Genomic DNA, 124,301 nt, shown 5'->3' on the forward strand with positions numbered 1-124,301 from the left:
GGTACCGGTAGTTCCAGGGCTTTTTTCAGCCAGAACTCACTGGAACTCAGTTCCAGCACCTCTCAGTTGGGCGCCATTGTCATTATAAGAGAATAATGAGGGGCATTCATGGTGAGTTCCAGTACCTCTTTTACTACAAAAATAGCACTGGCTAGCTCTGTTATGATTATGATCATTATTTAGATATCTTACCCACCCTTACCTACCCTTCACTAGAAGGCCCCAGGGTAGGTTACAGCAATAGAAAAATACGATTTAAAATCAGTTAAAACAGTTTACAATCCAAAGACTAGGATGCATCCTAAAAACACATATATTAGGTGTCAAATGCAGATGAAATGAAATATTTTATTTAAAAAAATGTCAACAGTTGCCATTGCTGCTGAGGGATAAGGAGTGATTGCTATTTACATACTGTAATTAATTCAAATGTATGTAGATTGCACAGAGCCATTTAAAATAATAATTATAAATAATAATAATAATACCATAGCAGCTTGGATAGGGGGAAAGCAACCTGATCATGCATGTATTTCAAAATGGGCAGGTGATCACTCCAAATTCCTACCTTCTTACCTACCATAGTTTTGATCTTTATATTTTGCCCTTTACAAGCCTACAAGGTAATCTCTACTAACCAATCACCCATCTGTTTACTTTTTTCTTAGGCTCCCTCCCATTTTTAAAAAATAAAAAGGAATTGGATTTCCAAGCTTTTCTTTCACTTTTCACCCTTTCCCGGGTCTTTGATGTTAATTGTTTGCCATGCTGGAGCACTCCTTGGCTGATTAAGTCCAAGCTTCTTCCCTGGTTTTGTTGACCCATGAATGGGGGCCTCTCCAATGCTCACTGGAGTGCACTATCATTACCCTCCTTTACCCCCCCCCATTTGACTTGATGGGTTAATCCCACTGTATAAAGAAAAGTGGTATGGGAGGGGAAACTGAAGCAGCATGAATTGAGGGGGGGGCTGAGGAAGGAGGATATCCAGCAAATGCTCAACTGCTCCTGCTTAAAATAACACCATTTATTTAGACAGGTCAAGACATGAAAAAGGCATATGAGAGGCTACTACTGAAGGTCAATACTGATATGATATTTATATTTGTAAGAGGCTAGAATGGATTTTTACTAAAAAAAGTTCAACCCCACCTCCCATCCCATAAAACTTAGAGATCTGGCACCTATGCTTTTTGTTTCCTCTTCCTCCTTTCCTCACTTCTTTCTACCAAACCATACTAAAATTTGTACACATAAAATTTTTGATCTGGCTATTCTGGTCTTTGTCCAGGCTTTTTAGAGTATAGTGTGGACTATATATTAGTGGATACAAAAGAATGGACATTTCTTCTGGTTTATATATGGTGAGGTGACCAGATCTGTAAAGGCAGCAACTGATTCAAGCATGTCCAATTGACACTTGACTGTGCATGCACACCTTGCGGTAACCTGGAAGTGGCCAGAAAAAGGGGTGGAATGGAAGCAGAGGCATAATGGGGTGTAGTGCGCACTCCACCATCGCAAGTGATAATCCAGAACACAACTCCAGTGAAAATTGTGTGTTGCCTGTACACAGTTTTCTAAGAGTGGTTGCACCATAGACTTGTGTAACGGCATTCTGATATTGTTTCATTTTCAATCTGTTTCCTAATGATTCCCAGTGTGGTATTTGTTTTCTACGTTTGGACAAGACTTCAGTTTGCATAGGACAGTTTCTCACCTTTAATAGCATCTTTAACTCTGCTTCTTAACCATGCAGGGTTCCTCTTGGTCCTGGTGGTACCTTTCTTCATCCATGGTATACCCTCAAGCTGAGCTTCTAATATTGTGGTTGCAAACAGCTCCCAATGATACCCTTCATGGCCAGTAGCCACTGATGGCATTACACTCAGGGAATTTATCTAAACCTCTTTTAAAGGCATCCAAGTTGGTAACCCATCAATTTCAGGTGACAGCTTCGAATGGACCATCTTCCTGTAGCTTTCACTGAATCTACTGGGGAGTTAAACCCCAGAGTGTCCTTTCAAAATCCACCACCAAATAATATGGGCAAAGGGACTGAAGAGAAACCAAAGCTCAGGAAGATTTCAACCAGATTCCAAGTCCTGAAAATGCATTTTCATTTTACAGAGTTGGCTTTATTTCTTATACAGTTCCCAGTGTGGTTCAAATCAAAGCTACTGCTCCACCCAGCATACTACTGTCTTCCCTTCTGCACCACCACATAAAGGTAATACCGCAACAATATTAGATGGTCGCCAGTGCCCCATCTCCTTCAGCCTTTTTACACAATTCCATTGGAATCCCCACTCCAGTACCATTCCCAACTACAAATGACTACATTCCTGACCCAGAACCAAACTCAAGAGTCCCAGGGAACTTCCAGACTGTCTCTATTTTCAGGCAGGATTCAATCACATACCAGCAAATTCAGGTTGCACAATTTCAAGCTGATTTGGAACTCTTGGGTACGGTTGGGGAAGAGATTTGATTCAGATCGCATTTAACGGTGAGCCTACCTAATTCACACTTGCTAAAACAATATGCAATCTGTAGCACAGTAATCCTTTGAAAGCTGCACATCTCTGAATTCTGCAGTGCAGTTCTCCAACCAAGTAATGTGTACAAAAATGCATATACTAGGTAAAATGTGCATTAAAATGTATCATACAGAACACATCAGAGAAAATAGCTTGCAAAAACATGTGTATTGGGAGAGATTTCCATCAAATGCTGATGTATTTTCATGTGGAGTAAAAAAAAGTCACAAAATGATGTGGAAATGTGGAGAGCTGGATTTAAGAGAAATTGAAATTGACGAGTTCACCCATCTCTGCTCTTGAGCAACAAACCTGGACTTTTAGCCATAAGGAAAGTGATGGAAATGCACTGGAAAGTGTGAAATAACACTGGGTTTATGTGATGCCGTATAACCTCACCACAATAAATAGCTGGCATCATCTAACCTCCCTGCAAACTTGTGGAAAGTGAATTATCAATAAATAGGTTGCCTGGAAGTGCTCCCAGTGATCAGCAGATGTGCTGCTGCTAATCAGATAGAGATGTTTTGCATTTGGCCACCCTCAAGTTTTAATTTCAAGAGGTGGTGCTTTTCTCATCCCTGCATGACAAGCTGCACTTGTCAAAATTCTCCCTACCACACAACCATTAAAAGTTTAAGGGGCCCCATCCTCTCTGGCATTTGGTTACCCTGCTACCAACCACATCATACAAGCATGGTAAATCTGAGTGTGGGTGGTTTTTGTCGTTCTGACAGTTGCTCCATTAATACTTTCACTTATGTTGCTAAGACTGTGGTCATCAAACTACTTAACTCCAGTGACCTCTTTGGGACTATTTAAAATAAAGTGGTTTGAAGATTGCAGCTTAAATCACTTTTCCTACAGATCAGTGGTCAAACTAGTTTTCCACATTTAATTAGGTGTTTAACCTTTTCACGTACTTAGCTGCAAGCTCAAAAGAAAGAAAGAAAAAGGGATTTGGACATGCACTTCACTTGCATGGCCTACAGTACAGTAAATTACATTTTATTTTCTAAGTAAGCCTTCAGAACAACAATATCTGTGCCTGGTAAAGGTCTCACATCCAGCAGTACACATCAAGTGGTTTGTCAGAACCCTGTATGCATTTTCTGTTTTGTACTTGTGACTCAAAATCAGCAGAGAGAAATGAGCAGTTTCTCTGAGGAGACTTCTCTCTCTTTTCTCCCCCACATTCAATGACATTCGCTCTCTTTCTGGCCCCAGGGCATTCTGTTGCTGTTGGCACTGCGTGGCCTTCTTCTCGGTCCAATTATTCAGTCAAATCTGCCAGATGTTCCAGGGCCAACTGGCTCTCTGAAGCAGAGAGAGAGAGAGAAAGAGAGACTCCTTCAGAGTAAGTTGGCAGACGTTATTGTGTTTCCAAACACTTGGAGAGAGAAAATTCTGGCTTTGCAGACTAACTTTAGCTGCCACTATAATGGATACTTTGCCAAGCAAACATAAAAATAACATTTTTTGTCCTTTCACAGATATGGTACACAGAATGGGCAAGGTGCGGGAAACAAAGCACAAGGGACTTGAAGTGATTTGGGTTTCTTTTCAAACTGCTGCCATGTTCTCAGCGGACTCTGCTTTGAGCCATCTTGCAGATTTTCCCTTGGCACTATGCTTATTTTCATTAACCAGTTCCAACCAGTACATTTGGAAACCGGCATAAATTGCTTTTCTCTCAATAGAAGATTACATTCCAGACTACCTGTTTCTGCTTGTCTGTCTCCTCTGACATTGTGCTTATGTGTGTGTGGCTCAATGCATGGATATTGCTGCAAGCTCCCCAAGCTGAAGGAAGTCCAGGACCACTTTGCAGGGTCAACGTATTTGTGGATGGGTGAACACTGGAGAATTGCAGTGTCTTTTGTAGTATAGATTGGGCAGGCAGCAAACAAGCAAGCACACATGGGCAGTGCTTTCCCCAAAGCTGCATCAGTTCTGAACCAACGCAAGAATCTCGGAGAGCTTGCTTCTCCCTCTCCAATCAGCCCCCACAAACCAAATCCCTGCCAGACTGGTTTTAACTCCCCTCTAAAAAGTTGAAGCAGGAGAGACTAGCCATTGCTCAGTTCCTTATAATTCACTATATAGTGTCAGAGTATAGGAAAGCCATTTTGTATAACAAAACGTTTGGTTGTGACTGAAATGTGGCAAAGGCACTGAAACAGGGTTCAAAAGATAAAGATTAAATTATTAGCTCTGGCATTATAACTTGCCTGTTTCACGCAAGTCACCTGTTCTCATCAGAATATGTCCGTTTCCTATTTTCCCACTTGTCACTCTACTTCAAAACATTGTAGTCTTGGAACAAATGTCTCCACACTGATGTCTACTAAGGGTGACTAAGGAGATCAGGGTTAGAAAGTAACTGGCTATCAATGCTGAGTGAATAAGAAGTTGGCTTCCATCACTTGGCAGGATTGTAGTCAGAGGGTGGCTCGGTTGAAGACATGCACCATATAAGTGTGCAGCAGCCAACTAGCCAGCAACACCAAGCACAGGTGTGAGCCACAATGACACTGCTATGCATTGAGCGCTGCTGTCTAATTATGTGGTTGCACAGTACTGATCACAATTAGTATCTACGTAACAGATGTAACAAGACCTTCAATCTCAGATGAGGCTGAAATAACAATGCTTTTTTATTAAAAAAAAAGCCCAAACGATTAAAGACACACTCAAAATCATATGTATAGTATTGAAAAGATTTTAAGTAATCTGCTTTAGTCTCCAACACTAAATTTAGTTTTGCTGGACTAGGCAACAGCCTTTAATTAATACTCACTGTATTAAAACGAAAAGGACACTAAAAGGTATGTATCTGGAAGGCTTTCCTGGGTTGCAAGTTTAGTTTCACTTTCCACTTTCGCTGCTTGCTTCTGTTTGTAAGGTGTACAGTAGATCACATCTTACATTCAGTTGCAAAGGTTCATCATATACATGAAAATTGCATATAGATGTCATGGATTGATTGCAGAGAAATGGTGGGAGGAGCCAGCTGGGGAACCACCAAGAAAAGGCGGCTCAGGCTCAGGGCCCATGGAGTGGTGGCAGGACAATGAGGAGGGCGAATGTTGGGGGGAGGAGGTGTTGGAAGCTGAAGAGGTAACAGGGTTTAGTGAGCAGGTAGAGGCTGTGGCAGAGAGCAGTCCAGAGGCAGAGGCTGAAGCTAAAGGAGGGGAGGAGGGATGCCAAGAGGCAAAGAAGAGTCAGGCTGGTGAAGAGTCATGGGTGTCTCCCCCTCCTGCTGCAGCAAGCTCCCCTCCCCTATCTCCCAGAACCAGAAGAGGCATGAAAAGAGGGGAGGAGAGGTTGGCTTTTTACAGACAGAGTTTCCGATTGCTTGAAAAGAAGGGAACTTTGACAGCTGTGAGGAGGTGGGGACTTTCAGTCTCAGTGACTGGTCTATGAGGCAACACCTCCCAGGGATGAGTTACTGTGCTCATTAGACCTGGCACTCCAAGTCTGTGCAGATCATGTTCTTGCTAATAGTTAACACCAACTTGCACCGTGTGATTTACTGCCAGCATTCCTATCAATAACAAAAACCTTGGGAGCTGCCCTTGAGGCTAGCGGGTGAAGGGGAGTAAGAGAGAACCCCTTATACTTCCAGAACCACAAGCACAAACTCTGGGAGGCTAGGGATGCTCATGCAAGATCTCGTGGGAGCTTGGATGGCCCCATTAGATCTCATACAAGCACCCCAGAACTGACATGTGGAGTAGGCCGTTCCCTTCAAGCAAGTCGACCTGGTACAAAAAAGAGTTTTTAAGCTCTCTACCTTGCTTGGATTTAACTTGTACAATTTCAACCAGCCATGTATGGTTGAAATCATGCAATCCTACTATAATGGCTGATCATTTTAAGTAAAAGAAACCTGTGGAAACCTTACAGCCATGTCTGTCTTCCTTGGAATAAAATGAAGAATCTACTCTGCAACAGCTTCCCCACACTACCTAAGTGCTGTAGAGAGTTTGGGCCACATAAAAGGAGATAATGATAGTTAGGATCTAGGTACAGTGTTTTCTACAGATACAGTATTAATCAAGGTTCATTACAAGTGCTGATGGGGAAATAAATACTGTAGTCTGCTAAAGCAAGATGAGAGCCCTCAAGCAAGTAGGTCAGGCATAGGCAAACTCGGCCCACCAGATGTTTTGGGACTACAGCTCCCATCATCCCTGACCACTGGTCCTGTTAGCTAGGGATGATGAGAGTTGTAGTCCCAAAACATCTGGCAGGCCGAGTTTGCCTATGCCTGAAGTAGGTCATTCTGCAATACAAAGGAAAAGGCACAAACCATTCTGAGCTGGAGGATAATCGCTTCCTAATGCCCACAGGCCACATTATTACATCAAATATGATTATCCAGTTTTTAGCCATTAAAACAGTGATAGGTCCTCCGAACAACAGTGGACTACAACTCCCAGTTGGGGGTGATAACATTTTGACTTGGTAGGACTGCAGTTTCTAACCATGCTGCTTTCATCACAATAGGACTTGGACTATTATTAGACATGTGCAGAGTGCCACTGACACCTCACAAAACCCCCCAATTATTTTCTTCACATCTATGGACAGTGGAAGAGCTTCTGTGTAAGAGGGCCCAAGTATAATTCTCAGACAAGATTGACTCCATACCTCTTATTTAGAAATTAAGCCATTCCACATGACATAAGCTTTTGAATTCATGTATTGTTTACACATCTGTTGCAAAAAAACCCCTAAATAAACATACAAAAACTTTTGAAATGTGAGGAAACTTTGCTTCTAGTTGCAGACAGTTTTCCTCCAACCAAAACTCAATTTAACGTTTTATTATCCAAAACACTTCTCTCCCTCTCTCCCTCAAGGTCACACAAGAACCACTAAACTAAACAGAAAAAGCTCTTCGAAGTAGGAAACCTGTGAAAAAAGCTGGCCTTTAGGGAAAAGCTCTGGGCATGTTCACAACCAATGTATGATTCTGATATACTCCAAGGCTATCATATGAGGTTATTCTTGAAGCGGTCCTGACTCCTTTCATATCTGCTGTCCTGGCTGTGCTGGATAGCCCTCATAACAACAGCTGGAGTGGGAGCCGTCCTTGTAGGGCTGAAATTCAGGCAGTCCAATCAGTCACATGGTTTTTCTGTTTAAGAGACACAGGAGAGGGACCTCTTTTCCATTTTGGATTAGGATTGGCTGAATGGTGTAGAAATCTGACTAGCCAGAGTACAGGAGATTGACAGAAATGCCTCTGTAAATTCAAAGAAGTATAAAATGTGGGGGCGGGGGCGGGAAAGAGTGTGGTTTTGAGATCTGAAGGAGGAATATTTTTTAAACTGCTTGGCATCTTCAGCAGTAGAGCAGAGCCCCAGTAGCCCCACCTCCACTGACAACTCCCATTATCTCCTACCATGCTGGTCATGGCTGATGGAAGATAGAGTCTAACAGCATGTGGAGGGCCACAGGTTACCCATCTCAGTATCAAAATAAGATCATCCACATATTCTGGTGTAGATAAAGTGCCAGTTGGTGATGTCCAACTAACTAGTGCAAAGAGTTTTAACTGTACAGTGGAACTTCCCTTCTCCCTATGCATCATCTAACACCCCCTAAATTGTTCCGGATTTCCCTGCAACCCTCCGGAGCAGATATATGGGGAGCGCAGCAGGTGCCTAGAGAGAGGAGAGACTGAGGAAGTTCTTTTGCACAGCTAAAACTCCTTGTGCTATTGGAACTGTTTGGTTGGATACCATCCTGGGTTTCCATGTCTCATGCTCAGGTACCATTGAGTCTATGGAAACAAGACCCTTTGCTTCCACTGGTACAAGGTAGTGGTTAGCACCTAGTGGTCGTTTAGACTATCCTATCCAGCACATAGTCATTTCCAGTGGACAGGACCAGAGACTGGAAGTGCAATCCTATACATATCTACTCAGAGGCTGAACCCCTTAAGTTCATTATGACTTACTGCCAGGTAAATGTGTAGGATTGTGGCTTGAGCCTGCTGGTTAATCCGGCAATGTCAAAGAGACCATTCTGTCCCTGAGAATCAGCTAAGCTCCCTTCTCATTTTATGCAGCATTCGGCCAGAATAAATGTACTGTGCTGATTTTGGAAGTGAAAAATCAGCATTCAAAACTCTTGCCTGTGAAGCTCACAGGGTGGTTTTGGGCACATCACAGTAAAAACATACTATGGCCCAAGGCCTAATTTTAGGCGGGAGGGCAAGAGAACAGGGAGAGAACAGGCAGTGCTTCCTCCGCGTTAAAAAACAAAACAGAACAAACCTCATTACAAATGGAGAGCTAACACATCAGGGAGAGTGGTTCTAGTGTAGAATATTACATGTTGTGCTAGCTTTCTGACTGCATGGAGATTTTAATTCACAAGTGCATTAAAAAAATTGACCCTCCACACTGCTATCTGAAAGGGTACAGTCCACTTATCACCTCCGCACGCTTACTACCTCATCCCACTGCGTGTGTAGACAAGGCAGACTAGAGGCAAAACCACACCCAACGGAAAGGGAGCTGCGAATGTACTGCAGTGCGCACAATAGTTGCCCTGTGTCATATTTTAGAGTTGATTTGCAGCACACTTGCCAAAAGAGGCTGGGCACCACCAATTTATTATTATGTGCATGTTTAGACTGTGCTGTTCTTGCAAACTAGCTAGCTGTGGGCAAGATTCCACACAGGCATATATGATATGATAAGCTTTTCTTCGCGTCTTTCAGCTTCTTTCCCCTTCTTCTAAGTGTCTGTCAGTTTGCCCCTTTCTACCTCTTTAAAAGTAACAGCAAATGGAATTATCCCCCCCCCCCAGCACAAACTTGCAATGCCAAAAATTTCTTCACCACTACCAACTAGATGCTTTTTGTTTCTGTTTGCTTTACTTCCCGGTATTATTTAAAACCATCTTGCTTTGGTTTAATCAAATTAAACTTGGAACACCTTCCTACAAGACAACGCACAGCCTGTTTAACAATCTGGTTAAAGGAGCCTTCTTGCCAACAGAATATTTCTTCAAGAGCAGGTGGTGTAAATGACAAAATGGCATAACATAACTCGATCTGTTAACAACCATTGCTTTTCCTTTTTGCGAGGGAGAACAACATGAGCTTTGCAAGATCCATGTTTGGTGCTGAAAGCTTCTGCTCTTAATTTATTTAAAAGAAACGAAACCTTTGAAAATCTCAGAGAAAACAATTTCACTGTCCTTTCATCAGTACTCTCTCTCTCTCTCTCTGTGTGTGTGTTGAGGCTGAGGGGTGGGGTGGGGGTGTAAGAGAAACTTTGGAAAGGGCCAAATTAAAAAGAAAAGTGTTCTCTCTGTCCCATTTTCTCCAGGTTTCTTATCATTTGCTTCCTTCCGGGAAGCACACCACAAAGCTGTCCCCGCTCCAGAGTTGTAAAATAACAGGTTTTCTGTTATTGCCAAACTGCAGTGGTCTGGAGTCCTGTGAAGCGCACAGGGCAGCCTAATTAGGCCCATCCTTAATGAGCAGCCCTGAGTCCAGTAGACTTTTTAAAAAGAAAGTGTGGGTGGGGGAGAAAACCTGGCTCAGTGTGCGTAAAACAGATATTGGAACACGCGTCCCTCTCAACCCTTTTCCATCCTACTCATAAACCTACCACAGCTTTGGAGCCATGTCAGGAGGGCTGCCAGAGCAACGTTTCAAAACAAAAGACCATTGAAGAACTGCAGAGTTTATTTTACGGAGCTGTTGTGTAGCGCTGAAATGAAGGTCTTTTATGGAATATCTGGTCACCCCTAGAGCCAAGCACTTCTTTTTATTTCATTGTTCTTGTTTGCTGCTGCTGCTGCTATTTAATATTTGAATTTGCACTATGGGAAAGTGCACGTTGGGGTTTCCGTTGATGTTATTGTGCGAGAATGTGTATTTGCATGTGTTTGTGATGAACTTGCCTCCCTATAATTGCTCTTTTAGCACTTGTGCGCGCCTGCGTAGGCATGTGTTTTTGTCTTTGACAAGAAATTCTGCCAAAACTTCACGTCAATGAACGTGCAGGCAGCGCTGCAAAAGTGACCAGATCAAAACCAGCCTACTCTTGTGCCTTTACTAGCAGGCTGGTCTCCAGAAGTCAGCATGTAAAGCTTTTCACAGCATGGCAATAAACATCACCTCCTGCTAATGTCTGGAGAGCAATCTGTTGTTGAAGACGCAGCTTTGGAAAGTCACGCAGTGCAATATACCAAAGGGCTCTCAAAGTCTTGTTAGCCTTGCTCCTATGAGGCTTACTGGCTCTATGAGAAGATATGGAGGCACTCCCTTGCTCATCAGTTCATCTCCATGCTGGGGAAATGGCAGAGGTTGAACTTAAAGGGACATGCCTTCCTACTAATTTAGATTGGCATTTGCCCTACTGCAAAACAGCAATACTAAATGGTTCCTGTAAGTAAGTACCTTTGTTAATGTATCCAGGTGGGGCAAGCCAAACCCTTGCTGGACAGCAGTGGAACATGGTGGAGCAGTGGAGCAGACCCATCTCTTATGCCTGGGTGGAAAGTGGGGGGTAAATCTCTACGCCAGTGTTTAGGCCCAGGTCAGGATTGTTGCCATCCATTCATGGCAGTGGGAATGGCTTGGGATCCATATGATCCCCGGCTAGATAATCTCCTCCCCATTTTGGAACTTTCTATGGGCTACTGTCAGTGGAAACCCCACCAGCAGTACCTCTGCCTGCTGGCACATTTAACAAATGGGATGGGAAATTCACACTAAAATGCTGGTGTGAATTCCAGTGATGTGGAAATGTGATGAATGGAAGAATGAGAAACTGAGAAATTGGATATATCCCTTCTCTGCCCAGTCTAGTCCAGTCCAATTTAATCTTCCCCTCCTCCAGCTCAATACAAAGCAAGTTTGGATTGTAAGCTCAGTTAGTAACCCAGAGCATGACCAGTTTGGTTGCACTGGGCATGGAGCCTCAGCAGAACTGCAGAGGTGCCGCAACTATGATGTAGAATGGAAGGTGAGAGGCGGTGGAGGGAAACGAAGAAGAGAGTTGGCAACTTAAACAACAGACTTCTTTTTAAGTTTCTAAACATCGGAAATGCTAACTACGGTACATTGCATGCTGCCTTGGTTCTAAGGCCTGCACTGAGAGACCACCATCCAGATCTTGAAGAAGGAAGAGGAACTAACATTTGTGCAGGTTCATTTAAAGCTATACACTAGCTGTTACCGATCTGGTGCCCTCCTGATATTTGGATGACAAGGACTTCTATCATCTCCAGCCAGTGTGTGGTGATGCATATACAAGCGGTGGCCATTTTGGGTGGGTCCAATTGATGCGTGATTGCAGATGTGCACGTCCTTTTGGACCCAGAAGACAACAGAATGGGGGCAGAATGGGGCACACTCTCTGCTGATGTGCGCAGTGGCCAAGAACATGCCTGTGTGAAATGGTCTCTGCCTGTACATACACCAAGAACACATGGCAGGATCCTAGCCATACATCACGGCAGCAGGCCCTGCTCCCAACTTGCACATGTCCATTAGGAGAATAGAAGATCTCTCTCCCCCAACTCTCTCATATGAAATTGGGAGGTGGAGGATGCAAACAAGTGCAGTGCAGAGGTTGGTCCAACAACATCTGGAAGGTTACCAATTCCACACACCTGCCTTAATGTCAGAATTCCAAATAATAGCTCTCAATGGCAGTGAACTTTAAACAGCAGGACCGGGGAATCTTTGGTCCTTCATATGTTTTGTTGGACTTCAATTCCCATCAGCCCCAGCCAACACAGGTTATGGTTAGGAATTATGGAAGTTTTAGTCCAGTAACAACTGGTGAGCCAAAGCTTCCCCTGCCCTGCTCTACAGGGGATTAAATTTTGTGAGCAGAAATAAGGTCAATGTAATGATGCATATTGAGTACCAAAGAGAATGACATATGAAAAAAATTCATTTCCATCCTTAAGTGGTGGTGGCCTAAATCTTTTGATACTAATACACTGTTAAAAGCCCTTATTGAGCTAAGTTGGCCTCAACTTGGCTTGGATAAAAATGAAGTAAATATTAAGTAAATATAATTAATTAATAAAATAAACTCCAGGCTGGTCAACAAAATATCAATACAAACTAATTCACACACAACATATAAATATGACCAATAAATAATGTTTTTTCTACCCCTTCCTTCTTCTGCCTAGAGTGAATACTCCCTCTTTTTCTGATTAGTGTTAACCATAGTTTAGAATTAGACATGCAGTGATGCCATGTTTAATGCCTAGCGGTCTCATAACTATGGTTTGAAAACCTCTTTTTTGCATAAATCCTTCAAAACTTTGTATGGTAAAAGTACTTATGAAACTACCCTGAGGCCTCCCTGTTCATAGAATAGATCTAAGGAGTAGATAGATTTTATATATATATATATATATATATATATATATATATATATATATATATATATTGTATCTTTCTAGTATCTATTAAGATGGGTTTCTGTCTACTTCTCTCTTTTTTGAATCATGCATCCATACTAACGCTAGATGTCAATGACTTATGGCTGCTGCTGACCTTGGCTTGACTTTGAAACAGTAACGCAGATGTGAAAGTGCCAAATGAAAGTGGCTCTTTAATGACATGAGACTAGCTCAAACTCTGAACACTGGGTCTCGGCATTTCTATTTGTTTTCTTACTTGAGAAGCTCAAGGCTTTAAAGCTAACCCTTGAAAGCAATGCATTTCTAATCACATAAAAGTGTCTATGAGCTGAAGAGGCAATAGGCACTTTAATCTTTGCATATCCCTTTCTTTCTTCAAGTATCTCTCCCCGCACCCCACTCACACACACAACTAACTTACCTCCCTCCACCTTCTATACTATAGTATAATACAAGAGAGTGCGGGGGGGGGGGGAGAGGACAAGGAGGACTGCCTACCCGCCCCCATGCTGAGCCCAAGGAGACTTTGTGAGAAAGCTCCTCTCCATCTGCAGTCCAGCCCGGTGGGAGTCAATTAATTCTGAATAACCTAAACCGACAGAGGTATTTGCATTCACAACCTGACTGATGACCGTATAAAATTGATTTATGAATTGAAGTGCTTCCCCACCCCTTATCCTCGATTCAGGCCATAATTGATTATATGTGCTGCAGCGAAATTAAAGAAAAGGGGGGGAAATTAAATGAAAAGAAAAAAGGGAGGCCCCACAGGCACTGCTCTATATTCTCAAGGTTTCCCGGGATTAGCTGTTCCCATTCATCACTTATCATTTTTTATTTTAAAACTTGCTTCCCATCCCCAGCTCCGCAGGCCATCCTTTGCTTTGGCAGTTGTTCTTCCCACTTTAAGGTGCTGCTTGGTGCAAAACAGAAAGAAGAACTAAAGGGCAGGTATAATAGAACTATCATGAGGTGTGGAATTTGGCTGGCTCATGGAATAGGAAGAGTACTAAATATTATATGCTTAGAATGTGCCATGTGTGTGAATTTAGCAGGAAATATCCTCTATTCCTTTTACAAAAAAAGTCCTACAGATCCAGCATTTATTGTTTATTGTGCCTAGGGGCTGTGGGGATATGACATAGACCTAGCTCAGAGGACTACTTTTTAAATTGCTGCCAAGTTAGAGAAGCAGATGCTGTATTTACATAGTAGTTGGATACTTCATGTCAAGAAATTGTCTTTACTGGTATGGCTTCCTTGCCGCAACTTATTCTGCATGTCTGTCACTCTTGTTGTTGTTTAGGAGAAGCTATCATTAACTGTACTGCAATAGAATTGTACTTTTTTGCCACACTGAAGCAGCAAATTGCAGTAACTCATGCTGTCTATCTGCAGGCATGCATAGGAGCCAACTCCTAGGGGTTGAGGTCCCTCTGCCCCCCCCAATAAAATATTTAAGAGAGCTACTCCCCCCCCCCGAGTTAATGGGCATTGCCATTCAAATGGGATGTGTGTTCTGCATCTTGTGATCGATTAGGCAGGGCCCCCCCCATATTTTAATCAAGTTGGAACCCCTGCAGGCATGCAAAGTTTGGACACCACATACACACCAGCAAACCAAAATAAAAATAGTATGCAATCACCTTTTATTCCAGAATGGAAGATGTAATGACAGCACAGGTCTGGTGAAGCAGGATGCCACAAAGGAACACAAATTTTACCAGCATATAGTGATCATAATGGTCAAGCTGGGGGTTAACGCAATATATATGTTACCACACTTTCGTAGAAACATTCCAAAAGAGTGCACCTTGAATGACACACATGCACACACAGTAGCCTAGCTCAGCCTATTCCTGACATGGAATGCCTTACCAGTCATCATATTGCAAGGTAAATATATATTGATGTGCAGCTGAAAATAATAATATGCAGGTGTGCAAATAAAGCAGTGTTCCAGATGTCATTGGACTCCAACTCCCATCATCCTTGACTACTGCCCATGCTGGCCAGGGCTGCTGGGAGTTGGAGTCCAGCAACATCAGAAGGCCCACAAGTTTCCCACCAGTGAAATAAAGTACCGTATTTTTCACCCTATAGGATGCACTTTTTCCCCTCCAGAAATGAAGGGGAAATGTGTGTGCGTCCTATGGGGCGAATGCAGGCTTTCGCTGAAGCCTGGAGAGCGAGGGGGGTCGGTGCGCACCAACCCCTCTCGCTCTCCAGGCTTCAGGAAGCTATCCGCTAGCTGTGGGGAGAGCTGTGCGAAGTCGCCTGCACCCAGAAGCTATCCGCTAGCCGTGGGAGAGCTGCGCCAAGTCGCCTGCACCCAGAAGCTTGGGGCGCGCTGAGCTCAGCACACCCCAGGCTTCAGGCTTCGCGCAGCTCTCCGCTAGCCGTGGGAGAGCTGTGCGAAGTCGCGCAGCTCTCCCACGGCTTGCGGATAGCAGCCTGTTCTGGGGGCTGGGGTCAGGGGAAGCTCGGGCTTCCCCCGCCTCAGCCCCCCACCTGGGGGGGAAATAATTTTTTTTCCTTTATTTCCCCCCCAAAAAACTAGGTGCACCCTATGGGTCGGTGCGCCCTATGGGGCGAAAAATACAGTATGCAATTTGCTGTTCATCTATTCCTACATCCTGTGATTACACACTAAAGTAGAATGGAAATATATGAAGTTTGCCAATTACTTATTATTTTGCAACAATAGAAATGCCAGGTTTTGTACTCCCCTTTCCCAGGTGATTGGAAGAAGAACTAGGAAATTATATGGCACCCGCAGACTGGATATGGTACAATAAACAGGAGTGAGACATAGTAGGTTATAACAAAAGCAGAAATACAATTATATGATGGGAAGGCTATGGAATTAAGAAGCATTGGAAACAAATTCATGATATTATTACAGAGATAACAGGTTGTAATCTTCAGACAGACCCAATTGCAATGCTTTTAGGACATATGAAACATCAGATTAAGAGAGAGGGGATTGTTTTAGTATTACTCATAGCTGCCTGTATTATGTTTGCAAATATTTGGAAAAGTACTGTATTTCTCTGTGTATAAGACAATTTTTTAATGATAAAATGTTAAAAATGGGGGTCATCTTATACACGGATAGTGCAGAGGGGGGACGGGTGATTGGTGGCAGCTGCGAGCAGGAGATGGTCAGTGGTGATTGGGCGGGTGATCGGTAGCTGCGGCAAGGCCTGCTGATGATTGGCTGCTGCTGTGGCAATTGGGCGGGTGATTGCTGGTTGCTGGTGGCCAGTGGGCAGATGATTGGTGGCAATCTCCCCCCTTTTCCTTAATTTGGGGTCCCCAAAAATAGGGGTCGTCTTATACATGGGGGCGTGTTATACAGGGAAATATACGGTACTACCTACATCTTTGAGAACTGAGCAATAGCTGAGAAAACTTGGGACATTTTGATATTGAATAAACAATCAAGGGAAGGAAGAACTCAGACAATGGAGAGCTTCCAGAACAACTGGGCTATTCTGTGTAGATTTAGCATTTGCAAGATCACCCTTATAGTTCAGGTGAACTATCTACCCCTCATTCAGGTACTATTCAAACACTGTTTAAATAGGAGCTCACTGACAGATAAAAAATAGTAACACTAAGGAATTATCTGTATATGTGAATTGTACGGTAGCCATTTTTATATTTTTAACAGCAGCAGTACAGTGGGTTGCGGGTGGGATCTGTTATGGAGGTCCAGTCGGATCATGAGGTTTCCGCAACCTGAGGACTGCTTCTGCGCATGTGCGCGCAATGAAACCCGGTAAAATACTTCCGGGTTTGCCACATGCACATCCCGAAGTTACGTAACCAAACGGAGGTTCAACTGTATTTTGTGAAACAACATTTCTCAGCTACCCATTTCAAAACTACATTCATAGTTTGAAGAATCTTCAGAACATGCTAACTGGGAATAAAATGGCCAAAAATTAAAACAAAATAAAGATTTGCAGTGCTGGAACAATCCACTGACATAAGAGCATGGGAAACCTGCCAGCAACCTCTGTCATCCTTCACTACCCCACCTCCCACCAGCCCAAATCTGAGTGGGGTTTTTTTAAAAATGTTTGAAGAAAAAGGCATTCACCTGCAGGGGATTTTCAACCAGTGAGGTCTGTCAGAAAAAGAGACTCAACAGGAGAGTCAGCAGAATCTCCTGTGTTATAGACTGTTCTTAGCAGGAGGGGGTGAGTAAAGAATATGAGTTTGAGATGCTTTCTTCAGATTTCACTAACTTTAAATGGAAATCCCATCTGCTTCTTCATTAGGGTGCCAGGATCCCACACTGAGATACTGCAGCTGACAGACAAGAAGTGTGCATCATGCATTGTTTCGTAATTTTAGAGAAGTAACGTTTCCCAGAAATCATTTTGCCTCTTAGTCGTCTCACCCCCTATCTCTGTAACAAAACTTGGGGGTTGGGGGGGAGAGAGAGTTTAAAAGACATTCTTTATTTCTCCCACAGCTGCCCTCTGAGCCTCCCTCCCTCCTCTTTGCTCCAATGCATGCTGGGTAATGCCATGTATTCTTAGACTCCCAATGGCCCCCATTACTGTCAATTAGTTACGGAATGCTACTGGGATTCATGCCTGACAGCTCCGGCAAAGCAGGAGAAATGGTCTCAGTAGGGAGCAAGGGGCCTGCCTTTTTTCTTCCACAAGAAATACCTTTCTCAGCAAGGCTTTTTAACGGCCGCCCCTGCCCCCCATCTACACACGTCCATACACATGTGTGTGTGCGCGCACGCATATTGTGCTCAATTGTGAGAACTCTTGGTACAGGAGCCTGCAAGAAAGCCGACTTACTGCTGAAATAAAAGTACCTTAAAGCCTCATATTTTCCTTCACCGTGGCTAACCTAGTAAAGAGCTCTTGTCACAAACCCCGCACCCTGACCCACCTAGATATATCATGTTTCTTTCCCTCAGTTTCCAAGCTTTTTTAATCCTAAAAGCAAAGGGAAGTCAAAACTATCTGTGCCAAGTTTTAGGAGAGGGACAGATCACAGCAAAACAGATCACCTGCAGCTCTGCACACTTTTTAGCACTGGGGCCTTTTGTAATTTGAAAACTCCACTGAGGGAATGGCAATGTTCCTGTGATTCTACAGTCACCAGAGTAAACAGTCTTGTAAATTAATTTATTAATTGTGACCAACTGTGGATAGTTCTAGGCTCCCCAAGCTTATCTAATCCCTGTGTAAAGCCATCTAAAGGTCAAACTAGACAAGATGTTTAAAGCATCACTTGGAATTGTGTCAGTGGGTTGTATCCAGACTAGAGTTGCTATGTTTTTGCTGGGACCAAATCCCATTGCCCTTAATGGGGCTTACTTCTGAGAAGAGCTGTACAGGAATGCACTGTCAGTTAGGTATAATTTAATAGAAGAACTAAACAGCTCCACTAGTACAAGGATTTTTAGCTGCACAATGGAATTTCCCTGCCCTCTCCTCTACCTGTGCCAGTGGCAGACTTTGGGCTTTCAAATTTCAGTAGTGTGCTGCACAAGGCCAAAAATTGGCGCCCTCTGACTCTTGCCTTCCATTCCACATCATTGTTGCAGTGCCTCCTTTGGCACCCTCTCGTCTCAGTGCCCAGTGAGGGTGAACTGGTCATGCTCCCCTAAATATGCCTGTGCCCTCCCCAGAAGCCCACAAAATCTGCTTCAGAGGGTTGGGGGGGGGGACACACACAGAACAGATTCTGACGCCACACAGGGAAAAGAGAGGGCAGGTAAGTTACATTGTGCAGCTAAAAGACATTGAACTAAAAGAACTATTCAGATGGATACCGCCCTATGTTTTACAATCGGGGTGGGTGGCTGGTCATATATATACATAGTTACAGGTGCTCATTTTCCTGTTTTCACTCTAAAAATATACAGTGGTACCTCGGGTTAAGTACTTAATTCGTTCCGGAGGTCTGTTCTTAACCTGAAACTGTTCTTAACCTGAAGCACCACTTTAGCTAATGGGGCCTCCTGCTGCCGCTGCGCCGCCGGAGCACGATTTCTGTTTTCATCCTGAAGCAAAGTTCTTAACCTGAAGCACTATTTCTGGGTTAGTTGAGTCTGTAACCTGAAGCGTATGTAACCTGAGGTACCACTGTATTATACTTACATACAACAAAATGGTGCCACATAAATGCCACATGTTTAGCAGCAGGGCAGCTGAAGCAAACTTTTTTATACTTTGTGTTATTTTTCTAGAAAAAGAGGTGCTGGAACTCGCCATGAACACCTCCCTCGTTCTCTTAGAATGGCAATGGTGCCCACCTGAGAGGTGCCAGAACTGAGTTCTGTCAAGTTTTTTGCAGAAAAAAAGCCCTGCTTGTAGTCATGATGGTTGAAAATGCAAAATTACACATATTCAGCAATATTTTTTTTTTAAAAATCAGCATTGGCATTTTTTTGCTCCAGCATAGTAGGAATGTGGAAGCTGTTTTAAAGCAAGGAATGGTAATATTATCTATGTGCTACACAACTGATGTAATACACAAGGTCATCCAAAGGGGAGGGGCCTCGATTGCATCCAAGGTTTAAAATTATTTAGTTGCACCGCTGAAACTTTCCCCAGTATGGAACTGCAATGATGGGGAAGATTTCACATGCTGAATTTCCCCTCGCCGTGCACCAGTTAAAGGCACAAGGGCATCAGTCCAGATAGTGTCCTAAAGTGACCTGTTTTGAGGTTCATCTTGTCTTCCTCATTTCTGAACAATATGCAATAGACTTTGTCTACAAGCAGAAGAGGGAAGAAAGAAAGAAAAATGGCAGGGCTTTTGCGCTGCAGAGTTTCTTGCTGGAAGAAGGGATGAGAAGATGGGAACATTTATCTCACAGCATGCTTGCAGGGAGTGAGGAGAGGGGGAATATACTAGTCACATGATTTCCAAACTGCTGGTGGGGGTGGGGAAGGAGCTGACAGGAATGTCAGGGCATGAAAAGGCAGAGTGGCCACTTTTAATTAACTCCATTTCACCAGTCTAGAACAGTACCAACCACCACTACCCTGAATCCCACCATACCTCCCCCCACTCAATACCAGAAGTTTCTTTAAAAGGGATAAGCTGAGAGACTTTTATTGCTGATTATAAATATATCACCAATGGGGGTCAAGGGCCCTTGCTCTCCCTGCTTTGGGGACAGGGGTGGGTAACTAATTGCCTGGGACTGCCGGCTGCAGAGACAGCCGGCAAATTGTAGGAGAGAGGGAGAAGGGTATGGGAGATATTATTTAGCGTGAAATGTTCCCACAGCAGCAATTTCAATTTGCCAGTGCTATTTGCACGTGACGTAGTGTGAAATGTGCAGGCAACCCATTGTGCTTTTTTCTCAAGGCGAGAGTGTAACTAACATGTGTGTCCCTATCATACATCAGGCTTTGTTTCTGTGTATGGACTAGTGCCAAGAACAGGAGGGAGCGAAGGGGGCCCAGAGAGGAGGAATTTAATCTTCTAGGGAGAAATTCTCCTTCTCTGTTCAGTCCCCGTAATATTGACGCCTTTGGGACAGACTTTCAGTGTCCCTCCACAGCCATCTGTTGTAATGGCTTTTGAGGTGATAAATTAAGAGTGGACTGAAGACGGAGATCCCACAAGTTTGAGGCTGATTACAGTGACAGGTTCTATAATATGCCTTGTATCTTTTGTCCTTTGGGAGAATAATGTTTGGGCACTCGAAAACTAGTTTTCATTGCGCTAGGTGAATATGACTTTTGCAGTTCCTCATTTTTCACTCATCTTCCTTTCTGCTATCCCTCCCAGTTGCTCATGTTTTCTACATGTCCAGCTTGTGCTTCACCTCAACGCAAATTTGCCCTTTGGCCTCCCCTGATTATCTGTAACTGTTTTACTTCATCCCAGTGATCTCTCCTGTGTCCTTGACAAATACTGCTTGATACATAAAAGTTCATTAATAAGGTGGCCGTTTTTACTGGTTAGAGGTTTTACTGGTGGTGTAGGAGCCTGTAAGTTTTTGAGGTACACATAACTCTTCATTAAAAGGGACACAGAACTCTTTCATTTTATCAGTTGAGATGCACCTGGTGACATGGCATTAGGGTATCCAATTGCACAACATTACATAGGGTAGTCCTCTAGTTGAAGGACTGTCTGGTCTGAGGCTGCTTTGAAGATAAAGAACTGTAAGAAAGCAGAACTGGAATTTTGAAGTTCCACTTCAACAATTAGCACCTGAGCAACAGACAGAGCAAGCAAACAGGTTGCCTGATCACGGTGGGTGGTATTCAACTAACTTTTTGCACTAACACAAGGATTAGTGCTAGTGCAAGGGGTTTCCTCCTCCCCACAGTACACGCCCAGTGCTGTCTCCAAAAGAAATTTGGGGTGTGTGTGTGTGTGTGTGAGTGAGAGAGAGAGAGAGAGAGAGAGAGAACATTCTGACATGCCAGGGAAATTCCTTGCACTGATGGAATGTTCACCTTAGTGCTACAATGAATACAGCCACACTATGATAAAATACATTGCTATTTAAATTATAGTAATAATGTCTAAATTTGCATCTGTACATATAAATAAGCATATTTAAATTTCATCCAAATCTGTGCCCTCTTTTGGGGTGATGCACAAATGGCCACCCTACATGACTGCAGCTATGTGCATACATACTAGTGAGTAAGCCATTTTGAAACCTATGAGCAAACATTAATAGAATCAAGCTTCACATCTCACCGATTTCCATAGAAGAGTTGAGCAGAGGGATAACATTCTCCCACTGGTCAATGGAACTTTAAAGTATTTAACTGTGGCTGGATTAGACACTTTTAAAGTACTTTATTGTGAATTTATATTTTATCCACACACCTGACGAGTGGAACTTACCACTATATCCCTGAATTTTCAGAAGGGCTAGAAAATTAGTGGAGGCTAGGCACGGATGCATTTATGGGATAAGTTTTTTCATAAATTGCTGAGGGCTAGGAAATACTTGCTGGGTGGGATCTTGCATGGGCAAATTGTTTGATTAAAAAACAAACTGCGCCCACAACTCCAGTCTTTGTGTGGAGTTATTTGTGCTAGATTACATCCAAGCATGCAGCACCTAAGAGATTGTGAATAGCTCCTTTGACCATGAAAATTACCTGTTGGGGAAGAGTACTAAATTCAACACTGCCTTCCTCAACCAGTAGTTGGAGCACTCAAAATTATTGTGCCAATCATGTGTTTGAAGTGGGTGTGCATAGTTGTACTTTCACTGCGGAGAGTCTATATGAATCAGTACTTATACACATTAAATGATTGCAGCTACAAATGCTGGAGCATGTAATCTAAATGTACCTAGGATGGAGTGCCACCTTTTCAAATACTGATGGAGCATTTTTTCCTAATACTTTGTAGAATGCAGTGGTGGAAGTGTCATGAGCGTTGTTATACAGGGCCTGTGACATCATTGGTGATAAGCAACACAATTCTTTTCCTCCACTCTGCTTCCTGCATCCCTTTGTGACATTTTTCTAAGCTTAGCTTTAGGCTGCATTCACACGGCAGTCTTTTTCATTTCCCTGTTAGTTTCTACATTATATTTGAGCTTTCATGCAATGTAAAGGCCACTTCCAGAAAACTAATGGAATATAGTGCATGTTTAGAGCTCATTCTTAGGGAAGTTGTTAATGTTTGATGTTTTATTGTGCTTTTAATATTCTGTTGGGAGCCGCCCAGAGATGGGCAGGGTGTTATTATTATTATTATTATTATTATTATTATTATTATTAATGAAAAATTCAATTTACAGCTCCCTTAACCTGGAATATTGCAGGAATAAAGTGACAAAATTTGAGGCAGTATACCAGCATACAGTTCTTTCCTGCTGTTTTCATGGGGGGAATCATGTGGAAATATAAGCATGTATGTGTGGAAAGGGTGAGGGAATAGTACCATTTCCCAATGACATTTGTTGTATCATACCACACCCACTAGTGCATATCAGTCCAAAAGCCATAGTTCTATAACACAACAGGAACTGCAGTGTGACAGACAAATGGGACATAAATGCTAGCATTACAATCAGGAATATTAACACAATATTTCCCATATCTGAATGCACCCTTAAGCTTAGGTTTCTATTTCTTTAGACTTCTAAAGTATAGAGGATGGCTGAGTCTTCTGACACTCAAGTGCAGGACTGCTCAGCTAACATTTAAAAAATGGCAGACACCCACAAAAATGGTAGATGTTTCCTCAATTGGAATGAATATTTGGAAAATGTTTATTCAATGTCTTATCAAAACTGGTGACTGCCACTACTAGCCAGATTCCATTCTGCATTGCAGGGGGTTGGCCTATATGGCTCTTGGGGTCCCACCCAACTCTACAATTCTATGATTCTATGATCTACTAGTCAGGAGAGGACTGAGAAAAGCATTAGGAATGGAGGGGTCTGCCAGTTTTGGTTCTCTCCGTTTCTCATTTTTCCAATCTTAAGTCCTCCACAGATTGCTTAAAAATAAAAAACCTCCTGAAAATTCACCAGCATTTTAGCATGAATTTCTCCTAATAAACACATATTTCTACACAGTTTTGACCAACATACAAATTTTGCAAGCAATTTCCCGTGGCAATATCAGTGGCCCTTAATATAATGCAAGAGACAAGCACCAATCTTCATTTGGCAAACGCTGAAGATTATAGGTGCTTCTAGTCTAGCATTTATTGTGAGATTGGTGCTTCTTACAGGTGCAAGGGGTTTTTTGTTTTTGTTTTTTTGCAGTGTCCACACCACATTGTTGGGATCAAAATACCAATCCATAGTCCCCATTTTATTTTATGTATTTATTTCACGATATTTTATAATGAATGATTTTAGAGTGTTGTTTATGCTGTACTTTTGTACTGTTTTATTGTTGTTAGCCGCCCTGAGCCCGGCTTCGGCTGGGGAGGGCGGGATATAAATAAAATTTATTATTATTATTATTATTATTATTATTATTATTATTTGTATACTGCTTGATTGTATTAAATCTAATCCGGATTTACCCTTTCTGCAGAAAACTCAGTTAAAACCTGTTGCTAATGACCTGTTGGCAATATCTGACCCTGCAATATTAAACCCTGGCCTGGAAGCACCTTATAAAAGCCTGACACCTCCACTCCACCTACATTACCCAAGTGTAAAGTTGGTGTAAGAGAAGAGACAGTCTTGCAGCAGGTGGAAGGGAAAGTGCTGAAGAATTAAGTGCCTCTATATGTGACAGGAAGAAGGGGAGGAGGGATGTGGGTGGCAATGGCGGTGAAATAACTCTGCCACCCTTAAGTTCAATTCCATCTGATCACATTGAATAAAAAATTCGGACCAAAAAAACCACTTGTTGACTGAACTGTTCTCCAAGTTCTTTCAAGCTGGGGGTTTTTTTTGGGGGGGGGAGAGGGGATGTTAAAAATCCCTCCCAGATTTCTTATTGTAGGAAGGGGGAAAGGGATGTGGGGGAATCGGGGGAGGGAGGGGGAAGATTGCATACTTAAAGTTGAAATAAAAAAGCTCCCTTCTATTGACTCCTGAATGGCAGAGATAAAGAGAACCACATGGGAATCATTGTTTGAAATGAGAGCTCCAGAGCTAGGCCTCCCCTTTCCCATTATTGTGCAATTCCTCCCCCTTCCCCCCCCAGGTCCTTACTCTTCCTCCCCATCCTCTGGGCCCTGCCAGCCCCCAGCCCCATTTTCCCTTGTAAGTCCCAGAATTCCTCTCCCCCCCCACAAACTTGCACAGCCTCAGGCCCCTCAATTTAGCTTGAAGCTCCCATTCAGAGTCACTGGATTGGGTTAAATCCCTTATTCACCTCCCCCCCCCCTCCAATTTGCCCTTGTCAGCTGAGCTTCAGTTCAGATCCCACAAAACAAAACACAACAAAAACCCAGCCGTAGAATTGATGGATCTTGCAGAAGGGGGACTCCCTCCCTCCCGGCAGCTCCTGCTGTTGCCGCTTCTATTTTCCGTCTCTTTCCTCCTTCCTCTATTTAGTGTGTGTGTGTGTGTGTGTGTGTGTGTGTGTGTGTGTTGCTCTTCAGTTAACAAGTGTGCACTCTAAATATGGTACCTCCCCCATCCTATTTATTCTTCTCTTTTACATCAGAGTTAAGACTTCTGGGGTGTGCTGTCAACTTTCTTTTTACACCTGGCTGCTTTCCATAGGCCATGGCGAATGTAGGGTGGTCGCAGTGTCAGGGATGGGAGCCAGAGTGTGTGAAACTGGACTTTTGGTGGTTGGGAGAAGAGGAGGGGCAGAGAGGAAGTTTTCTGAGGCAGTGGAAGAGATAAGAGAAATACATCAGGTGGCACAAAAGACAAAGGTCAGCTTAGTTAACAGGCTGGGTCAAAATTAAACTACTTTTTGCTTTTCGCTGTGATGCTGTCCCCTTCCTTCAGATTAGGAGCATTCTGTCTTGACTCTAATCCTAATAGATTTGGGTTCTCATTGGCTAAAACTTAAGACTGATTCCAAGACTGGCAGATTCTAGCACCACCCAGCATTTCCTCTTCCACTGTAAGTTACACATGGAACTGAAATTAACCTACCACATATGGGCAAGCAGGGGTGTATATATATCATTTTTTCACATAAGTGGGTGTGTTGCAGCAGCTAAATGGGCAAGGAAGGGGATATTATTATTAGCAGACTGTTTGACAATTTTTCAAAACCAATTTTTAAGATTCACAGAAAAGCACTTTTTAAAAAAGTAAGCTGTTATTGTGCAATAATTGTGCTAAAAGACCCCTCTTCAAAAAGACAAGAGCAGTACTAAGTTGATCTGCAACTGCAGAGATTGCACTGCCATTTATGAGTTCCCATAGAAGCAGAAGCAACATGGGGGGAATCAAAAGAAAATAATTATTTGAAGATGACATCATGTGAATATGGTGTAACAAGTTAATGCACAAACAATGACAATTCCAGAATAAGCACTTAGTCTGAAAGGACCCCTGGTATCTGGATTTGCTTGAGATGTTTGCTTGATGAGAGTGAATTTCACTTCCTCTTACACACTTCAATGTGTTTCGATGTGATACGCTCACAAATGTTTTGAGGACTGGACAGTCTGGTCCACTTTAGCTGAGATTAAAAGGTCCTAAACAAAATGTAGGATTAATAAAATGACCGGAATAGAGGAATAGTGCTGTGTCAAAATACAACAGCAAAAATAATCTTCACAAAACAGAGTGCATGAGCCACAGGTAACTGCACACCTGAAATCAGGGGCGGCCACAAGGTAGATTGGGCCTACTGATTTATAGATTTGCAGCAGATCAGCAAGGATTTTGACTTCCAACTGTTTAACAATAGGAACAGGAAAGAAGGCGTGATCTCCCGCCCCTCTAAATTAGATTAAGATGAAGAGAGCCTGAAATGGAAAACCAGGGCTGTGAACTCAGTTATGAGATTGAAAACAAATTCCTGGGATAAGCATGTGCTCAGAGGCACCCTATTCCTTAATGCTAATAGTAAGTTGCTCCCTGCCTGAAACCTACTGTTTTGCACCTGGCTCTGGTTGTTGGATTTCAGGGTTTGAGTAAAAAACCTGAACTAGATCCCACAAGCCCGAAGCCTGCCCACCTCTGCCCTAAATCATAAGGCTGTTGACTATTGATCAAACTACACCTTTCTCTTTCTTCCATTGACCTAGCCTTTTCCAACCTGGTGACCTCCATATATTTTGAATGCTGTTGCTGTTGTTGTAGTTTACTCGCTCTTCACCTTAAGGTTCCAGAGTGGATTGCAGCATTAAAACACAATATATAAAACCATTTAATCCAAAGCAAAACATATTCTATGTAACTAAAAACAGATACTATCTGATAAAAGAGCCTCTTTGATGTAGCTCCACCTTGCTTCAATGCTGTTTCTGGGGCAGTTCAGTAGAGCTTGTTTGATGGAATCAGAGATATGTCCACAAAGTTCAGGCATGGCTGTTCTGGCAGTGCTGATTCATGGTCACTCTTTCTGCTTTGTGCTATAGGTCCTCTAGGGCTGGAGAAGGATCTGGCTTGCCACCAGGGCGTGATCTGTGTCGCCAACGGCACTGTAATAGTTCTGTGTGACATGAACAGAGTTCAGTGACAATCGCTTGGTGACAATCAAGTCCAGCTGGTGTCAGTGGCCTGACCTTGGATGTCTCCAGGACAATTGCTGTTTTGCCTTGGTAGATAAGAATGTGTTTGTGATGCAGAAGCAGTGATACGAGTACAGCTCAGGCAGCCTGTCTGTTCTTGTTCATGCCACCGATACCAAAGTGGCCTATGCAGTTGCCCCACGTGTGATGATCGTCCCCAACTCTGGCATTGAAATCTCTCAGCAGAAATGATGTTTGCAGGCTGGGATCATCCTGACAGCCTGGTCTAGTTCCTCAGAGAACTGGTCCTTGGTCTGAATGTCAAAGCACATAGTGGGAGTGTAGACGCTCAAGATGTTAACAGGATCGGAGCTGGTTGAGAGGTGGAAGAAAAGCAGACAGACAGAAGAAAGTTCCACACCGAAACCTACACCATGAATACATGGGTTGTGTATCCGCAGCAATGACGAGAGGAGGAATGACCACCGGGAGGAGCGCAGAAAGAAGCTCCATGGCACACCTGCATTAGCACAACTGGATCCCTTCATCTGCCCCAGCTACAACAAAACATGTCTCTCTCATATTGTTCTCTACAGCCACAGCAGGTGCTGTAACTCTCCCAACAGTTTTACTTTATCTCCAAAGGCACACTCTTCCATTTTCCTCCGAGGCAGATGGATGCCAATCAACAATAAAAGAGCAGTTGTCACCGTCATGACTTCTGCAGAGCAGTCTCAGGAAAGATCCCCAAACCTGGCCCTCCAGCTGTTTTGGGACTACAGTTCCTATCATCCCTGACCACTGGTCCTGTTAGCTAGGGAATATGGGAGTTGTAGTCCCAAAACAGCTGGAGGGCCGAGTTTGGGGATGCCTGATCTAGATAGTTGCCAGAGTAGTTATGACCCTTTGTCATGGAGTGCCTTGAATGATCAAGTCCTTTGCAAATGTTCTACCTTCAGGGAACATTTTCTGCATCAAATCTGCTGAGGAGCCCTTCAGTTCTTACCACTGATCCCCTGTGCATTGCATGTTCTAAGGCACACAAGCCAGTGTGCACAATTCATTGGCCAGGGCAGCTGAGTTTCTTGTTGCCTCACGTGAAGAGTGTGTGTTGTTCAAAACATACCCAATGTTTTCCTGCACTTGTCTATTGATGGGGAACATGGATAGTGGTGGTCAAACCATCTTTGAAGGAAGCCCTGTTAATGATCTTCTAAGGAAAGAATCCTTAGTAAGCTTTCAAAGAAAGCAGTTTTAAAACCACTGATCTAGGAAGCAAAGTACTAGCTTTCCTAAAGTTACAGCAACCAAGAACCGGTATTGAGTAATTAAAACCTAGAGATTTCTTTCTGCATAGACATGAATACAATTGTAAATTTACAGTGAAATTTACTATACAGTGAATCCTTAATAAGTGCCTGGTCCTTGGCTCCTGGACAGCAGGAGAAATGTCATGTAGGGAGTAGATTCTTTAATATTCTGATCTACCTGTACTTATTGTGGACCACCCTGAGATCTTATAATGAAGAGCGGTATATATAAGTCTAACAAATAATAATAGTTGTAGTACTTCCAGAAGATAACCGCTAGGGAGTATCTGATCTCACAGAAACCAACCATATGACAGATGTGGCCTGGCAACAAGAGAAGCAGGAAGGGCAAATGATACAGATACCTAGAAAATGAGACAGAAGCAGGAAAAGTGTACTAAAGGGGAGGTGGAGACAGCAGCTCTTTAGGACCCCAGGGATCCTTATTGCATGGTGTCTGAACAGCACTGATCTTACTCATTGGCTAAAAACACTGAACAACAGGAACAGCCAGGCTGACTTATGAATGGATATTGCTTTGAAGGGTGCCTATGCATTTTGCTTCATCACTTGTTCTCTAGGAGTGGTAGAGTCTGGGTGTGGACCCAATATACAGCACCCCTGTATCTGCCCTGCGAACAGCATCTGCATGAGCGCAATTTCCCCAGCCATGTACAGTATTTTATTAAGTGCTGTGTGGAACCTCAGTTTTACTTCAGAAAAGCAATACCTCACCGGTGCTCTAGTATAGAATTGATCGAAGACAGCAAAGCTTTTTAAAGAGCCTACAGGAACTCCTGTTGGGAGGATCGGGTGCTGTTACATGTAGGTCCTGCTTTTGTGCTTCCCATTGGCCCCTGTGAGGACAGGATACTGAATTAGTTGGCCATTGGCCTGATCCAGCAGGCTTTTACATTAATTCTGTTTGCTCCCTCAGGATAGAGCTCACATTTGTAGAAACACCGGCCTTGTTCCAGGGGAATAGCGCCTTCTGAGCTAGCCTGGATTGATTTCATCCCTGCCAGAGTTGCACTTCAGAATCCAGGGGACTAAGCTTTCCGTCTCAGCTGATGTGAGAAGAACTTATCTGGAGAAATCTGACCTAGAAAATATCTGTCAGGCCCCATAATTTCTGTTCGGCTTCCATATGAGTGCTGTTAGCAAGACCACTAGCTAGATCATTCACTTTTGTGGATGAGAAGTCTTTGAAGAATTCCATTGCTTCAGCTACCATTTGTATAACCTCATGCCATCTTAACATTTCTCCATTACACTCAAGTTCTTTGGCTCAAAGGCGACCCCACCATCTAATCATCTCGACTCACATTAAGACTGTAACCATACACGCTTCTTTCCTTTGGCTTGTGTGATTTTCCTGTCAACCAGCTCCAGCCGTCTGTTGACAAACTCCAATTGCCTTGTCTGCAATCTTGGAATAAAGAGACCACTTGAATCTGGACTTTTATGCAGCCAGAGTCCTCGAAGGATTGTCTGCCGCTAATTAATTGGTGTCTCCCCATCACGGAAACCTTGCCATACATGGAGATGTGTGGAAAAACTCAGAAAGAGCTTTACTTGAAGGAACAGAAGGTTATTAAAGGCAAATGAGACACAAGCTGCCGCAAGCATTTTTTTCCTTTTGCTGCTTCTGGTTGCAGTTGCAAATTGAATAAACATCCATCTGCTTGGCTATACTGACAGTGTTTCCATCTTGGGATCTTAACAGGCTGGAAGAGGGCTGCTTCTTAGGTGATATCTCCCAGCTTTGTTATGTATCTGTATGAGTATACATATGTGCTGCTGCACTGCTCTTATTCCAAAGTGGAATCTTTTTCATCCGCTGCCAGGCAATTTCTGGACGGAGATTTCTTTTTTTCCCATTCTCTCCCTCCCTCCCCCCCGCACTTAATGTAAACATAGTTCTGAAAACGATCTGTATAAATAGGATTTAATGGGATTTTTGACATTGTAGGAGACAAGGAAAAAATGAGAGCATAATCCCAGTGCTTTTATCCGGCTCAACTCTTGATTAACTTGAGGTTTTTTTAAAAAATCCAAAAGAAAAATATTATTGCAAAATTTCATTTATTTTCTGGTTGCTTGGGGACTCTGCTTCATAAACTGAGATACTTTAAGATATTATTATCTTCATGAAAACACATCTACACACACACGCCACTCAATAGATCCACATTTACTGCTTTCAGTTTCAATAAGGGGTATAGCTTAGTGGTAGAGCATCTGGTTTGTGTGCAGAAGCTCCCAGGATCAAACACTGACATTTCTAGGTAGGGATGGAAAATATCCCTGTTTCAAACACTGGAGAGCCACTGCCGGTCAGTGTAGACAATACTGAATTAGATGGACCAATAGTCTGACTCAGAGCAAGGCAGCTAGCTGCCTATATTCCTAGGGTTGCAAGACCTCCAGGTTTTCCTAGGTGGCAGATGAGAAGCTTGACTCTCCAAGCAGGATAGAATGCCAGCAACAACAACAACCAGAAAATTGTGCGTGCCACTTGCAAGCTTCAGCCTGGCAGGTGCTCGTTCCAAATTACAGCACAGACACTCTGGGGGGCCTGCCCTCCTCCACTCCCCTCTCCCAATTAACCTCCATCTCCAGAACCCACCCTGTGACATCACCAAGGGCCAACCCTGGTCTCAGGCTTGGGCCCTGAAATCTCTGGGTCTGGGATCTCCTGACCTTGCAAGCCTATGTTTTCTTGGTTTTGATCTTGCCATTGATACTGAAGTGACAGAGCCACGGTAGCAGTTTCAGATTACAACACCCTTGTGGCGTGAAAGAAAGGCCAAACTAGCCAACATATGAAAAAGGAGGTTACTGTTGTAGCAAGAGGGGGGCATCAGGAATGCACTTTGTGCAGTCAGGCAGGGCCTTTGCTAGGTAGTTCAAAAGCCCCAGGGAATGGGTCTACAAGAATTACATATGCTCATTTAGATTGTTACGGATTTGTGGGTGCCCCAATTCTCCCAGGTTTCTGGGTGCCCTGACTCCTCGTAGATTCCTAGGTGCTGAGGTTTAATCAGTGTTTTGAGAAATAAAGTGAGATGACAGGCCTTGAATTTATCAGTGTAAATATATAGACCAAGTTTCTCTTCCAGACCAGGGCATCGCCCGAGGAAGTAATTAAGGAGTACAAAGGTGCTGATCAATACACCAAAGGACGATCCTTGAGTCTGGGCAAATGGGGGTTGCAGTGGGCAATGACATATTCTTGGTGGGCAGTCTGAGACAGAAGGGGAGGAGTTGCTGGGCAAGGGGTTTTGTGGCAAGAAGATGGAGGAAGTAAGAGAAAGCCATGCTGGGCAGAAGAAGAAGAAGAAGAAGAAGAAGAAGAAGAAGAAGAAGAAGAAGAAGAAGGAGAAGAAGCCACCACCACGAGGCACAGGCAGCATAGCTAATTCATCTGCTTGTGGATCCGAGCTGGCTGCTCTTAGGAGGGCAACAAAGGACTCTCTTGTGATGTGAAATGCTAGGAACTCTCTTCACAGTAGACTCAGATGTAAATATGTATAAATAAACCATATTTCATAGAGATACTGCAACCTCCACTGTGCCTCATTTTTCCAAAGACATGGAGGAGTAAACAGGGACTGGTGGAAAATATACTTCCAATGCTATTAATCTCAGTGCACATGCTTAATTCTTCCGTTGAAAATCACCAAGACTGTTCAAGCACCCACATTTAAGATTATGTTTGCAGTATGCAATATTTCCAGTCTTGCAGTGACTCCAACTGCATTGTGACACCCTTCCCCCCATAGTTTAAGAGTGAAATCTTGTTTTGCAAATAGCTATATATATGGAGCAGATTGATAACTAAATGCATTTAACATTCTTCTTGTTAGAAGCATCTGCATTTTGTGTTAATATTTTGATATGGTAGCTTTAGATTTTTCTATGGGTGGTGGGACCTAAGAAACCTATATTTCCTTTAGAAAGCACTTTTCTGCCTACTCCCCACTCCCATATTTCCATGCTTTCTTTGTAACTGGCACAATAAGTGGTTACGAGAGGAAGCCACTCACAGCTTTTAACAGCCATGGCTGTGTGTTTGATTTATCTCCATAGATTAGTTTGACAGATATTGTCTCATAAAAACTCTAAAGAACAAAAGAGCCTAGTGCCATTCTGGGGGAGCTTGTTATGAGCTAAGTAATTATGGGCAGTACGAAGATCAGGCCAGAATGTGCCCCTAGAAGCTGATAGAAGAGATATTAGCCATCAACAAAAACACTGTGCTTCTAGAGGAATGGGAAAATAGAAATTACAGCTTTGCACTAAGGGGAGGAAACTATTTCTGTAACAAAAGGATCTTACGTAGACACGAAGAGTAATTTCTTTTTTTTCTGTCATCTGTTAGTACACATTGCCTATCCTCAACAGTCTGATCAACAACAATTTCCTTACAGTTACAGAATATACAGAGCCTAACAATGAAGAGATGTGAATATCTATTGCGATCAGGCAGGCACCAACTATGGTGGTGTTTCCGATTACAATTGAAGACACACCACCTGTTTGTCCAGGTTCTCCCTGGCTATTAGTAGCAGTTCCTTGATGATTTTGCTTACAGTGATGTTGATTTTCATTAGATACTGGTGTGCTTGATTATGCAATGAATGGCTTTTTGATGTTTCATGTTTGTAAACAAAAATCAATAAAAAATTATAATCATACTGCCATGTTAATAAAAGCCTCCAAACCAGGAAATTGTCCCCACCCACTCAAAACCTAAGTGACTAACAAGGATATTTGAGTGTTGCATATTTACTTGACAACCCAACTTCATACAAGATTGACATGCTCCATTTCATGCTTTCTTCTGCATGCTTTAATTCATAACACAACAGCCCCCAGTTTAACAAAGCTAACCCGCAACAGTGGGTGCCCAGGGCTTGCCAACATCACCTTGGCATGAATGCGTGATGCTAACATGCCTGGCTCCTTCATTGAAAATTTGTGGGTGCCTGGGCCCCCACGGTCCCACATAGATGGTGCCTATGACTGATCCCAACATCTTACTTCCTTTGGGTTTCTGTTGTGGTAATAATATTTCCCCAAACATTAGAACTACGTGGTTTTTGGCACTGGGAAAATGCATTTCGTATACCCCCCCCCCAAGAAAGGTAGGGAAAGGATGAGCTTCAAGCTGACAAGAACAAAATTGTCAAATTTATCAATAAGAAAGGGTAACGACAGTCTAAGACATTGCTTATTCCATTTGCTTATTAACACCCTCCATGCTGCCCTATTGAGCCTTATCTGACAGAGGCTGAGGTCTAATGGTACCAGCTCCAGGCCTAGAAGTCCTTCCACTGTTGGAATAGGAAGAATGGCCTTAAAGTCACTGGACAGTAGTCAACTAAACAGTTTCTCCAGCACAAGGAAGTTTTAACTCCCCACATGCTCCTTATGCACCCCATAATTCTGTTCTGGAAGATTGGGGGAACCCCTGGAACAGATGGAGGAGGAGAAAAGAGAGGACAGAGAAGTTTCACTGTACAGCTAACACTCCTTGAGCTAGAATAAGTATTTAGTTGGACACTGGCCATTCTTTCTACCATCAGGCATTGGTTGAATGGTGGAAAAGGAACATGCTGTGGCCTTAAATTATGTCATACTTTCTGGGAGGATGGAGCCTTAGCAATTAATAAGCTGTATAAGGCTAAGCTGTGGGTGATGCACCTCTATCAACACCACACAAAAGGAAAATACATACTATATTTACGGGGTCACACATATATTCTATGAGCAAAAACATCATGAAGTAAAATAATTTGGTTAGAGCCTTTCATTCAGTCCATGTTACTGTGTCCCCATTTTAGTTGCTATAGGAGTTCCATACACTTCTCCACTGTGGCTGCCCAGGAAAGGGCACTGGAAGAGCAAAGCCTGTTAGACTGGTGTAGCATACCCGCCAACATTTCTCTGATGGAAATAGGGATGTCCAATTCCATAATGATAATTTTACTGTTTATACCCCACACATCTTACTGGGTTGCTCCAGCCACTCTGAGCAGCTTCTAACATATATAAAAACATAACAAAACTTTAAGCATTTAAAAACTTCCCTATACAGGATTGCCTTCAGATGGCTTGGCAATCAGATAACTCCATATCCTCCAAAATTTCTCCAATGAAAATAGGGATATCCTAAGGAAAAGGGGGACATTCCAGGATCAAATCAGAAACCAGGACAGCTTTTGTAAATCCAGGACGTCCCTGGAAAATAGGGACACTTGGATGGTCTAGTATAGTAGAACACAAGGACTCAAATGGCTGACATAATAGTAGTGTTTGCTGCCATCTTGTGGACAATTCATTGTGTCTGTACAGCTACCCAGATAGCAAGCTCATAAATGCAGCTTTGCATGAAAGGGCACAGCCTCAGCCACGCTAAGTATCGGAAGGCAAAGGCAGTTTAGAAAACAAGCTATGAAATCTTGAGGAAGTGGCTCCTTTCCTACCAGAGAAATGGATTGTGCTGGACTCCTCCTCCCCACACCTAAGCAATAGTGTTAGCAAGGCTTACTTAGACTGTTGGGTAAGAATCCCTTTATTCTAGCAGCTGGTCAGCCCAACCCTGGATAAGAACATCGGTAACCGCCTACACAAAGTCAGACCATTCATTCATTAAACTATTATTCACACTGACTGGTAGCAGCTCTCCCAGCAGGAGTCTCTCCCAGTCCTATCTGGAAATGCTAGAAACTGAAGTGGGGAGGATGTGCTCTACCACAAAGCAACAGATTTCTGTCCCCCCACATATGCAACACTGGGCTGCGACAAGATATTCTACTCAACTAATGGATTCCCCCCCCCCACTCCATGTGGAATCCAGAGAATTAAGGGGTACATGAGGTATTTAAGAAATAATTGGTCAAATCCAGAGAAGATCTGGTAATGGCAGGTATGAGGGTGATACAGAGCTATGTTCAGAAGTTTGCCTATGAATTGCTGAAAACCAAGGCTAGGAAGATAGCTATGGCCCAAATCTTGGTTGTGGGTTTCTCAGGAGGTACCTGGCTAGGTCACTGCAGGGAACAGAATGGTGGCCAGCAGTTTAGTTCAGCAGAGCTCTTAATAATATAGTTCCTCTGGTTCAGGGGTAACCTTCCCTTTCATTGAGAAAGCATCAATATCATATCCTTTATCACTTTAAGAGAGCTAAAAATAATGCCAATATATTTCACATCTGGCAGCCAACATGTCCTTTTAGTTTCAGATAGTATATGAGTCTAAAAAGCCTGGGACACGAATTTTCCTGGCCCTCTAGCAGCTATGGTGGCTCATTTACCAGAAGTAATATATTTACTCTGGAAGTTAATATAAACCAGGAGGCTTAGTTTGGTCAGAATTGAGTATATACTTCAATATTTTGCAAGCTGACATGTGACTGTAGATCAATCAATTTTGGTTTCTTTCCCTTTGTTCCAGTCTTAAATTCAGTTCTCCACATTTCCACATGAATTTGTGATTTTTTAAAGTCCTCTCAAAAATGCATTCGGTTGGCATTTGCTAGTAGTAAAGTGATTTCAAATTACTGTAAGGAGCAATTAATGGTTTTATGTATTATCAACCCAAAAGTGGAAAAAAACAAACCAAGTTCAGCATTTAAATTAATCTCTTCCAAATAACTGCTTGTGGGTTGAGTTGGTTTAAGATGGAGAATGCAGGCCAAAGTGAATCTTATCAAATCCAGGCAACTACCCAACTTTAATGTTCCCCTCCAAGACATCTGTATGGGACTTTACTTGTGACTGTTTCAAGCTATTTATCTTAATGTAGCATACCTAATGCATGGGTAGACATACTACATCAGAACAGAGGTTTATACAGAGAGCACTGCATTCAGTGCCAGTCTTACCTTATCTTCCAATCTATCATTGGGTTGTTATTTTGTGTGACTATCTGGAAGAAAGAGCAAATAAAGTTTCAGCTCCTATGCTTTTAAACATTAATGCATGTTCCAGGTATGATTATGGATAGAGCCCCAAGTTTCATGAAAAAATACAGAAGAAATCTGAATAAGATTCCATCTTTGACACCCAAGATAGTGCAAGTCCAGTAGGCCCATCAAAATAGTACAAGTCCAGTAGGCCCATCAAGTTATACAATATAGGACTGGAGTTGTGTAAGCTTAGAACAGGGGCTGCTTTTGGGGGCTGCTGGAGAGCGTGGACATGCACCCTCTCACATACAAAACAAGAGAGTGCTCTTACACAGGCACACAAAGTGTAGATCAACTGAAGAAGAATTTCCCTCCCAGCTCATCAGATAAGGAATCTGATAATTGGGGAATGGGCGATTTGCATATCATTAGGGTGCTGGGCTGGGCAGAGATATTTAAACCTCTCTGCCCATCTCAGTGCTGTGTCTAATTTTTCCCTACTTTTTTGTCATCACCGAAATTGGGGTCTGACTGCATCAGACCACAGGGCCAATGGTTAGGCACGCCTGCTGTACAGCCATATAATTATAAGGGACTTAAAAAGTAATCTAGTCCAATTCCCTGCTGATGCAATTGTTTGATACTGATTAATTTCCAAAAATTAAATGATCTGCCATTGGAACAGATATCATGGCAAGATGAAGAAACCAAAGTGAATATCTCCACCTTTGTTCTTTTAACCCTCTCCCCTCCTGCTGTCCTTACTCAGGACTTTTATTCAACCAATAGCTAGCCTACGTATATCCACAGATTAAATAAGAGTTAAAGAGCCTTGCATGAATTGGCCCATAGTTGCATTATAAATTACTGGCTTAGATATATATGTTCATATACAAATGAAGTTTATGGCATTGTACTTGGAGGAGCTATCACCATTATTAGTTATTAAATTTATATACTGCCCTTCATCTGAGATCACAGGGTGGTTTACAATATAAAACATAAAAGACATAGCCTATTGAATAGGCCATTCAGATCTAATTGCAAACCAATTTGCAATTAATTTTGCTCTAACTTTTGCTTTAGTAGGGAGTCAAATGGATTTTTGTTTCTGCAAGTTTGCATTTCTCATTTTAGTTTTGCAAAAGGAAAAGAATAAACCAAGCTAAAATAGGCCATATTATCACAATGTTAACTCATTACAAAAAGGTACCTATAGTTCTTAGCCACGGAGTAAATTTGCAACCATTTCTAATTATTCAGTTTTGCATTTCACCTTTCCCCTTAAACTTTCTTTTGCTTTCCTTTTAAGAATAACACAACTCCTCAACTAAATATTCAGAAATCCAATTAAGCTTGATAGGATTTACTTCCAGATAAACAGGTTAAAGCTATACAATGATAGTATCACAGGCATTATGAAAATACAAACTCATTTGTAAACCTGACAGTGTAACTGAAACAATTTTCATCTTAATTCTTACCAGTTACGCTGTAAAGTGAAGGAAACAGTACCATCAGAATGGATGTAGACATTATCAACATCTAAGATTACCATTCTTAATGCAGAATCCAACCCATGAGCCTTCATCTGTTTCATTTTATAACAACACTGGAAACAGATAGCCCATGCTTGTTCCTCACTTAAAGGCTGCTCATAGTATCTCCTAACTTCAGCTAATAAGACCTTAGTGAAATCTTTTGTATGTACCATTGTATTTAGTGGTTTTCTCACAACTACCATTAAAAAATCCAACCCAACAACTTATGCTTTATAGCTAAAGAAGAAATGCTATCCTCAGAGCTCTTTTATGAGCTCACAATAAAACACCTTCAGGTGTGGCTCTTTTGGAGAAAATGGAGCTTTCCTTAAAGATAAAGTAACTGGCTGATCTCATATATTTACCCAAACTTTAATTTAAAGCCAAAGTCATTTATTGGTTATTGCACCAATTCCTTAATATTTGATCTGGACAGGAATCTATCTGTATTATTGTCAATATTGATAGAAATATATTGGCTTAATCATATTAAAATTAGATCTTAGTGAAGCAGGCCAAGATCTTTGCTTCTCCTACAGGGCACCAAGAAATCAATGATTTTATGAGCTCCCTGCCTATAAAAAACTGAAAAGTAATCAGTTTTCATCTTGATGTGATGGTAGAATTGAAGTCAATGCATGGACACACACGTGCAACTTGCCTGCACTAATCAGTATTAGTTGGTACTGCACATATATTTTAAACTATTGCGTCCTGAAAGTTTTTTCAGGATCAGTTTGTACAAATTTTATTTGGACAACAGAAGCCGATGTATTTGCTCAGTGTATGCAAATATATTTTTGGGAGAAACAAACTGCCTCAACCTAACTCAGCCTTTAGTTACTTTGATGCAACCTGTTCTTAGATTACAAACATGGTGAATTGTTTGTTAATAGAGGGATCTGTGCTTTTATACTGCTATGAGTTATGAAAACTTGACTTCTCTGTTTTACAGCTGGGACACCATTGTTTCGCTTGACAAATGTGATGGGAGATCAGAGATATAACAAAAAGCATGTGGAAAACAACCTTCTGGGGTCTCTCATCTGCCTTGGCAATGTGACACTCATGAGGCAAAGCCTAGCCAGCTGTGGAGAAAAGGCGGGACCTGGATGTAAAAAAACCCGAATATTTAAAACTGCCTGCATCTTTCACTCAAGCCTAACCACAACGGAGAGAGACATGCCCTACATTTAAAGCACATTTCTCTACCCCGCAATGAATCATTAGAACTATAGTTATTTCCTCACGGAGCTACATTTCCCAGAATCCTTACCAAACTACAATTCCCAGAATTCTTGGGGTTTATACAGTCTCTGGCTAAGGCGGTGCTGCTTAAGGCACTTTTAAGAACAAAAGAAAAGCTCTGCTCGATGCAAGGCGCATCTGGTTCAGCATCTTGCTCTTTAACCAAATCCCTAAAACCTGATGGCCTGCTTTCGGGTCTCTAATAGGCTGGCCACAGACGCTGGATGAGGGGGCTCTTCGGTTTGATCGCACCAAAGCTCTTCTCAAATTTGGAACGTGTGAATCAGTCGACGCGTGTCGACGCCTGCAGCCTTACAAGCGCCCTTCGTCCTCTTCCTGGTCACCAAACGGCTCCTGCCTTCGCAAATCACCCGCCGGGCAAAGCCTCACGGTTGGCACGCCCTTCAGCTACGTCCTTGCAAATAGCTTTCCCTCCCCGCCTGCCTGGGATTTGGTTTAGTCCAGCCCCACCTCTCGGACAAGATGGCGGCGCCCGGAGCGAGCGAGGCGGTGTGGAATCGCTTGGAGGTGCCGTGGCCCGCGTGCAGCGCGACGGTCGCCGTGGCGCCGCAGCACTCGTCAGGTGAGGGGGGGGGAACGTACTTGTGCTCAGAGAATGTGGTTCTCAGTGGAGCTCAGCTCTCAGGCAAATGTGCCCCTTTTTGGTTTCAATAGGTGGAAGTTAAACACGTGCCTCGCTCACCTCTTTTTAAAAAGCATAGCTTTGGCTGAATTTTGCTTCTTGGGGGGTCTTTTGTTTTAATCATTCCTGTGGGAGGAAGATCAAATTAGTTCACATCCATACATTCTTGGGTTTTGTTTTGTTTTTGGTAGTGACAGGGTCTTTGCATGCTCCAACTGCACACATGGAGTAAAGATTAAGGTGCAGTTGTTAAACATGACACAGCGTTTAATACTTTTTCCAAAGTTCGGTTTTGCTCACAATGTTTCATTTAAATGTTCAAAGACATGTTCCGCCAAAGTTGCTGACAGCACATGCAACCGATAGTTAGATTCAAAATCATTCCAACCCTCCTAATGTTGACCATTTGTTGGCATTCTTCTCCATATCCCAAGAGTTTGACACACCAACCCCAGTTCCAATTCCCCCCCAGTATTGTATCCATGAGATCTCTTACTTTTCCAAATTTCACTTCCCCCTTTTGAAAGGCCTATAGCATACGGGATATCACTTGTCTCTCCGGATTTTAAAAGAACAAAGTTGCCACGGTTTTGTGACACAGTCCTGTGCTTAACTGAAGTCAGTGCTTTCCTGTTGAGTTGAATAAAGGTAAAGGTACCCCTGCCCGTACGGGCTAGTCTTGCCAGACTCTAGGGTTGTGCGCTCATCTCACTCTATAGGCCGGGAGCCAGCGCTGTCCGCAGACACTTCCGGGTCAAGTAGCCAGCGTGACAAGCTGCATCTGGCGAGCCAGCGCAGCACACGGAACGCCGTTTACCTTCCCGCTATAAGGCGGTCCCTATTTATCTACTTGCACCCGGAGGTGCTTTCGAACTGCTAGGTTGGCAGGCGCTGGGACCGAACGATGGGAGCGCACCCCGCCGCGGGGATTCGAACCGCCGACCATGCGATCGGCAAGTCCTAGGTGCTGAGGTTTTACCCACAGCGCCACCCGCTGAATAGGCTCGTGGAAATTAATAATTGAATTGTAGAGTTGGAAGGGACCACAAGGGTCATCTAGTCCAACCCCATGCAATGCAGGAATATTTTGACCAGCATGGGGCTCGAACTCAGAACCCTAAGAGTCTCATGCTTTACGGACTGAGCTATCAACCTAAGTTGATCCTAATAGATCAGGATTGGAAAGTAAATTTGCAGTCCTATTCCACTTCCTCAGTAGAAAAGTGCAAGCAGTTGAAAAAACTCCTTCCTGCTATGCTGTCTTCACAAGGCTCATGATTGGAGGCCCATTGGTTTTGTGGGCCTTGAGTGTTGCTGTCACTTTCAGAGACTGGGATGAGGGATTATGGTGGTCTGTGCAGAATAATAATAATCATTTTATTAATTATACCATTAAATTATTATTTATAGCATCTTGCAGTGGTGTACAACAGAGTTGCTAACTGGACTTTAAGTTCTGTAAATTGATTCGAGTAAAAATAGTGCTTGAAACTGGTGTGTTAATTTCCATGCTCAAATCGGTGAAGGGGAAAATATTACTGACTTCCATATACAGTGGTACCTCGGGTTAAGTACTTAATTCATTCTGGAGGTCCGTTCTCAACCTGAAACTGTTCTTAACCTGAAGCACCACTTTAGCTAATGGGGCCTCCCGCTGCTGCCGCACCGCTGGAGCACAATTTCTGTTCTCATCCTGAAGCAAAGTTCTTAACCCAAGGTACTATTTCTGGGTTAGCGGAGTATGTAACCTGAAGCGTATGTAACCCGAGGTACCACTGTACATATACACTTGCTAGAGCTGAGTTAGCAAGCTCTTGGGAGTTCTGAACGGTTTAGGACTTTGAAGTACACAGTTTCATATATACATGTTTGTTTGCGTATTCCAGTGAGAAGCCTTTCCGCTGTTCTGAAGGGGTGTCATGCTGTGGACATCCTTCTGAAAAACAAAGCCATGGTTGCAGAACAGAGCCTGCTGCATTCAATCATGTATAATTTTCACTATCAGATGAGTCGTCACAGGTCATTTCGGTCCCTCAAGCAGGTAAGGTTGGGAGTCGTCCGGAAATATATTTAGATTTGGGATGCTTAAGGAATTCTTTGGAATGAAGTCGTCCATAGAAATCCACTGCTTCCATTTTGTATGTGGTGGTCTGATGGCTGTTTTATATTTGTGTGTGTGTGTCCCAATAATTATTATAAAAAGGGGCAACAGCTGCTGCACTCATTGAAAATGGGCCTGTAAATGCCTCCTGGAACAATAAAGTTTTATCAATCTGCCATTACTCGCAAGGAGACTGTACATGCAGTTCCATGTTCCCAATTCTTTTACTGTACCTCCTAAAAAGCCTTTTCCATAGAAAGGGAAAGACAGATTGTTCTTTGTATAATTCTACATGCTTTCTACCATGAATCAAATCAAAATTTCTTCTTTCCCTTTCAGGTAGAACAGTGCTTGAAGCGTTTAAACAGAATGAATCTGGAGAAGCCAATTCAATACCTTATTCTTTTGGGCCCCACGTAAGTGGCATAAGCCAGAACATCTCACTTCTCTAATTTAGATTCTGTAGTTTAGATTTACTTGGTTATTCAGGAAAGTACGTCAGCATATTTTAAACCTGCTGGAAACTATGGGATTCAAACCAGCTGAAATTCAAACGCTTATTGGGCAACAGAGTGTCTTGTTGGATCAATCTATGCTAGTGGAAAACAGTAGAAGCTTTGAAACTAGTCTGAACTTTTCAATAATAGAATGAACAAATCTGTGTAATTCAAAAACTTACATTAATTAAAGTCAGCCAACAGAAGGTACCGTGCCTTGCCTTGTCCTTTTTATTTTTTTCCTATGTAACCAACAGCACAGTCCTAATCAAAAGAAGTAAGTCCTAGTTTCAAAGTAAGTCCTGCTGTGAGGCCTAGGACATAACCAGCATTAAATATTGTGGGGTGCCAACACTTAACCACACAATCTTCTTCTTGTCTCTTTATTTTCAATAGAAAACAGAAACCAGAAAATCCGGAAGAGGCCTTGGTTCCCAGTCAACCTGTGATAGAAGTGATATTAGTAAAGATTTTGGGTGGGTGCAAGCTGTTGCTGCGTCTGCTTGAATGTTGTTGCACAGCTTTTCTGTATCCTTCTGAAACAGTTTGGAATCTAATTTGAAGGTTCTTGCAATTCTCATTTAGTGGTGCAGAATGTCACAGGATATACCACATATTTGATAGGGAAAACAGATTTGACGACATTTCATTTGCTTCTATTAAGAAGTCATTTTGTTGTGTATTTTGTGGTGAAGCAGTCCTTTGTGATTCATCTTCAGCATGTTGGTAGAGCATGAGACTCTAAATCTCAGGGTTGTGGGTTTGAGACCCACGTTGGGCAAAAGATTTCTGCATTGCAGAGGGTTGGACTAGATCAGGCATAGGCAAACTCGACCCTCCAGATGTTTTGAGACTACAATTCCCATCATCCCTGACCCCGGTCTTGTTAGCTAGGGCTGATGGGAGTTGTAGTCCCAAAACATCTGGAGGGCCAAGTTTGCCTAATCCTGGACTAGATGGCCCTCATGCTCCCTTACAATTCTAAAATTCTATGATTGATTTTATTGATTTTTTTATTGAGTATATGCCTCCAAAGCAGCATATAATCCTCAGTTTTAAAAAAATATCTTAAGGCTCACTACTCACTGAGTTCCACTGTGTGTTCATGCATAAAGTGTTCAATAAGTTCAGTCCTAAGTATATTTGATTGAAAGTGTGTGTGTAATTTGGGTTTCTAGCCTCTTTCGTTAGCTGTCCAACCTTAGTTGTTATCCAACCTTAATCAATTTGCTCATTAGTTTGTCCCTTAAGCACCTGTGTTTGCAAGAGTACATACTGTTGAATACTGTGGTTTTGGGGTTGCTGAGCCGATTATGGTATGTATACCTGTAAAACATTTTAATTCTTTCCCTTCTGCTTGTTCACTTCAATGTTTTTAGCAGAGCATGGTCCCTGCTAACACCAGCAGTGCACATCCTTCCCATTACTTCCCTATTGCATATGGAAGGACCTAGAACAGATGCGCAATTTCTGTAGCACTAACAACAGTTCAGTAATGATTGTGAAGGTGTGTGTATGGGAAATCCAATTGTATATCGAGGAGGTAGTGAGTCTAACATGGTTACCCTTCCTGCCTCTGTTCCTTCCCCCTCCCTGGCAGCTGTTAAGCTTTTGATGGCGTGAAAACCTTCTCTGGTGTCCTAATCAGTTGGGAGGAGGTGAAGCCCCCCACACAGCTGCCTTAATCAGTCAGGGAGGTTAGTGCTGGGAACATTCTTTAATGTTAGAAATTGTTATTGGAAAGTGAGGCATTGGGAGGAGGTGGCTATAAAATCAGATGGTTAGGGCAGAATGATTTAGAAGCTTGTGCACGGACTGATTGACCACAAGGCTGTGCAATCTAAGGCTACCTGGGGGAGTCACTTTGCCACTTCTTGAAGGCTTCCAAGTGCCAGATAGAGGTGCATGCCTGGTATGTATATATTGCTTGCTGTTTAGAAACCAAATCTTCTCCTCCTCACTCACTTGTGTTTTGTATTGCTTCTGAATCTCTTTTAAAAGAACCACCTTGCATTTGGCAAGACAGTGTGTTCCCGTTAACTGACCTGACCAGCTTTCTTCTAAACAAGTAACATTTTCCAGAGCAAAGATAATCCGATAATACTAGGGTTGTGGGGTTGAAATTGGAGAAGCAGCATTTTACTTGTAAACCATTGATAAAACAAGCAGTGAAGTAGCTGTGACCGCAATCATTTCCCTGGTTCCTCTCTCTGTCCACCTCTGCCTTTGGTTAGGTTAAGGTAAATTCCTCTTTGCAGGGCACAGGGCTGGTAGCAAGTGCTACACATACACTGAAACAAAGCAGAAGCACTGCCCTTAGGTTTACACATTGAAAGAGAAACCAAGGAAGGAGGTAAAACTAATGGTAGACGAGGGAGTACAGTTTGATAAAGAACTAACAGGCAATGTAAGTGTTATTTAAATTGAAGCAGGGGCAGGTTAATGGTCTTTCCATGGTGGCAGAGGTGCAGCTAACTAGGGTAATTTAGTCCTCAGGCTGCTGTCCATTTCCTTGAAGGGAATTTACACAAATTCCAGATGTGGAAAGCAGGTGCTGTGTAACAGATACGTGTTTTCATCTCTTCTTCTTTGCCATAGGATCATTTATAGAGGTGTGTTAAAAAGCCTCGCTGCTCTATATATGAGACTGTTTGAATTGCTTCAGGAAGTTTCAAAGACTCATCCAAGGCCTTACATTAAAGGATTTGCCTTTCCTTCTGAAATATACGAATTTCTGGGGACCACTTATTCAGAGATTGAAAAGAAAATGCCCAACAAAACATTTGTATTGAAAAAGGCTGGACCTGGATGGATGACCAGACTTTTCCCAGGAAGCAAGGCTGTATCTCAGTCTCACGCTTCGAGTACAGCTGCGCCTACAAAAGTCAGAAAGAAGGTTTCTTCTTTCATTGATATTGGGAAGCCAATTCTGGTAAAAAGAACTAACCAAGGTAAGAGACAATGGTCTCCTTATTTATTTATATTTATTTCACAACATTTAATACACTGCTTGCTTTTAATAAAACTTCCATGCGGTTGACAAAAAAGAGAGAAAACAATATTGGTAGACAATTAAAAACAAATTTTTCTTTTTTTCTTTTTTAATGTTTAAAATCAACAATATGCTAAAACAATATTAAAACACATGGCAGCTTCTACATGTCTGGATAGGATTGCCTAAAGAAAATCATTTTTAGTCAGGTGCCAAAAGAAGTAAAGTGAAGGTGTCTGGTGACAATAGACAGGGATTTCCTAAGAGTGTGTTGCTACACTATAAGGATGGAATGACTATTATGTGGGCATCTTGGCCAGATTCTGCTGGGCAACAAGGTGGCAATGAGGAAGAGATGAAGGTTGGGAAGCCAAGTTGGTCTCATTGGGGATTGGCCACCCTCATGTCTGCATTATAGCATGATATGCAACTTACTGTGCTCTAAAACTTGCATCAAGTTGCATGGAAGGTGTCTTCTCAATTTATAATAATTCTCAATTTGTTGTTACAACTTATTGCCCACCCTTCATCTTAATTAAGATTAAAACACAATATTACACAATATTAAAAACTGTTTAAAACTAAAATTACAGAAATAAGGAGAGTCCTTAAAAATATGCATCTCAAGTGTCAAAGGTAGCAGGGTAAAGAAGTGCATCTTCAGCATCATCCGAAAGCTGTATAATGAAAGCACCAGACACACCGCTGGGAAGAAAGTTCTACAAATTAAGGGCTACCACAGCAAATTCCCTTTCCTGGACCACCCTCTTCCCTGAACGAACTTCTCAGGGTGGTGGAACAACCAAGAGGGCACCTTCTGCTGATCTTAGCAGCCAAGCGGGTGTGTAGGGAAGGAGGCAGTCTTTCAGGTATTCAGTGCCTAAGTCATTTAGGGCTTTAAAGAGTAACATGAGCAGCTTGAATTGGGCTGGAAATGAACTGGCAACCAGTCCTTTGTGCTGCTTGTATGGAATGGGGAGAGATGAAATTGCCTCATGCCCCAAGATGCTCTGGAAATAGCTGACGACTGTATTGTGGTGGAACTCTGATATTCCCTAGGCTTAACCTTAGTAAAATGCTTAGAATATAAATTAAGATCCACTGATTGAAGAATAATTTTGTTACAAATAACTCTGCTTGGGATCATAGCCAAGCTCTTTTTTCTGTTATGACATGGCAGCTGTGCCCTTTCTTCCAGATCTTGGGAAGGAGTTTGCGCTTGATGTCAAGAGCTTATGCAAGTTCCCTAACCCTGCACCACGGGAGGTTTGTTTTTTTCACACTGTGTTTGTCTGTCTTGAATATACTATGTTTCTGTGTGCTCCTTTTTTTCTCTTCTGGGCAGAAAACATTACTCTGTGAATTTCTGCCATGGCATTAATTTGCTTCAAGAGGTGCACCTTTCAATATAAGTCCTTGTCTATAAATGTAGCTTTTACATGGTGAACTTGCAGATCTGGACTGTACAGTACTGTAAATATATACTGTACAGTGCAAAAGTATATGCAAGGTAATTGTTTGTTTTGGTATTTGCCATGAATATGTATAACTTCATTTGTCCACCTCTTTTGCAGATGGGAGAAACTAACAGTGGTGCTATGCAAGCTTAATGAAAGCCAATTCCACTGAAAGCTTTAGAACTTCAGCGGCTAGAATCTGAATAATTTCTCTAGGAAGGGTCATGGCTTAGTAGCTGACCATATCCTTGTAGTTGACCAGAAGTTCCAAGGTTTCTCACAGCCTCACTATTAATGATATTTTAAATTTGAAAGATCTCTGCCTGGAGCCTAGCTGAATTGTTGCTCATCAAAATAGAAAACACTGTACCAGTGTCATACATATGTTCTGTGAAGTTTAAGATAACGACTTTGAACAGCAGATGCACGAAGAAACAATTTTTGTTATGTATTGCAAAGAGCCACCGTTCAAGAAACACAATTATAAAGGCCGTGTGAGAGCTTGCAAAAAACTTTTTTGGGGGGGGGGGGATAATCCTGTTCAGCATGTAGGGCAAAGATAACCACTGACTTAAAAGAATATTTAACATTCATTTGCTTCTATATTCTTTCTAGACAGGTTCCTTCTAGTCAAGGATACAGTATGTAATCTTAGAAATATGAGTCTCTTCGTTAAAGATACCTTTTTCTCCTTTACTAATGCCCTTCCATTTTATTTTATTTCAGAATACAAAAGTCACAGTGAAGTTTCCTGGCTCAAAAAAGAGAACTACATTGGTTTCTTCTAAATCACTGAGGTCCCAGCATCTTAAATCTTTTGTCTCCAAATTTCAAGAAGCACGCACCTTCAGAGAACTGTCTGACACACTCAGAACAACGGTTCTGTGGTGCAAAAGCAATAAACTTGGGCCAGAGGCTTTTTTCTTGGGAATGAAACTTCTGAAAAGTAGGCGGTTACAGCATGTGGAAACACAGGGTTGCAGGTTTGTATAAATGGCAGTGCTGGATTTCTCTGAGGTAGCAACTGCAGAAGACTATTCTGTGCTTACTATCTTCCTTCCCTGATCATGAGAAGGCTGCCATAAATGTGGGAAATTATATAAGGTGCAGGTAACTGCAGGATAGATCACTGCCATAGCATCCTGTGATTTGGCACTGTTAGAAGCATAATGCACAGTGTGCTATGTCGGTTTCCCCTAAACTACTTGCAGTCTATGCCTACCTAGAACTATTATTCTGCTCATAGATCTGTATATTAAATAAGGTAAGACTGATGGGTTTTTATAAAAATATAACTTTACTTTGGGATTGTGGCAGTGAAGGAAGGTATATTCCTGGTCACCACCACTAGCTGTGAGACCAAGGTGGGGGGAAACGTTGACTCACAGGAGGAACATCATGCTTACTTTACTTCCCATTCCTTTCTCCTTTTGTCTTGGACCTATTGGATAGCCCCTACCCACAGGCGCACAAACCTACACGTTTTAAAGAATTATACACTTGTAAGTGCCTTGCCTGTCCAACCTATGGACAGTAAATTTATTACTTAATAACATGCATAATGTGGTAGCTACTCTTCCTCAGTCTGATATTTAAAATAAAACTAAAGGGGCAGGTAGAAACATATTTTGGAGGGCATGGTGTCAGTCCAGGCTGCAGTTTATATTAGATTTTGATAATGGACAAAGCTGTTCCAGATGAGCAGACTAGCTTGTGCAAAAGATACTTGGTTATGCAAAATAATCTACTTGTGCTGTAATGAAGAAAATCCCTCTTAATTGTCAGCTTACTTGGCATTAAACTTTAGGGTGATTACTTTTGAGTAGACACAGCAAGAATTTCACTGTTAAAGTTGCTAATATTTATCTTTGCATTCCAGCTTACAACGGAAACTTGGCTGCATTAAAGCTACTCTTTGTAAATATCTCGTGCTTTCAAGCTGCAGAGTGAGACCCAGCCAAAGACTTAAAGCACATTCCCATCCACAAAGACAGATGAAACGCTCAAGGAAATCAAGATGTGTTTCAAGGAGTGCACCATTTTGTATTGTTCCCATACAAAGAGACACTTCTATCCATTTGAAGGGCAGTAGATATCTTCCTCAGTGCTCTAGCTCCTTGTCTCCAGTTTGGGATGCTGACAACGGTGGTACTACCTACAGTGTTGAAAAGCAATCACATGGCCATCCTTCTGACCTTGTGGGGCTTGGAAGAAAGCCTTCCCATAAACAGAAAGAAGCCACAGAGAATGAAGATGATATTGATGACATTTTTAAAGTAATAGGCCTATAGCATTCTGTTCCATTAAACTAATTTAAACTGTTCACTGAGTTTGTGTTAAGAGAGGATGGGTGTTACCTACTTAAACAGAATGCATCAAAAACACTTGCTTCCTGATTTGAAGTTTTTTGCAAGCATTATCATTACATAAGGTTGACACTTTAATTGCTGTTAAGTGGCAGACTAACAGCAAAACTCAGCTTTTGTATATAAGCAGCAGCATGCATTTAGATGCTTTAATACATTTTGTACATGGACTGCACTCTCATTCCCCAGGGTGAATGTCTAGTGAAAATCAACACCTTTGGGGGGGAAACTGTAGGGTCCTACAAACCCATCCAAAATAGTACAATAGTAGGACTATGTCCACTTTGTAGCCAGAATGCTGGCTGATGGGTGGGAAGCAGAACACCAGCACAATAAGAAATGCACAGCACATGCAACCTGAGCAACACTGCACTGCAACATTTGCTTGCTTCAGCTATTTCTCAGTCTTAGCACTCCTTAGAATATGCTGAGACAGAACTGAACCTATACTGTACTGCCTAACTCAAAACATCAGCTACATGCTATGTAAACTCAAAGCAGGTAGACGCAAACCAATCCTCAAAACTATTTGGTAATTAGAAATTGCTGTCAACTCAGCTTCTGCTCAGGTAGTTGTGCTTACCTACTGCAGTGCATAGAGTTAATTTTTTTTTAAAAGCAAAAGTGATGTTGGTGTACCTGCTTATTGTGAGATTTTGATCAGCTCTGGCCCATCTTGAGCTGATACAAGCAGAGTGTAATCCCTTTGTCCGCAACGAAAGGATAAGCAGGTATCGTGCTACATGCTAATTGTTTTATTTCTCATCTATACCGAGAACACACAAACGTACATGTTGCCTCTGTGAGAGCAGAGAAGCAACTCACTCATAGAATCATAGAGTTGGAAGAGACCACAAGGGCCATCGAGTCCAACCCCCTGCCAAGCAGGAAACACCATCAGAGCACTCCTGACATATGGTTGTCAAGCCTCTGCTTAAAGACCTCCAAAGAAGGAGACTCCACCACACTCCTTGGCAGCAAATTCCACTGTCGAACAGCTGTCAGGAAGTTCTTCCTAATGTTTAGGTGGAATCTTCTTTCTTGTAGTTTGGAACCATTGCTCCGTGTCCGCTTCTCTGGAGCAGCAGAAAACAACCTTTCTCCCTCCTCTATGTGACATCCTTTTATATATTTGAACATGGCTATCATATCACCCCTTAACCTCCTCTTCTCCAGGCTAAACATGCCCAGCTCCCTTAGCCGTTCCTCATAAGGCATCGTTTCCAGGCCTTTGACCATTTTGGTTGCCCTCCTCTGGACACGTTCCAGTTTGTCAGTGTCCTTCTTGAACTGTGGTGCCCAGAACTGGACACAGTACTCCAGGTGAGGTCTGACCAGAGCAGTACTCTCCGACAAAGAAACGACAGAAGAGTGAAAAACAGGAAACCAGTGTACGTCACATCCAGTCTCCCATTCCCGTGGGAATCCAACAGTAACTCTGACTGTGGAATGTAAACAATGTCTTGTGACAAGCAGTTTTGCTGCTCAGTGAGGGAAATAGAAACCAACACTTATGACTACCCCACATGTGTCCAAAGGGGTTAATTCATGTAAACGTAGTCAAAAGCTGAGGCAAGGCTATTGGGCCTTGATCCCCACTGACTTAGTATCAATTGTATTGATACATAACCCTTTCAGAAAAGTACAGGAATCATCTTGGTTTCTCCCATTACAAGAGATGCATGGGTGAAAGTGTTTATTCATATTCATTAAGAATTCCAAATCACTAGTATTTACTGTGAAATAACAATGGGAAGCAATTCATAAATTGAATCAGTTATACAAAGTGTATCTATACAGTAACTAAGCAAAACAACAACCCTCAAAAAACAAAACAATTGTTCCAGTTACAAAGTTCCCCCCTGTGAATTAACATTTACAAAACAAAGTGTTGGTTTGTCTTCTAGTAGCGGCAATATCCAAACATGTTAGCACCTGTTACGGGCCTTTCTCCCTCAGCTGAAAAAAAGTACAAATACAGTGTTTCCTCCACTTACTCAAAGAAACAAATAAAACTGCCTATAATATATGCCTCAACTGCCAATAGCTCTGATCTCTTGACATAATTGCCCATAGCTTTCATTCCTGTGTTTATGGAATGAGGCACCTCATTTTGGAGTAAGTTCCTGTGAGGTGTACAACTAGCAAGATTGCTATTGTTTTCACAATGTTGGTATTAACCTAGAGCTATGCACAGTGGTGTGTTTTCCAATTTTCACAGAATTTAAAAGCCACTAGAATTGCCACTTAAGGTATATTTGGGAAGAGAAGGTACATCACCCACCCACCCTCAAACTGCAGAGATTTGTTCCCGTTAGTAAAGTACTACTGTAATGGTCCACACTGTCATGGGGACTGCAAGAACTTCAGTTTGTTTGGTGAATCCTTGAGAGGACAACACAAGTCAGAAAAATGAAACATACCATTCTGCACATACCACCCATCTGCATCACATGATGCCTTAAGATCCATAGTTTGCTTCATCAAATGCCTTTCTGGCCCGTTTCAGTTCTTCATTCATTGTTAACAAGTCTTTCACACGAGCAAACTTCCGTGGGTCTTTACGGATCAGGAAGACAATATCTTCAACCTGTACTCGACCTTGCCGTCCAATTGACATTGCTTTGTGGGTCTATTGGTAGGAAAGAATTGATCAGTCACATACATTCTAAGAGAGGTTCAGTACCTGTACCATGGATTTGATCATGTGTTGAATATTTGGATTTCTTCCCTTGCAGCAACCTGTATCATGACATGAATTGTAGTCAAACAGCACTAAAACAGAGCCTCCATTATGCTTGTAGCACTCTTCATTTATTCATTTAAAGTGGGTTGATCAATAGTTGCCTTATATACATCTTCCCTTCAAGGCTCTGCTCTTTGGTTTTCAAGTAACAAACAGCAGCACCAAAAACAAAGCTCATATCTCACAACATCTGCTTCACCCAATTTATAAACAAGCAAGACCTACCATTTCTGTGATGAATTCTATAACCAAGTCTTCAAGAATATCCACTGACTCTGTGTAAGGATTCTGGTCATCTCCAAATCCATACATCATACATCTTACTGTAGAATGAACAAACGCCCACAGTGAGATATGGAATGGAAGCATTCTAGAAAACTTAAGACCTATTCACTATGTTTCTCAATAAGTGTGACCCGGCAGTCATATTCTTCCAAATTGTTCAAGCAAGCAGAAGCCTACATCTAAGCTTCTCAACTAATTTTTAAGTTGCAAATATTCCCCACTTGGAAGTATAGGCTGGGTGATACAGGGCTCTTAAATCAAAACACTGTCACCCTGTTGATGGCAGTATGCATACTTTTAAGGACAATGCCCAATAAGGTGTTTTTTCAATGGAACCTTGATGCTAAGAACTGCAGAAAGTAGTTATACCTCAGGTTGAATATGCTTCATGTTGAGCACGTTTGAGTTGTACTCCGCGGCAACCCGGAAGTAACGGAGCGCAAAATGACATCACATGCATGCGCAGAAGCAGTGAAAAGCAACGCGCGCGCAAATGTGCCGTCACTAGTTACTTTTGCTTCTGGATGCGAGCGGGGCTCCGGAACGGATCCAGTTCGTATCCAGAGGTACCACTGTATGTGTAACTCCAATGAAAAGCTGCATGTCCAATTATTGATCCCAAACGAACAATACTAGTCAACAGATCTCTATTTTGTTCTGGTTATATTTAAGAAAGCTTAGACTGTTTTGCCAAGTATACTTCAGTGCAACTAGATACTGTCCAAATTAGTAGTTGTGTGAATACTGCATTACTGCAGAAAAATGACGTTCCCTTGAAGGGAGTCTTCAAGGAAATGACATCTTACTGTAGCACTGAAGTATTTAGAACCCAAACTGAGGGCATTCAGCACAAGGCCTTTCTTCCCTTACCCTGAAGGCAGGGGAATGATAGGCTAATGCAGGAGTGTCCAAACTTTTTTCAAAGAGGGACCGGATTAAACCGACCGGCAGACCGAATTAGGCCCCTGGAAAGGACTTTGAACATGCCTGGGCTAATGTGTGCTTCCTAACAGCCACAGAAGAATGCAGCAACAAGGTCGACAAATACAGATGTAGCATTCTAAATCAAAATCTGAGGGAGAGTTCACATGTACATGTTAATCTCTAGAAAACATCAAGATCAAGTATTGGAGCATGTATGCATGAAATTATAATTTCAGATTAAATACTTTTTATTCTACCTCACATAATTTCACACAGTACATTTTAATGGAAATAGTTCACATATTCATCTATGAATCAAGTAACATCAAATGGCATGCAAAAATGTGTGAAGAGGCCCTTAGTCTCAAGCTGGGCATGACATGAGAGGGTTTCTACTTCTATTTATCCTCCAGTCTTTTCTGGAGTTTAACTGTGATATCAATATTCAAAAAGCGGTTTATGGAGGTGGGAAAGGGGTCCTTTAGAAAGTAGGAAAACGTGAAGAGGTTAAACCTTATAATAGCATGAAACACAGGACGCTGCCTTACACCAAGTAAGATCTTCTAGCTCAGTGTTGTCTACACCAGGGGTGGGGAACCTGTGGCCCTTCAGTTGTTGGGAGTCTAAATCCCATCAGCCCCTGCCAGCATGATCAGTTGAACCCCAACTTACATTCCTTGGAGAACAGCCTCTTCCTTTTCCCCTGTGCACCATCTGGGCCTCCTCCAGCCTCCTCAGTATCTTCTTCAAACTAAAGTGGGGGGGGGCGGGGGGTGGAGAATCCCAAACAAGAATACAAGAGAATAATAATTAATAATAATAATAAATTATTATTATTATTATTATTATTATTATTATTAATACCCCGCCCATCTGGCTGGGTTTCCCCAGCCACTCTGGGCGGCTTCCAACAGAATATTAAAATACAATAGTCTATTAAACATTAAAAGCTTCCCTAAATTATAAATTATAAACTAGGCTAGAACTGAATGACAGAACAGCGAACCTCTGAACAATATCCTACAAACCCAAGAGAAAGTGGCAAGGAAGGGGAAAGTAAAGGCTAAGCGGGTATCAGATTGCAGCCGCCCCCCCTGCCCTCCCCGCCCCCTCTTTCCCCGAAGCCAGCAAGCGCCTTCTCCAGACTCCCACCCCGACCTTTCCTACTCACAGGAGGGTCCTCTTCTTCGTCCGCCATGACTGCAGCAGCCACCTTCCCTTCCAGGCTTCCGCCGGGATAGCAACTCGCGTTCTTATTGGTCGCGTCGACGGGCACTCTTGAGCATGCTCTCTCGGAGCTAATGAAGCTGTAGACCTTGCCCTTTTCTAGTCCCTTCTTTCCGTAGCTCTGAGGAACGCGAAATGGGAGTGGGTGGGGGGTGGGGGGGTTACAAAGCTAGCAGCACGCGTGCGCAGTAGGAGCGACTGAAGTCCCTCGCCCTCTTTGGAAATGGATATGCCGTAATAACCCCATTCAAAGCGCATAAGGAGTTTGTTTCCGAGGCAAGATGGGCAGGGTATTGGATAAAGCTGAAGCATATTAAACAACCAATTCCCGCTCTTTGTGAATAGCAACGGACGGTGCAAACAAGGAGCTTCGTGGCACCTTAAAGATGAACAGGTTTGCAGCAGCACAAGTTTAGAGCCCACTTCATCAGTACATTCAGTATTCAAACCCCAAATGCTACAATAAATCTGCTAGTCCCTAATGTGCCACAAGACTGTTATTTGTGGTGTCTTTGTAACTTCTGTTTGCTCTCGAATATACAGATTTGAGTGGGAAGGAATAAAAAAGGCAGTGATGGTGATATAAGTAAAAAAAACCTGCTCCTTTTGCCTTATGGGGTACCCAAGAGCCCATATAGAGTCCTTTCGTAGGTTCTCTATCAGTAGGAGAAAATAACAGAGACCAACCAGAGAATATTGAGAAGCAAAGCAGCTACTAAGCCTGATCTTTATTAACTGTTGCAACAGGGTACTCCCACCCACACAGGAGAGAGGAGGACCCAGAGCCATGTGTGCAAGCCCTTATATAAACATTTTAAATTCCCCCCCCTGGAGTCCAAGACCACCCCCAGAAACATCATGCATACATCACAGAAAAGGCGATCTACAACAGAAATCTGAGTGCGTTGTTTATCTCCTGTCTGACAAGTTACCTGATTGCATTATCTCGGTTTTGGCTACTCTTTTGTTATTATAACTACTTAATTCCTGAATCCAGGTCACAGGCTCACACCCTGTTCATATCTTGAATGTGCCATTAAGACAGGATTTGTGAGGACAGGATTTGTGAGGAAAGAGACAATGAGGAGGGTCCCCACTTTGACCTTGCAGACAAATATTTGAGGTCAATTTGTTCGGGACCTAATCTGTGAGGTTTCAGACATGTGGTTTATATATACAGTTATGAACATTTATTTTTTATGTATATGACCTTTAAAATTCTTATAACAGATGGTCCTGAAGCAGCTCTCCAGTGTAACAGCAGCTCCTTACTGTTTCCATTCCAGGATGCTGCTTGCCAGCTAGCTAGCAACCAACCAACCAACCCACAGGCATTAAGCATTTATTGACATCAGTTTGCTATAGTGTGAGAGAGATACGTGCTCAGAGCTCAGTTTCTTGTTAAGCTCAAGCAGAGAGAATGGTGCCTTGCCCCACTACTGGGGCTAAATCAGCATAGCAAAAGTAGGGTGATTTATGTAAGCATTTGTCAGGAGTAACTGGGGAGCAGCCACTCTGCTTATCTTAATTTTTATGCAAATATTTATGCCACTGGGCTCATTTCCCTCCCTCCTGCATAATCATGTACCAAAATACTTGCCAACTGAGGGTAACACTTCATGAAGGGGACGCTAGTCCGGTCAATTTAAGATTGTAATAAATCTGTGACTTAATTAAAATGCAGTGGCAGCTGGGCCATTTAACATGTGGCGAGATAAAGCCACATAAATGCTTGAACAGTGTTGGCGATCAACTGCAGAGTGGAACTAGAACTCAGTTGTGAGCTGATCCATGCCTGTTAGGGTTCCATTATATGCTCTCATTAAGTTTCTCTATCTGGACTAAGGAAACACATATTGCTTCTAAGCATAGACCTTTGCTTCTAAAGCTCTGGTCCAATCAGTCAAGGGTGAGAAAATATGTACACTGTGAAATAATTAGCTGAAGCTGTAAAAATAACTTAAATAGCATTTATTATACACAAATTATTCACAAGGCTTGGAAAAAAGAGAAGTGTACAGAGCAATAAATCTTGTCTCTTTTATTGGAAGAACAATGAAGACAAGTCATTAAGATGTGGGAATGAAGTATCATCAAGTGGACAGGGGAAGATTTCCAGTAACGTGTGCTATAAAGCATCTCAGCACATGGATTCCAAAGTAATACAAAGAACTGTAGAAACAATGAGAAAATGTTATTTGATGAGAGTGGATCATTTGCATTACATGTTCAGTTCTATTTCTGACTGGGTAAGAACCCCTTTTCAAGTTTTACCTGACAGGAAAGAGTTGAGGAAAGCACACTTGTGTCTTTTTGTTAACAAAGTCTTGAATCTGTATCACATTTCTTGTCATCACTCCTTTTGATGCTTTGTCAATTTTAGTTAATACAATCTGCAAAAACAACAACACACCCAATATTTTAAACATTGTAGAGCAACTCTTAAAGAAGTATTGAATTCTTGGTAAAGTCTTTCAAATTTAGCTCTCAGATTAGGTAAGTATGCTAACATTGTTGATGAGTCTTTTTACTCTACAAAACAATTTAAAAAACCCCCGAATTGTGTATTTTGTTCTCTTCCAACTTTTCCTCACTCCAGTTTTATACTTATGGAGACTTCTGTGCGACGGGAAAAAAAAACAGGTTTTCATACCTTCCTTAAGAAAAAGAAAAGGGCGAGGCTTAGTGGGAACATTTTAAGAGTCAATGGATCAGACCAATAACTTAGTACTGTATATTTATTGATTTCAATATTTATGTCTTCTTTCAATTTCTAAATCTACAAGACAAATATATTTCATTTCTAAAGGTGAACAGAGATCTCCATATCTTGTTAATCTTCCAGTATAATGTTTTGGATTACTATTTTATGTTGGATCCAGAGGATCTATGTTAGGGCTAAGCAACCTGGTTAGGACTGAGGGCAAGGTCAGAAACCTTTATATTTTCAAATTCACCTTCACAAACATGAAAGCTAAAACAGTATACAGTATTTAAATAACAGCTAGGAATCTAGGATTCTAACAAGTATCAGTGCACACATAGTGAAACTTGGGGTTTTAATAGCATACCTTCAGTACATGATAAAGCTGCTTCAGTTTTTAATCACCTATGATCATAATTCATAAAAATCTTGCCTGTGTTATTATTTTTTCAACACAGGCTTTTAAAATCTCCTAGTCAAGTCTAATAGTTTCTACTTGCAAGTCATTTTTCAAACCATTATTCAACTGATAATAACAAAAAAAAGGACACTAATATTAACTGGACAAATGTATAACTTTGGCGGAATGGTGAATGGCATCCAGTGTTGTCCATGCACCTGTAATAATGGCTTCCTCTTCCTTTCCTTCATCCTGGAGCCTCCAAACATGCCTAAAACCTGAATTGGGGACCCTGATGAGCAGATTGGAGAAGTGTCACATGGGGCTACAGGAAAGAGGAAAAAAGAAGAGAAGCCCCATTGCACTTGCAGAAGTCTGCTTACACGGCAATGAATACTTCCTCGTTTCTGCTACATGCCTTTTTAGTCCTCCTAGTTCAATATATTGACTGCTGACTGCCTTCATTTTTAAACAAAAATCACAACTCACAACATAAGGGATCCCAAATTCTTCCAACATTTCTATAGCAACCTTGTCCATTTCCTGAATTCCGACCAGGCCGTCCACTAATAAGAATGTCCGTTTCAGACTAGAAAACATAAAACCACAGCTCACAACTGTGCTTTGCAGCAATATATATTCTTTATCTGCAAATCCTAAATCTAGCCCAGGCAACAATTATACAAGCAACAATGTGGTCATCCTTTTCTACCTGCTAGGATGATACAGATGACCACACTACCGTTGGGTGAATGAGCTTATTCTGGGGCAGGCAATCAGTAGGCATCACGACCATTTTGGGTGACCTCTTTTTGCACAGGGCTTTGTGGAAAGTTTTGCAAGTGCCTCCAATCAGTGGTGCATTTGGCCAAGTTGGGGGGTTTACCTGCCCTACACCTGATGCATATAAAACAGCCTCATGGGCCAAATGGGGAGGCTCAGTGGGCCTGATTAGACTTGAAGGCCAGAGGTTGCCCACCACTGCTATAAAGAATGGTGCAAGACTATGACTGTGACTGGCTCAAGTTTAAATAGACGCTGCATCTAAAAGCTATTTCACATGCCTTAGTTAGTCTAAGACACTTCCCCATATTGTTATAAAATGGGATGTTTTAAAAATAATATTGTTTAATCTAAATTATTTCCCCACATAATCCTGTAGAAAAGACTGAAGTGAAATTTCAAGCTGTTATCTTACTTTGCACGGTGATTTAAATAAGGCTCCACCATCTCTGCAAAATCTTTGGGTGATCTGTAACCATAGCCTGGCATATCCACCAAAGTCAATAAATCCCCCACTTTGAAGAAATTCAGTTTCTTAGTGTGGCCCTGGAGAAAAAAAATGGGAGGGTTAGGGTTCTTTGGTCGTTTGTTTCATCTTATTCCAAAAATGCAAAACTGGGGTGGTTTCTCAGTTAAGATGATGAAATGCCACTGCTCCTCATTTGGCCAGTCTCTGACATGAAAGCATATGTAAGTATCATCGGATGGCTGTGGGAGATTGCTGTTCATACAGAGTACCGTATTTTTGCTCTGTAAGACACATTTTTCCCCCTCCAAAAATTAAGGGGAAATGTGTGTGCGTCTTATGGGGCAAATGCAGGCTCCATGGCTTCAGCGAAAGCAATGCGAAGCCTCCAAAGCGCAGTGGGAGCGCTCCCGCCGCTCTCCGGAGGCTTCTCATTGCTTTCGCTGAAGCCTGGAGAGCAAGAGGGATTGGTGCGCACCGACCCCTCTCATTCTCCTGGCTTCAGGGATGGACGCCCGAAGCCTCCGGAGGCTTCGCGTTGCTTTCGCTGAAGCCAGGAGAGCAAGAGATATCGGTGCGCACTGATCCCTCTTGCTCTCCTGGTTTCGCTTCGCTGGAGAGGCGCTGCGCAGCTTTCCCTCTCTGCGCAGCGCCCCTTCAGCGAAGCGGGAGGAGAAATGGAAGGGGCTCCGCTTCTCCTGCTACTTTGCTGAAGGGGCACTGAGTAGAGAGGGAGAGATTTTTTTTCTTGTTCTCCCCCTCTAAAACTAGGTGTGTCTTATGGTCCAGTGCGTCCTATAGAGCGAAAAATACGGTATATAGCACAATTTCTCAACACCTGATCATCCAACAAGAGAGTAGAGATCCAAGAGCACCTGGGACAGCAACCACATTTCTGGTATAGAAATACTAATTTCAAACTCACTGTGCTTGGGGAGACATGAAAGCTCTGTCCGAGTATGTAACTTCTCAGTTCTCTCCTTCCAAGCTGGATCCTTTCTACCAGTTACAAACAATGTCACAATAAATGTCACAGAACAGAGGGCTGTATCTGACTAGTCCATTTATTTCAATGGGTCTGCTCTGAGATGCAACCCAGAAACAGCCTGCTTTTAGTTGGGCTCAATTAAATTCCAAAGTCAATGTAATAAAATCCCTGAATGCTACTTACTGGATTTTTGGAAACTCTGACTTCAACATCAGGGGACAATGAAAACAGAGCCTTTATTAAGGAGGATTTTCCAACATTGCTTCTTCCTAAAAAGCAAACCTGTGGGAAGAAGTTAGTTATTTCACATTTATCTTTCTCATCCAATGACATGTATTAAAGCAAGGAGTCGTACATCTATTCTCTCTGTAGTTACCCTGACCAAAGAGCGCAGTTCAACAGATAGGCCCAGTTACAGCAAATAATACATTTTTCCAGAGAATATGGATTTCTTGCTACAACTCAATTCTCTTTTGGATCAAATAACTCTCAAGATCTACGAAATGTGAGGACAACTAAAAGAAAAGGGAGTCCCCAGAGTCCTCAGTTCTTCATGGACAAGATTTTAGCAATCCCATTTAGGAGAATTAGTATGAGGAATGCATGCCACTTTGAAAGGTTCCTTGGCTTTTCCAGAAGTTTGCATCTACAGAGGAATAATGTGGGAGAGCAACCTGAAATTCTGCTACTGGAATTATGAAATTAGGAAAGTTGCATTTATTTGGCTTGTCAACTTTACAGACCAAGTTTAAACATGCTTACTTGAAAGGAAATGCCTGATGTCAACAGAATGTATTTCTTAATAAATACACTTAGGACTGCAGCTTGTTCCCCAATTCTGAAACTAGCGGGACAATAGTGAATATTCATTTATTTTGATGGTATTCACTTTCCCAAGCATGCTTAGGATTACTTAAACAGACATAATTTACATATATTTGGATGCACCTTATATTCTGATGCGTTCCACCTCCCCCTTTTTTAAAATGGTACTTTTTCATTTCTTAGCACAGGCACATAGGGGAAGCAGTGAGAGTAAATAAGATCAATGTATGTACAGTGGTACCTCGGGTTAAGAACTTAATTCGTTCTGGAGGTCTGTTCTTAACCTGAAACTGTTCTTAACCTGAAGCACCACTTTAGCTAATGGGGCCTCCCGCTGCCGCCGCACTGCCGGAGCACAATTTCTGTTCTCATCCTGAAGCAAAGTTCTTAACCCGAGGTACTATTTCTGGGTTAGCAGAGTCTGTAACTTGAAGGGTCTGTAACCTGAAGCGTATGTAACCCGAGGTACCACTGTAATGCAAAAGGATGGGGAATAAAGGATGGACCTGGGGATTACAAGGAAGAACAGGGTGCTGTATTGAGTGAAACTCCCTATTTGGAAGGCTGCTCAAATTCCCCCTAGCTTTAAGGCTAAATCCAGAAGCATGTATCTACACCTGACCACAGCTTGTACCCCCGAGTAGAGCTTTCTCTTCAGGTTTTGTTACAGAAAAATCATAGTCACACCCCATAGTCAAATTCAACTGGACTTAACTGTCCAGGGGTCCTTACCTTTTTACCTTTTACAGAACACCTCATTTAAAAGATACTAATTTTCCACACATAGTGACCTAGCATGGCTAGACAGTTATCAGTTATATTTTGTTGGAAGCTGACAAGAGTGTCTGGGGCAACCCAGTCAGATGGGCAGATTACTGTATTATTATTATTATTATTATTATTATTATTTAATTAACATCATTGCCACTGCAAACTTGCTGCTTTGGGCAAACAGCTGCATGTACGAAATTCTCCATCATAAGGACCAGAAACTTTGCTTTGACAACTGAATTCAAGGCCATATTCTGCAATCAAAGCAAAGTACATTTATACAACCCATAGCTTTAGCAACTCCCCTTCCTCTCTCCCCCACCCCATGACACTTCAAACAATGCAATTCTGGCTACATTTGTTCTTCCTTTCCCATAAGCACTCACATGGCAACTGAAGTTGCTCCTAAAGATAAAAATTGCATTTCATTGACCTCACCTCAGGCTGTGACAATTGGGGAGCGTGATCCATCCGGACAGCTGAAGTGAAATAATCAATGGGGTGCCACCGTGTTGAAATGAAAAACGCCTCTGCTTTGCTGATTTCATTGTGGTTAGGATTGAAAATCTGGAAGGATGACGTGTCCACGCTAGAGGTCAGGTATCTTGCCATTTCTTGGAGAGGGAATGCGACTCCAGTGAACTGTTTTTCGTTTAATTGCAAGACTTCTGAAAACGAAGCATACTTTATGGGGCTGCTTCTGGTTGCAAGATGTCTCCTCAGCAGGTAGCTAATTGTTAGAAGTCTTCTTGGTTTTGCTTTCTGGAGCACCATTGTGCCTGAATTTTCAACAGCCACACAATCAACTCAGGTCCTTCATATTTTTAAAAACAAAAACTTCTGTTGTGGGTTCTTGAGTTCTGACTGCTGTTTTAAAGAGAAATAAGAGGAGGATTTAAGTTATTGTAGCAATTGCCAAAAACACCACCAACAACATACAAACGCAAATTCATCCCTCAGTGCATTAAACCACTGCTTTCCTTCAAGACTTTCAGCACAGGTGCCAGACAGAACAATATACAGTGGTACCTCAGGTTAAGTACTTAATTCGTTCCGGAGGTCCGTTCTTTACCTGAAACTGTTCTTAACCTGAAGCACCACTTTAGCTAATGAGGCCTCCTGCTGCCGCCGTGCCGCCAGAGCACGATTTCTGTTCTTATCCTGAAGCAAAGTTCTTAATCTGAAGCACTATTTCTGGGTTAGCGGAGTCTGTAACCTGAAGCGTATGTAAACTGAAGCATACCGTATGTAACCCAAGGTACCACTGTACACATAGTGCAATCCTCCACATTTCTGCTCAAAACTAAAAATGCAATCCTTTGCATATGTGTTCAGAAGTAACTCCCTCCAAGTTCAGCTGCACTTATTCCCAGGTACATGGGACTACACCCTAAGAAGAAAATTGATATAGAAACAGGGGCCAGCACTGGAAAATTAAATATTCCATACGCCCCATCCCCCATCAAAAATCCACAAATTGGTGAGAGACAACATTTTCATGGATGTCCATTAAAACATACATGTAAAGTTGACATGCATTTCAATATGTATTTTTATAACATATATATTTTCAACTGCTGATTTTATTTATACTTTGGGTGGGGAGGGAAATAGGTCAGCTTGCTTTTGACTTCAGACTTTTATTGGTAGCTGTAATGTTTATTTTATGTAAACCACTTAAGAGCTGGAATGGACTCCCTTGGAAGATGGACTCTCCTTCCTTGGGAGGTTTTTTAAAATAATTATTATTATTATTATTATTATTATTATTATTATTATTATTATTATTATTATTATTATTATTTATACCCCACCCATCTGGCTGGGTTTCCCCAGCTACTCTGGGCGGCTTCCAACAAAATATTAAAATACAATAATCTGTTAAAAATTAAAAGCTTCCCTAAACAGGGTTGCCTTCAAATGTCTTCTAAAAGTCTGGTAGTTTAAGCAGAGGTTGGATAACCATCTGCCATTGATACTTTTGTTGTGATTCCTGCAATGGACTAGATTACTCTTGGGGTCCTTTCCACCTCTACGTTTCTACTATTCCGTTTCCGCAATGAGGCAATACTGAGTACAAAATTCTGCTCATTTAATAAATAAAAAGGGGCCATTTCAAGCCAATGGAGAAAGGAGCCCTCGGTTGAAGCCGACCATATACCTGCTGACTCCGAAGTTGGAACCCATTCGCTCCAGTGGCGTATCTTCCAAAATAAGTGCTCACCCGCCAACCCCGACAGCAGTCATGGGAAGCTGCGCCCGAAGACTCACGCTTTTTTCTCCACACGGGAGACTCTGAATACCTAAAGCTACAACTGCTGACTTACCTGGGTATATAAGCCCCACTGAATTCAGCAGGACTTACTTCCAAGCAGACATGCTTAGTTAGGGCTTGCAATCTACGCCAGGGAGCGCAGCGCATCCGCCGGGATCTTTAACCCGGAAGCCAGGACGATCGCTCCGCCTCCTTCCCGGTCTAAAGAACCGCAGATAGTTAAGTCACTTGTAGGGTAAGCTCCCCTGAGTTGCTTGTAGGTCTCCCCTTCGTTTGCTGCTTGCAACGGGGCGAGGAGTCGATGCGCGGCTGCTTTGCAAGCGCGGCAACCAAGTCAAACGCTCAGCCTAAGGGCTGCTCCCTTCGCTTTTAGGAATAATCACTGCGGACCAGATCGGCGATCGCAAGGCAATGCGGTCGCTGCGGCTTCAAAACTCTTTTTTAAATAGCTCACCCTTTCCACAGAGTCAGCTTTTAAACACCATGGATGCCTGCATTTGCTCCTACTTGGTACCTGCGTGTATTGAGAAAGAGCAGCACGTGGCGTCAAAGCCGCTGTCTGTACATGCATAAATTGTACATTCCTGTCCACACAGGAATCTTACTTGGAATAGGCTTTGTGGAACACTTGAGGCTTACTTCTGAGTAAACATGCTTTGGGCTGCTCTGACTGCTAGGTCTGCAAAAGGGCCACTTAGACTAGACGTTCTCATTGGGGAGGGGGGCACCCACTTAAAAGTGCCAGGCGTTTATTTTAGTTTCTGAGGGCTTCAGAGCCTGCTGCCCCGTGGTGCTGGGCAGGAGTGCCAGCTTTGCCCCCCGGGGCCGTGGGTGCCATGCAGTGTGCATGGTCCTGTCACTGAAATTTGCGGGTGCCCAGCCCCTTTATGGGGAATTTGGTGGGTGCTTGGGCACCCAGGGCCCCAGGGAGTTGGTACCTATGGTCCTGGAGTAGAAGAAAATGGTGAGAAGAGTAGGGTCAGGACCAGGGCTGGCCCAGGATATTTTGGCACCTGAGGTGGACCCCAAAACTGTGCTTCCCACCCTGCTATGGAAGAAGGGCTAAGGGAAGATCTACATCAGAAACAAGGGGGGGAAGAAAGCTTGACATTTATATGTTGATATTATTATTTTATACTATTCTAATGATTGTTGAATGTTACTTTTTGATGTGGGTTGCCTATTTTAAAGTTATGTTTTATTATCACATTTTTGTATTGCATTAGATTATTATAAGATGTACATTTTTTTGTTTCTTCAGCTTGTAAACCGCCTTGAGATAGAAAGACAGTATACAAATTAAAAATGATGATGATGACATAGGGATCTGTTCCCTCAGTGAATCCTGCCACCTGAGGCAGGCGCCTCACCTTGCCTCATGGGTGGGCCGGCCTTGATCAGGACAGTGTTAGAAGCTGAAACGTGGGGAAATTGTAAACCGCATTGCTGCTAAGAGATGTGTTGGAGAAACCTGAGGACCATGTTTTTGAAATGAAGCCCCAGCATCAATATAACTTTATAAAACCCTTCAGAGTCAGAACCCATCAGTAACTAACGAACCACAAGAAGCATCCACTGCGTATTATTCAAGATATGTCATGTTTATCTCCAAGCCATAACGATACAACGAGCAGTTCTTGCTTTCACCGCCGGGTGGCAATAAAGGTACAAGAAGAAGCATGTTGCTATAGTCAGTCATTCAAAACTGGGAAGGGGGTGAAGTTGAGGACGATATTCGGTCCTGCAACAAAATGTTTCTTGCATGTGGAGCGGGGGTGGGGAGATATTGAAAGCAAGGATCATATTGGCTGCCTCATTTCCAGCTTCCAAACCCCCAGCTTTAGCTGGGATTCCTGCATTGTAGGGGGTTGGGCTAGATGACCCTTGGATCCCTTCCAGCTCTCTGATTATATGAAAACACTACTTTCTCAGGAGTTCTCAGGTTACCTAGAGAAAGCCACCCCACCTGAGAGCAACACCTGTGCTTGTGCTATATCCCTCCTCCCCTTGTTTTCATGGGACTGCCTGCATTTGCGCACACATAGTTTTTCTTCCCTTTTCTTGTCCACAAAGCTTTTTTGAACTTTATGGACTTCTGCAAATCTTGGACTTGCATGCAGATACCTTGTGCATGGCTGGTGCTGTTTGGCTATGTAAGAATCGGCACTCACACCTGAAGTTGGGAAATAGAGGAAACAAGTAGGGCCATACCACAGAACATTGCTCTGGTGTTCATGCATTACATGAGCCTGTGGCTCGGGTTTAAAAACAACCAAATGTTAGTATCAAACACAGGAGTTCATCTTCTAATCCTATGCATTAAAAAAAAACCTTTTCAACTTGTTTTTTAGATACATATTTTAGGTACATATTGTGTGTTATGTACTGAGGATCCAAACTGCAGCAGTCTGATTGGTCCTAGAACAATAGGATCCAAAAGGCAGCAGTCTGATTGGTCCTAGAACAATAGGATTCAGAATGCAGCAGTCTGATTGGTCCTAGAACAATGCAGCAGTATGATTGGTTGGCAGGAACCACCCAATCATGCTCCAGATAGAAGTGAATCCACAACCTGATTGGCTTACAGTAGAATTCCGGAATTAGCCAATCATGTGCAGCCCATTGTGTAAATAATGTATATAAAGCAGATACTTTGAGGGGACATTCATTCATTCCTCCTCACCACTATGAGCTGAATAAAGAGCATGAAATCACTTTGCGACTCTGAGTATATTTCATTGTGTTTCCAGCATTTAAAAGTGCAACCTGGCTGCATGTAAGACTTCTGCATGCAACTGAGTTCTTGATATGGCATGCAAGGAGCTCTGAGAAAGAATGAAGTGGATTGATCTTTGCTGCAACCTGAGGAGTATGGAGCATTTTATTTTCTACTAGGAATCCAAATGAGTGTTGGCTTCACCTCTACCCTGCGTTGTTAACATTGGACTATGTTGCAAGAATGCTATAAGTTAATATTTATCAGTGCAGCCCTCGAAGCCGCAGTAGGTCATATAACAGTGACCTACAGCCATACTCCAAGCCTGCAGTGATGGTTGTGGGGGTCTGATGCCTCTGGACAGCACTGCAGGGTTGCTGTTTACCTGGCCTGTAATATTGAATGTGAATTATACTCTAGGCTGTAATAAGTAACTGCTGCAACCCCTTTGAATCTGCAGTATATTTCTGCTGAATGTAGCATTTCCTTTTATTATAATAATAATAATAATAATAATAATAATAATTTTTATTTACCCGCCCTCCCCGGCCATAGCCAGGCTCAGGGCGGCTAACACCAGTAAAATTACAGTAAAAACATAATAGGGGGGGAAAACCCTTAAAATACTGCTTGTTTACATTGTTTTGCTATTTTTAGGTGTTCTGCTCTGATCTTCTTAAGGGGGTAGATAAGGATACTGTATAAAGAATTCAAAATAAATATATACGTTAAGAAGTGGTGGGATCTAACTAAAGTTTGCTGAAATGAACATTTCATTTAGGAGCTGCCATCTAGCAGATGTGCAGCAGCTATTTGAGAACAGAAACTCTTACTTGTTGGCATATATTTGTGGAAAGAGGAATTTTGTCACCAGGTCACTGTTGGCATTTATAATGTTTCTCATTGTCGGCCCACACAGCTTCTAACTATGCAGCTGAAGTCATAAGCATGACACTGCAAATATGGAAACTGAGGTTTTTAATAGGGGGAGAAAACCCGCCTAGAAATCATTTGGGAATTTAGACTTTTTCAAACACTCTCTTGTAAAAGTTCCTTCCGTAAGAGTCACCCAAAAAGAAATTCTCATTGAGGCTATCAGCAGAGTGGGTGTTTCTCAGAATAAGCAATACACATTAACTTTTCAAACGCCTCTGCAAAATTTTACCTCGCACAGGAAGCCATGGTAACTGTTGTGTCATAAGCTTCTGCTCCAGTTAAGACTGGGATCTAGCTGCACAGAATTTAGGCTGTAAATTCTTTCTTTCTGCTTCTAAAATTCCTCCCTGCTGGCCAGTTGCAGCTTCATCCATTCAATCTTCTGGAAGGTTATGGAGTTTTAAAAGCTAAGATTTCCTTCCTTGTGGTTAGGGATGGTAAGACATGTGCTTATCCACATTTATTGTACCTTTCCTCCTCACTTCCCAGGCATGGTTTGTGCCGTACTGCTCCATGTCTGAGTGCCTGTTTTTGTGCTCCAGAGCTTTTCCCACCAAAACTTGCTCTTTAAAGCTGAATCAGAGCAAACGGCAATCTGTGGGAAACCTGATTTGCCATTTGTTCCGAGTTGGCTTTAAAGAGCGAGTTTTTGCAGGGAAAGGTGTGGGGGTGTGCTTGGACATGCCTGCTCTTGATGTATTTTTAATCCTTGTTGGAAGCCGCCCAGAGTGGCTGGGGAAACAAATAATAAATTATTATTATTGATGGGGTTATACTCCCTCTGAAGGAGCAAGTATGCAGGGGTACTTATGGGGGGTACTTATGGATCCTTTGCAGTCGCCTGAGGCTCAGGTGGCCTCAGTGGGACAGAGTGCCTTCCATCAGCTTCAGCTATGGCCCAGCTATGCCCCTATCTGGATGGAGATAGCCTAACTTCTGTTGTCCATGCTATGGCAACCTCTAGGTTAGGTTACTACAACACATTATACGTAGAGCTGCCTCTGAAGATGGTTCGGAAACGTTAGCTGGTGCAGAATTTGGCAGCCAGGTTGCTCATCAGGGCAAGGCGGTTTGAGCATATTACACCAATCCTGGCCCAACTGCACTGGCTGCCAGTTAGTGTCCAGACCCAGTTCACAGTACTAGTTTTGACTTATAAAGCCTCAAACGGCTCAGGACTCCAATACTTCAAGGACCGCCTCCCTCCGTATGAACTGACCCAGACCTTGCAATCATCATCTGAGGCCCTTCTTTGTGTACCTCCTCCATGAGTGGTCCAGAGGGTGGCAACACAAGAACGGTCCTTTTCTGCAATGGCTCACCATGTATGGAATGTTCTCCCAAGGAGGATTTGGCTAGTGCCTTCCTTATATACCTTTAGACACCCAGGGGAAAACGTTCCTCTTCAACCAGGCCTTGGGCTGATTAATATCTCATATGCCTTTTAAATGTCTTTGTGGGAAGGGCTGGAGGGAGGGGGTTATGGGTTTGTGGGTTTTTTGTTCTTGTTTTTATAATGTATTTTGTGCTTTTACATTGTATTCTTATGACGTGAACCACACTGAGATCTATGGATAAAGGGTGGTATACAATTTTAATCAATAATAATAAATTTAAAATATGTGTACCTGTGCCACAAAAGGTGTGCATAAGCCCTAAGTTTCAAACCTCACCAGAAGCTTTTCTTTTAGGAATACTAGGTGCAGAGGTACCCAGGGACCGGGGGGGGACACACCTGTTTATGTATGTAACAACAGCTGCTCAAATGACGCTTGCTCAGAAATGGAAAGAAGATACAGTCCCAACCAAGGAAGAATGGCAGATAAAATTAATGGACTATGCAGAAATGGCAAAACTTACTGGAAGAATAAGAAACCAAAAAGAAAGAACTTTTAACAAAGATTGGGGAAGATATGTGGACTAACTGAAAAATTAATTAACAGGATTAATGTATAACAAGCAGTTAAGTAGATTTGTTAAGAAAACTTTAGATTCTAAATAATAATTTGGCGATGCAGTAAGAAAATTACACATAAGAAACCACAAAAGGGGGGGAGGGAAGTCAAGTGATGTTATTGGATAGTTTATGCAATTTTAATGATAGTTGTAAAATTGAGAATCAAAATATAACATTTGTTTTTAAAAGAGAAAAATGTGTTTCAAACCTCATCTGCTAGCTAGCTCTTATGCATGAATGGCACTCAGAAAGCAGCTGCCGTAGAAACAAGATTAGAAAGAACCACATGGTAAACATTTTAAATCTACAAATAGCATCTGTACACATAAGAGGAACCAGCCAGTAAGTCCAGTATTATCCTGACTCTCCTTCCTAGATCTGAGTGGTGTGTGTTAAATGCTGTGCTTGCAATTGAGGTTAATACAGCCACCATGTGGTAAGCTTTTTGTGTGTGCAACTACTGCAAAATTATTAGTCACCTATTTCCACCCACACATGCCTCATGACCTTGTAGTCTCAAACTGAAACTGGCAATTTAACTATGATCCACATGCTAACTGAACAAATCTCAGTTCCCACTTCTGCACAATTCACTTAGGAATAGAGGAAGGTGCCTGCTTGGGGAGAGGTTTGCCTGATGTTGTATGATACCAGGTGACTGACAGGTGATTGTGATTTGCGCAAAATGATTTTGCAGGCCAAATTTAGATGTCTGGTGGGTCTATAACAAGACCCGTGGGCCAGAGTTTCTCCACAACTGACATAAAACAAAACAGATCTCTAGAAAATTGACTTTCGATTTTAAATTTTGTATTAATCAATTAAATAGACCACAACTGACTCCAGGGCACCTCAGAGTTATTTACATATGTCTCGGGAGACAGTGGAAGAGTGTGCCTTTGGTGAAGGCAAACTGTTGGAGAGTTACAGTGCCTTCTGTGGCTGCAGAGACCAGGAGAGTGCCCAGTTATAGGAAAAGTATATTAGCTCTAACATTAATTAGACCATTAGTTAGCTGATTACTGGTCAGTAGAGGATATTGAATGCTAATTAATTCAAACACTGAATTGTTACCCAACATATGAGTTGGTGGGTGCAAGACACCCTAACTTATGGATTAAGCTAGTGTTAGAATTTAATTGAGGCTTCTGTGTTGAAACTGTGTGTCAGACTCCGTGTTAGGACCTATGCAAGACCCATGTGTATTAAGATGTGTATTAGACAATTTTAATTTACTGGAATAAGCATGTGTGAAAAAACTAATCAAGCTAGGCAAACATCATAAACGGTGTATAAGACACTTCCAAATCCTGGAGAATCAACTAGTGTAAAAGCTAGTTAAGACAAGACTGATTTCTTTTTGAGGTGATAGCCTGGGGATGAGACTCATTAAGACTCAAAGGATCAAGGGCAAATCTCATCATGTGAAATCTACAGTTTATCATATGAATCTTTTTCTGTCATGCTGAAGCAAATGCTGTGTATTAACTTTAAAATAAACCTGTGGTTTCTACAGAATCTTGAGTCATTTCACCTGAAGTGAAAATGCTGTTTTTCTCTGTGTGGGCAAGTTTTGAACCTTGAACACCCTCTAAAATGTGAATGGAGGAACCCACCCCTCAAATTAGCTCCATAATTTGTTCCCCATTACTATGAATGCCCCATTAGTGCTCATCAACCCTACCAGCAGCAAGCACCGGGGAACCTGACGGCAGAAGAAATATCACCTTTTTGTGGTGGAAACTACAATATAATTTTTTGATGCATGAGAATGTAGAAAGTGTAAATAGTGGAAGCTGCTAAATCATAATGCAAACAGCTCTTCAGCCCATGAGTTGAATTTTCTTCCGTGAAATGGTTTGGCATTATTTTTTAAGTATCATTCACCTCAAATGAAATTTCCACTGACACGGAAGCTTGATGGAACAACCCTGTTTTTATTTTCTTGAGTTTTACCATGAGGGCTCGTCTTCCCAAAGAGAGCAGTCCCGTTCCGATAACCACTGAGGAAAGTGACTTCATCTGCTTCCTCTGTGTTTGGTTTTTTGACAAGTAAGCACAGGAAACCCTGTACAAGTGGCAAGGCAGAAGGAAGAACCACTCCAACCCAAAGGAGCTAATCAGTCTGGAGCACACACAGTTGCTGTAGAACCTAGGGCTGTAGAAAGTGGAGCAGAGATGCTCGCTGAGATGAAGTGTTTGCATGAAAAGATGCTCACTGTATTGGTGGTTAAACAGACACCAGAATGGATGTTGTGGTGATATAATTGCGTGCGCCATGGAAGCCAAATGTGGAATTAATTTTGTTCTGAAGAACTGGAGTGCCTGTGCCCTGCTCACTGTCACAGTGGTGATGGCAACAATTGGTAAGTCTTACTTTTCACTGAAGGTGTTGCCTTTTCTTATAAAGTCTTCGCCTTTCAGTTTCACCCACATTAAAGGATATGTAGCAAAGTGGCAGCATGGGAACAGGCAGCATGGACCGGATCGTTATCATCTACTTATTATATTTAGACCTAAGGGGCAAATAGCGGCATACATTTATCAAAGCAAATATTTTAAAGAGGAAGAAAAAGCTATCTTGAATAAGCTGGGAGTTGGCCTGAGTATAAATTCCTATCACAGTATTATTTAGCATAGGGATGGGAGACTTGTGGACCTCCAGATATTGCAGGATGATAATAATAATAATAATAATAATAATAATAATAATAATAATAATAATAATTTATTTATTTATTTATTTATTTATACATACATACATACATACATACATACATACATACATACCCCGCCCATCTGGCTGGGTTTCCCCAGCCACTCTGGGCAGCTTCCAACAAAACACTAAAATACAATAACCTATTAAACATTAAAAGCTTCCCTAAACAGGGCTGCCTTCAGATGTCTTCTAAAAGTTTGGTAGTTATTTTTCCTTTTGACATCTGGTGGGAGGGCATTCCACAGGGCGGGTGCCACTACCGAGAAGGCCCTCTGCCTGGTTCCTTGTAACTTGGCTTCTCACAGTGAGGGTACCGCCAGAAGGCCCTTGGCACTGGACCTCAGTGTCTGGGCAGAACGATGGAGGTGGAGACGCTCCTTCAGTTCCCATCATCTCAGACCATTGGCTATCCTGGCTGAGGCTGGCTGGGAGTTGGAGCCCAACAGCATTTAGAAGGCGGCAGTTTCCCCTGCTCTGCTTTAGCAGAGTATATGTCTGAATTTAATTATGCAAATATGCTCACTTTATAAACAAATCTATAATGTCTCTCTCTTTTTGAACTCTCTTGGGATTCTTTCTATCACACCTGTTGAAAAGCTTACGACTTTTGCTGGCATCAGTTCAGCCCATTCATCTCCAGGGCTGTAGGAAGGCTGGTCTGGTGTTTGGAAGACCACTATGTGAAATCTGAATACTTCTCCTCTGGTGAAGGAAAGCAGAAGACAGAACAACTTTGCTGGCTGGAATTGTCAAGGGTTGGTTGGGTGCAGGTAGATTGACTTCACTAAAGTAGTGATCAGACCTGTATCCAAAACACCAGTTTTGTGCAGGGACAATCTAATAATTAGAACAGTTTCTATCCCTCCTGTTAATTTTATCATTATTATATTACCATTTATATGCTGCTTATATTTAAACACATTAAAACATAGGTTAAAACATCTCAAATAAACAGCAAATACAACATTCTAAAAAACATAATTAACAACTGAACAGCCTCCTCTAGTATCAACATAAACATTATGCATAAAAATCAGCTAGAAAAGTGCAAGGAAAATTCACAGCAAGCAACTGAACAAAATATCCTCTAAAAATCAGGAAGTAAAATATTACAAATGAAAATAAACTAAAAAGTGTCATAAAGAAAAAAATATGGATTGCATGAAGGCAGAACAATTTAAAGTTTTACTTAAGGAAACCTCTTTCTTCCACCCTCTTTGGCCATCTGCAATGGAGAATAAATAGATTCCTACTGACCACAATAGTCGGAGAAGACCGTAGACGAAAGTTCAGTGAAGGTTTACTGAAAAAGGCATTGTCTTCATGGTGTTGAGATGGTGGCCTGTCAGCACATTTTGGAAAACTGCTGAAAAGTCTATTGCAAAAAGGGAATAAGCTGTAATTTTGGCACGTGTCAAAACAGTCATAAAAATCCCCAGTAAATATAATTTGTGTGTATCAACCTTTAGTTTTCAGAGGTGGACTAAAATGGTCCTTTGGGCAGAGGTCTTTCCATTCCTCAAGTAACAAAACTGTGCTTTATCCTTTTAATATATTGACTGGAATTAGTAGGTCAAACTGTATTATATACAAACACGTGTAATGATAAAGCAGAAGCTCGTTTTGTTGTTACATGACAAGCAAGTTTGGGAGAGGGCAACTGGAAATGGTGATCCAGTAGGTTCTTAACCCTTACTCTACCCACAGTTCCTTGCTCCAAATCACCTTCCAAAGAGTGTCATCCCTACAGGGTGGTACAGATACTCGTTTGGTCCCATTAAGCACTCGTCCCACAACTATTTTATTTTACAGAATCTACATACCACTTGGCTGTAGTAAAACCTCTGAGTAGTTTGCAATAAATATTAAGATTATCAATAAAAACAGTTTTAAAATAAGCTATTAAAACTATTTGAAAGGTAATTAAAAGTAACAGTAAAAAATTTAAACATGTCAACATCTATGTTTTATTTTGTTTTTTATATGTGCTGGAAGCTGCTCAGAATGGCTGGGGAAATCCAGCCAGATGGGTGGAATATGAATAAAATTATTATTATTATTATTATTAATGGATGGACTTGCCTAAACAAAGATATTTCAAGCAGGTGCCAAAGGTGTATCACAAAGGTGCCTGCCTAAATGTCAACAGGCAGGAAGTTCCCAAGTGTAGGTGCTGCCACACTAAAGGATCGATTGCTTACAACTGTAAAATGAATACTGTACAACACTTATAACAGTGTCAGATCTGCAGATTTAAGTGGTTAGGTATGGGGTGAGGCAATCCTGCAAGTAACTGCTTCCAGGCCATTATATACCAATAGTAACACCTTGAACTTGACCCAGTAGCAAATGGGCAACTAGCGCAGATCTCTGAGCAGCGGTGTTATATGCAGACAGGGTCTTGTTCTTGTCAGCCACTGTGCTGCAGCATTAACTGCACTAACTGCACTGTTTGGGTCAAGTGCAAGGGAGGCCCCACATAGAGTGCATTGCAGTAATCCAGTCTTGAAGTAACCAATGTCTGAAATATTGTGGCCAAGCTCTCCCAGTCCAGGAATGGCCAAAGCTGTTGTACCAGAAACAGAGGCACTTCTAGCCACCAAGGCTACCTGGACCTCTAGTGACAAAGCTACATCTAGAAGTACTTCCAGGCTGCCTATCTCCTCCTTCAGGAGGAATGTAGCCCTGCCCAGGTCAGGCAATTGACCATTTTTCTCTGATGTGGGAACCATTCACCCACAGTGCCTCCAAATTTCTTGGATTCAAGCTCAGCTTGTTTTCCCTTAACCATCTCACCACTGTGTCCAGGCCCCACACAACTTCCCATTCTGCGTTATGGAGAAATTTTCCTGATTCACTGTTCCTAATGCCTTCTGCCGAGGTGGTATTTTCAGTAAACAAAGGTCCACCAGACAGCAGTTACGTTTGCTTATAGTATGAATTGGTTCATCCCTCAAATTGCTTTCTAAAAACTCTGGTTCAACATTCACGTTAATGGTTTCTCTAGAAGGCACTCATTATTCTCCCACACCCATTTTAGTCTTACAACAAGCTTGTGATGTACATTAAAGGTGATTGGCCCAAGGTAAGCTTCTCAGCTGCGTGGAGAGTTAAACCCGAGTCACCCAAGTCCTGTTCTAGCACTCGGAACCACTACACCAAGACTGGGGAACCTGTGGTCCTCCAGATGTTCTTGAAACCCAGTGCCAATCAGCACCAGTCCCAGCATGGCCAATGGCAGGGGATAATGGGAGATGTAGTTCAACAAACCCTGGATAACCACCCAGAGACTGCACACACTGGCCCCATGCCACTAAACATGCACACCTAATTGTGCATTCCAGTGAAATGTGAAAATTACAGTGCATGTATCCATTTCCAAAAGAAGATCTTGAATGATTTTGGCAGCCTCCAGAGGTTGAGTCTTCTCTTGTGGATAAATTTATATGGTCATTATACTAATAAATCTGGGCTATGTGCCTTGTTTAACATGTGTTGGTGTCTTATTCACCGGTCTAATCTTTCCCTCAGTTTCTAGAGTAATTACATGGACTGTATTTATTTATAACACCAACAATAACAACAACCACAACAATTATATGTCATGGTCCTTTTATGGTTTTGTCTTATGACTGTTTTTAGGATCATTCCCAGCAAGAGGGTCCATTCAAAATAAGTCTGAACAGCATCATGCCAACAGTTCAGTCACAGCAATGATGGTGAACAATATTAAACTTCAGCTGGCAGAAGGTAACATTGCACACCTGTATTTATTAATTATAGCAGAGCAGATAACAATGCTATTTTACATAAGTTTAGTTGTTAAGCCCTGGAGAGATTAATGACTAAGCTTGATTTAAAAGGAGAGAGAGCTGTATCTAGTATGTGAACACACTACACTGCGCTACACCTATAGGGTGGATTTAGAAAAGAATTTTACCAATATTTGATTTTGTTTATCTTTTTTAAACGTTTGGTGAGTGCCTCTTATGCTTTTATATTGCAAACTGCGCTGTGATATTCGACTGAAGGGCAGTATGAAAATGTAATAAATACGGTAATAAAATAAAACAAATTGGATTGCAGAAAAGCTGGAAACAGATGTTTGAAATAAATGAAATTAAAAATTCAGAGTGAATTTGTTCGGTTCATAATTCCCAGCATTTTATTCCAGTTTCAAAATAATTCTCCTTGCATTTGATAAGTTTACCACTTTCTGCAGATTACAGCAACAAGATTACAGTGTAACAATGACCAGACGTATCAGAGGGTCTAACTCTCATGTTACATATCTCTGCTGTTAAATTACCTTATAGTATATCTTATTACAAGGGTCATACCGCATCAGTGTGTTTAACAACCTTTCATGGTAGTTTCTTTCTAACACATTGGGAAACCGTGTTTTTGTGATTCCTTTTGGATTTTATTAAGGAGTATTTGAGGATTAAAAAAACAGCTTGGTCTCCATAAGTTTCTAGAGGACTGGGGAAAATTCAGAGATTATTTGAAAACTGTGTGTGAGGAAAATACAACGCTAGTGTGTTTTAAAGAAGCTTTGTGAAAAAAATAAGGAATATTGCAAAAATGTAAAAGAGGATAGAAAAATGTATTTAAAGGCGATACTATAATTAAGGAATGTGAATATAGAAATTTAATTATGGATGATTGTCAGAGGAGTTGAGGGAGGTTCAATAAGTTAAAATATGTGATGTTAAAATTGTATGATTGGAGATATTATGGAAAAACTTAATAAAAAAATTATAAAACAAAAAACAAAAAACAGCTTGGTCTCAAATGTAGTCCTCAGATCCAGCTAGCAAAACCTACTGATGGTACTTTTTTTTATATATCCTTCCAGGCAAATCAAAAACGGATGCAGTGGTTGGCACTGAAGTTATACTGACCTGTCCCCATCAGAGACCTATGATAATGGTATCTTGGAATGCCAACTTAAAGAATGGAACAGTTTGCTATTTATCATACATCAGTGACAGAAATCAAACAGGGGGAAACTGCAGTGAGGATAGCATGTGTTGGTTATCTAGACCAGACAAGGACTCCACCCTTCAGTTAAAGTCAGCACAGATATCCAGTGAAGGAATATATAAATGTTCTACAGCAACTGCTGATGGAACATTCAGCCATGAACATAATCTAACCATATTAGGTAAGAAACTCCATGTTCTTTTCCTTACCTATAAATCATAATATGAGACTGCTACATATATTTTATTGAATCCAAACATTTAAAGCTACTTTTAAGCTACTGGCAACCACTGAAAGCATTTTGCAGTAATATTTAAGCACAACAGTGATAAAAAAATGTATGCAATAAAAAATAACCCATAAAATTGGATTAAAAACAAACTATTTCTACTTCTGCTCTTCCTTCTACAGCTGCTGTTACAACTACTACACGTTTATTAATATTTTTTAGTTGTGAAAAAAGAACATAGAAATGACACAGTCTTTTCAGACATAGGACTTAAAGCTTCTTCTGTTTCAATCTGCTTTTTCTGTGCCTCTTATCTGCTTTCTTCTCAGCATGACCAAACATGAATATAAATACCAGTTCCAAAATGCTGAAGTACACAAGTTTGAAAAGGCTGACAAGGGTGTACAAAAGTGAAATGGGAGGGAGGGAATAGAGCTTGGGAAAGGAAGGTTGAATATAGCAATATACTGTGCAGAAAATGTAAATTTGTGGTGAGTGAGACTGCATTTTGTTATCTACACCATTAGCAGGATGTGTTCTGAGGGAACTACTGCTCCTAAAATGTCAGAAAATCTCCCTTCCCTGTTTTGGAAAAATTCTCTCTCTCTCTCTCTCTCTCTCTCTCTCTCTCTGTGTGTGTGCGTGCATGTGTGTGTGTTTTCGTTAACATCCCACCCTCGGTATTTCAGAAGTCTTTGTTTTCTCAATGAAAGTATGACCCTTACTTTATCCATGATATCCCTGCCACTACAACTAACCCCAGAGCTTCCTTCAGTACTATCTGCCATTCTTGCTCTCCTCAGATATCTGCTAGCTCTCTCCTATCAGATTGAAGTGAGGCAGAAGGGGTGTGAAACAGGCATCACTCAGGCCAATGCCCATCACTCCCAACCCTGTCACATCATACAGTGAAAGGTCACTCTACACATTCCATACCATTGAACACGTAGGGAGATCACACAGGATCTTTCTTCAAATACCTGATATTCTGCAGCAGAAGAAAAATTGGCATGGTGTCTGCATTATTCCAGAATACTGGCAGAATATAATTGACACCATGTGGACATCTGCAGGAAAATCCAGAGAAAACATGCATTATAATGCTTTAAAAGCCATATGCCTCAAGTGAGTCACCTCTTCACACACCTGACTGCTCCGCTTCATAAAACTCAGGCTCCCTCCAACTCTCCAAGCAGTCTCTAAAAACAGCATGATGAGAACCGTAGTCTACACTAGTTCTGAGCTCCATAGACCTTGAGATGGCATCCTGCCACATGAAATCTCATATTATAAAACATGTTTTGTGCTTATCGCACTTCTGCCTGTCTGTCCAAACTACCCATTCAGACTCCTCACACTCACTATGTAACCAGCATCACAAATGTCAAATGGAGGAAAACCTTTACAACTCTGCAGTTCCAGTCTGTGCACTCTGCCATTTTTGAAGGACACTGTCGTAGGATTCCTTATGAAGAGAGAGTTTGGAGGAAATGTACCTAGAGATTTGTCCCACTGGTTTGCCCAGTCTGTGAGGACTTAAGTTTTGTTCAGATACTGTATTTAAATTTCTCAGTTTAGAGATCGATTGGGTATCAGACTAACATTTTATTAGAGGACAGATCCCTCTAAGTGGCTTGTTTTGCCTTTGGAGTGGCAAAATTTTACAGGGGAAAGTTTGTAGGAATGATGTCAAATTCTTCAGAGGAGCAAACTCTTATCTGACAGAATGCCTGGTTTTAATAATTATTTTAACTGTGTAATGCATTTTATTCTGCTTTAGGTTTTTTGTTTTTTTGTAATGGTTTTGGCTACACAAATTTGCACTCCCTGGATGAGAGGCTGCTCCCTGGATGCCTGCAACTTAAAGTCTGTCACGATGTGCACTTGTGTGCTGGGAAGAGAGGTTGATTTTTAAGTCAGACTGGGGATGAGGGGAAGAGGGGACTCCGAACAAGTTACAGTTTCCAGGATTCTACAGTGGAAGCTGTTTAAAGTGGTATGCTACAGCTTTCAGTGCCTAGTACAGATGAGACCTAATTGTCCTCTCTGCCCTGGATGAGTCAGTGGCCAGCCACACTGAGTCAGACCACGAGTTCTTCCTGCTGTAGTGACTCTGCTCATTACATGGCATAGTGGTCAGCAATTCCTGACAGCATGTATAGGAATATGTTTACTCATCAGGTTTCGTAAGTGTCAGGGCTACCCTAGGTCCCAGCTCACAAAGGACCAACGCTGCTTCGTTGTTAAGTATAAAAGTCTTTATTGAAGTTCAGTTTCACTTCCAGAGCCGCAGCGCGCAGCCCCACGTCTAAAGTGTCAGACCACTGATGCTCCGTCTGAGTCTCCTCCCCCCTGACACCAATTTAAGATCCTAGCCTTGCTCCACCTTCTCCGCTGCTCCTTCCTCCTCTGGGTCCGCCTGCCCGCCGGGGTTCCGCCCTTTCTAGCCTCTTCTCCCGCTGATTCCCCTGAGCCTTCTCCCTCCCTCCGGCGGGCTTTAGGAGCTGGTTCCCCATCCGGGTCTCCTGCTGTTCCACGCGCCTGCACATTTGAACTTGGCGCGCGCGCCCAGCCAGCAGCTTTCCTCCTGACCGTTTCACTGCTGCTGCCACTGCTTCCCCCTTCGGGGGGGCTAGCTGCAACTGACCTCCCTTCCGTTCCCCCACTCTCCGATGGAGGCGTGGTCAGCCCTGACTCCCTCTCTGGAGGAGACGCTGGCCCTGACACATGTGACTCCTCCCCCCCACTATGCTCTGGTGGGGAAACTGGTCCCGATCCTCCACTGCTGCTTTGGGGTTCCCCTCTGGCTCCTTGTTTCTGGTGCGTCCCCCCTGGGACCCCCCTTGCCCTGACCATCGGCGCCCCCTTCTGGGAATCTTCTGATTCGCTGGAGAAGCTCATGGAATCTCTCGGGCCACTGTCATACTCCCCTACGCTGCCCTCAGATTCTTCCCCTTCGCTCTCCCAATCCTCTCTCCCCAGTGCTCCTGCTCCTGATTCCCTGACAGTAAGGGACTTGTTTCTTCCTCAAATGTGTCTTTTGGTGCAACATAAGATACCAATAGAATATCACACTCTCCAACATTTCTCTGATGAAAGCAGCGATGTCCTATTAATTTTATTATTTATACCCCACCCACCTAACTAGCCTAGCCACTCTGGGCAGCTTCCAACATATGTAAAAACATGGACTGCAAGAAGATCAAACCTATCCATTCTGAAGGAAATCAGCCCTGAGTGCTCACTGGAAGGACAGATTCTGAAGCTGAGGCTCCAATACTTTAGCCACCTCATGAGAAGAGAAGACTCCCTGGAAAAGACCCTGATGTTGGGAAAGATGGAGGGCACAAGGAGAAGGGGACGACAGAGGACAAGATGGCTGGACGGTGTTCTCGAAGCTACCAGCATGCGTTTGACCAAACTGCGGGAGGCAGTGGAAGACAGGAGTGCCTGGTGTGCTCTCCATGGGGTCACAAAGAGTCAGACACGACTAAATGACTAAACAACAACACTACATTAAACATTTTTATTTTTTAAAAAACAAGTTCCCTATAGAGGGCTGCCTTTAGATGGCTCAGGAGGCAGATAACTCCATACCCTCCAACATTTCTCCAGTGAAAATAGGGACAGCCTAATGAAAAGTGGGACATTCCAGGATCAAATCAGAAACCAGGATGGCTTCTGTAAATCCAAGACTGTCCCTGGAAAAGAGGGACACTTGGAGGGTCTGGAATAGGCAGCTCTGCTACCTTTTATGTCCATCTTTTTACGCCAGGGGTGGGGAACCAGATGTGCATACCCTCCAACGTGCTGCAGCGGAAAACGCCCATCTTCTGGGGCCACAGGACAGGAGGGGCATGAGTTACGGCTATCAGCTGCCTGTGTTAAGTGTGTGTGGTTGTATGTGTGGATGGGTCTGGCCCTGCTCACTGTGGGATCAAGGCACCCGCACTACTCAAATGCAGTTCCTGACAGCTTTACACTGAGTTAATGCTCCCCACAGCCACCCAAACACCCTCCATTTGCCGCTTCTAATCTAGAGTAGGCCTCATCCCACCACTTTGATAAATTTAACTGACCCTTCGCCTCATTTGTTTGTTCCCTCCAGTACCTCCTGAGGCGTCCCTGATTCATGACGACATCAATGGAACTGCCATTTGCAAGGCAGTTGCAGGGAAACCAGCTGCACAGATCTCATGGTTCCCAGGAGGAGAGTATAACACCAAGAGTGAAAATTTGCTTAATGGCACACAGACTGTCACCAGCGTATACAAGGTCAACAACTCTGAGGGGAGCAAAGTAACTTGCTTTGTCTCCCATCCTGCATGGAAGGAGTCCTTCAGGCTCTCATTAGGTAACCCCAAGAATCTTTTTCTCTTTGTGTTAATTTGTGGTTTCCACTCTCTGATACGTTTTCCTGAGAGATCTCAGGATCGCCCCCTTTTCACACATGTTCTTTTGTCAACTAGGACTTCTCTTTTCTCCCACATTTGCAGCTTATATGAAATCTTGATGACTGGGTGGTTTGATGTTCTGCTGCGTTTTCCAGGTTACATCTCCCATTTATGTGCCACTGATCTAGATTCAACTTGTAATTTACCCTGTTTTATTGTTTTTTCATACACACACACTCATACATTTCTAATTGAATATTTTTGCAATGGGAACCAAAACAAAACACAGGACACAAACCAGTAGATACAAAGTACCTCCCCCACCTTCCTTTTTTCCTTTGTCTTTCTGTATTTTTATCAATTTTAATTTTTCACATCGCACATAAGATAACATAACTCAATACATCAACCACTTTTATTAAAACTATCAAATCAAATTCTTACATTTCACTCTAAAAAATCTTTCCACATATTAACATGAGATCTTAGGGGGTTATAAACAAAATCTGCTTGATGCTTATAATCCCAAAATGGGTGTCACACATTATAGAACAGATGGAGGATGGAATTCCCTTTGGTTGCATGAATCTGACACATCAGCTTTTCAGCCAAGGAGGAAAGATACCACTTATGTAAGAATTTTCAAGAAGATTCCCTTAATTGGGCCAAAAGAGTTTTAAAAGTTCCCCATTTTTCATTAGAGATTATTACTTGAAGATCCATTTCCCAGGGAATTTTAAAAAAATATTTTTAATTCATTATTTTTATTTATAACATTTTGGGTGCATTTTTTTTTAGCTAAAAAGGCAATTAATAATGTTCCTTTTCAGTATTTTTTTTATCAATGTTCTTACTGTATGCCACTCTGGATGCATTTTTGTCTAGAAAAATGGGATAAAAATAAAATGAAATAAAAATCAATTTACTAATATCCACTATTATCCTTCTTCTGGTGGTGTGTTCCAGGGATCTTGGGTTTAGGGCTCACATTTTGGCCTGTAGTATTACTAAAAAAGTAGGGAAATTTCTCCAAATGATTGTAGTTCCTTTTCTGTCTAAGGGCCAGGTCTGGTGTAATGTTTTCCTTCAGAGGCAGCCTTTTGGAATTATTCCCATGGAAAATTTTGCATGGAACAGTTTAGGTCAGCAATGGACATTTAATATTTTGTTGAGAGCTGCCTAGAGTGGCTGGGACAACCTGGTCAGATGGGTGATGAATAATAATAATAATAATACTTATTTAATATGCTCATGTTGGACTGTTGCCAAGTCCTATTGCTTGCAGAGATTTTCTAATGTTCTCCATATCCATTGGAAATCAGTCCCAAAGCACTGCCATGAAGGTAAATATTCTTCTGGAAACTGATAGTGCCTAAATGAAAAAGCTGCACAGTTCACAACAGTGGTGGGAAACAGGCCTTTCACATGTTTGCCTGGAGCTGATGGGAGTCAGAATTCAACATTATCTGATTCCACACCCCTGCAGCAGTATTCCAAAAACAGTATTATAATTCCGGACAATTATCCTTCATAAGCATCTATCCAAGAATGCTTTTCATAGGAATTCATAAGAAGAGGGTGGCTGGCAATCATGTTTCTTAACTTTAATGCATTCAGTTAATGGATGCCAAACTTTAGAAAAGTTGTCCTTCATTTTCAGATGGTGTAGGGTTTGGGTATATTTTGTTAAGTTTTTCCATTAAAGCAATGATCTGGAGGTACCAACAGTCTTGCAAGTCACCTGAGGATGCCTTTGGCCACCATGAGTCTGGCTGCTGCAAACAAGAATCAAAGCAGCTCTTGATAAAGAGCTTTTTTGGGCAAAGATGTTGAGCTTTTTTTTTTGCCCAAAGCTGTTGAGCTCCCACTCCCCCCCCCCGCCCCCCAAGTTGTTGTCAAAATCTAAACTTCTGACATGGGGTGCCATGGATTCCAGCGATTTCCGCCCAAACACTGCTTCCAGAGGCCGAAACATTGTCCGGGAAATTCCGGACATATGGCAAGCTTAACTCAGGGCATCGCAATGGTAGGTATCTCTTGTGGATATGCTTATATTCATTCTCCCAAATGTGCACTGATGGGGTTTCAAATGGGGGTTTGTTCCACAGGCTTGCCATGTTTCTAAATCAATTGTCTTGCCTAGGTCACTTTCCCATGGTTGTCTTAAGCTACCTGTGGAACCCAGTGAGGTTTCCAAAAGAATCCTATATATACTGGAGAGTAAGCCCTTATCAGGGGACGTGGGTGGCGCTGTGGGTTAAACCACAGAGCCTAGGACTTGCTGATCAGAAGGTCGACGGTTCGAATCCCCATGACAGGGTGAGCTCCCGTTCTTCAGTCCCAGCTCCTGCCCACCTAGCAGTTCGAAAGCACCTCAAAGTGCAAGTAGATAAATAGGTACTGCTGTGGCAGGAAGTTAAACGGCGTTTCCGTGCGCTGCTCTGGTTCGCCAGAAGCGGCTTAGTCCTGCTGGCCACATGACCCAGAAGCTGTGCACCAGCTCCCTCAGCCAATAAAGCGAGATGAGCGCCGCAACCCCAGAGTCAGTTACGACTGGACCTAATGGTCAGGGGTCCTTTACCTTTAAGCCCTTATCAAATACTGAGTTTTGCTTTAGCATAATTTCAAAACGAGTTAAATATCTTGTTGTTTGGGCCTGAGCTTCAGAGGGTACATACAAATTCTAATCTGCAACTGTATCTTTTGCTGACTGATCTATTAATTCCATCCATTACACCCATGTCTCCTAACTGGCATTTCTTGTACTTTGCATATTTCCAGGTGGACAAAGTAAAAAAAAGGAAGATGTAACAATCACCATTCTATTTTCCAGCCTTGCTGGTGTCTTGGGAATTCTCCTGCTTTCAGTTTTCATCTGCCTCCTCTATAGAAGGTATGTATGCCAAAGTCCTAACATAAGCCAGTTCTACAGCTCTGTACAATTGGTCAGCTGCCACAATGACCATAAATTCAACTTACTACAGAAAAACAGCAAGGCATTATTTATACAACTTTCTGCCTCTGGGGTAGGATAGGATAGAATGTAGGAAGACCTTACAGAGACAAGAAAACCAAGAAAAGTAGTTGTGACTAGGTTGGGGAGAAATCTATTTAGTTCTTTGAATTTCAACATGAACCAACTTAATTTGCACTTCCCAAACCAATTTGTCAACCAAAATGCAGCCATCCTTAAAAATTCACACTTCTCTGATTTTTTCAATGTGTTCTCCAACCAAAGCACGCATACAAAATTGCATATATTTGTGAAAATAATAAGGAAAATTGATTTGGCTGGGAGAAATTGTTTGCAAAATTACCTTAAAAATGTGTGCAAATTCTCATGCAGACTGTTTTTTTTTAAAAAAAAAAATGCAAGCTGATATGGAAAATGCTATAATGAACTGAAAATTGAAAAACATGGGAAACTGAGACAAATGTTAATTGACAGATTAGTCAGTCCCTATTTCTAACAAGTGGGACGCAGGTGGTGCTGTGGGTAAAACCTCAGTGCCTAGGACTTGCCGATCATATGGTCGGCGGTTCGAATCCCTGCGGCGGGGTGAGCTCCCGTCGTTCGGTCCCAGCTCCTGCCCACCTAGCAGTTCGAAAGCACCCCTAAGTGCAAGTAGATAAATAGGTACCGCTTTATAGCGGGAAGGTAAACAGCGTTTCTGTGCGCTGCGCTGGTGCTGGCTCGCCAGAGCAGCTTCGTCATGCTGACCACGTGACCCGGAAGTGTCTTCGGACAGCGCTGGCTCCCGGCCTCTTAAGCGAGATGACCACGCAACCCCAGAGTCGGTCACGACTGGCCCGTACGGGCAGGGGTACCTTTACCTTTACCTTTATTTCTAACAAAGTAGTGGTGATACTCTATATTTGCAGTGGAATGTGTATGTGTATTAGGATCAGTTGTAAGATATTTCAATGGGTACACTAGATCTGAAATTATCCTAGGGTCTTATAGATGACATGTTGAGCCAAACCCATTTTGCATGGTATTTGGAAGAAGGAATCTGATTATACTCTCCCCTCCCTGCATATGCCAGAAAAAGAGAAGTTGCAGCACCCAAAAGTCCTGAAACAATGTCAAGACCAAGCATCCAGGTAAGACCATGGAAATAATAAGAGATTTGCTCTGAAACCAATTTTTGGTGTTAAAAAAGGCACAATACTTTTACCATATGGTATAGACATATACAGGCTGCTAGCTATGTTGCCAATCATGCTCAAAAGCCACCAGAAGTGCATAGTCATAGTACTCAGTACAAATTAAAGATAGGTAGCCGTGTTGGTCTGCCATAGTCAAAACAAAAAATTTTTTTTCCTTCCAGTAGCACCTTAAAGACCAACTAAGTTAGTTCTTGGTATGAGCTTTCGTGTGCATGCACACTGAAGAAGTATCTGAAGAAGTGTGCATGCACATGAAAGCTCATACCAAGAACTAACTTAGTTGGTCTTTAAGGTGCTACTAGTACAAATTAAATGTTTCTTGGAAGCCACCTCACACTTGTTGTGGGCAGTCCTCACCGTGTGTCCACCTATTTTGAGGCTACAACAATCTGTGTGTATTCTCGCCTTCCTTCCTTCCAATCTTCTCTTTTCTGAAGACTTCTCTTCTGGGAGGGGAGATCCCATGTACCCCCCAGCTGTTGTTAGTACCACAGTATGGTCCCTATCAGAATTGCTCCCTATCCCTTCCCTGGCTGCTTTCAATGAGAGGAAAGCTTCCATTTGGTCAATAGATTACATAGCCTGGCAATTTAAGATTTTTTTTTTTACAAAATTACATTTTGTTTTCTTAATGGTAAAAATTTTTTCGATGACTTTTCTATAACTCTTGAAAATCATGTGGCATAAGAAAGAAAGAAAGAAAGAAAGAAAGAAAGAAAGAAAGAAAGAAAGAAAGAATAAATAGTATTCTGCCCATCTGACTGGGTCGCCCCAGAAACACAAGCATGAATTTATTACTAGTAGTCAAGAACTTTTCAGTGCAGAAAATATCCAAACAACTGAGTCTACTGCTAATCATAATTCCATACTTTATTAACTTTGATATTGCCACCCACAGTGTATTTCACAAAATAAAAACTCTGCAGTATAAAGGGAATCTTTTCTCATTATTTCTATTGGGGTGGTACAAGTGGGGGGGGGGGGTAAGTCAGAACATTTTCCTGCATATCATGAGATGAAATAAACAAATGGGGTTGTGGCGGCTTCCTTCGTGTTTTAAAATGCTTCAGAATTTTACTTAGGTGACGAGCTATGTTTTCTTCTCAAAGGATGAACTTCTGTTTTGTAGGAGAGTGAGTTGGAGCCATATGCCATTTTCGTACAAGTGGAAAATGTGATCTATGAGAAAGCAGGTGACTTCCCACAGAGTGAATGACACTTCCCACCAGAACTCTTTTCTTCAACATGAAACAGTGTCTGACTTGAACTGTGTAACAGAAAAATACATGGGCAGGGGGGTCATTAACACCTTACAGTGACCCTCCCATGGACATGGGTACATCTTGGCTTTCTGTATCCTTCCCACAAACCCAACAGCCTGTTGTCTCTCTCTGCCAATGCCCCATACTTGTCAAAAAACCAGAGTCAATTATCTGTATGTAAAAGAGGCTGAGCAATTATGCACCTTTTCTCCAGGCTCTGTGGAATTCTTCCAAGAACTCTGCTGGCCTTAAATATTCTGCTCTGCATCATAACGAATCTTCTTTTTCTCACATTGACTGTATTTTTCCAGTCTAAGCATTCAGAAAGCTGTTTCGAAAACTATGACAAGAGGTGATTCTAATTAATTGTCACTGTCTTTCTGCCTAATCCAAGCAGACCATTCACTTCAATATGGGGCATTAAGTACAGGTTAAGAAGATCAAACCTATCCATTCTTAAGGAAATCAGCCCTGAGTGCTCACTGGAAGGACAGATCCTGAAGCTGAGACTCCAATACTTTGGCCACCTCATGAGAAGAGAAGACTCCCTGGAAAAGACCCTGATGTTGGGAAAGATGGAGGGCACAAGGAGAAGGGGACGACAGAGGACGAGATGGTTGGATAGTGTTCTCGAAGCTACCAGCATGAGTTTGACCAAACTGCGGGAGGCAGTGGAATACAGGAGTGCCTGGCATGCTCTGGTCCATGGGGTCACGAAGAGTCGGACACGACTAAACAACAACAAGTACAGGTTGAACTGGGAAGGGCTCTCAGGGCGAAATCACTCTTTAAGAGCACTGTTCTAAAAAGGGGACCATGTGTTGAGATTCCTGCAATGCAGGAGGTTGCACTAGATGACTACAATTCTATGATTCTAAGGACCATATAACCAGCATTCCAAGGAACTGTGCCACGGAAGAAAATAACTGATCTTTCTCTGACTGACAGACCTGGAAGTAAGACATGCTCCTGGAAGACCGCATCCTGCAGAAGGACAGCTTCTTCCTAAAGTTCTCTAGATTATGTTCTACATGTCAGTGAGGTTAATAGGGAGAGAGCAGGTATGGTGTTGTCAACTGAGTCAGACTTCGAGAGCGAGCTAACCTACCAAATAGAATTGTTGTGAATGGGCATGTTGCCCCAGACTCCTTGGAAGAGTGGAATTAAAATATAATAACTAATAGTAATAGAACTATGGATAGCTCAGACTCTTAATCTTGGGGATTTGGGTTCGAGCCTCACAGTGGGGAAAAGATTCCTGCAATGCAGGGGTTGGGTGACCATTGTGGTCCCTTCTAACTCTACAATTCTCTGATTCCGTGAGAGAAAAGTGCCTGTAGCCCTCTGTGACAAAGTGCCTTATGAAACTTCTCAAAAGTTAATGGCTGTATGTTGTCTATACTTTGCCATTAGTGAAGAAATAGCTCTTCACAGATCAAGAGCAGAAAGGGGTTTCTTAGGTTATGCATAGGAACCGAAGAAGAGCCCTGTGCAAAAGCCTATCTATATGGCATCCTGTTTCTCACAGTAGCCAAAAAGATTTCTATAGGAAGCCTATAAGGAGGACACAAGTGCAATAGTGCTTTCCCTTCAGCAACTGGTATTGAAATAAATGTCCCCTCCAACACAGGAGATAATACACAGCCAACATGACTAGCAGGCATTGATAACCTACTATCAATTGAATTGATCAGCGTTCTGCTGCTTAGACTCATCAGCTGAGCACGCAACAATGTTCCTTGATTCTCTGAGAGCTCTAAAGTAAGAACTGGATCCAAATGTGATCAAAAGAAGGAAAAGGAACCCAGTTGAATTAGAGCAATAAGGATGTGAATCAGGACTGGGTTCAGGCTTGAGGGGGTCCTCTGATGAACCCCCTCCTCTGTCAGTGGGCCTTAGGAGGCTTATCCAGCTGTGGTAGCAGGTCTAAGTTGCACTGGGACACTGTGTCTAGCCACCCAGAGCAACACTAGGCTTGGGGGAATTATAGGAAATTTAAAGGATAACTAGATACAGCCTCCAGCACAGAGGCCCAGGGCAGACATTAGGAGTGAGCCTTGGTTGCTGCCCAAGGATGCTATGTATCTTGGTCCTGATATGACTATAGCTTTAACAGCAGCAGCAACAAAAAAGTAATCCATAATGACCTTATATTACCTTGTCAAGAGTCACTAGGTAGCATTTCAACCTCATGGTCAGTCATGTTGTGGGAGAAAAACATTGTTGTGCACATGGCAACAGGGGTCTCTGTGCATACTTTGGGTATGCTTTCCTTGGAATAAAGGGAGCCAGAGACTTGTGATGTCTTTGTGATTTCCACAGACAACAAAACAGGCCACTGGGTGTTCCCAGCTCCACCTGTGAGAAGGGAATGGCTGTTCTTCTCTCACATTAACTCCCAGCTTTGGGATGTGGGGAGGCTCAGCCCTGATTTCCAATGGCTTTCCTTCCATAACCACACATCTATTGGCAGACATCTCCTTAACAAACCATGGTCATTTACTGCTCTGCCAGGGCCATCAGGGTAATCTGCATCAATCCTGATTGTTCCATTAGCGCTCTTCTGACCAAATCTCAGCATTAGAACCTAAAATCGCAGGGCTGCTCAGATGGCGTCTAGACTAGCCCCTACCCCAAAATGGACAATGTTTCTTAGGCCTCTTCCACTTGCTTTCCCTTAACAGGTCTGGAAACTTTTTTATATAATTCTCAAGGAACCGAACCTTCATTGATAAGCCAATGTGGTGTAGTGGTTAGGGTGTTGGGTTAGGACCTGGGAAGCCAGTGTTCAAATCCCCACACTGCCATGAAGTTCACTGGGTGACCTTGGCTAGACACATCAAAAAAGCAATTCAGTTCAACACGTTGTAAACTTCATACAGGGAAATCCTGCTGGCAAAAGACGGGACTCCACAGTGTTATAATGCATATAAAGCGCTTTGTTGTAGCATTCATATCATATAAAGCTTGTGCCAGTCACAGCCTAACTTACCTCGCAAGGTTGTTGTGGGGATTAATTGAGGAGGGGAAAACCATACATGCCACCTTGAGCTCTTTGGAGAAAAAAAGTGATATGTAAATGCAACTAATAATAATAATAATAATAATATTGATCCCATCCATTTTACTGAATGTGTGCAATCTAATTTGATATTTCTGCAACTGTAAATTTAGAACAAATAAAAAATATACATGAATTTTCCCCTGAGGCCTAGACCACCATTGCCTCCTGTTGGACCATATATACCCCAGTGAAGTGTGATCGCAGTGGAGCCGTGAAACAAGGTCTGGTTTTTTTGCATATTAGGGGAAATGAAGTAGAGAAATGCTGAGTGGTTTTCCTAAAGTCACACAGGATGTCTGTGGCAGAGACAAGACCCATGGGTGCAGACCTGTGAAGAGAACTTGAGAAGATGTCAGCTCTAGCTTCCTTGTCTGTTTGTTCCATCTAATAGCCAACCAGCAGAGCAATGAAATGGGGCCACCTCCAGACAATGTGAGGGTTTCTGTACGCTCATGGGATTCCCCAGATATGCAGGGAAATATTACTTAGTTAAAAAGAAATGGAGACAAAATCCCCTTCTGTGGATGCATAGGAACAAAACATTCAGAACAGCAAAGGGTGCGTAATCACACACAAGGCTGTGTGTACACACACACACACAGAGCATTTTATTCTAGAATCAATGGAGTCAGAATACTTGTTATTTCTACGTAGTCCACACACAATCTACACCCACTGCATATTTCTGTTGCCCCTGAAAAGCACATTCTGAAAATAAAAGTTCATTGCAGGTTGATTCAACAGTCTGATGCTTTGAAAACAGATGTAGGTGGTGCTAGCAATGGAAGGTGAATCCACACCTGACCAATGATGTTGTGGGTGAGTATACACCAAGGTGGCAAATGCTACTTCAACAGCACATTTCAAAAGATGCCTGCATCCAGCACTGAAGGCATACAATAATGCAGCGTATGCACTTCCTAAGCCACCACAAATTTACCACAGACCAAACTTTCATAATACCTCACATCGCCTCAGACACCATACTTTCCCAAGGAGTCAGTTCATACATGTGTCTGAGAGTCATCAAGTACTGAGTAAGCAAGCAAATGTGAAAATGTATTTATTCAAAAGATTTTACATATACAGTGGTACCTCAGGTTAAGAACTTAATTCATTCCAGAGGTCTGTTCTTAACCTGAAACTGTTCTTAACCTGAAGCACCACTTTAGCGAATGGGGCCTCCTGCTGCCGCCGGAGCACGATTTCTGTTCTCATCCTGAAGCACAGTTCTTAACCCAAGGTACTATTTCTGGGTTAGCGGAGTCTGTAACCTGAAGCGTCTTTAACCTGAGGTACCACTGTATACATTTTAGACTTCCCTACTAGGGCAGCATATAATAAGGATCATAAATCACCGGTATAAAATCCTATATAAACAACTGAGCAGTCAGTGGTGTAAAAATGCACAAGTTTTGCTGTTGGTAATAGCATTTTGGAGGCCAGACTCTGCCATCAAATGGCCAACACAGGTGTTGCCAATTGCTAACCCCTTATTCAGAGGAAGTATTGATGGAATACTTGAAACATTAAAAATAGGGTTATGGGCAATATTTTGGACAAGAATCAACATCTGAGCTGAAGAAAATCTAGTGTTTGTTCTTTGACTTAGTATACAGTATTGGCCCGAAGATAAGCCGCACCCGAATATAAGCCACACCTTTAAAATTGGAGGGGGGGAGAGAAAAAAAGGAAAAAAATACCTGAATATAAGCCGTTCCATTCCTCGCTGCTCCTGGCTCCATTGTGGGCAGGGGGGAGCTGCGCTGCACTGCTGGCAGCCTTTCCCCTTCTCCTCTCTCTCTCTCCCCCTTCCTGGCCTTGGGGGAGAAGACAGGGGACTACACGCGGGACAGGCACCGCTTTGCTGCGCTCATTGCACTGTTTGCCCCACACTCTTGGCTGCATACTGTAAGGTTGCGAATACAGTGGTACCTCGGGTTACAATAGCTTCAGGTTACATACGCTTCAGGTTACAGACTCCGCTAACCCAGAAATAGTGCTTCAGGTTAAGAACTTTGCTTCAGGATAAGAACAGAAATCGTGCTCCGGCGACGCAGCGGCAGCGGGAGGCCCGATTAGCTAAAGTGGTGCTTCAGGTTAAGAACACTTTCAGGTTAAGTACAGACCTCCGGAACGAATTAAGTACTTAACCTGAGGTACCACTGTATAAGCAGCAATTTTACTTTTCACAGTGGGAATTTTGGGGGGAAAGTGCGGCTTATTTTCAGGCCTATATGGTACATGTAAGTTTATACATAAGAACAAAAAGAACATAAGAAAAGCCCTGGTTAAAATGTATGTGTGAAGGGGCCCTAAAACAAGTCGTCTGGCTTTCCCCACATTGCAAAAATGTGCATCTGTGGCCTCCCCCCACCCACTTCGTATTCATAACGATCAGATTGGTTTGCCTGATGGCAGTTTTAGCAAAGGCCAACCCAGTTCCTATGCAGTCCTCTTAACAAAAACAACACCGAAAAATAATACTCCGCAGACCTCAGAGGATGTGCTTTTTTGAATAAATTGAATTTACAGCAATATGAGAATTCCATATTCCTGCCTCACGTTTGTATGGTGGTGTGCTTCATTCTGGAAGATCCCTCCTGTTGCTCTGGAATTGCTGCATGACTTCATTCCCCACTGAAAAGCAGCCCTCTTTGCGGCTGAACACAGCCGTTGTTTAAATTGGTAAGCAACTCAAGTATTTCAGAGCAGGAAATGAAGAGCGATTATTTCAGAGTGGAGTAACAGGAGGGAATTTAGGTGGGCGAATGCTCTGCCTGCGTTTGGTCTGTGAGCTACATGTTACATCCTCAGAAAGAAGGATAGAGAGTTTTCAGTGGACCAAAGGAATTACAGTTGTCTTTTCCCTGAGAGCTGCCATTTTGCATGGCTAGACCAACGCCACAGTACTCAGCTGACTCAGAGGGGAGGCAACACATGGGGCTGTTAAATGTGCTGTTTATAATTTTATAGGCTTTATTTTAAGGACTCCCACCCAAGCGTTGATTTGGCACATCAGGAACTGCAAGGATAAAATCAGGCATCACCTGAGAGAAGGATAGGAGGTCACCCCCATTCTGCTTTTCAGCTGAATCATTCTCTCCATTAAGGTTGCAAACATCAGGTCACCTAGAGTCTCTCATGCACTTGCTTCGTAATTGTTAGCAGTCTGTATTTGCTGTTTTCTGGCAAAGGATGAAATGAAATGACCACAAGAACAGTGAATGTTTTATTGATTCCAGGGTCCTCCTCAGCCCTGCTACAGATTTCCACCCCAAACACGCTAATTTAAACTAAGCTGCAAGAAGACTGAAATCATAGCAAGTTTGTTGTCCAAATCCTTCTGCAGGACAATAGACTGGATTTAGTACTTTTTAAAGTGTTTGCAGGTGGCTGGCACACACAGATTTTCTCCCTGAGGTTATTTGTCCTGTGCTGGCTTTTTGTTTTTTATAACATGAAAGCAAAGGATTGTAGTTCTGGAGAAATAAGGTTATCCGAGGTAAACCATCTACTTTCATCAGTCAGTGCTGGTGGTGCAAGGACTGGTAATAAAACAAGAGACTCTTCATGTGTTCTGGCTCATCTGTTCGTATTCATGTGTCTGGCCGTTTTGCAGAAGCTGGGATTGACCTCTGGAATGGAAAACGTCCTAGGTATTTGACAGAATTGCTCCTTGATGCAATCATGATGAGAGAGCTTCCTCCAGTTCACTTTGAAAGCATTTGGTGTGTTTTTTTTTAACTTTCTCAAATAACTTTTGAAAAAAGATAAATGCATGCTTGTGATCCCCCTCCCCCCCCCAGAAAATGGAATTAAAGAGGGGAAAGTTTACAAACATTACCTTCGGTTTAAGGGCAAACTAATTTAGAGTTTCAGAGGCATTGCTACAAATAATGAGACAGGCTGAAAAACAATTTATAGGCACTTCTTATCAGCCACCTGTGTCCTCACCTTATCCATGCCTCACGCAGTTCAGTTATCTAAAATGTTTGTCTCACATTGCTCAAACACAATTCTAAACTGGCTACACCTCAGTTACATGAATTTTGCAAGGCATATGAGGAAAGCATTTGCTGAACTATGGACAAGGACATATTGTTCTACCATCAGCAGCTTATAAACACAACTGCTTCTTCTTAGGAAATAGCCTGAAAGTGAGATCAGCATTGATCCATTTATTGTACCTTCTCCTGGGGCCTGTTTTGTGATATTAGAAAAATAAATCACTGTTAAATAAGTTCATGTCTCAACTTACAACAGGCCAGTTATTTTCCTCCCTCCTTGGGGACTTTCCCCACCTTCCCATCATTATTTGTGAATGAATAAGCCTTAGTTATACTGAAATAGAGTAATTTGTTTTAATAGTGTCTGAGCACACACTGAGGTAATATGCGTCTGATGCCTAATCACATTTCTCAGGAAAGGAATTTGCAGTTTCAGAAGAAGGTTTATTTATCTTTAAAGGGCCATTTCGGTCAGAAATGAGCCTGGACGAACGGCATTGTGAAATTCCATGCTTATTTGGTGTTATTGCGGGGAGGAGGGGGAGGTTTGCTCTATTTACTTAAAAGACCATTGGTGGTGATTCTGGCAGGCAGTTCTGAAAACATTACAGGCGCTAGCAGTAGCAAAAGAAGCTGCAGGATCTGCGTTTGAAGCGAGGTGGGATGGAGTGGGATCTCATTCCACTTATTTTCAGGCGAAGTTAAAGCCACTTTTCAGCAGACACAATTGAGTCTTGCCTAACATGAAAGCAGTGGCGGAGGAACCCTCTCCAGCACCCGGGGCAGGATGAACTGCCCAATTACGCACATGCGGCGTCCGTATGGACTGTGCATGTGCAACATCCTGTACAGAGTGCACATGCACGGCAGCCTGTACAGTCACTCGTATGGGCGTCACGTGAGAGTGGCAACCCATATGGACGTCGTGCGACTCAGCCACTCTACAGCTGGGGGGAGGCAGGGGCCATCTTGTCAACCCCTCCCAGAGTGGCACCCAGGTCAACCCGCCCCCGCCACCCCCCCACCACTTCATATGCCCCTGCATGAAAGAAAACATCCCAGTCAAGCATTGACTAGAAACACACATTCTAGAACAGTCATGTTAGTCTGTAGTACGATAGCTAGCTAGACAGATAGATAAAATCCAAAATTACTGCAGCACTTCATTGAACATGTGGGGAAGGTAACAGGAAGATGCTCCTGCCTCTATTAGGCCCTCTGGCTATAACCCCTAGCAACTGCATGTTTGGTGAAAAGAGCATGAAAGGGACTTCATCAGTTGCTGTACCCAGGAGCATCCAATATACATGGGATAAAACAGTATTATGAGAGTAAAATGCTATGGATTTTCATTCATTGTTTAAAACAGTATTAGGGCTGGTGCACCAATTCTATCCAGACTGCCATCATTTCCAGGTGGGATTCAATCACATAATGGCAAATTCAAGCAGAACAATTAAACCTTATTTGACGCTTTTGTGAAGCAAATCCACTTCCCCAGAATGATAGAATTCTAGAGTTGGAAGGGACCCTCAGGGTCATTTAATCCAGCCCCCTGCAATTAATACTTTTTTCCAATAAGGAAAGTATCAGGAAGAATAATAATAAATAATAATAATAATAATAATAATAATAATAATAATAATGTCAGAAGCTAAACCCAAGTTGACCTAAAATTAATCAATATATATATTAATAATAATAATTATTATTATTATTATTATTATTATTTATTTATACCCCACCCTCCCCAGCCAAGGCCGGGCTCAGAGAGGCTTACAAGTAATAATAAAAACAAGTTGAATGATTACAACTTAAAAACAAAATTAAAATGCAACATTAAAATATTGAAACATTAAAATATTAAAATGTAGCCTCATTGCAGGAGGAGAAGGAAAAGAAAAAAGAAAGGGAGGGAGGGAATCAAATGGGCTCCAAGCCAAAGGCCAGGCGGAACAGTTTACATACTCTTTTTTTTTTATGCATTTGCCAGCTTTACAAAACAAGCTTTTATTGTTTATGAACAATTTTCTGCTGAAGATACTATCCTGTGACTTTGTTCCTTTGGGGTTTATTGTATGGATTGTATCACCCGGGTACATGTTCTGTCCAGTGCAGTTGTGGTTGTGGTCAGTGGCTAAAAGAATAAAATGTTGAGTCTCCCCCCACCCCTTTTTTAAAAGTGTCAGGAAAATGCACTGGGAATTATGAGATAACACTCAATCTTTCTTCAGACAAATAAATCTAAATGTTCTTAAAACAAATAATCTGAAAGCAACCTTCTTCTATGTGGCGACTGCTTTAAAATGTTCCAACCTTAAGCACTGCACAGGATTTGCAGTCCCCTCTGGCACAACCCATCTGTTCCTAGGATCCTACCCCAGATGTGGAATTTAATGGGCAATAATCTAACTGTTTAAATGAAAGGCTGCATAGAGAGTTTCCATCTCTAGGTAACACTGAGCTTCAGGCACCAGAATATTCTTCCTAAGGAGGGGGAGTAGAAGGAAGGAAGACTGGGGTGTTGGGTAGGGGAAGTTAAGGACCTGGACCACCCACCATATTTGGTGAACATTTAGCTAACAAATCCATAATAAGTATTTCTGGTCATGTAGCTTTGAGGAACTCCTTGTGGAAATGAATGCTTGCTAGACTAGAGACTGCTAGGTAAAAAAAAAAAAAGCAGGCATATTATATAAAATGCATAAATTAACTTCTTTTCATTTCTCAGGAACACTCTGGCAAAAACAAGATGTCCTGCCAGGGACAATATTGGTTAGTTTGCAGTCAGGTAGCTGTAAATATGCTGGTTATAATCAGAGCTCTCTGGTCTTTGCCTCATGTACAAGGTTTTCTTTCCTCACACAGTTAAGTTAAAAACTGCATCTTAAACAAAAAATTTTTAAACCAAACAAATATAGTTTGGTTTGCAGACTGAGGTTTGCTGTTGGGAGCGGCTTAAAATATCTCTTATGAGTGGCACTGGTTTTTTTATTAAAAAAAATATCAGGACTCCATAGATGGGAAGTTTTTCTCACACGATACAGTCTTGCTGAAAGCTGAATCTTTGGTCCTAGTATGTAGAGCTCTGACTTGCTGGATAGGACCACTAGATGGCATTGACCACCCTACGATTGCCAGATGAAACAAAGGAACAAGGCTCCTGTGCTTTTAATTAAGAAAGTAGCATTTTGGTAGCTGCAGCATCTTGAACAACTGTATCACTGGAGGAGCAATATCGGCTCCCTTCTACCTAAGCTGTTTCAAGCACAAGAGGCCTAGACTTACATTTCCTGTCAGTTGGTGTAAGATACCTGACTGAAACAGGGATGTTCAAACATTGCATTCAATGAGCGTATAATCTGTGTACAAAATACTGTATACTCATACAGTAATTCACATGTAATGTTCAACAAGTGTAAGATAAAAGGTAACGGTAAAGGACCCCTGGATGATTAAGTCCAATCAAAGGCAACTATGAGGTGCGGCGCTCACCTCGCTTGCAGGCTGAGGGAGCCAATGTTTGTCCAAGACAATTTTTCGGGTCATGTGGCCAGCATGACTAAACTACTATTTTCCCACCGCAGCGGTACCTATTTATCTACTTGCACTGATAGGCTTGCGAACTGCTAGATTGGCAGAAGCTGGGACAGAGCAATGGGAGCTCACCCCGTTGAGCAGATTCGAACCACTGACCTTCCAACTGGCAAGCCCAAGAGGCTCAGTGGTTTAGACCACAGTGCCACCCACATCCCTTCAATGAGTGTACAGTCCATGTGCCAGTGTACACAATAGCTGAGCTGTTCACACATGGGTAGTGACAGCTTATACTTGTGTTCAGTGCAACATGTGAACAAGGCTACTGCGTGTTTGCGTCTTACTTTCTGGGCTCCTTTACATATTTTGAGATAGAAGAACCCACATGACGCAACTTTCTTTTGCAACCTGTAGACACAACATTCTTTTTCAACTGCCTGAGATATCAGAAAGCAAGCTTCCTAAAACCTTTGCAAATGCACCTTGGACTAGACAGAGTATCCTTTAACGTAGTTCCTCACTCTCTTGCCCTCACCAAAGCAAGGGTCACCACCCTTATTAAGGCAGGCCTCTCATGTCCACCAGTGCTTTTCAGGAGGACTACAACTCTCTTGTTGGACTAGATGATGGTCCCTTCCAACTCTATGATTCTATGATTCTAACCCTCTTGTTTTGTTGTTGTTTAGTTGTTTAGTCGTGTCTGACGCTTCGTGACCCCATGGACCAGAGCACGCCAGGCACTCCTGTCTTCCACTGCCTCCCACAGTTTGGTCAAACTCATGCTGGTAGCTTCGAGAACACTATTCAACCATCTCGTCCTCTGTCGTCCCCTTCTCCCAACATCCAGGGAGTCTTCTCTTCTCACGAGGTGGCCAAAGTATTGGAGCCTCAGCTTCACGATCTGTCCTTCCAGTGAGCACTCAGGGTTGATTTCCTTAAGAATGGAGAGGTTTGTTCTTCTTGCAGTCCATGGGACTCTCAACCCTCTTAACTTCTGCCAATTACCAATGATGACATCTTTGTTACATCTGCCTGTCAGCCCTTGAAATAATTAAGAACCATGGAAAAGTTAATTTTGGGGTAAGAAAGCACTAGAGAACCAGATTGAGAAGTAATGCAGTTTTTTACTTAGTGAACAATAGAAAACTAAACTAAACATAGGAAGTTACAAAAGCCCTAATAAGAAGTTACAAAAGCCCTAATAAGAAACATAAGAAGTTACAAAAGCCCTAATAAGAAAGTCCTAATAAGCCCTAATAAGAAAGAAATTTGAGCTCTGCCACCTAAGATCCTTTTAAAGCAAGAATGCCTGGGATTGCACCTGGACTCCTGTGCATGCCAAATACTTGCTCTGACACTGACCTATAGCCAAATTGCCTGAACTCAGCAATCCAGGCACCAGGCAACTCCCCCCACCGCCAGGAGTGTTTGCTCTCTGTGGGGCACATGGGAGTCTGCAGGGGTGGAGAGGAGAGGAAGGGAAAGTCTGTCATATCAGCAGATTTCCACCCGTGCAACACTGAGCATCATCACCCACTGGGTTTTTGGTTTGTCAGGGCATAAAGTTAATAAGCTATGTTGAAATACACTGTGTTTTATTAAGGGGAGTGCTAAGGGCTTGAGATCAACACTTACTGTGAAATTTAAAACTAATATTTGCCATGCATGCATATTTATTATTAAAGACCTTTCACAATTTTTGCCAGCTCATCCTCCTTGTAAGTAACTGTAATTATAGAATATTTTGTTTCTCTATAATTTATTAAATGACTCTGATTTACTGCTTCTTCCCATATGAGGAAAAATCAGTTTTAAAAAGTTTGAAATATTTGTTGCTGATAGTTTCAGTATACTACAACCAGAAACATGAGACATAATCACATGTAAAAGCAATACTTGTATTATACTCTCAGTTGTAATGAATCACTACCTACAACAATAATAATTTTTTTTTACAAATAGCCATATATATTGGAATACCCAATGATTATTTTGTGGTGCACGCACTCCAGGTCTTTATTTTCTTCTAAGTATGTTAGCTATTGCATTACATTATATTATCTATTATAGTCTGACACAAATTTAAGGATGTCGGTGCCATGGTTCATGTGATAGGTGCTGCATGAAAATGGTCAGTTGCCATTTTGAAAAATGGCTCCCACAGACTTATGGTAACCTGCACATGATGTCTAATCTATGAAGCAAAGTCATGCTGAGCAAAGGTCAGTTTCCAGCAATGCAGAGGTCAAAGTGCAAAAGGGAATTAAGTAAGTGTGTAGCACCCTGGACAGATCCAAGTGGCGCCTAGGCTCTTAAGCAACAAGGCAGGCTTGAGCGAGTGCCGAAAACTAGCAAATCTAGCAGCTTCTTTTGAGCAGCTATCTACATGCTTATTAAGTGAAGTCTGATAAAGAAGCCCAGCCTGTTTTAAGAGCTGTGGACTCCCACAGTACAAGGGAGGCTACAGTTCTACTAAGCTTCAGTCATTGGTGTCTGAAGTCAGTGATGCTGGCACTATAGACTCCTATGGTGCTTGCATTTCCTAGGAGGAAGGGGCTTCAATGATTGTGGTTTAGAGCGCACATTCTCCTCCCAGTCCAAGATGTCCTATGAATATATGGGCTCTTCCCCTGAAAATGAGGATTCAAAGCCCTGGCTTATGCTCCAGTCCTCACTGATCTGTGTGCTAGTAATCCTTTTTCCTAGGCATATGTTGACCATATATGTGGAGATTCAAATGTAAGTACAAATATCTCCACAGGTACATAGAAATTTATTTATGTGTGTTCGTCTGACACACATTCTCATGCCTAGAAATATTATATCCCTGCCCAGATAGTAATATTGAGCAAGCTGGCAACAAATCACATTCATGTTTCTTCCAGCAGCTGCTTAAGGAAATGGAGGCTCCACAGTGAGGCCCAGCCCATGTTTCTGTAACCTAATAAACTGGTTTGAATATGAAGAAGGGTGGCAGGAAAACAGATGTAAGAGGTTTTCATAGGACTAACCAGGAAAGAACTGGTGCTAATAATTTTCTTGGGCTTGAAAGGGAAACCAGAGGACTCCTGTTTTATGACTAGCACACTGCATGCTGAATTTCAGAAGGCCTTCCAGTAATGAGATCAGGCAGTTGCCAGACAGGCACTCCTACCCTGGTAGCTGGGGATTAATGGCACTTCTATATTAAGTGTTGGTAACCATAAGTTTGATGTAGAATGAAGTATTTATTATGTTATTGCAAGGGCTACATACTAAGAAACTGTGAGTTCCCATAAACATTTTTTCATTGATATGAGCAAGATGAAAATTTCTTGAAAGGGAATTTGGTTTTTTTCTTTTTTTTCTTTCATGAGTTGAGTTTTGCCCTAACAGGTCTGGAAACTGAGGGCCTCTATTTTATACAGACAAAAAATAGAAATACTTTACATTTTATCAGGCCAGCTCCCCCCCCCCCGAGTAAAACTCAGTGGAGCTTGAAAATTAAGCATTTTGGCCCAGTTTGCACATTACCCTAAACCATGGTGCACAAATTGAAACAAAGCCAAAGTATTTTGCTGGGTTGTTGTGCCATATGAAGCACCCAATTTGTCCACTCAACAAACACTGGAAAAATTATTGTGTCCTTTATAATTTGCTAAAAGGCTCATGTCCTAGGGCAGGAATAGCTAAAGATGTTGTTGAACTCTGTTAGCCCCAGCCAGCACATCAAATAGTCAGGGATGATGGGAGGCATAGCCCAAAAATGTCTGGAGGGCACCATGTTGACTAGTCATGTTCTGGAGCTACATGAACTCTTAAAAAACCCAGCGTGGATTCTTGATTAGGATTATGATGATAACTTGATCTATTCACAGCTAGGCCAGAGATCTCCAGTACTGACTGCCCTTTTTTTCTCTTTCAGACACAGGCACCTTGCTGACACCACTGCCAGCAAGGGGAGGGAAAAACATCTGCCCTTCTCTTCTTTCCTTCCAGAAGGGTCTTCTCCATTTCCCCAGCTTACATTACAAAGCAGATACTTAACTGACCTGGCTAAGCTATTTACATACAAAGAAACTAGTCTGACAATTTTAGTGGCCTATCTCTGTGTGGAAGCCAGTATTACAGCCAGGATTGGGAAGGGGGACCCCAAAAACAATTTAGTTTAACCTCAAGCTCATTGAGATATTTGTCCTTCTTTGTAAATAAGAGCTTATAAGATGGGAAAGAGAGCCCTACTGGATCAGATGAAAGTGCCATCTATTCCAGCATCATGTCCTCACAGTGGTCAATCAGATGCCTGTGGGATGCCTACAAGCAGGTCATGAGTCCTCTCCCAGTAGAGATTCCCAGTTACAAGGGAATGAGTAAATTCCCAGTTAAATAAATGAGACTTACTGAAATTGCTGCCAGTGGGGGTGGGGGCGGGGCGGGGCAGCGGAACAGAATAAATTTGGATAGAATATTAGTAGTCCTATCTCTTCTGAAATCTAACCTTAAAATTCTGGCAGCCATTTTGAAATCTGTGGTGCTTTTGACAAACTTGTTTGTAAGTCGCACTTACATGAACAAATAGCATGTACTTTTGCCACATCAGCATTTCTGCAGCATTTTCATGCCAAAACAACTTGGTTCTCATTTCGTTTCATATTTTTTTTACACAAAACCATCTGTATTTTCATATTTTAATCCATCCTTGCCAAGTCAACTTCATTCTTGTGGTCAAAACATACAGGCATGACAGCCAAACCATCCATAGTCTCATGACATTTCAATTTTTATCTTGCCAGCCCATCTCCATTCTTGTGGGCCAAACATGCACATGTAAGAATGGTTTCAGTGCGGCTATAAGAGAAAAGCATATGAACAAGCATAAAATTAATTTATATCTGATACTCTTCTTGGAATATTACATCGAACTAGATGTCAGACTCTAAAAGAGTCCTAACTCACAGCTAGTGTTTAAAATAAAGGAACTCAGGTGGGTTTCTCTGTTGTCAGCTCATAGCATTTTTATAATTACAAGCCACGGAAAAAACTGCATAGCCTTTTGAGGTTGAAATCACCAATGGCCAAAATTGGTTTGCTGTTGTTTTAAAGGGGGGGGGGGATGTTTTAAAAGAAAAAAAAAATTATGGCTGAAATTCTTGCATGTGATTCTTAAGCAGCAGAACACTACAGAATGGAAAGGGTTGGTAGCTTCAGTTATGAAAGCTGGGTGAGTCACAGTTGAGTTATTTTTTCATAAGCGTTCTCTACACAAATATAATTTTGTTTATATTCTCCTGGAGGGTTGGTAGGAGAAGAGGGTCTCATTGAGATGAATGATCTAAAAGGCCTACTGGCCTGCTTGGAATGTGCTAAAATGATACCAAATATCAGGGAGATTAGATGGTGCCAAACAAACGATACGAAATAGCAGAGAGGTTCATTCCTTACATGCCATTTCTACCTCCTCCAGCACTCAAGTTTTGCTCCTTATCCTTCTGGAAACATTCCAGGACCCAGGTAATTCAGGGATTCAAGGATTTAGACGGGTCACTGATCTTTGTTATGCCATCCTGATGTGCATGTTAAAAATCCCAATTGCAGCTGGCGACAAAGAGATGCTATAAAGCTATATTCCAGGTGGTGCAGAATTAACTGACAGGAAGAGTCCAGGGGCATGAGGTAATTTCACATTAAGAGGGCAAGGGACCTAATAATTTCATTAGTTGGTACTATAGACTCTAGGCAATATACAATAATTCTATCCACTCACCATCTATATCATGATAGAAACAAGCACTGCTTTGACAAGGGTTTAGTACAGGAGTGGTTGACCTGTGACCCATCAGATACTGTTGGATTGCAACCTCCATCAGCCCCAGCCAATGAGAATGATGGGAACTTTAGCCCAATGATACCTGGAGGACCACAGATTGGTCACCCGTAGTTTAGAATGAGCTCATCATCCCAAAAAGAACTTCTGCAGCCTCCTAAAGAAGACCAGCCTCCAACAGTGATAGCAGGTGGTAAGAGGGATGTCAGCAGGTCAGAAAGCAATTTTGAAGTTTTAAGTTTGTAATGATTGCACTTAATAGATATGTTGATCACAGGTAATTCACCAAGTGCATGTTTCATCTATAATATTCACTATAATATCAGCAATTCTGAGAGATTTTATCAGCTTGTAGTTGGCGATTCCCAACATATTCAGTAAATGTGGGTGCATGCCTGGATTTTACACATCCTTATATACAGTACTTGCATAAGGAATTGGGATCTGAAATTCTTTTAATCTTCTTTATGGGCATAAAGAGCTTGCTAATAAAATTCTGATTCAGGGAGAATGACAACATTTCTTGTAACTTTGTGAATAATTAGACACTGGATTTGCTTAAGATCCAGCTGTTCAAGCCATCTGGCAAACCAGTTTGAGAGAAACCATCTAAGTGTACAAATGGAACTCAAATTAGCTATCATGGAAGTTACAGCATAAGGGTGGAGTGCTCTTGCCACGTAATACATCACAGAGGCAGAATGGCTGTTAATTAAATCGGAATAATGCACAAATTTAAAAAGTGGGGAAAAGAAGAACAGAAACAGAACTAAATAGTTCTACAGATGTTCTGTGATGGAAACAGCAGGTTTTTTGATTGAGGAAGTACCTATTTCCACTCCTAAAATGTACGATCACAACAAATGCACTCCCCCATCCCAAACTAGCACTGTACTGGAAGAATAGCTATATATTGAATTATATGTTGTGTAATTTCAGCTTATTGTGTCATTAATCTGCCTGTTCTGGAAGAACACCTTTTGTAATATGGAATTGAAAACACATGTTTCTGAACTATCCTCCCCTATCCTGCATATACCAATTGACTAACTGTTGCCTGATGAGGCTTAAGAATCTCAAGGTGCTCTGAATATGTTCCTGTCAGATGTGGAGACATACAAAATGAGGATTTCCAAATTCCCTAATATAGCTAGAATATTTGATAACCAAAATAGTATGCGGGCAATATATTTCCTTTGCAAATCCATTTGTATTTCAGATAGAAAACTGTCTCCCGAAATGAAATTGTTTATTAGACTTTTCAAAATACTGCCTCCAGAGGCATGGAGAAGGATATTCAGCCTAGCCTTTGCTACCATGTAATGGACCACGGCCAATAAAGCGAGATGAGCGCCGCAACCCCCAGAGTCGGTCACGACTGAACTTAATGGTCAGGGGTCCCTTTACCTTTACCTATTGGGTCCAATAGCTAACCAGCTCCAGGCTCCAGGCTCATGTAGCAATCCTCCTCTCCCAAAAAACCTTCTGCCCTGGCCGTCACTGCACTGTCCTAGCCTACATACCTGCTTAGATTGTTATACATTCATAATATACAGTTGGACGATATGCTCTGGTAGTAGCTGAGAATGAGGAACAAACCATCAGCTGGTGGAGATAATTGGGTAGTAAGTGCTGTTTAAGACTCTACGGTCTAGAAGATGAAAAGGTGAGGAAGTGCTTCTCCGTAGGGTGTAGATTGGCTCATTATGTGTCACATAGAGCTGTTCCACTCTGCAGACACTTTCTGTGGGCACCTTATCTCTGCTTGGGGAACACTTTGGTCTAGACTGCCTACGTTCATCTGAGGGACAGGGCGGGTGAGTGGGTTGTCTTTTGGAAACGTTTTTTACTTGGTAGCCTAGTAAACTCCTTTCCATGTGGTTGTGTATAATAATTGGGTCAGAGGTATGTGTGGGTTTTATGGCGAGGGAGACTGTTCAAGTCTTATATCTTCTGAGAAACATCAATTGCTTCTGTGTTGTAACTCACTTGATCTTCCTTTGAAATCATATCCTGAGCTGTTTCTTGCCATGGTACACAAAGTCACCTCAGAGGTGCTAGAATGCATGACTAGCGTCTGCTGCAATTAAGATATACTATTCCTTAGGGAAGAGGTTAAAAAAACTGAACTCACTGAGCTCTGACAGAATCTAACCTTTGTCAAATTTCTGTGGCATGATGTAATTGAACTGGACAGAGTCCTAGTGACTACAGTTCTTGTCTCTGACTAGTAAAGCCAGAAGGCACTAGTACACAGGTTTGTGTTGAGCTTATAAAAGTTTGCTGTCAGGACCAGGGTAAGGGAGGTGCACCATGAAATAAGCAACATGGAAGAAGTCTTAGATTAATCACAGTCAATTAATTTGACAGGCTGTTGAGTTCTCCAATCTTGTGGAATTATAAAACAAAGTAGCTATCTTTCGGTTTGCCTCCCTAGCCAGAAATAACCTCAGACACAGCACTAGTTGCCTTGCCTTGTCTTGTCTTGGGGGCAAAGCCAAACCCCTGGCTACCAACCAGTGGGGCTTTTCGGAGTAGCGAGGACAGGGCTGCATCCGCAACCCTGCCATACATGACGGCCAGGGCAGAAGGTTTTTTGGGAGAGGAGGATTGCTGCATGAGCCTGGAGCTGGTTAGCTATTGGACCCAATAGGTAAAGGTAAAGGGACCCCTGACCATTAAGTTCAGTCGTGACCGACTCTGGGGTTGCGGCGCTCATCTCGCTTTATTGGCCGAGGGAGCCGGCGTTTGTCCGCAGACAGCTTCCGGGTCATGTGGCCAGCATGACTAAGCCACTTCTGGTGAACCAGAGCAGCGCACGGAAACGCCGTTTACCTTCCTGCCGGAGCGGTACCTATTTATCTACTTGCACTTTGACGTACTTTCAAACTGCTAGGTTGCCAGGAGCAGGGACTGAGCAATGGGAGCTCACCCCGTCGCAGGGATTCGAACCACCGACCTTCTGATTGGCAAGTCCTAGGCTCTGTGGTTTAACCCACAGCGCCACCTGCGATTGGACCCAATACAATCACACAATTGCAGTGGGACTGACTTGGGATCTAAGGGGTCCTGGACCAGGTCAGCCGTGGGGCATTTTGGTGAGTGGCCTCCCAAAGCCTCAATTTTGACCATTGTGAAACACGATAGGCTGTTAATTTTTGCTTTTTGGATTTTAAATGTGGCCATATCCAAGACAGAAAAATTAGTGCAATGTGAGGAAGGAATGACTGAGGAGAGAGACAAAACACACACCAACTGAATACACTCTGTCAACTTCTATTAGGCATGGGTAAATCTGTAAATCTCTTAAATTTCGCATTCTTCCAACTTTAATTTCACTTCTCTGCATCCAGCAGGCTGTTCTCATATTCAAATAAATTTGTGATCTTGTTATTATTTTTTTAAGTCCTCATGAAAATTCATCAGCATTTTAGTATAAATTTCTCCTAATACACATTTTGCAAAGCAGTTTTCCTAAATATAATGTATTTTATGGTTTCATCACTAATATACGCATGCATAGGTATAGGTATTTTTGTACACATTACTTGCCTGGAGAAATGCATTACAAAATTCAGAGAAGTGAGAATTTCAAAGGATGGCTTTCTGTCAGTTCGCATATTGCCTTGAATTAGGTAGATTCGCCTTTAAAAGTAAACGAAATCAAATCTCTCCTCCATCCCTATACTCCACCTGCTGATGTGGATGGCAAGTGATGGAATAGCACTGGACAGTGTGTCTGAGGGAGAAGGAAAGGAGCATGTAGACACTCATATGGCAGTTGTGAGAACAAAAAAACTAAATCTGAATTAGTTATTGATGAGATAACACATATATCTGGAAGCATTCCTGGCCAGTGTATATGAGGGCAATAGCATCACTGACAAGAACTAGGCCATAATTGTACAAGTGTGTGTGTGTTTGTGTATCAGTTCAATGAATTTAAATATATCACACAACCTGTATTTTATGTTCTGGCTTTTCACCCCCTTGGTTCCCTTCATTGAATTTCTGAATTTAGGCCTAATGAATGCTGTGGTGCTTTTCAGCTGTACCTCAAGGAATCTGCAATCCTGCCTCCATAAATACATTAGCTTCTTGCAATAAGTTCCTACAACTTTTGCCAAAGTCGACTGGAAAGGATTCTCCCTCCTCCCCCTGTAGTAGCTCAGTCTTCCAAAACAATTGCCCTGAAATGCCTGTAAGACACAAGAGACTATACAGTAGTGTAATTCCTAGTCTGTGAAGTCAGCTTGTAACCATGGCAGCAGTCGCTGCCAAAGCTGTACATTACAAAAGGACCCAGGCGGATGAAACGTAGGCCCAAGTTAATGAAAATCAATTTTGAAGTGCACTAGATATATGGAAATGGAGAAGAGGGTGATTGATAAAATATTTCATATTTTCTCTTCCTCCCTGGCAGCCAATTGCCGCAGGGGCCACAGAGCTGAAAACAGGATGAGGGTACTTTTCTTATTTGGGTGCTACTGTGTGGGAAGGAGTCGTCCTTCTGAAGAATACATCAACAAGGCAGCACCTATTCACTGCCAGCTAATTCTGGCACAGCTGAGCAAAGTTATCTTTTAGAGGGGGTGGAAATTGTTCCAGCTTGATGTGCTCATATCATTAGACCAGCTTCTTGGTGGGGGATGAGAATAAGACAGCATTATTTGTGTTAGTGACCCAGGGCCAAGAACTGACAGCATTCACCTTTTAGAGCAAGGGAGAAAATGACCATCTACTTGTAAGTGTTCGAAGCTTGGAAGCATCTCAAGTTCTTCAGTTTAAAAAAAGTAAACATAGAGCTAGATTGAAATACCTGGAATCCAAACACCCAAAAGCCTGGTTTTTATCCCAGAGGATATGGAGGCTGAACACTGACCCACTAGCTAGTTATACAAAGACTGAAGTGAAGGATTGGGTGGCATAATATTTAACCTATCCCAGACCTTTTAAAAAATATGATAACATTATTTTTGAAATCTAAGATATAATGTACCGGTAATTGACTACAATGCCCACATATGTAATATTATTCGTATGTTGTCTGCAAAATGTAAGAGGAAACCCGGATGTATGGCAATGCGATGGAAAAAGCAGCTTAAAATCACTATTTTTGAGTTGGGTTTCCCCAAAAATGTTTGCGGGTGTCTGGAATTATACTTTTTGAAATATGGCAACCCTCCCTTTGCTGCTATGATATCAAGTGGGACCACATTTTTTTGTGTTTTCTCTCCTCCTGCTTTCTTGTGCTCATTGCTTTAGAGCAACATGGTGACTTTCTTTTCGTTAAAACCATCTGTGAGGGAAGCTAGGCTGCAATTACCCCTGCAGGAGTTGCTTCTTTTGGCGGTTCTTTTTCCAGGGACCGAGGAGAGGATGTTTTGGCGGGAATGCCATTTTTTCCTGTCAGTGGTCCATTAACAGGGTTTCAGGGAGTGCTTGTTCTTTACAGTTTGCTCCTTCCCTCTCTTCTTTATTAGCCGTGACTCTCTGTTCCCTTTCTTAGTTGCTCACACACTTTGCAAGTGGAAATAGAACTAGCACCCAAAAAGTTGCAGGAAGCAGAAGGAGGTGATTTCAACAGTGACCACTGCACCTTCAGTTCAGTCTCCACCACCCCCTTCAGCTCAAGTGACACAAACAGACTGTGTGAAAGAGCATGATCTTCTCCAGTGGCCCAACTGTCTGGGCTACTGTCTCCAGTGGCCCAACCTGAACATACCAAGACATGCATATATTTATCCAACCATTACTGATAGTTTAGAAAATTAAATCCATAACGTCCCTTTTCACATTTCCTGGGTGTTATATTTTCAGGAGTCTCGACAGCTGAAAGTAACACTGACATTTCACTCTGTCAGTGTTTCCATTGCAGTAATATATCATTTCAGGAGATATATATATTTTTTATTTTATTTTTACAAAGTTTAGAATTTAGCTCCAGGGGCTTTATTCAATTATGAAAATCTGAAATCCGAGGATGTGGACTGTTCAGGTGCTTTCTGGTATGACTTCAAATTAAGTTTATTCTCCCCACAAGATATTTCATGCCACTGGAATGCAGTGTAGTCTGGAATTGTTATACATTTGGGATTAAGAAATTGCCAAAATGTTTTTGTGTTCGAGACAGCCTTCTGTAACGTAGATCTATTGATTCTTCCCCCACCCCCCAAAACTATTTAAATGAAACCCTTCTGGTAAGAGTGGAATAATTTAACAACAAAAAGGACACATGAATCAGAGCTCTGCACAGCAATGTGGAAAGTGTGCCTTCTCATACATTATATCTGTTCCTTATTTTCTTAGCCAAGTTTCTCCCATTCCTCCATCCTCACGCAGACCTATCATTTTTTTCAAGCATCTCCCATAGTCATTTGGTTGAAATAATCCAAACTATTTGAGTTGGCAAAGCCAGGCTATAAATCTGGGATATAGGTGGCCCAACCAATATCTGGATTCTTTAGCTAACCACATTTTTTGTTTCCTGTTAAATTCCAGACTACCATGACTCTTAATTCCACACATTGGATCTATTGTAGAGCTGGAGTAAATGGCCAGCAGCAAACAAATAGGACTAGTTTGTATCCAGCTATGAGCCAATCCATACTAAGATAATCCATACTATCTCCTTCCACAGTGTCATTATATACACATTGGTATATAATGTATACGTAGGGCCTGAGTGAAGGATAGATTTACAAAATGTTGTAAATTCAGGCACATTAAGGCTGTTAGACTTTAATGTGTTCTTGTGACTTACTTCTGACTGAGTAAACATGCAAGAACTGCACTGTGCACCAGAATAGCCACGCAAGGAAATGAATAAAATGGAATATGAATCAGAATTGGAAGTTTTAACAATGGGCAGAACAATCTAAATCATTGATCCTCTATAGTAGAGGAAGTTGGATGTAGTTGTGTTCCTCCACCAGCAGTGGGCTCCACTTGCAGGGCTCTTTAATGTGCCTGCCCAAACTGTACGTGGGCAGAAGCTCCTACTACCGCGTACTGCTGAAGTTGGCTGTCTCATTAACTGAGATCCATTAATTTCAGTGGCTCTACTCTGACTATGACTAATGCTGGATACAACCCACCATTTTCCAGACCCTCCAAGTGTCCCTCTTTTCCAGGGACATTCCTGATTTAGAGAAGCTGTCCTGGTTTCTGATTTGATCCCAGAATGTCCCACTTTTCCTTAGGATGTCTTCATTTCCACTGGAGAAATGTTGGAGGGTATGGAGTTATCCAACTCCCAAGCCTTCTGTACTGTATAGGGAAGTTTTAAAAAATGTTTTATTATGTTTTTATATATGCTGGAAGCTGCCCAGAGTGGCTGGGGCAGCCCAGTAAGATGTGTGGGGTATAACTAGTAAATTATCATTATGGAATGGGAAATCCCTATTTTCATCAGAGAAATGTTGGAGGGTGTGCATTTTCTTCTTTTCGGTACGCTGTGTGTGTATATGTGTATATTCAGGTGGATGTGGTCTCTTTACAAAAGCTTAAAATACCAAAACATAATCGTGGTTGCTATAACAGATTGTCATTGGTTGTTGTTGTTGTTGTTGTTTAGTCATTTAGTCGTGTCCGACTTTTCGTGACCCCATGGACCAGAGCACGCCAGGCACTTTTGTCTTCCATTGCCTCCCGCAGTTCAGTCAAACTCATGCTGGTAGCTTCAAGAACACTGTCCAACCGTCTCATCCTCTGTGGTCCCCTTCTCCTTGTGCCCTCCATCTTTCCCAGCATCAGGGTCTTTTCCAGGGAGACTTCTCTTCTCATGATGTGGCCAAAGTATTGGAGCCTCAGCTTCAGGATCTGTCCTTCCAGTGAGCACTCAGGGCCGATATCCTTAAGAATGGAGAGGTTTGATCTTCCTGCAGTCCATGAGACTCTCAAGAGTCTCCTCCAGCACCATAATTCAAAAGCATCAATTCTTCAGCGATCAGCCTTCTTAATGGTCCAGCTCTCACTTCCATACATCACTGGGAAAACCATAGCTTTAACTATATGGACCTTTGTTATTGGTACGCTTCTGAAATTTCTTACAAAAAGTAGCTTTAATATTCACACAATGGAGGAGATGATCAACAGAGGGTTACTGAAGCATGAACAGAGACAGGTAAAACCTGGAAAAATGGCAGAGTTGTTAAGACAAAAACCAGTTAAGTGAAAGATTTGTTGAGTCCAACTGAATTCATCTATGGTGTAAAGAGTAGAGAGAGATGAGATGTTGTCAGGGCTGCCCTAGGTCCCAGCTCACAAAGGACCAACGCTGCTCCGTTGTTAAGTATAAAAGTCTTTATTGAAGTTCAGTTTCACTTCCAGAGCCGCAGCGCGCAGCCCCACGTCTAAAGTGTCAGACCACTGATGCTCCGTCTGAGTCTCCTCCCCCCTGACACCAATTTAAGATCCTAGCCTTGCTCCACCTTCTCCGCTGCTCCTTCCTCCTCTGGGTCCGCCTGCCCGCCGGGGTTCCGCCCTTTCTAGCCTCTTCTCCCGCTGATTCCCCTGAGCCTTCTCCCTCCCTCCGGCGGGCTTTAGGAGCTGGTTCCCCATCCGGGTCTCCTGCTGTTCCGCGCGCCTGCACATTTGAACTTGGCGCGCGCGCCCAGCCAGCAGCTTTCCTCCTGACCGTTTCACTGCTGCTGCCACTGCTTCCCCCTTCGGGGGGGCTAGCTGCAACTGACCTCCCTTCCGTTCCCCCACTCTCCGATGGAGGCGTGGTCAGCCCTGACTCCCTCTCTGGAGGAGACGCTGGCCCTGACACATGTGACTCCTCCCCCCCACTATGCTCTGGTGGGGAAACTGGTCCCGATCCTCCACTGCTGCTTTGGGGTTCCCCTCTGGCTCCTTGTTTCTGGTGCGTCCCCCCTGGGACCCCCCTTGCCCTGACCATCGGCGCCCCCTTCTGGGAATCTTCTGATTCGCTGGAGAAGCTCATGGAATCTCTCGGGCCACTGTCATACTCCCCTACGCTGCCCTCAGATTCTTCCCCTTCGCTCTCCCAATCCTCTCTCCCCAGTGCTCCTGCTCCTGATTCCCTGACATCCATCCCCCCCTCGAAGCCCCCCCTTCCCCCCTCCCCCTCTTCGGGTGTGGGTTCCGGGTGCTCCAGTCCTGTGGGTGTGAGTGCGGGATACCATTCTTCCCCCCTGGTGTGTAGCCGGTCCACTGGATCCGGCCCAACCGCAACGGGCTCGTCGACGTCGATTTCCTCTGCTTCCATCTCTCTGCTGATGTGCTCGAATCCAGGATCCTCCCCCAACACGTCCATGTCCTCCCCTCCCCCGGGTACCTCTGGTGAGACTGCTTGCAAAGGTCCCCGCAGCAGCTCCCTGTGCCACCCCACCTCCGGTTGAGTGTCCCACCAATAGGAGCGGTCTGTGGCAAACCCCGAGAGAGACCCCTCCGAGGAGCTAGTGTCCGGCGTCATCTCTTCAGCTGATGAAAAACCCTGGAACGTACTGGCTGACAGTGTGGGTGTGAAGAGCCAGTCGTCGAAAAACTCTGCCGGCATAGGTCTGTGTGGGAAGAGTGCATGGAACTCGTCTTTAAGATAGTGCTCCTCCACGGCATAGCACGGTACCCACCTGTTGGCACTGGCTGGGGTACCTTCCCTGGCGAGGAGGTATTCCACCCCCTCTTCCCCCCACCTCGAGTCCAAAATCTCCGTGACCTCGTTGAGTGGCGTCGCCCTCCGTGACCCCTCCCTCTTCGGAGATTCACTAAGTGTGTCTGGCGCGTTCCCTGTTGCCTGAAACCTGTGGGGTTCCCTGTAGGGTGTGAGCACTGACCTATGAAAGACTGGGTGCATTCTGGAGCCCTCCGGGAGTGTCAACCGGAAGGCCACTGGATTGATTTGTGCCGCGGCCTGGTAAGGTCCCAGCTGCTTGTGCTTGAGCTTCCTCTTAGCTAGCGTCCTGGCCGGCACTGCCTGGGCTGCTAACCAGACCCAGTCCCCCACCTGGATGTCCTCCCCGACCCTCCTGTGCTTGTCTGCCTGCATTTTGTAGGCGTGTTTCGCCAGTTCCAATTGCCTTCGGAGTTGCTCGTGGACCTCCTGTAACTCTGCTGCTAAGTGCTCTGCTCCCCTTGGCTCCCCCTCCGTCTCTAACCCCGGGAAAGTTCTGGGATGCCGCCCATTATTGGCGAAGAACGGTGTCACTCCCGTAGACCCGTGCTTCGTGTTGTTGTAGGCAAACTCGGCCAGCGGTAGGTAGTCCACCCAGGTCGAGGGTTGTTGATTGGCGTAGCATCGCAGGTACTGCTGCATGATGGCGTTGACCCTCTCCGCTTGTCCGTTGGTCTGCGGGTGTCGTGCCGACGCTAAGTTGATCTTGACGTTCAGGATGCCCAGCAGCTTCTGCCAGAAGCTCGAGACGAATTGGCGACCCCGGTCGGACAGGATGGACCGCGGCAAGCCGTGAGCTTTGAACACGTGGTCTATGAACAGCTTGGCGGTCTGTTCCGCTGTGGCCACCTTCGCGCACGGAATAAAGTGCGCCATCTTGGTGAACATGTCTACGACCACGAGCACCGCTGTTTTGCCTCGCGAGCTGGGCAGATCTGTGACAAAGTCCAGGGCCACTCTCTCCCACGGTTCGAGCGGCGTCTGTAGGGGTTCTAGTAGACCCGCCGGCTTCCTGTGTACTGGCTTGGCCCTTTGGCAGGTGTCACACCTGGAGACATAATCCGCGACTTCTCCCCTCACCTTGGGCCACCAAAAGTCTCTGGTTACTAATTCCGCCGTTTTGTCCTTGCCGAAGTGCCCAGCGCTGGGCGCGTCGTGTAGCTGCTGCAAGACTTTCGCGCGGAGGTCGTCTCCGGGCACGTAGAGAGCCCCTTTGCGGATGAGCAGTCCGTCTCGTATCTGGAACTCGTCGTCCTTCGCTGTGCCTTTTCGCACCTCCTCCATCTTGGATTGTGCGAACGAATCCGTCTGCAGCGCTCGACGCACCGCGTCCAGGTCCACGGCAGCTGAAGCGCACGCCCACGCTTTCGGTGCGAAAATGTGCTTGGCCGCCACCGGCGCCGCTTCCTCGAGATACTGCGGCTTCCTGGATAGTGCATCCGCCATGACGTTGTTGTCTCCCGGGATGTATTCTATCCGGAAATCGAAATCCGCAAAGAACTCCGCCCAGCGGATGTGTCTCTGGTTCAGGAACCGCGCCGTGCGCCAGTACTCCAGGTTCTTATGGTCCGTGCGGACTTGCACTGTGTGTCTGGCTCCAACGAGGAAGTGCCGCCACGCCTTGAAAGCTGCATGAATGGCCAGCAACTCCTTGTCCCAGATGGTGTAGTTCTGTTCCGCCTTGCTGAGTTTCCTGGAGTAGAATGCGCACGGCCTCCATTCCCCTTGCGGATCTTGCTGCAACAGGACGGCCCCCACCGCTCTGTCTGAGGCGTCCGTCTCAACCCTCATTGGTCTGCTGGGGTTTACATGTAGCAGCTGTTCTTCGGACGCGAAGAGACGCTTGAGTCTCCGAAAGGACTGCTCCGCCTGGTCCGTCCAGGTGAACTTCTTCTTCTTGGAGCTGAGGGTGTCCGTGATGGCCGCCGTCTCCTTCGCGAACCCTTTGATGAACTTGCGATAAAAGTTGGCGAAGCCGACGAACTTCTGGACCTCCTTCCGATTGCGCGGGCTCTTCCAGTCCAACACCGCGCGGACCTTGGCGCTGTCCATGGCGAGTCCCTTGTCGGACAGCTTGTAGCCCAGAAAATCCACCTCCGTCATGTCGAACTGGCACTTCTCTAATTTGGCGTAAAGTCTGTGCTCCCGTAGCCTCTGCAGGACCTCCTTGACGTCCCTCTCGTGAGCCTCCTGCGATTCCGAGAAGATCAGGATGTCGTCCAGGAAGCAGACGCACTTCTTGTAGAGGAGTCCCGCTAACACGTGATGCATGAAAGCTTGGAAGGTATGGGAGCCATTTTGCAGACCAAAAGGCATTACGCGATATTCATAGGTGCCTAAAGGTGTAAACATGGCTGTCTTCCACTCATCGCCCTCCCGCATGCGTATAAGGTTGTACGCCCCTCGTAGATCCAACTTGGTGAAGATCCGTCCCTTCCTCACCGTCGCGAGCAGGTCGTCGATCTTGGGCATGGGGAATGCTGCGGGCTTTGTTTTGGAATTTATGGTCCTATAATCAACTATGAGTCTCCGTTGGGGCGTGTCCTTCTTCTTCACGAAAAACACGGGACTGCCCCCCACTGCTTTAGATTCTTGGATGAACCCCCGCTTCAAGTTGTGATCTATGAACTCCCTGAGTTCTTGCAGTTCATCTTCAGACATGGAATACAGTTTCCCAGTCGGCAGCGTCGCTCCCGGCAGGAGGTCAATCTTGCAGTCGTAAGGCCTGTGGGGAGGCAGCTTATCCGCTTCCCTCTCGCAGAAGACCTCCAAAAACTCCTTGTACTTGTTGGGTACCGCTTGCACCATGCCTAGGTGTAGCTGCGGTTCATCCTCTTGCCCCTCCTCCTCCTGGCGGGTCTGGATGCAGTGTTCTGCGCAGTAGGAGGAGCAGAAGGTCAACTGCCGCTGGTACCATGCTAATGCCGGGCTGTGCCTATCCAGCCAACTCATACCCAACACTATGGGCGTGTCCGACAGGTGGGTGACGTTGAAGCTGATGACTTCGCGGTGGTTTCCAATTTGCATCACCATCGGTGGTGTTTGCTGTACCACCTCTCCTCCCAGTAGCTTCCTGCCATCGACCGTGACGACGTTTAGGGGCATCGTGGCTGGCATGAGTGCTATGCGATGTTGCTTGATAAAGTCCACTCCAATAAAGTCTGCGTTGCTCCCAGAATCAATGGTTATTGGTACTTGCATGGTGTGCCCATTGGGCAACTGGAGCGATGCGGTGAGTTGCACCACTGGTTTGGGTGGGAGGGGGTCTGTGGGCTGTAAAATCTCTGGGGACTGCTTCACTGACTTGCCTGGTTGGGCCCCAGTGGCTCTGTTTCCAACCAGGCTTCTTCTTCCCCCTGCAGCTGTTTCGGCTGCTCACCTGTTCCCTTTACTGTTGCTGAGGCTGCAGTGTGCTTCTGGAGCCTCTGGGGACACTCTTTGGCCATGTGCTGTGCACTGTCGCAGATGTAACACTTCCTGGTCCCTCTAGGAGCCTTCCCCTTGACTGCTCCCGGTGTTTGGGCTCTGCTGGCAGTCTGAGCCCTGGCACCACCAATCTCCATCGGCTCTTCTCCCCTTCCCAAAGGAGGCATGGACAGCGCCCGCCCCGCCTCTCTGGGAAAGAAAGGGGTTGTCCTGGCTGGGGTGCTTGCCTTACGTCCTTCCTCCCTGCTCCAAGGGCGTCCTTCCAGGCGCACCCCAATTGCCAACGCTCTTTGGGCAACTTCTTGGGTACTTTGGGGTCGTTCCCCTCTTGCCAGCTCATCTTTCACCTCTCCACTTAGCCCCTCCCAGAACAGGTCTCTGACAGCAATAGAGTCCTTCTCCCAGCCCAGCACGTTCAGTAAGGCAAAAAAGCGCGAGTGATATTGCCTCACCGTCGCTTTCCCTTGCTGTAGTCCATGCATTTCCCTCCGAGCAATATCTACATCTACCGTAGATTTAAAGCAAGCGTCCATAGCTTTGATAAATGCATCGGAATCTTTGAGGGCGGGGTCTTTTTCGCGCCACAAATTCCGCAGCCACGCTTTTGCTTCCCCATGCAAATGAGTGATTATGAAGCCCACCTTCTCTTCCTCATCTCTAAAGTCTTTCCGAAGCAAATTGAGCGCGTAAACCACGTCAGCTCTGAAGTTAGGGTATTGCTGCAGGTTCCCATCAAAGTGGGCTACTAGGCTGCCCCCCCTCTTCCCGAGGCCAACTCCCTCCGGTTTGGGTCCTGGCAGCCCCTCTTTGCCCCAACGGTCCCACCTGGCCTGCAGATCCCGGCAGAGCGCTACTGCTTCTTCTTCTCTTTTCCTGGATGCAGCTACTTCTGCGTAAAGCGTCGTGACTGCTTCTTGCAGTTCTTTCACCTGGCTCTCTGTAGTCATCTTTGCCTATCTTTGTGAGCTCGCAAAACACCAAGTCTTGCCCCTCGCTGCACCAACTCACGCTGCGAGGTTTTTATTGGGGACGGAGCATACTGTCAGGGCTGCCCTAGGTCCCAGCTCACAAAGGACCAACGCTGCTCCGTTGTTAAGTATAAAAGTCTTTATTGAAGTTCAGTTTCACTTCCAGAGCCGCAGCGCGCAGCCCCACGTCTAAAGTGTCAGACCACTGATGCTCCGTCTGAGTCTCCTCCCCCCTGACACCAATTTAAGATCCTAGCCTTGCTCCACCTTCTCCGCTGCTCCTTCCTCCTCTGGGTCCGCCTGCCCGCCGGGGTTCCGCCCTTTCTAGCCTCTTCTCCCGCTGATTCCCCTGAGCCTTCTCCCTCCCTCCGGCGGGCTTTAGGAGCTGGTTCCCCATCCGGGTCTCCTGCTGTTCCGCGCGCCTGCACATTTGAACTTGGCGCGCGCGCCCAGCCAGCAGCTTTCCTCCTGACCGTTTCACTGCTGCTGCCACTGCTTCCCCCTTCGGGGGGGCTAGCTGCAACTGACCTCCCTTCCGTTCCCCCACTCTCCGATGGAGGCGTGGTCAGCCCTGACTCCCTCTCTGGAGGAGACGCTGGCCCTGACACATGTGACTCCTCCCCCCCACTATGCTCTGGTGGGGAAACTGGTCCCGATCCTCCACTGCTGCTTTGGGGTTCCCCTCTGGCTCCTTGTTTCTGGTGCGTCCCCCCTGGGACCCCCCTTGCCCTGACCATCGGCGCCCCCTTCTGGGAATCTTCTGATTCGCTGGAGAAGCTCATGGAATCTCTCGGGCCACTGTCATACTCCCCTACGCTGCCCTCAGATTCTTCCCCTTCGCTCTCCCAATCCTCTCTCCCCAGTGCTCCTGCTCCTGAATCCCTGACAGATGTGTTTACATAAACATAATTGACCCTTGGCTACTTTGGAGGGAATGCCAAACCAACATTTCAAGAATAAAATGCTGTAGGTCAGTGGTGTGACTCTGCAGTGTAGATACTAACTGAGCTGGAGAGTTCTGAAATATCAATGGAGTCTCTTTTAAAATACAGCACATCTGGCTACTTTGCCATCGAGGCTTATCTCTAGGAACAGAAGTTCGCAAGCACTGCAATTCTAACAAATAATTTATGGGAAGCTGTGATATTTCACATTTCAGTTGTAAGACCTAAACAGAACAGTTAACGAGGAGACTTTCTGCACAGTGTTTATCAAGTTCCTGTTCTCAAAATTATTTTTGTGCACTTCAAAAAAATGATTTACTGTGGTTTTTACGGCCAAGCTAGAGAGAGCCATGAACAGGATCTCCCATGTTTTTAAAAATTGTTAATAACAGAACCTAAAAATTATGAATTCTCAGTCAAATTTGCCCTTGAAGTTTTTTTCCTCTGGTTAATAAAAAAAGTAGAGTTATTCCATCCCCCTTACTTTATGACACTGGGGGCTCAGCTATACAGCTGCAAATAAAACATTTTAAGTGTGCTTTAAGTGCAATATACAATGTGACACTAGATGACGATGGTGAGCCTTATGGAAAATTCAATGTTACAGGTAGGTAGCCGTGTTGGTTAGCCATAGTCGAAACAAAATAATAATAATAATAAAATTCCTTCCAGTAGCACCTTAGAGACCAACTAAGTTTGTTATTGGTGTGAGCTTTCGTGTGCATGCACACTTCTTCAGATACATACTTCTTCAGTTGGTCTCTAAGGTACTACTGGAAGGAAAATCCAATGGATTTTTTTAAATGCTTATTTAAAAAGCATTTTCAGAACGGTTTTTATGTGTGTGTAGATTTCACCTGGATTTCAAGATTACAGTATCCTGTGATTTCGCTGTTGCAATTATAAGCATTTTATTATGATGCCAACATTTTTTACTCTTCGGTATTGAGAAATCTATCAGAGCAAGATACATATTATCTGAAACTTGTCTCAACCAGACGCTTTTAAAGTGCATAATTTAATAACTTATTTGCAAAGGGAAAGAACTCTGTCAAAACATCTTCGATGTAGTTTCTTCCCAGTCAACAAATAAATATAAGCTTCTATATTAAAATTCTGGTTATTTAGAAAACATTTTCCAAAGCACACAAAGGGGAAAATGTGGGTAATTCTCTACCAACCAAGAGCCTTTATTCCTTCCCAGTAGTAGTCCTTCTGAAATCATCTTCTCATGTCCACAACTAGAGTTGTCCCATGATTTGTGGGTAGAAATAACCACCGTTATAAAAAACATAACATTAATTTTCTGTAAATGCTTATTTGAGGTGAGTAAACTTTATTCCTGCCATACTGGTGAACTTTTACTCCACGTGCATTTAGCAGCACGTGTTCTTTATTACTCCAAAATTGCAGTTCTGAACCACTTCCATTGATTCATTATAGTCAAGAATGTCCTTTCTCTGAAATCTCCATCTTATATTCATGTTGTTATGGGTTTGTGGGTGGGGGCAGATTTCAGGGAGTCTTCTCTTCTCATGAGGTGGCCAAAGTATTGGAGTGTCAGCTTCAGGATCTGTCCTTCCAGTGAGCACTCAGGGCTGATTTCCTTAAGAATGGATAGGTTTGATCTTCTTGCAGTCCGTGGGACTCTCAAGAGTCTCCTCCAGCACCATAATTCAAAAGCATCAGTTCTTCGGCGATCAGCCTTCTTTATGATCCAGCTCTCACTTCCATACATCACTACTGGGAAAACCATAGCTTTAACTATACGGACTTTTGTGGTGCTAGTAGGCAGAGGCAAAGGCAAGGTCTAGGGTTTCAGTTTTGAATGAAGGGGAAGACAAACCCCCATAGGGTGTGAATGCCCTGCAATCCCTCCATCTAGGTGCAGGTTGTAGTTATGTGTAAATAAAACCATATATCGTAAATACACCACAGTCTCTGCTGTACCCAATTTCTGAAGGGAACACAAACTCTGGGAAAGCACCTGGAACCTCTGGAGTCTCACACTGCTCAGAAATAGGGGTGGCCTGTAACAATATTCTTCAGAGGACTGTTTAAAGCATAATGTCTGTGTCTGACAAGTGTACAACTGAAAGATAAATCCTGATACCTAGAATTTATTACTTTTCTATTATTTGATTGCCACTGATAAATCTCCATTCATAGTAATCTCCAGGGGATTTTCCCCCTTGAAATAAAGCAGAATATATCATTATAGGGTTACTGTCTGATCACTGGAGTATGATCGCTGATAAAATTTTGCCTTAAAACAGTACCTGACCAAAGTCTAAGACTTGACAAAGGAATGTAGAGGAGTCTGAATGGATGCTTAATGCTTTCTTATATGGAAGTGATATATAGATCTCTCTGAGTTGACGTAGCTGAGGCACTTGTCTGTCCCCCCTGCCCCCCAGTTAGGATTATGTAAACTAGATCAGTGTGAGAAAAAGAACATAGGAACTACAATTTGGGGACAGATTGAGATAGAAATAAAGAAGAGACAAATGGTATCTCTCAAGATCTGATGCGGAGCAATAGATCTGCTGTTTTGCAGGAGTGCTGTACTACACTACACTACACACAACTTGTATATTTGTAAATAAATTTAAATATTAGTTAAATATATTAAGTCTCTAGTGATCACGCCTTAAAAGGCAGAGGTAAGTGCTGCCCCTGAAACCTCTCTCTGCTTTGGGAAGTGAGGAGCACATACAGTATTCTGTGCTTCAGACCACAAGCTGCTGATTGGTTTTAAGTTTTAGAAATGAAAATTTCTCACCAATAGATTGTAAGTACATCTTTAACTTAGACAATGCACAATCTTGACACAACACAGACTGCAGATTGCTCACTTCTTTGCATGTGTTGCCTTTGTGATCTTGGGTTTATTTTATTAAACAGATTCCTTATCCTACAGATTGTCACTGTGTTCCCTTGATTCCTTTACACAACCTACCTAGGAGCACCCATGTTTGTTTTGAAGAGCAGGCTTCCAACCAATCACTGCCTGCCTGTGGTGAGAAGACTTATAAAATGACCCAAAGCCAGATTGTAGTTTCTTAACCAGGAAAACCACTTTGTGCAAGCTGAAAGCAGTTATTGTTTATTGCATTCCAGGGCTAAATCCTAGCATTGAACACACATAGTTTCCAGGGACGAGCCCCAGTTCAAAGCCTGACTATCTGCCTACTAAGAATTGTCTCAGGACCCTTATTGTACCAGACGTCTTTTAAAAACCCCAAACTATTTATTATTACAACTCACTGGAAAAACTGAGTAGGAAAACTTCAAGTGGAAAAAATAAGTGCTATTTAACTCAGAATTGACTCTAGTTACTATTCCATCTAGGGCCCAGGATTGTTCTGGCCCAGAGGGTTAGGAGAGCGTATAGGCCTAATTGAACATACAGGATTCTGCCACAAAAGCAAACCTGTTTCTTCCCGTTCACTAACATGGTCTGCTACTGCAGTGGTGGACCTTGGGGTCTCAAATTTCAGTGGCAACACCCAATTTCAGCACCCCCTTGCCTCTTGCCTTCTTCATCATAGTTGTGGCAGCGCCCCAAACTCTGTGTCCAGTGCGACTGAAATGGTCGTGCTCCCCTAAATCCACCTCTGACTTCTGGTGCTGCGCTTTCTTACAGCTTTGAAAGCAGTGTAACATGAGGACTAATTTCATGAGGTCCTCAGCCTAATTTCATGCAGGTGGAAAGGGGGTGACTGTAAAAGAAAAGGGGGTACCATGTCCACATTTGGCTCTGGCCTGCTCACTGCTGCGATGTCAGATGAATAGAATTATTAATATTACAATTATATGCTTATTTATAGGCAGTGCTTTTTTCTGGGGGGGACACAAGGGTACACATACCCCTAAACATTTTGTGAATCTAAGTTTGGCCTCGTTGAGGGGCAGTATTTCAATATAAATAGGAAAATGAGAGTACCCCTAAACATTTTTAAAGGAAAAAAGCACTGTTTATAGGCCCCCTTTTAGGACACAGCTTTCCCAAGGTGGCTTGCCTAATCATGAGATTAAATGCATTTTAAAACAAGAAAGGCCAACTTTTTAAACACATGAATTAATTACCCTTGAGGAAATGTGGTCATCTGCAGGGGAAAAAGTTCACCACACTGTCTTAAAGAGGCAGAACACAACACCCTTGTCTTCTATTCTTGCACTGCCCATATTTCATCCATTGTTTAATTTCCCCCACAATCTGTTTTCCTTTCACCAGCAATCTCGATTCTCCCCTCTTAAACAGGGACATCCTAGTGCATCAGGTCAAGACAATGTCAAGTGTTTGATACTCCTCTGTATTGCCTGGGCACAGTTGGCACAGCCAGGCAGCCATATGATTCTATGTGTATAGTGGTCTATAAGAATCCGTATCCCTGGGGCGCAACCTTTCTCTCAAGGACTGTTTAAGAGGCAGTATTTTAGCCCATGGCTTCCACCTCCGCTCATTCCTACTCTCTGCTATTCATAGTCAAATTCTCTAGGAAAGGCAATAGCATTTCAATTGAAAATAAAATAAAAAATCTGTGAGAGGCCTGAGATAGCTATGGAACAGGAAGCTGTTCTGTCTCAGTGCTGACAAGAAGAGTTTTTCCAGGGTAAAGGCTAGAGGATTTTGTAAATATGTTTACAGTCCATATTTACAGTCTCCATTTCCACTGGCCCATTGTTGGTTAATGGAACCCATTGATCGCTGTGAACTGAATTCTGCTTGTTGGCTTGGCAGCCTTTGTACAGTGGTTTGGCACTCTCAGCTGTTGCCTACTATGAATCTTCACTTCTCTCTTAGATGTTTCCAGAGGGAGTGAAGGAGGGGAAAGCTTTGCCCTTCAGTCAACTCCAAAAGCAAGCAGTCCCTGAAAAAATAAACAACGGAAGAAGTGTATCTTGTTTCAGGTTTGAAACATAACTTTGATGCTGATGTTGTGAAGTACCATGGTAATAAAGAAGGTTGCATTAATTTAATACGGATACACTTTAAGGGACTACAATCTTAATTCTGACAGGATCTCATAATGTTGTATGGCAGCAGTGCCAATATCTCTTTCTTTCAGCTAAGTAGCAATTGAGATTTAAAAAGTGGTCTTAAAAGTCATTGTTAAACTTTGGGACTCTATTTTGCTCTTTCTCATTTGCATCTTAAGGGCAAGGATGGCTAACCTGCATTCCTCCAGATGTTGCTAAACTACAACTCCCATTTAATAGCTTGATGCAGATGGCTATATTTGCATGTCACAATAAGCCAAGACCCCTGGAATTAATAAATCTTACTGTGCCTAAAGTATATGACCATGCACGGTGTTATGTACTGAAGTTCTCACCCTGGGCCAGCAGGGGGATACTGTAGATAGTTATGCAAATGAAGGATCAAAAGTGACGTTTAGTGATTGGATAGTTTGTATGCAAATGAAGGCTCGAAAGTGACGTTCTGGAGCTCTATATAAGCAGGCTGACTGAGCTCTTCAGTTCAGTTCTGTTCTGGCTGTTTGAAGAATTGCTGTGTCGTCTGATATGTTCGCCCACAACTTAACACACACAATCTGCTCTCTCTCACTTTACTCCTCCTTTTCTAAAAGTAAATTCAAGAAGGGGATAGCTTCGCACTGTGTCCAAACCACAATCTTATATCCCCGAAATGTGAATGTTTCTATTACTGTTTGATAGCTGCCTTTAGGCTCTTTGGAGAAATAGACAGGGTAAACATTTTTAAAATAAAAAAATTGCCTAGGACTTTTTATCTGAAAATAGGTTATAGGTTTTGTTACTCATTCTACTGAATATTGCAGTTGGTTTTTAACCACTACTTTCTATTGTTTTTATCTATTTATAAATTATTGTTTATTCTTCCTGTTTTAATTGTTGTTGTAAACTGCCTTGAGTGTTAAAGCATGGTTAAAATATTTAAATAAAAAATACATTCTGCTCTCCCATACGTACATACTAAGACCCATTAAACATGCATAGTAAGCCTTACTTTGGACTAAACATTATAGTATTGTACTACACATCTCCTATGTCCA

General features: G+C 42.9%; 4 protein-coding genes and 1 long non-coding RNA gene across 8 annotated transcripts; 2 read left to right on the forward strand and 3 right to left on the reverse strand.

Annotated features, from left to right (window-relative positions):
- Window positions 1–507: 507 nt before the first annotated feature.
- Window positions 508–39,542, reverse strand: LOC128412780 (uncharacterized). Its single transcript, XR_008330159.1, has 3 exons — window positions 39,084–39,542; window positions 36,243–36,286; window positions 508–3,857 (listed from the first exon to the last, which is right to left on the reverse strand). It is a non-coding gene; the product is annotated as an uncharacterized LOC128412780 (long non-coding RNA).
- NEPRO (nucleolus and neural progenitor protein) lies at window positions 39,495–49,068 on the forward strand. The gene is made up of 9 exons (XM_053386119.1): window positions 39,495–39,638; window positions 41,585–41,739; window positions 42,139–42,215; window positions 42,693–42,824; window positions 43,535–43,612; window positions 44,895–45,247; window positions 46,487–46,554; window positions 47,472–47,728; window positions 48,625–49,068. The coding sequence occupies exons 1-9, from the start codon at window positions 39,539–39,541 to the stop codon at window positions 49,034–49,036; spliced, it is 1,632 nt and encodes a 543-aa protein (XP_053242094.1). The 5' UTR covers window positions 39,495–39,538; the 3' UTR covers window positions 49,037–49,068.
- Window positions 44,406–54,373, reverse strand: TAF13 (TATA-box binding protein associated factor 13). Of its 3 annotated transcripts, none has more exons than XM_053386123.1 (5): window positions 54,238–54,373; window positions 53,739–53,817; window positions 52,083–52,180; window positions 51,535–51,743; window positions 44,406–44,587 (listed from the first exon to the last, which is right to left on the reverse strand). In XM_053386123.1, the coding sequence occupies exons 1-4, from the start codon at window positions 54,262–54,264 to the stop codon at window positions 51,573–51,575; spliced, it is 375 nt and encodes a 124-aa protein (XP_053242098.1). In that variant the 5' UTR covers window positions 54,265–54,373; the 3' UTR covers window positions 44,406–44,587; window positions 51,535–51,572. The 3 variants fall into 3 exon arrangements, with proteins under 3 accessions (XP_053242098.1, XP_053242097.1, XP_053242096.1); XM_053386122.1 differs by lacking the exon at window positions 44,406–44,587 and adding an exon at window positions 50,768–51,070 and having other exon boundaries at window positions 54,238–54,372; XM_053386121.1 differs by lacking the exon at window positions 44,406–44,587 and having other exon boundaries at window positions 50,768–51,743; window positions 54,238–54,368.
- Window positions 54,374–56,249: 1,876 nt separating this feature from the next.
- GTPBP8 (GTP binding protein 8 (putative)) lies at window positions 56,250–63,691 on the reverse strand. 2 transcript variants are annotated; one of them, XM_053386127.1, is made up of 7 exons: window positions 63,596–63,691; window positions 61,669–62,097; window positions 59,818–59,916; window positions 58,596–58,726; window positions 57,887–57,986; window positions 56,568–56,686; window positions 56,250–56,465 (listed from the first exon to the last, which is right to left on the reverse strand). In XM_053386127.1, exons 2-7 carry the CDS (start codon window positions 62,002–62,004, stop codon window positions 56,387–56,389), a joined length of 864 nt encoding a protein of 287 aa, XP_053242102.1. In that variant the 5' UTR covers window positions 62,005–62,097; window positions 63,596–63,691; the 3' UTR covers window positions 56,250–56,386. The 2 variants fall into 2 exon arrangements, with proteins under 2 accessions (XP_053242102.1, XP_053242101.1); XM_053386126.1 differs by having other exon boundaries at window positions 63,558–63,683.
- Window positions 63,692–70,820: 7,129 nt separating this feature from the next.
- Window positions 70,821–87,614, forward strand: CD200R1 (CD200 receptor 1). The gene is made up of 7 exons (XM_053386125.1): window positions 70,821–71,480; window positions 75,476–75,583; window positions 76,692–77,000; window positions 81,157–81,402; window positions 84,224–84,335; window positions 85,489–85,546; window positions 86,742–87,614. Exons 1-7 carry the CDS (start codon window positions 71,318–71,320, stop codon window positions 86,826–86,828), a joined length of 1,083 nt encoding a protein of 360 aa, XP_053242100.1. The 5' UTR covers window positions 70,821–71,317; the 3' UTR covers window positions 86,829–87,614.
- The last annotated feature ends 36,687 nt before the right edge of the window (window positions 87,615–124,301 follow it).

This window comes from Podarcis raffonei, chromosome 4 (genome assembly GCF_027172205.1).
Source record: "Podarcis raffonei isolate rPodRaf1 chromosome 4, rPodRaf1.pri, whole genome shotgun sequence".
In the NCBI taxonomy this organism is placed as follows: Eukaryota; Metazoa; Chordata; class Lepidosauria; order Squamata; family Lacertidae; genus Podarcis; species Podarcis raffonei.

Excerpts from the sequence above, each read along its gene's own strand:
- CD200R1 (XM_053386125.1), top strand. The coding sequence starts at position 71,318 with ATGAAAAGATGCTCACTGTATTGGTGGTTAAACAGACACCAGAATGGA. Across the intron at positions 77,001-81,156 it reads ACATAATCTAACCATATTAG|TACCTCCTGAGGCGTCCCTG; the intron begins GTAAGAAACTCC and ends TGTTCCCTCCAG. Across the intron at positions 81,403-84,223 it reads GTCCTTCAGGCTCTCATTAG|GTGGACAAAGTAAAAAAAAG; the intron begins GTAACCCCAAGA and ends GCATATTTCCAG.
- GTPBP8 (XM_053386127.1), bottom strand. The coding sequence starts at position 62,004 with ATGGTGCTCCAGAAAGCAAAACCAAGAAGACTTCTAACAATTAGCTAC. Across the intron at positions 59,917-61,668 it reads CCCAATTGTCACAGCCTGAG|GTTTGCTTTTTAGGAAGAAG; the intron begins GTGAGGTCAATG and ends TTCTTCCCACAG. Across the intron at positions 56,466-56,567 it reads CCTCAACTCTTTCCTGTCAG|TTCTTTGTATTACTTTGGAA; the intron begins GTAAAACTTGAA and ends TTGTTTCTACAG.
- NEPRO (XM_053386119.1), top strand. The coding sequence starts at position 39,539 with ATGGCGGCGCCCGGAGCGAGCGAGGCGGTGTGGAATCGCTTGGAGGTG. Across the intron at positions 42,216-42,692 it reads CTTATTCTTTTGGGCCCCAC|AAAACAGAAACCAGAAAATC; the intron begins GTAAGTGGCATA and ends TATTTTCAATAG. Across the intron at positions 46,555-47,471 it reads CTAACCCTGCACCACGGGAG|AATACAAAAGTCACAGTGAA; the intron begins GTTTGTTTTTTT and ends ATTTTATTTCAG.
- TAF13 (XM_053386123.1), bottom strand. The coding sequence starts at position 54,264 with ATGGCGGACGAAGAAGAGGACCCTCCT. Across the intron at positions 53,818-54,237 it reads ACGAAGAAGAGGACCCTCCT|TTTGAAGAAGATACTGAGGA; the intron begins GTGAGTAGGAAA and ends CCCCCACTTTAG. Across the intron at positions 51,744-52,082 it reads TAGAATTCATCACAGAAATG|ACCCACAAAGCAATGTCAAT; the intron begins GTAGGTCTTGCT and ends TCCTACCAATAG.